At 41.1% G+C, this 142,921-nt stretch overlaps 10 protein-coding genes across 18 annotated transcripts in view; 3 read left to right on the top strand and 7 right to left on the bottom strand.

Moving 5' to 3' along the window:
• The window catches only part of LOC110978104 (neurotrypsin-like), a 14,075-nt gene extending 13,161 nt beyond the window's left edge, over positions 1–914 (bottom strand). Inside the window, exon 1 of the mRNA XM_022232816.2 lies at positions 635–914. Coding sequence (XP_022088508.2) covers positions 635–758 — 124 coding nt within the window. The 5' untranslated portion in view covers positions 759–914. The remainder of the gene's footprint in view (positions 1–634) is intronic.
• A 6,145-nt stretch (positions 915–7,059) lies between these two features.
• On the bottom strand, positions 7,060–13,712 carry atp6v1f (ATPase H+ transporting V1 subunit F). The gene is made up of 4 exons (XM_022232857.2): positions 13,553–13,712; positions 11,905–11,986; positions 10,764–10,969; positions 7,060–8,712 (listed from the first exon to the last, which is right to left on the bottom strand). Exons 1-4 carry the CDS (start codon positions 13,598–13,600, stop codon positions 8,683–8,685), a joined length of 366 nt encoding a protein of 121 aa, XP_022088549.1. The 5' UTR covers positions 13,601–13,712; the 3' UTR covers positions 7,060–8,682.
• A 310-nt stretch (positions 13,713–14,022) lies between these two features.
• LOC110978052 (transmembrane and ubiquitin-like domain-containing protein 1) lies at positions 14,023–20,988 on the top strand. Of its 4 annotated transcripts, XM_022232694.2 has the most exons (4): positions 14,039–14,143; positions 14,863–14,931; positions 16,091–16,939; positions 17,436–20,988. In XM_022232694.2, the coding sequence occupies exons 3-4, from the start codon at positions 16,155–16,157 to the stop codon at positions 17,782–17,784; spliced, it is 1,134 nt and encodes a 377-aa protein (XP_022088386.2). In that variant the 5' UTR covers positions 14,039–14,143; positions 14,863–14,931; positions 16,091–16,154; the 3' UTR covers positions 17,785–20,988. The 4 variants fall into 4 exon arrangements, with proteins under 4 accessions (XP_022088385.2, XP_022088386.2, XP_086995875.1 ...); XM_022232693.2 differs by lacking the exon at positions 14,863–14,931 and having other exon boundaries at positions 14,023–14,143; XM_087139749.1 differs by lacking the exons at positions 14,039–14,143; positions 14,863–14,931 and adding an exon at positions 14,154–14,175.
• On the bottom strand, positions 20,778–43,546 carry lasp1 (LIM and SH3 protein 1). 4 transcript variants are annotated; one of them, XM_022232696.2, is made up of 8 exons: positions 43,335–43,536; positions 40,517–40,611; positions 39,572–39,656; positions 38,725–38,890; positions 35,512–35,556; positions 33,447–33,473; positions 24,814–24,878; positions 20,778–24,246 (listed from the first exon to the last, which is right to left on the bottom strand). In XM_022232696.2, the coding sequence occupies exons 1-8, from the start codon at positions 43,401–43,403 to the stop codon at positions 24,070–24,072; spliced, it is 729 nt and encodes a 242-aa protein (XP_022088388.1). In that variant the 5' UTR covers positions 43,404–43,536; the 3' UTR covers positions 20,778–24,069. The 4 variants fall into 4 exon arrangements, with proteins under 4 accessions (XP_022088388.1, XP_086995878.1, XP_022088389.1 ...); XM_087139752.1 differs by lacking the exon at positions 35,512–35,556 and having other exon boundaries at positions 43,335–43,546; XM_022232697.2 differs by lacking the exon at positions 33,447–33,473 and having other exon boundaries at positions 43,335–43,544.
• A 2,226-nt stretch (positions 43,547–45,772) lies between these two features.
• psmd3 (proteasome 26S subunit, non-ATPase 3) lies at positions 45,773–59,007 on the bottom strand. The gene is made up of 11 exons (XM_022232799.2): positions 58,724–59,007; positions 56,630–56,820; positions 55,647–55,787; positions 54,930–55,066; positions 54,230–54,420; positions 53,307–53,410; positions 52,762–52,876; positions 51,239–51,462; positions 50,477–50,632; positions 49,884–49,934; positions 45,773–49,479 (listed from the first exon to the last, which is right to left on the bottom strand). Exons 1-11 carry the CDS (start codon positions 58,845–58,847, stop codon positions 49,405–49,407), a joined length of 1,509 nt encoding a protein of 502 aa, XP_022088491.1. The 5' UTR covers positions 58,848–59,007; the 3' UTR covers positions 45,773–49,404.
• Positions 59,008–75,096: 16,089 nt separating this feature from the next.
• On the bottom strand, positions 75,097–84,634 carry LOC110978050 (adhesion G protein-coupled receptor G7-like). 2 transcript variants are annotated; one of them, XM_087139738.1, is made up of 15 exons: positions 84,089–84,634; positions 83,025–83,369; positions 82,572–82,817; positions 82,005–82,133; positions 80,872–80,999; positions 80,624–80,767; positions 79,921–80,320; positions 79,569–79,762; positions 78,969–79,133; positions 78,768–78,883; positions 78,106–78,205; positions 77,537–77,702; positions 76,879–76,945; positions 75,761–76,034; positions 75,097–75,497 (listed from the first exon to the last, which is right to left on the bottom strand). In XM_087139738.1, the coding sequence occupies exons 1-15, from the start codon at positions 84,198–84,200 to the stop codon at positions 75,273–75,275; spliced, it is 2,811 nt and encodes a 936-aa protein (XP_086995864.1). In that variant the 5' UTR covers positions 84,201–84,634; the 3' UTR covers positions 75,097–75,272. The 2 variants fall into 2 exon arrangements, with proteins under 2 accessions (XP_086995864.1, XP_086995865.1); XM_087139739.1 differs by having other exon boundaries at positions 75,861–76,034.
• A 231-nt stretch (positions 84,635–84,865) lies between these two features.
• On the bottom strand, positions 84,866–87,866 carry LOC147798287 (neurotrypsin-like). Its single transcript, XM_087139952.1, has 3 exons — positions 87,566–87,866; positions 85,818–86,150; positions 84,866–85,221 (listed from the first exon to the last, which is right to left on the bottom strand). Exons 1-3 carry the CDS (start codon positions 87,666–87,668, stop codon positions 84,866–84,868), a joined length of 792 nt encoding a protein of 263 aa, XP_086996078.1. The 5' UTR covers positions 87,669–87,866.
• An 11,519-nt stretch (positions 87,867–99,385) lies between these two features.
• Positions 99,386–110,262, top strand: LOC110978077 (ras-related protein Rab-13-like). Its single transcript, XM_022232746.2, has 7 exons — positions 99,386–99,819; positions 102,387–102,447; positions 103,577–103,637; positions 103,944–104,021; positions 104,875–104,964; positions 106,065–106,178; positions 106,727–110,262. Exons 1-7 carry the CDS (start codon positions 99,648–99,650, stop codon positions 106,814–106,816), a joined length of 666 nt encoding a protein of 221 aa, XP_022088438.1. The 5' UTR covers positions 99,386–99,647; the 3' UTR covers positions 106,817–110,262.
• LOC110978078 (DNA annealing helicase and endonuclease ZRANB3-like) lies at positions 110,202–127,471 on the bottom strand. 2 transcript variants are annotated; one of them, XM_022232748.2, is made up of 21 exons: positions 126,974–127,471; positions 126,231–126,249; positions 125,302–125,480; positions 124,337–124,568; positions 123,582–123,700; positions 122,396–122,468; positions 122,162–122,233; positions 121,777–121,911; positions 120,632–120,817; positions 119,946–120,017; positions 118,827–119,006; positions 118,108–118,263; positions 115,967–117,613; positions 115,513–115,643; positions 115,153–115,279; positions 114,146–114,296; positions 113,398–113,483; positions 112,995–113,123; positions 112,713–112,819; positions 112,141–112,246; positions 110,202–111,731 (listed from the first exon to the last, which is right to left on the bottom strand). In XM_022232748.2, exons 1-21 carry the CDS (start codon positions 127,120–127,122, stop codon positions 111,552–111,554), a joined length of 4,236 nt encoding a protein of 1,411 aa, XP_022088440.2. In that variant the 5' UTR covers positions 127,123–127,471; the 3' UTR covers positions 110,202–111,551. The 2 variants fall into 2 exon arrangements, 1 of the variants encoding a protein (XP_022088440.2); XR_015426117.1 differs by having other exon boundaries at positions 111,594–111,731; positions 112,976–113,123.
• Positions 127,472–129,558: 2,087 nt separating this feature from the next.
• On the top strand, positions 129,559–140,295 carry LOC110978069 (organic cation transporter protein-like). Its single transcript, XM_087139746.1, has 10 exons — positions 129,559–130,596; positions 131,444–131,547; positions 132,089–132,243; positions 134,940–135,108; positions 135,603–135,750; positions 135,862–135,956; positions 137,537–137,745; positions 137,921–138,029; positions 138,417–138,625; positions 138,938–140,295. The coding sequence occupies exons 1-10, from the start codon at positions 130,204–130,206 to the stop codon at positions 139,057–139,059; spliced, it is 1,713 nt and encodes a 570-aa protein (XP_086995872.1). The 5' UTR covers positions 129,559–130,203; the 3' UTR covers positions 139,060–140,295.
• Positions 140,296–142,921: the final 2,626 nt, after the last annotated feature.

The following is a 142,921-nucleotide window of genomic DNA, read 5'->3' as shown; positions in this document are numbered from 1 at the left end:
GATAGTGTTAGGGGTTAGGGTTTAGGAATAGGGTTAGTGTTAGGGGCTGGGGTTAGGGTTATGGTTAGTAGGGTTTGCGATGGGTTAGGGTTAGAGTTAGGGTTAGTGTTAGGGGTTAGGGTTAGGGTTAGAGTTAGGGTTACTGTTAGGGGATAGGGTTAGTGTTGGGGGTTAGGGGTTAGGGTAAGGGTTAGGGTTAGGGATGTATGGTTAGGGTTAGTGTTAGCGGTAGGGTTAGGGTTAGGTCTTAGGGTTAGTGTTAGGGGTTAGGGCTTAGGGTTAGGGTAGGGTTAGGGTTAGGGATGTATGGTTAGGGATAGGGTTGGGGTTAGGGATAGTAGGGTTAGTATTAGAATGGTCAGTGTTAAAGATAGTAGGGTTAGCGATAGGGTGGGGGATAGGGATTTTAGGGTTTGCTTTAGGGTTTGCTATAGGTTGGGGTCAGGGATAGTAGGGTTAGGGATAGGGTTAGGGTTAGGGTTAGTGTTATTGGTTAGGGTTTAAGGTTAGTGTATCCTTTTTCGTATCAGTGAGGATTTCCTCCAGATTTCCTAGCAAGCAAATTTTGAACAATTTTAAAGGACCAGGGTCATGCAAACTTTCTACTTCAAGAAGCAAAGTGGGGTATACATACCTCCTGGAGAAACTTCGGGGCTCCCGAGAAGCCCTGTTACCAAAAAGATAGACATCATCACCAACATCTTGGAGGAGTAGTCGCTGCAACTGACTGATATTATCATCGCTGAACGGTGTGTCATCTGGTGAGAACCACGGCCTGTTTGTTGCCGAAGTTGGGATGAGATCACTACAGACTACAACAAAGTATTGCTATGATATACACCGCGGCCCGATACTGCCAGATTGTTTTATACAGGGTCCTGTGTTGAAGCTGTGCATCGCCCCAAAGCGCGCCATGAATTGAATCCAGTCCAGCGAAGAGTGCCTCAGTCTGGATATTCCTGTCATCCCTCATGTATATATGAATCTCTATACGCGATGTTGCCATGGTAATGGAAGTTCCCAAAATGTAAGCAACAAAGACGTCATAGTATTGAAAGCTATATGAAACTCTGAGTGTCCAAAATGGACTTACCTTGGGACAACTCCTCAGGAAAGGCTCCATTGTTCATAAAAGTGTGAGTATTTACACCGATAATGAGGAACCATTAACAGAATGTGGGAGTCAACGGCGCAAACATGGGCCGGTTGAAAAGAAAAATTCTAAGAGCAAAACACAATTTTGATACCGAGCCAAATTCAGTGAAGCCCGTCTGACGTGATTTTATTTTGCGACAAAAAACTTGGCATGAAGCGTTATCCAAAAAATAATTGTGAAAGGAAACTTGGCAGCAAAAGGCAGCAGCCACTCAAAAAGCAAGCAGTAAATTTTGTACGTGCTGAGAAAGTTTGATGTTTTAGCCGCGACAAAAAAATGAGGTCTCACATGAAAATCATTGTCAAATATGATAATGCATTCCCATAACTCGATTACTTCAACTAACTCGTACTTGAAAATTATAATAACACGGCAATTTCTCTTTCTGGGGAAACAGCTTTAATGCAATGGCTGCAGAGCTTTTTCTTTTCACGTCACAATTGTAGTTTTGGTCTGCCAGTTGTTAATTTATGGCGTGCCGTCAGTAGCAACCCTAACCCTAATCTCTAACTCTAACCCGTAGCCCTAACCCTAACGCTATCCAAACCTCTAACCCTAACCCCTAACCCTAACAACCCTAACCCTAATCTCTAACCCTAACCCGTAACCTTAACCCTAACGCTATCCAAACCTCTAACCCTAACAACCCTAACCCTATCCCTAACGATATCCAAATCTCTAGCCCTTACCCTAAGCCCAACACTAACCGTAGACATAACCCTATCCTCATCCCTGACCGTAACCCCTCACCCTAACCCTATCTCTACCCTAACACTAACCTAAGCCCGTCCCTCACCCTAACCCCTAAATCACCATCCCTAACCCTATCCAAATCCCTAACGCTAACCGTAACCAACCCATAAAAGAACCTCTACCCTAACCCTATCCCCACCCTAACCCAATCCAAACCCTAACCCTGACCCTAACCCTATCCCCATCACTCATCCTAACCCTAACAACCCTAACCCCAATCTCTAACTCTAACCCCTAACCCTAACGCTATCCAAATATCTAACTCTAACCCCAACACTAACCGTAACCCTAACCATAACCCCTCACCCTAACCCTATCTCTACCCTATCACTAAATTATCCCCGTCCATAACCCCTAACCCCATCTCTATCACCATCTCTATCACGCCGCATTTTTGAGGGTATGCTATAATTATGCGCGCTCTGTTCGGTGAAATCCAATCATTACAATGTTGTCTTTGCGCAGCATAGATAATTCACAAACATTTCATGTGCAGTGAGCAAAGTGTCCCTAACACTTCAGCTTGTTCCCACTTTTAGTAAAAGTTGAAATCTGGGTCCCTTAAATTCTATTGTCCTATATCGACGATGATAAAGTTAGAAGGGCATATCTTTTGTGAGTATTTTGTGAGTATTGAAATATCAAATGAATCTGCGGTGAAAGCAAACGAAATTTGTAATTATGACAAATGAAAGTGTTTTTCCATCAAAATAAGCAGGCGAATGCCGCGAGACAGTTCCACCTCTGGATCTGTTACTGTTAAACCATCAACGATAAACATTCACTAAATATTGAGATCACTTGAAAGAAATCGACGCAAACACGGTCGGGATTGGTTTTATTGTCGAAAATGTAAGAAATTAAGATTATAAATGGAAAAAAAAAATCAGTCCCTTTAACTCACTGTATTCAACCTAGAAAATTGCCTTGTGGTGTCTGCGCCAAGAGAAAAGAAAATAAAATGTAGTGAGGGAAAAATCCAAAAGTTATGCGGTGTTGACCAAGCATTCAGGCGCACGGACTCCTGAAATTCGCAAGGAATCGCAGTTACCGGCTTCCATATAGGACTCTTCTGGGATCTCGGGGTTCCCGGCCCACCGCACTTCCTCCCTGCCCATCCATTTAACCCAAAAAGGGTCGAGCGGCCATGCAAGGGAGGAAACGAGACAGGCCCCTAAGCCCTGGTCGCCGAGTCGACCATACGTCTCGAACCTGTACTTAGGCGCTCACCTGGACTTCGCGGACAGTCCCAGCAGTAGAGCTTATCCATTAGGCTAAGGTACTGTTGGTATTTGACGAGGGTGAAGTCTCTTATAGCTACTGACCTGCAGAAAGTGTTGGGAAAATAAAAAAACCACCGCTGGGATTCGAACCCACTGTCTGACGATCACATAACCACGAGCTTAACCACTCGGCCATTACAGAGGATTGCTTTTTTCCGTTCATATTCAGAAGATAGCAAAACCATTAGCCTTCATGCATAGGAATTTGCTGTGTAAAGACTGAGCGACTAAAACGCAACAATAGTGTATCATGTAGCAAAAATGCACCTACATACGCACACAAATAATGGTCATCAACATTAAGCGTTCGTCTTCCAAACACCCTTTCCTAGGTAATTTAAATGCGTGCGCTTCAGCATGTGAAAGTAACTGGACTACCGTCACGTCTGGGCACGTCTATATGCTTGAACTCTTTCATATATACTTTTGTGTTGTGAATGAAAGGCCATTTTTTTCTTTTGGGAAAGGGGGGTTCTTACAAGCATAAAATGACAGCGGAAGGTTGAATCAAGAAACCCAACGGTTCTGCTAAATAACGCATTATGCTGTGTGGCAAAAATACACCTATATACACACAAATACTGGTCATCAACATCAAGTGTTCGTCTTCCTGACACCCTCTCCTAAAATGCGCGCGCATCAATTTGAGAAAGTCCCTGGACTACGTCTGGGAACATTGTCTACATGACTGAACTATAGTTTGATGTTGTGAATGACAGGCCATTTTGTCCTTTTTTGTGGGATGGGGGGATCTTCACTAACAAACAACACGTTATGTCGTGTGGTGGATCTGATGGTGGTTTAAATTCAGACACGTTGCTCTGTGAAGAGAGCCTCTTCACAGAAAATTCCTTCGCTATGAAGATGTAGTTGAAAAGTGAGCAGTCTTCCTGTCGTTGTAAATTGTTGATGTGAATACATGGCAAACACTATGCCTAACCCTAATACAGGAGTACCATGTGCTCATGAATATAGGAATACTCGTTGACATAAAAACAAAAAGTTAATAAAACATCCTTTGAAAATACTCAAACAAAAGTTGGATTATTCATCTTGATCGTAACTATACATGCGTTGGTGAGTTTGAAGAAACGTGCACTATCGGCTTCCACCTTATTTTAGTCGTTTATTTATTCTAACCTGCCTACACAAATCTCAAAGCTGAAATGCGAAACTTGGGATATCTCGGCAAACAATGGTCTCCCACTTCTCCCACGATCAAATGAGTCATATGATGCTGGGAACATTCTGAAATCTACAACCGGAGGGATGAAAGAGCCATTGTGTGATATTACCAGAAAAAGACTAATTCCAAAATAAAAAAGAAAACACTGCACTTAGAACATGGGAAACGATAGTTAAACGTTCAGCATTATAAGCAGAGGTTACACAGATGTAAAAATTATGTCAAATGTCATCAGAAAAGTAAAAGCCTAGCCATTCAAGAACGTTCTATGTTTGAATACAATATATCTTATTGGTATATCTTTCATCATGGCCACACTAATTACAGGAAACGTTTTTACACGATTCACCAGCAACTGTTTCACGATGTACATGACAGTAAAATGTCATAAAATGGCATCACCAGTTGAAGCACTTCGCGTAGAGGGGGGAGCTATATTTCCTTTGGCCTCAGGCCTCGGGACTCAGACTCTCGTTTGGTCACTCACACTCACTCGTTGTTGCCTGCCAGTCGTTCTTATGGCGTGACGGCAATGCAGAAGTAAAGGAAAAGTTCAAAACCAAAAATAAAAGAAAAATTCCTACCTATCAAAAGCCCCAATCAATAGATAGCACCCCCAAATGATAGACTACTCGAAAAAACCAAACCAAAACCAAGCCTAACCAAACCAAACCGGTACAGCAGGGACCCCAGACAAATCAGCAAATTGTGTATAACTCATCTTCTGAAATGCACACTTGATAGCACGACTGCATGGGTCTTGAGGTTCTGCAACCCAGTACAAGTGTCGCGCAGCTCCGTGGATCTTTTTTTATCCCATTTGCCTGTACTATACTGTAATAAGTAATAAATAGAAAAAGTTCGGTGGAAGACTTCTACTTTTTGTTTTACAGTGTGTTTCTTTTATGGATTGATAAACTTGTGCATTATTTGTGTTCCTTCTTTGAGACTGGATAAGTAATCCTCAGCTTTGAAAATGTGGATTTGATAAACTTAATGATTAAAAACGAAAAGTCCACCGGCTAAGTTTCCTTTTTTTTTCTTTTTTTTTTGAATTTTGAACATTTAATTTTCTTAACTCTCCGTGGGGTTAGAAGTCTTAGATTTTCAAGCCATTCCCCGATACAAACAAATCCAACCTGAAGCCTGCACCTGCCACAACGATCCTCAGGTAAGTTATAAAAAATCCTCAGGTAAATGAAGTTGGAAGAGTCTTTCAGGAAGACTCAACACGTAAAATCAAAAGAAAAAATAACGACATTTGACCGCGCACTAACGTACCTACGATGGTCGTGTATCTTGTGCAGTGGGCGTGGTTTAAACTGAATTGGCATCACACTTACGAACCGGATACTCCATGTACTATGTTGGACTCCGCGGGCGCGCGCGAGCAAGTTCAACACAGAGAGCCTCGGTTCTGGTGCAGATATGCGCAGACGGCGCTAATGTAAAAATCCCTCAATAGCCATTCAAGAACGTTTCTGTTTTTATACAAAAATACACATGTATTTTTGGTTGTTTTTAATGTCTATTAACAAAGCTACACTGATCAAAGAAAAGAAATTTTTACATAACTCGCTAACAAGTGTTCTAAGATAATACACTAATATAATGTCACAAAATGACGTCACCCGTTAGACACACTGGCGTCGCGGGAGGATCTTATTTCCTTTGTCCTTCGGCCTTGGGACTCTGACTGTTGTCTGGTCACTCACAGTCACTTGGGGCCTATAGACGTGCAAGAGTGACCTTATTGAATCATCCGAAATATGAATCGAAATAATGTAGTCGTACTCCTTTTATCTATAGGGGGCACAAACGCTATGACATCCCTCTGCAGTACAATTCCCCTTCCCCCATCAACTGACGCCTGTGACTGAGTGGAGCAGAACATGATGAGCCAATGTTAAAAGTGTGAAGTTGGAGCTCTCAAACGTTCGACTCGTAACGGGCTCTCGATGATCAGCAGGAATTGCCAGGCCGTTTTAGATATTTATGAATTACTAAGCGATGAATAACAAGTTAAGAAAAAGGCGAATTTTGCTACTGAGTCGGGCGTAAAACGGAGATTTTCTCCTGAAAATTGTATTCACCCATATTGAACCCATTACCTCCAAATGAAGGCGCTGGTGCCGTTTCTGAAGCATTGAGCCCGTCTATTCCTAATAAAATACATACCCCAAAACGGAACATCGCGACTTTGTAGGTTACTTAATTGAAACCTTTGTTTGCTACGTTTTTGGTACACCAGAACAAAAAAATACGACTGAATGAACGAAGTCCGTAAACAAACACCAATTTTATTCACTCTTTTAGGCCTAATGGGTTACACTTTGGCTTCGTAAGTTGCACGTAGAATTTCTAATCTCTAGAAGCCCGTTTGTGTGCCTCGCCTCAGCAATTATCCCAATACCGGCTTAGTCAGAGGCTAGGCCCAATCTCTATCAAGGACTCCCAAACTTTCAAACAACTGAGATACGCATGTTGCAACGCAACTCTCTCTGTAATCATAAACGGCTCTCCAACGACACAGCAACAGCGCCCTCGGGCGTCGGAAGAAAGGGAGGGGCATACTCGCCACCCAAAACGGACGGAAAATCCTCTTCTATCATGTCTATGTATGTGTGTAATTTCAATTTGACTCAACGATGAACACAAAAACATGAACTGCATACCATGTGTATATAAAGCAGGATTTTATACGTAATTTTATTATCATAGATTGATTATTGGAACATTATACAAGTACATTTGAAACACAACAATATTTGAGATGCATGGCAAGCGGCATAGGTTAACCCTCCATCAGAAATATTCAATTATTTCCCAGAGTCATTGCCACACTCTCTGAAGCCCTGCAATAGACGGAACTTAAAGTTTGTGCAATAACATCTTTTATTGTAAATGTCACTACACCGTGTGGCTACTGGTCTTAACTATGAAACACTAGGAACGGCTGTAAATACTGCCTTCATTAAAATAGTTCATTACAAAATTTAACCCGAACATCAAAAACTATGATTTTACAGGAACAAATACATGTGTCAAATTTAAACAAGTCATTCACTTGTTCAGAGGAATGGTGATTTTTATATAATTCTAGCTAAATAAAGGTCATAGCTTCTTGTCTGGTAAAACTTAGGAAACTGAAGAAGGATAAGCGCTGTTGAATGTGCTACAATGTACATGTACATGTAAGACAAAATCAGACCGATGGAAAAAGCCACAAGCGAAAACAGGGCCAGGCTTAGCAGAATTTTACACTATAAACAAGGAAACGATAAAATATCTATACAAAATAATTTTGGTTGCAAAATGTTTGCGTGGTCATTCGGCGGAAAAAAATAATTAAATAGTACAATCTTTTGGTATTTCTTGTTCTCATTGAAATGCCATAAAACAAAACAGAAAGCGAAGGACAGGAAACAGCTCCTTGAAGGACATCCATTTGACTGCAATAATGAAAGGCTACGTAGCAAGGTTGGAAAGAAAGGAAGTAATGCTACATGTACACATGTGAACAGTAATTTTACACCTAACACATATGTACATGTATTGTAGATTTCTTTCCATTCAATTCAATCCTGGTTTGACGTGCATTAATTTTACAACCATCAGTGACAATCATCAGTGTGGTACCTGCACTCTTGCCTGGGAATATTCAATTCATTGTTTAATACTAAGACTTTGGGGTCCACCATGAGGTTTATTTTTATACAACACCTGAACAAATCTCCCCTCATCTGATTGGTGGGTCATCAATCAAGTGTGATTGTCTAATTGTATACTGAACGGTGTTACTGTTAAGTATGTCCCATGAACGTGACAACATATATCATAGAACTGCATGTTTAGTAAGCACAGTAGCAGCACTTTACACACACAGACAAAATTTCAGTCTTGCCTCAGATGGAGTAAACTTTGTGTCACACTTTTATGCTCAGCTGAGAAAGTAAAAATTGCTGGCTTCTACACAAGCATGACAAGGGACATTTATTCAGGTACTGCATGAAACAGATACATATACAAGAAATGAGAGTTGCACCTTTATGCGAGGGAAAGAAAAATTTCATTCAGCAACACATTCAATAAATTACTCTTACCATTCATATTTTTTCTACCTACCTGAGATAGAAATGGGCTTGTGAGGTGTTATAATGATAAATACCAACATGTACATGTACATACAGTGTACATGTACATCTATATCTCATTGCTTCGTGAAGTGGATGCATTGCACTGTTGTGAAAGTCCATGCCCGTGTTCAAAATAATTCAGGAGTAGAAGTCCATTTTTCTGGAATTTCAGCGGAAATCTTCAGCAGTGAACATGCCCTACGTTTGCAGAGGGAAAAAAGAAAGAAAACATTAAGAACTGCAAAGAAACGGCATCTGGAAACATGGTAGGTACATGTAAGTACATAAATAGGCATGAGGAATTTTTCGAAGTTTTCCACATTCCTTTTAATACTGACCCATTGTGCAGGTAAGTGTTAAGTGTTTAAAAATAAAAGCAGCAAGGGAGGTCTATGGCATTTATTTAAAATGAAATGATGGACCAACTCTTAAAAGGTTAACTTGTACAGCAGTTGCCCGTATAAAGTGGGCTGTTGAGACTTTTTGCTCTACATTCAAACTACAACAGACAATTGATATGCATCTTCATTTCCAATGTCGCATTTTCTCCAAACTGCTGCTGCCTGGGTTTGATTCCTGGCCCAATCCACATCAGGATTGGATTCTCAGAGCCTATTAGATTTTGTGGGTTCACCCAGAATATTCTTGTGGGATTTTCCTCCGCGCCTCTAAAACTCATTGTCTCTTCTCTGCAGGTTCTTTTGGGCATACAAGCTACAGTTCCAAGGATGCTTTAGAGGAATCCTTGGTTTTGATACCAGCAGTGTTTTTAGCTAGCGAGTCATGCAGCCGTGTTTTCCACGGCCAGTTTTGTGAAATGACGGCCCATTTTTTCAAGCACGGCCTGGCGTGCAAATCAAGCCATGCACTACTTAATTCGAGGCTTGTGTAATCTAGATGCCAAAAATGTGAAAATAAAATCTGAGCTAAAAGTCAGTCTTTTCCCATGCTTTTTCCCCCGTCAACCAAGTCCACAGTAGAAAATACGCTGCAGTAAAGTACATGATTGTACGCTGGGACTATAGTTCGGACGTTTGGTTCAAACATACAGTATCAACACCGGCAGGCGAGTTCCCTTACTTACGAATGATGAAGTACAGCACCATCTCTATCAACTTGTAACAAAATGAATACATGGAGCCATACTTGTTCACCAGCGATCGATCATACATGTAATCAACCTCATTTCCATGATGATTGTTAGTCGCCATATTGCGCCAAGTCTCGCTAGCGCTTGAGGTAATCTGTGGGGACGAGGTCGACATATAATCGTTTCGGGGCTTGCGCTGCGTGCTCACTATATCATCCAGAATGAAATGAAAAATAACAGATTTCTTCTCGAAGGCAAGGGCTGACCTTCATGTAATCTTTGTTATTGTCAATAATCAGCATAAAGCTTGTTTAGGTTCTTCTACCATAACAACGGAAAAATTGACGAACTCTTCCAATGCCATATCCAGAGTCATGCACAAGCGCGAGCACTTGGCCTGCCTGTGGTGTACGTGGGTGCGTGTACAATGTGCATGTACATGCACTATGCATGTACGACATGTATTTTTTCATCCACACTGAAGTCGAATCTTGTACTAAATTTGCTCGTTCTTAGCCAAGCTGCCGAAGAAAATATGCATGTAGGAATATTGGGATTCATTTTATATCATTATTTATTTTTCTTTGCTTATCACATAATAATCTGAATGTACTGTGTTGCAAACAAAAAGGTACAAAAACATGCGGTGTCAAGTACTGACCTGCATTACCTAGTACCTGTATACCATTTTTTAAAACAAAATACATGTAAAGTGGTTATGAGAAATTTGTTCAATGGTGTTTCTCATTGTTCGCTTCATTGTAGCAGGGCTGATTAATCCAATTTTAAAACAACACTTGCACACAGTTTTACAATTTAATTTTTTTTTAAAAGCTGGGGTTTTTTGGGTTCGAAAAGACAAAACTCTCATGAAAAAATGTCCAAAATTCATCAGAGACCACCACAGAGCATCTAAAATAGGCAGACCTTCCAGGGCCCTTACGCAGGCCCTGGATCCTGGCCGTAGGGGACTTCGCGCTACACGGTCATGTTACGTGCTTCAAGTTTGCACACAAATTTTGGACTCTAACAAGATTGCACTCCCTGTTTTTCATTTTGCACTCCGACTTTTCAAATCCTAGCTGAAACACTGATTACCAGAAATGTTAAATCATAGTAATAATAATAAAATTCTACGTGTTAAGCAAAGAAATCCTACCTTAGCCCTGCGCAGGATGGAGTCCTTGTTTGGGTCATAGGGGCTGTCCTTGGAGGGAATCTCTAAGACGGCAGGTATGGGGTCTGTGTGGTTGTCCAGCAGGTGCCTAATCAACTCGGCATAGTTCTGATTGATGAGGATGATGGCGATGTCTGACCGCGTCACGAAGCTCTTGAAACTCTCCTCAATTTCATGGACGCTTGTATCTATACAGAAAGATAACTTTTCCCTGTTTATTGAGACAGCTTTTCAGCATACATGTATCGCACACTGACTTCCCCAACATGTCCTTCCATTACTCCCACACATCAATCTCGCCCCCCTCCTCTTACCTCTTCATTACTCCATTGCCCCTCTTACAACTGCCCTTGATCATTAACAATACCCTTCCTTTGACTACCAATCCACTTTGTTGGACCCTTTTCCTCACTTCTACCCACCCCAAGCCATTTTGCAGTTCCTAAAAGTCTCTCAAATTTTCCAAGCTCCCCATAGTGCTCATTTACAAGAGCTTCCTTCTATCAACTACAGGTACCCCTCTTCTCAAATTACAATGTACCTCTCCAACCCCCCAAACCTCATCCTGCATCTCAACTGCTTCATTTTAACTGCCCCTTCCAACTAACCAGACTCTGGTCAAATAGACTTCCCAGAGTGGTGAACAAGGTTGCATAGGGCAAGCAACAGCTGAGAAAATGGGAGCCACTGTACATGTTTATTTATGCAGGGGTACAAGTAATCCTATGGAAAAATGCAACTGTGGAATCCCATGGTGGTTGGCAACGGAAACAGGGCTTCAATTGAACAGGGTAATGATCGTGGGCATTGTCTTGATTTTTTTCTAGGAGGGGAAGTACTCATCAGCAGCAAAATGAAAACCATTAATGGTCAGAGGGTGTCAATTTCAAAGTGATTTCAAACAAATTGCCGATTCGTGATTTTCATCCCATTTGATCCCTTTGTTCATTTGTCTCAACGCCTCCCTCCTGCCGCCCCACCCACGGTTAGGGTTATGCCACCCCTCAATTAGCAATCCCTTCTTCAAAAGCTCTCCTCTTTATACTGAACAACCAAGGTACCGGTACCCCCCCTCCCTACTGCCTCATTTAATAACAATCACCCACAAAATGGATCTGTTTACCTTTTTCAATAACTACAAAGTTGGGATGCCTCTTGTTATTCAACTCGCCAATGCCTCCAAGGAGAAATCCTGTGCAGGTATCCTGCAAAAATGAAAAGTGTTTTCATCCTTAACTCCAAGGCTAAAGCATTTTCTGCTAGAGCTCCATGACTAGACTGAGGGTTGAGGGTTACCCTGGTCACTGTGAGGGTTACCCTGATCAATGTTAGGGTTACCTTGATCAATGTTAGGTTACCCTGGGCGTTGTGAGGGTTACCCTGATCTCTGTGAGGATTACCCCAGTTAGTGTGATGCGAGGGCAACCCTGGTCAATGTGAGGGCTACCCTGATCACTGTGAAGGTTATCCCAGGGGGATTTGCGGGATCGGGCAGGTCATGTCATAAATTTGCTTGCTCGAATTGGATCAACAATTGCCAAAGATTTCTCAGAATCCACGATTACTGTTATTTAATTACATGTGTCTAAGGCCTACTGCATACATGCAGTCTTTTATTAGGCCAAAAAAATACTTGATGTAGTTGTGATGTGCATTTTTTTTTTTAGGGTAATTTTGTGCTGATTGAATGGCATCATTGTGGGCAACAGCCTCCAAAAGTGCATGTATCTCAAAAAGAGATGAACACCTGTCTTAATCTATGTAAAAATTTCTACATACGGCAATTCACAAGAAAATTATGATCAATTCACACAATCACGACGGCAATCACGATGACAAACTGGCCAACATGTCCATATACCCCGCGGTAAGCGTGCATTGTGCATCTAGACCAGCAGCGCTAAACCTTGTGCCATGAGCAGAACAACTTCAAATTACACTCATGAACACGGAAAATACATACATACATGTAAATAAGAGACCAAGTTCCGTGAATTAACTTGCAGAAAACCTCTTGCAGCATAACATTGGTGTCTTTCCGGCCTGCAGCCTTTTGCATTCACGACGTGTACGGCCAATGAAGAGTGTTTATGTACAGTACATTCAGTACATGTACAGTACAGACTGGTACTGGTTGCTGCATTTTCATCATGCATTCTTTTGCGTGGGTGCGGTGCGGCGGGAACCAGAGCAGCTTCATTTAATGCATAGAGTTTTACGCACAGGTTTTCACCACTGTGACAGCGCAAAGTATTATGGGATGATTTCATGTCTGTGCAAGTAAATGACAAGGGCCGGTAATTGATCAGCCCTGATGAATACCTTGGGTATAATTAACATAATTTTAACACAAAACTGACACCATAATCCCATATATTGTGTTAATATTTTAAAAGCTGAGTGTTATTCATATGTTGGTCAGACAATTTGTCCGAGCATCTTTGATTTTGTTCGAACAAACCATGGAGGTACAATAGGTGCTCGGAAAATGTCCGACCCTGGTGAGGGCTACCCTCTGTGAGATTTAGTTCAGTCCCTTGTATTGGCATTAATTGTTATCTTTATTGACATGGGAATCAATTACATGGTAAACTTCCACAAAACAAACAGCCCCAAACTAGGAAAAGTCCACCGTTCGTTGATATCCCCCATATGGGCCTTGCGTTACGTTAGTGCTCATTTTTGCATAAGGTTAAAAATATATTTGTGGGGTTAGGCATATCATTCCACATTCATAAATACAATAACAGTGTCACTGATAACTGGCCTACCTCGTCACCAATCACGGCGATAAGTTTTCCTTTTCCTGCGTGTGCCATTCTGTAACTTCAAGTGGAAGAAACTCATCTAATTCCTTAGGTTCCTTGCAGGTGTACTGATGGTATACATGTACAGTATATGTACTGTACATGTACATGTAGGCTACATACAGTATACAGTGCAACGTCATGTGACTTCATGGCACGTTTAATACTGAATACACCATTAATGGTAAGGGTGGGGGATTATTCTTTCAAATTTTAAGTTGAGAAACAAATGCCAATTTCCGTTATCTTATAGATCACAAAAATATTTCAAGATAATAGGAAAAATAATTTATTAATTAAAACCTTTGTTACAAAACTCGAAGAATGTAAATTTCATGGAGAATGTTTCCCTTCCCCCTCCAAGAAATGAAATGGTCATTTTTATATCTGAAAACCTTCTTAAAACCGCAAATTGATATAGTGATGTCGGCAGAGAACCAGACTAAATAGAAACCGGCTAAAAGATGAAAAAGATGTAGAGTGCTAGTGTGATGTGTGAAGAAGCGAACCTATTGTACATGTACATGAAACACAGGGAGAATTACACACGTACATGTACGTAACTTGCCATGACTAGGCCTATATATGTAATTTTTTAGGTCATTTTTATAATCCAGTTTGGGCTTTTGTTGAAAAGCTGTTTGCTCGTACTAAGCATGTTTTGTATTTTGACTCATTGGACAAGATAGTACTAGTAGGCTGGTACTACCGCACCGAGGCTTGTCGTTTATCTGGCCATCATGTTTCAGACATATGTCTGCTTAGTCATGTTAGTATCGCGCTCATGTGTTATGCCCCAACTATTTAGTATACTTGGGATAGTCCCAACTAGGCCGATATAGTTCTGCAGTTGGGCTGGCCCAACTTTGGTTGCCAATCTCTGTAGAACATTTCTCAACCTTCTCCAAATTTATGCAGCTCACTCCTGACATGTATGGCACTTAATGTAGATTATATTAAAAAAACTTATAAAAAGCCTATAAAAAGGCTTTTCTAAAAGCACAAGCCATGCAAGCTGATGATGTAAACATAATGGCCTTGGTGTGGCATATGCAAACACAGTCTGAACTTCAGTTGTAAGCCTTATCGCAAATACTGCATGGGTGATTTTACTCTATGGTAGAAGCCATTGTGGGAAGGAAAAAGAAGCAAAATCACCCATTCAGTATTTGCGATGAGGCTTATTCTGTACTATACATGTAGTTGGGTTAGTGCTAGTGGCTGTTAGTCTGAGTTACATTGTACCCCTCTTGTCACAACTGTCATGACTGTAGGGTCCAACTCCAACATCCACCCCGCATGGGAGTGGGCGGATGTCAGACTCCACAGTTCTAGGGGTACATGTAAGTTGCAGTCGCAGACTCCTCACTATGATGTCTAATACCCGCGGTGTGTCCACCTGTTAACCCTAATAGTCCTCAATTCTCCAACAGGTGAAGGACTGAGGACTGTTAGGGTTAAAGAGCCGATTTTGTAGAGTCCAGTTACTCTGATCAGAGCTGCCCCAACTGTGCTGTGGAGTGTACTTAGTTATGTGGAAGGATTGGCATGATTGGATACAAAACTCATGAAAAAAACCACAATTACATGTAGATTAAAAAAATGTGAGAACTGGGTTGTTAAAAAGGTTTTTGTTATGGATCAATTGGTTCACTGGCAGTAATTCAATAATTGCAGCTTTGTTTGTAACTGACATCCCACTGATTTGGCTCCTTCCCCTCCCTTCCCCCTGTCTCCACAGTCTTTCTTGAAATCTGTCCCACTATGTTCCTTTTCTTAGTTTTATGTCTCAGTATGATTTCACAATACTCCTTGGCTGCCTTTGCCCAAAAATATATCAAAATTGGTGTTTTCCAATCAAAGTTGGACATGCCCATCTCTGTCGACACTTTTGGACATGCCCCAACTGTATTTTGAACACGGTTTGGGCAGTGGCATACATGTACATGTAGTTTTGCCTCTGAGAGGCGGAATGACAAGCTCAGTAAAATTGGGAGGCATTGATATGGTCAGGCAAGGTCTTCATGTCCTAGTATACGAGGTAAAATATGGACAGAATAGGTTGCAAGACCAGGTTTTACTCAGACTTGAACTTAAATGGGGCTGAAGATGGTCAGCCATTGACGTGCTCCTCCCTCCCCAGTTGGAAATCCGTGCCTCAAGCTCCCTATTTGAAGTTTGGTTTTAGGATGCCTGGCAACATGCCCTATCATGCCTCGAATCCATACACTATTTGCACTGACCAGCATTAAGGTTGCGTTGTGACATGAGTGATGACCTTACTTGGGCCTCGGGATATGTCACATTCTTCTCCTGTTTTGGTGGCATGGCAAAAAATGTGTATGAATTGAATTTAAGAGATGAACATTGCAAAGTCTGATTAGCATGTCACTTCCTCACAAGATCTGTGAATGAATTCATTATAAAAAGTTGCAACTTGTCACACTGATGACAATGCATCATTTTATTGACCGTAATCTTGTTGATTGTTCCATATTTCAGAGATGTACAAGTAATAACCAACGGAGAAATACCGTATCATAGTTTGCGTGGTTGAGGTGCGATAATGCCTTTCATCGAGGGCATCGGAGATGAAGTCACAGTATTGGCATCAGTTCTCATTCTTGCAACCACTCTTCTGGTCGCCTGGCTCTCAACGTCTGTCTCGGACAGGCCTGGATTGCGGACTGTCCTCGGAAGCAGATTCAGCAGTGCCAGAGAGGAGGAGCACTCTAGAGAGGCAGAGGCCAGAATCGAGGAAGTCGATGTGCTCAGTAACCAGCGGACTGATGGCACAGAAAATACAAGGTTAGAGCGTGACAGCTCACCAACAACGGACACAGTTGAAGATGCTTCACAGAGTTCAAGACAACCAGCAGAGAGCACTGAAACTGAAGCTCTGTCCAGTGAATTTAGGACAGGTCTTGAGGAAATTGACTCTGAAAGAACTAAACAAAGTTCGCTAAGTCAAGAAGATGCCACGGTCACGGAAACTTCACCTGCAAGTGTTGTCAGAAACAGGCTAACTGGGGAAACGTGCACGTATCCCACATCCTCAGAAAACACTGACAGCCGACGTATTCCCACCAGTACTACTAGTCCTGCACAGAAGGATGGCAACCAATCAGGAGATGCAACACAGACTATCACCGATGAGGGTGCCCAATCAGATCCATTGTTAGAGCAGAGCCCCAGAAATAGGCCAGATGCTGACCAATCAGGGGAACAGTCACAAATTGATGGTCAGGGGCAAGCTGCAGAGGGCACCATCTGCATCCGTATAAAGTATTTGACAGACCAAGAGAGGGTAGTTTATGGAGATCCTGCTGAGACCCTTGGTAGATTCAGGCAGTTAGTATTAAGTTTACTCACGTCATGAAATAGTTTGCTTTTAGAATGCAATTTTGTAACAACACAAAGAAATAGTCCCCATTTTTATTTCATTCATTTCCACATTCCAGTGTACTCAAACTTTAAAAGAAATGATCGGATATTTGATAATTGATTAAATATTCAACTACTGCATCTGAATAATCAGTAAAACCGTACTTGGTTTAAATACAGCGGAATACTTATGCTCAGCAATATCATCAAAATTTGCCCTTTTTGTAACCGTTTTTAGAAATATGTATGTGTTTACTTCATGTTTTCATGGGAATTATTATTATTATTGAAGTACAACTTAAATATTCATTGCAAAGGAAGGTCAAATATTCAGATTTTTAGGTTGTTTAAATAATCAACCCAGCCTTAAAACCAAAACATCTCCTCACTTTTTTGTTCTGATGTGGGATGCAAATTTCCAAAAGATATATAACTACTGGATATGTTTTGCTGTAATGCATAGGCGGGCATTCTCTGAAGAGATCAGCTCTGGACAGACGGTGCGACTCATCTTCAATGGCCAGCTCCTTCAAGATGACGATTCCACCCTGGCAGCCCTCAACCTGTCCCAGAACTGCGTCATCCACTGTCTCCTCTCTCAAAGCACGATGTTGTCCAATGCCCGGCTGGACGTTCAGGACGGGGACGTAGATCTGGGACGCTACATGATTCCGCTCTTCACCTGCATCCTGGGTTTCGTCTGGTACCTGCGCTGGCAGTACAGATACATGTTCAACGCCACGTCCACTCTGTCCCTGGTGGGAGTCACCACACTGTTTGTTTTAGCTGTTCTTGCCAGTTGGCGAGGTTGAGTAGGCCATATTCGAGACAGAGGGTGTTGTTTGTAAAGAACACAAGTGTACAGCAGTTTTAACATGTATTTATTTGATTGAAAATGTACACTAACCCATTCAAATGGGCAGTAAGTGGCCCCTACTTTTCGACGGGGGAATGGCCCCTCTCCCCATTTTACAGACTTGTCCTATAATGGGATGGGGCTTAATAGATGGTCTCACAATCCCCCCCCCCCCACTAAGAAAGTTATTCCACGGCTGTTGGCCATGGCCCCCCAAAAAGAGGCATATGTTTTTTGGGGGGTGAAGTAGCACGTTTTTCCACTTTCTTCTCAGATTAGTTTTAAATTATTTAAAGAAATTTTCACCCCCCCCCAAAAAAAAACTGTGCCCTCAAAAATTGGGCTCTGAACAGAAGCATGACAGTGCAACCAAAAGGAGAACGGTTTTGCATGCTTTTCCAAAAGATAGGTGCATCCTTATAATGTGCGTTGTTCTTGTGGGCTGTGGGCGGAGCAACAATGAATGAATCTATTTCCATGCGACAAACGGGGGTCTGGTAAGATTTGAAGGTTTGCACTGTGAAGATAGCAATAGTGACGTGATTTGCGGAGACACCACGTGATCTGTCTCTTCCGTGAGCAGTTGTGGTTCTGATATATGGGTCTAAGTTCACGTTACACCTTCAGAGTTCCACTGGGCAGTGGTCGTTTAATTTCGGAACAACTCCTTTCATTTCTGGTGCAGTAAACACCATTCACATTGAGACCGCAGCTGTACACAAGTGTGATCACAGTCACATGCAGTCTTACATCATCTGCACAATGTGAAGTCGAAATGGTGTGTCCTTGAGATTTTTCCCTTTCCTGCAATTCACAACTCAACCTTGGCAAGGGAAAGTGACATTCAGAGTGTGCCATAAGGATGTTCACATGGCATGTGAAACCTACTCTGCTGCTGAACCAACCATATCAGAAATGGTTCCGGTATTTCTGGGTAAAGTGTTTGGCTGTGTGCTGTGGCAGTGTGCAACACAGATTTCATACATGTAGTACTAGGAATAAGGGTTGTATAAAGAGAGAGTAGCACCAGTTTCAAATTTTGGAAACAAAATGGCTGTTCATCATTATGTGCAGTAGAGCATACAGCTATTGTACATATCAACTGTCCGTGTGCACTGGTGCACATGCATACATGACATGTACCTGCCAGCTCGTTTCCCACGATGGTGACACTCATGTCGCAGCTCTCTCTATACATGGCTCTGGTAGTGACCACCCACATGGGGCACCTACATGTACATATTATTACCAAGTGACTAGTGCACTGCAGGCTTCTTGGGCTTTCTACTAACATAATAATCCAGTATCATTTGTATTACAAATACGGTACCATACATGAAGTCATTTATTTCCTGATATTATCAGGAAATAAATTACTACAAAAGGATCCATGCAATGAATTCCTCTCTTTAGATACTTTTGTGCTTCTGTATACTGTATTCTTCTTCAATGTATGGAAACTGTTTGACATCCTTTTGGGGTTAAGTTCATTAAGAAGGGCACCTTTTCAAAACATATGGAATTATCCAATTTGAGGGTGCAGTGGCGGTGATGTTGATCAGGAAAGGCACTGCTCAGTTTAAACATTCAGTATTTCTGCTGAAATGTGAATCCAACATATGCTCATAGTAATTAGCTCATAGAAAACAATTTTGAGAAAGGGTTACGTGGTACACTACGTGTACAGCGTGTAGCTCTATATTGCCATGGACTTGCACAAGAAATCCTCAAAGAAAAGGAAATTTGTAGAACTCAAAAATTCTCGCAGATATTTGTGCACAAAATCAATGCATTAACATTGGTACATCTACCCAGGATGACATCACAGTTTTCCTCATGAATACGGAAATTCATAGCAAAATAAGAAAAAAGGCAGCAAAATACCTGTTGAACAAAAGAATTGGAAAACAAGGCTAATTGAAACCCACATGTTTAAAGTGCTGTAGTATACATATTATATTGCATGACCCTTAAACACATTGACTGCTGCGCATAATTCCAAAGGGGCGTTCTCATTTGCCAAGCGTTGTCCGCATGCACTCATAGTTAATAAATAGGTGCCATTCTTTTTGAACAAGAGCACGTCCTCGACGCTGCCAGCAGTGTATTTGTTGTTACTCGGCGACGCCAGTGTATTCAATTTACATTACAATGCTTTTCACTTCCTACAAATATATTTGTAGTGGCAGGATCCGGTACACCTGTTGCTACGAGTATACTCTCAATGTTAAATCGCAAAGCAATAGTACAGTTAGAGCATTGGAGGGACTAATAAGCTGGTTGGGTTTTGGTACAGTAGAGCATGGACTACAGGGTTTAAGTCAGTAAGGTTTGCAGTCTGCAATCATCAATGTTTCATTTTGTTTGTCAATCCCATGTTAGTTTATCTGATCACTTCACAGCATATCATTTCAGTACTTGTAACTCTCATTTTAAAATTTCTCTTGTATCCTAGGCTTTGTTTCCGAGGCTGAGGCCAGGTTTGGATTGATTTTTTAAACCTGTCTTGGTTAAGTTTTAACCTCTTGAAGTCTTCTTTTTAAAAAAAAAATTTTAATCAAGATGATCTATTAGTTTTTAGAAAAACCACACTGTTCTATGTTTGAGAGTGTACATGTATTCAGTGATAAAAATGTCTTGAATTAATGCCATTCTATTTCTTTTTGGTGGCGGAATGTTGATAATTTGACATGAAGATGTGGCCGTTGTACCTGCATTTATATTATCTGAAGGGAATTCAGTTGTTTCTACATGATACAAAAAATTTAATTCCAATATTTCTTAGCATGTGTATTTGTGAAAACAATACCTCCATTAGCATGTTTTGGCAATAGATTTTATCAGCACCATTTAATCATTTCAGTACCATTAGTTGTAATCACGATTTATTTTTAGCCTCACACCACACACCGACTGCAATGAAAGGATGCCAACAGGAAACAGGAAAAGTATGGTAAATTGAGATTATGAAAATTGAGTTCATATTTAATAGGCACAATGTGCTACATAACATACTACACAGTCAAGCAAAATTATGCAACTTATGCTACTGTTGTCCATTCTAACTGCACTGTCGATTAATTACATGCAAGACGTACCACGATTATCTGACTTGTACATGTATACGGCAAATAAATTGTTTCAACAGGAAGAAAACTCATTGGAAGAACAGCTGGTGAATGACTTTGCATTAATCCACAAATTTCTATAGGCAAGATCTGAAGGTTGGACAATCCCTGGAGGACATGAACACCTGTTAAGACTTTAATGCAAGATCAAATGACAATTCCATTTCCTCAAACATGAAATGGAGCACAACATACTATTAGAAAAATCCTTGTCACGTAAACCGGCCGAGTGATAACGAAGATTTACAATTACACTGCAGTTTTATTATGAAGTCCCACAAGGCATGTTCAAGAAAAATATAACACATCTTCCTCTGGTTATAACCCTTTTGGGGACACAGTAACCTTACAAGGTGAAACAGAAAAACATCACAGCTGAAGCAAAGTTGTAAAGTTTAAAATTCATCGAGTAACTTAATTTCCAACAGCATACTTTTCTGAGTATAAGGGCTTGATATTTAAAATGCTTTGAGCTTTGCAGTCATCTTTAATACACCGCATGTACATACAGGCTACAGGTGTTAAATGTCTTACATCTGTGGTGCAATGTTATTCAGAAAGATACAATGTACTTGTAAAAGAAGTGATGTTTTTCCAAAGCATTGAAGGCAAATGACCATAGGTAGCATGCCATTCCCACATGTATTAACTATCTAGTTAATGGTACTGACCTCAACTCAAATCTTTAGGCTCTTGTGATATAATGGATAGGTTTACCAACTCAGGAGCTACATGTACAGGGGACTCCCAAAGAGATTTTTTTTATTGTCACAGTGGTGTTTGAAGGAGGTACACAAGGCTTTTGCCACATGCTGGCACATTGACAAAAGTGATGTATTACGCCCCAAAATAACAACCCAAACCCAGTTGAGCAATGCGGACGGCATGACATCTTGGCTGGTGACCTCTGTGTGTGTGTGCTTGCTTAGTGGTTCTTCTGGCAGGCACAAACAAAAGAAAGCTTCTTGAACCTACGTGTATTTTGCTTTAAAGTTGTTAGTCATTGTGATTCAGTAAGGTGCATCTTACACATGGGATGCATTCTACGTGTCATTTTTCCAGCGGGGTGCGCCAAGCATAGCAAATGGGAGGGTTTAACATTTTGTCGCTGTATGAAGACGGATGCATGTGTAAGTGTAGGGAAATCACAAATACAACACATCATTCTTAGACAAGCAAACTGTTCTCATTAGACCAACAGGGGAAGGAATAACAAATACTTCTGAAGATCTTTGAGCTCCTGTCCCAATCAGTGGTTTGTCACTTTGATCACATCCCTCTACCTGTACGTCCTGGTTGTTCGCCTGGCTCCACTCCCCCCCCCCTAAGAGTAAAGACAACTACAAATTTCTCATTAAAAGCGTTAATGCACGTAGTTTGTTTTGCTCTATATTCACAAAAAAAAAGCGATATTATGTACATGTTGCTGGAAACCTCGTGTGGAAGTTTACTTCAGCTTTTCTACACTACACGTAAACTACATTTGTTTTTCCAAAGAACATGCATTTTTAACTTCATTGGTATTTTTAGAAAACGCTAACTGGTGAAAGGCGCGTCAAAAATGCGCAATCCAAGCAACTCCTTATTGCTGTTGATATTCAAACAAGGTATGGTTTGCAGACGATGCAGTTAGCCTAAGTAACGAAGCCTTGATTTCTAACCAGCATTAGTGAGGAAACGATAGATTCTACTCTACTTTTAATCATGCATTTCTTCTGCCTTCTCTTAATATTGTTAATAATCATGTAGGGGAAATATACACCAACTTAACTGAAAGAAAAATGTGTCTTTTATAAAGCTATCATTAGTAACAAAAGCATCAAAACAATTACACTTCCCTCTTCTTGCGGTATGTTAATATATGCAATCATCACATTTATGCAACAACAAAAGCTTCCATGCTTTTTATCCATAATTCATAGGTTTAAACTGTTAAGAAAATACAACTTTTTGTTCTTTTAGTAACAGACCAAAAAATTTCGAGTCCATGTACTACAGTCTGACAAATTTTCTTATTAACATTTCATGCAAAGTGCATTTGCTGTTCAACGTGGATTTTTATGAGCTTCATGAACTACTCAGCGGCCATTCTAGAAATGATCCAGGATGTGAATTAGATTGAACTGTTCCATGGAATCTGACATGCAGTTCTCGTGCAGCATAGAAAATGGCTTCTTTTTTTTTTTTTACACGTTATCAATTTAAGCCTCCTAAGTTTAGCACCATAACAACGGCCAAACAACACAGGCTGCACATCCATACAAAGTGGGCCAAAATCATTCCTTCTTCACTTTGACAACTTTTCCTTGAAAGCAAGAGTACGTTTTATTAATTATGTCTCCTTCGACCCAATCTGCCGTGCATACAACACTTTTTTGGACAGGGGAACAAAAGCACTGCATGCGCGCACTCAAAAGTGAAGTCTAGACACATGACCAGGCCATCTAGACTTTCATCAGCAAGAAGTTCAATAGCTGGAAGTTCAATTGGAAATTTGACTCCACAATCTGGCTGAAGGCACACAAAAGGCCTTCCTGCTGATAAAAGTTGTACAACCCACTGTACATGTAGACAATTTCAAGTGATGGATGGATCGAGGGTTATGCTCTTTTGGACAGTGGGAGGTTATAACTAATTTCAAAGGTCAGGGGGCAACCCAAAGGCTCACTCTAAAAACTGCCATTCAAAAGTTATTTTGGAAAGCTAGGGGAAAAAAAATGGTGACTGTTGTGGTATTGTTCAATATTGTTCCTGGTCATTGCCTCATCCACACTGACAGTGTTACATATAAAGTGTACAACCTGCATTGGTAATGGAAACAGAAAAAGAAGAAATATTGGGAACGTGCAAACGAGGTCAGCCCTTATTAATGTGACTATGTCAACCCTCAAGCAACTAACACGTTTGAGCTAGTGACATGGACTTGGTCTCAAATGACCTTGCTGTGTTTGCAACACTGAATTTGGCTCACTGGACAGAGGAGCAAGCTGTAGGTACATGTATACCATTGCAACGGTCAACAATTTTTCAACTGGTCACCAAGGAAGCAAAAAACCGGATGCCACGTATTGAGCATATGATGCAGGTGGTGTTGCAGTGCATGGCAAGCCCTTCTAGCAGGCCTCGACGTAGTTGGACGGCAGCATCCCATGCTGTCCTGTCCGCTCCACCATGCCTTCCATCCAGCCGTCATCGATGACGGTCACATTGACAATCTTGTCTCCCTCCATGAAAGATACCTCATCGTCGTCAGCAGCCGTGTAGTCGTACAAAGCCATGTATCTCGGACCCTGCCAGTGGGGAGGTGAAATTGAAGTTCCTTGTGAATGTTTGTGATGATTTTGGTGTTGATTTTTTAAACAAGAGCCCTCTGAGGTACACATACACAACACCACAGGGGGCCAGAGCATGCTCTTTCTGAACTAAAGAGTGCCTAAGTGAAAACATCACAGCAGAGTTATGAGTGCAAAGGCATTAGCACCGGAACCAGTGTATGAACCAAACTCCATTTGTTTGCACCACACTTCCGAGTTCAAATGACATCACACTTCGGTACTCCACCGGTACAAGCAACTCCATTGAGCCAAGGCTCAATCATTAATAATCGAGTCACCATCATGAGTCTCCAACTCTGTCATCATTATCCAATTTGAAAAGAAAAAGATTCACAAAGAAAGGACATTAAAAACAGGTGCACCTGCGCGTGTGAAACAGCAGTCGGACTTGAGGATCAGCGTAAGGGAGAAAATTGGACAGCCTGTCAAGATGTTGACAACGCCTGTCCTGCAAAGCATTACCCGCATGTGCTTTTGCTGGGTTATTGGCATGCTTTGTGTCGTGAGCAGATTTGTACTTACAGATGCTGCCGGAGGTGCTTGGGCTGCTGGTTGTGGTGGAGGCTCATAACCGCCCGAGGGTTGAACTAAAGAGGACAAGAAAATGAAACAGCCAAAGTTTCTAACATTGTTCTAAAATCCAGGTGTCATCTTACCCAAGGTTAGACCAAGGTGGGTGTGGGTTTGTGCTTGTGTGCGTGTATACTGGAATAAGATTTTCAAAATTGCCCAGCCAAGATTAACCATGAGGTTTGGAGAAACATGATTGTCAAAATAGACATGAGGATTCCAGTTTTTGAAACAAAGGAATCCTGTCGCTGCCTACTTCTGTGACTTCAAAGGGGGAGGGGGCCACATTATGCAGAGAAGCAAAATCCAAAGGCTAGACTGGTGAGACGGTGTGGGGTTCCACTGTTAATCTTCCTCATGTCCACCTCATACACATACATGTATTAGTCATGACAGTCGGCACAATACACCGGTGTAGTCTTCCAACCTTGTACAACATGTATTTCAACTGTACCTGAGACAGGACAACTACTGCTACAGTTTGCTGTTACAAAATCTTACCATCTAACATGTCTAAGGGTTACTACATGTAGTGAGATGCAGCTAAGTTACAGTACATGTATTTGACATTTGGTGGGCTGGGGTACTTCATATATGTATACATGTATTTATTCATTTCCAAACTTGCCGGTACAATGACAGTCGTTTACTACTACGTGTAGTTATTACAAGCCTACATGTACATGTACTTAAAGGCTATGTACATGTATTTAAAGGCTATGTACATGTACATGTATTTAAAGGCTATGTACATGCACATGTGGATGCACACGCATATTTACAAGGGTACACACAAACTTGTACATATGCATGCATTTGATCTTCATAAAAATTCAAATGTTGTGAAGAGGGCTGACATTTCACTTGAAAAATATCTGGACCCTAATTCAAGTGGCTGTTACAGGAGAGAAAAACTTCAAGACTGCTGCTGGACATGCTGAGAGAATTCAAAAATTATGTCTATTGTGAGTCTAGCTCATCACACAAATTGAACAGATAACACCAACACTGGACACGCCTTGGAGTTGCAGGAAAGATCCCTTTTGTGCTGTAAACTTTTTAGAAGGTACATGTACATCAATGCTGTTCAGCAGAATAAATGCTGGCCAAAAAATACCAGACCATCGGGCTTGTATGGTTATGGCCTGTGCAAGACCAGCACCAAATTCAATGGCCGCAGTACAACCCTGTTTAATCAAACACTTATTTGCGCTGTGCAAGTACCGTAGTTGTGCTACTGGGAGAGCCTTTTTGTATCAGGAACTTGAAGTCGGCACAATGGTTTTGTTTTCAGTGACTCAATTTTTTTTTCCTTGGCCTACATGTACAAGACTGAAATCACTGAGTCATTTCAGTCAAAAGCACAAATCATGCAACAAATGACTCAACATGGCCTCTCTGATACAGTTCAGAGACCATGTCACCTCTAACCATGGCCACAGAAATGTACATGTCTCAAAGTGAAAGAAACAGAAACTGCATACATAAGGGACTTGCAACTGTCATTAAGAACTGTCCCAAAGTTGAAGACTACCGGTACATGTAGGTCAACCTCTAGAGATTTTAACAGAAAGATGACCCATATTCCAGACTGCACAAACTTGGTGAGCAAAAATACAGAGAGGCTGAATCAGACAGACAAGGCTGGGCAATATAAAACATGCAGTATGTGTGTATTTTATGCTCTGATCTTGGAAATACTAGGGTATTAACTACATATATGGCAGCAGATGCATCTCTTACACCGAGTGCACAGACAGGAACATGACTGATGGCAAAAGCAAGTTTTCATCAGCACCTGTAAAATGTATCAATTTACCCCGGTATTAATCAAAATTGTACTGCAAAATCTTTGAGGAAATCTACTGATATCCATTCCGTATATTGACCGTCGAGATCGAGGGGCCATTTGTGAGTGCAAACTTTCCTCATGCACATGGTGGAATCACAGCAGCATTTATTACATGTGCAGCTTTTTTTTCACCTTTTGCATATTTTTTTTCACCTTTTCCATATATGTTTTACATTAATGACACATTTCTGGCTTGATATCACTCCCAAAATTACTACAAATGACGCTGCGCTAAATGAGGTGGCAGCCATGTTAGGACCACAAAATGTACAGGTACCTTTATATACACGTACATGGGGTCTGATCATGTTACATGTAGTCCAAAGAATGTGCAAATAACGGCGCTAACCTTACATACCTAGTGGGGACTTGTGAACAAAAGATGTCCACACAGAGCAGGAAGACGTTCTGTGGACCTACCTACACATTTCCACAGGACGTTTCCGCTTCTCAGAAAGAGAAGGTTAGAGGCATTTGGGGGTAAGGGTCATCTGTCGTAAAAGGAAGAGGAATAGTCAAGGAAACCTTGTACAAAAAGCCAGCTGAAAATCGTGTTCCCAGTTCCCAAAAAACAAGTATTTTCACCGAGTTTTCTTAACTGCACGAAAAGAATGTCCACACTAGGTATATAAGGTAAGTGTGGGTTGACTAGTGACTGTGATGGATGTGCTCACTTCTGTTACTCAGATTTCTAGCTTATGTCAGCTGAGTTGTGAGGGCATCAAGATTTTTTTCAGGAATTTGAGTCTATAAAGTTGAACAAGTGCATACACATAAATTTATACAACTCGCACATGGATATAAAATGAACGCTGTAATGTAATGAGTAGCACTGGACAACACGCACAGCAACTACATGTAATTATTCTTAGAGTTGTCTCGGTTGACTGGCCATGTGTGCATTGCAGTATCGAGTGACAATTTTAAGGTGCAATACACTCAGTAGAAAATCAAATGTGTGACTGCTGGAAGAAATTCTGCACGTTTGTGTGTATTGCAGTGAAGTTTCCCAATGCCTCTCGGGTACAGGTACTGAACATGTACAAATGTGTATGTGCCCTGACAAATGCTCCAATTAATACATACAATACACCTGGGTGTTAATGTCCATGTACATGTATAAATATCATTCAAGAAAAGGTCCTCTTACATGTATATGTACATCCCAAATCTGTAGTTTACCCAATACCGAGTGAAGCAAAATGATTTTGTTGAATAATTCATGACCGTGAATATTAATACTTGAATAGTAACTAGGCCACAGATAAAAGCATCCCGGAAGGGGAAGGTGGAGCTGGCTGCCATATTTAGGAGGCAACTATTTGGCCTTTTGATATGATACCATTCCCCACATTCCATTAATTATTCCCTTCAGCAAAATTTGGCAGGTTTACTGACAAGTGTACTGGTACTGTCCCACTGCAATATTCTCCATTCGATGGACAGCTTGAAAATGTGTGTTTGTTTCAAAACTAAGGAATACACTGTACAAATATCTAGGCTTTTTCAGGGCTTCATTTGTTCTTTCCTTATGTCCAGCTTCTTGTGCATGTACACTGTACAATCTAAGCACTGCCACAAATTAAAGAGTATATATATGAAATACATGTACCTTCAAGGTTGTTACTTATGGCTATGATAGCATTTACAATTGAGCAAGTCTGTCAGATATGGTCTGAGACTTTACAAATGTCCATGTCTTAGTGGGATGAAGGTCTAGAGCAGTTACATGAATGGTATATACTGCCACACGAGCAATATTTCCCAGATTAGTACATGTACATGCATATTTTGAATTTTTTCATGAGTGCAATATACATGTACATGTACTAATAAATAATATAATAAGACTAGTTTTATGAGGAAATAGATTCAATTTTTTTCCCACTGCACTTATGTGAAATTTCTTTTCATGTAAACTGAATAACATGTACATGTAACCCCTGCATCACCTGAAATTCCTTCTGTATGTAACTTGATATACATATGCTTATTCAATGCTGACACAAGTCAGAATGTACATTAGGCAGCACCAGGAGGAAACTAAAGGGTTTATGGGAGCACTGGTACAAGTGTGTTGGCTTTCAATCAGACTGTCAGAAGTGGACAGAAATTTTCCTTGTACTTTTTTTTTTTTTTACTAAAAACTGCAATTAAAATCGAAACAGAAAATGAATACATGATGCAAAGAAGAGGCTTTCAATTGGTGAACTACCAATTTGGTTATGGTCAGCCTTCTTGACCGTATCTGTCAGCATACTTCTTTGTGGCTTTAACGTTTGCTTACACTCAATAATGTTGGGAGACCATACTTTGTCTTTGAGCTCATGAAAACGCTGCGATATTCTGAGACAGCCCTGAGGATGATTACTTTTAACATGTCCATGTTTAGCATCCAAGACTTGTGAGCTATGTGTTTACAGTTTACAATTTAGAGTGTGCTTGAATGCCATCACGTACATTGAGGGCCTACGGTCTATTTATCTGACCAATCCCCCCACAACAGCATCTGGTATGAGCACACATGCATCTGTGTTGATGCATCTTTCATTTAAGCTTTATACCAGTCTGTCAGAGAGGTGAAAACTACATATGTTCATGTACACTCTAGGTCTTCAAGATGACTTTTGGATCTAAGAGAAAATGGCGTTAATATTCACTAAGTTAAAGAGATCCCATGTAACGGGCTGGCCTTAACAGAACGCTGCTTTGTGTACTGTACAACGGACAAAAATACAGAGATATTGCATGGAGGAATGTGCCAAGTATTTGGCTATGTCATCACCTTAAAATAAAAATTGAACTAGCGGAAAAACTGGACTGTCTTGTCGAGTGAATTGCAGCCCTTAGTGCCTGTGGTAAGGCACTTCATTTTATGCGCACCTCAGGACAATTAAAATTTCATACAGCTATAAGTATTTTCCACATGCATGTACGTGGTACGTCAGCATGTTTGGATGTTAATTTTTCTAGAGGTGCATTTACGCATAACCATATGGTTATGGATAATGACCTGGCCGAAATTGAAGCACACAAACTGGGGACTCACTACATGTAAAGTGCATGGTGCCTTGTTCAGCACTAGGCCTACTGTAAACACTTGTCATTTCTGCCTTGAATTTTCCTGCATCCTTCTAAATTCTCCATTGTAAAGCGACCCAATAGTAGGGCAAGGTATTTTTAAAAAACCATTCCAAAGCCCCAAGCAACAAGTACAAAATTACATTGTAAAATTGAACATTTATCGTAGCAGCAGGGCTACCGAATCCTCCAAAGTCTTTGAAAGCATCCCTTACATACTGTCGTGCATTTCGAAGAGCCTAAAATGAGGACAGAAGGGGTGATGTTAAAGAGATCATGCAAGGGGCGTGCATTAAGGTCACAAATCGAACAGGAAACAGCAGTTTCAAAATCTGACACACAGACATCCAACTGCGACGGGGAGGGGAAATCCAACGTTTGTGTATTTTTTCTCTGCTTTCCTCGTATCGCCTATCATATTTCAATAATCGTACACGTACATGTAATGTGAATACATATTTGTAGGACCGTTCTAAGAACTAGCACAGTAACTCTTGTCCCTGGGAACAACACTCAACTATCCATATGGCGACATTTGACAGATCAGCCCAGTAGACAATCAGGAGTTTGGACAGGGAGGCGACTCATTTCCTGAAGCAATGATAAACATGTACATCTACATGTAGCAACGAATAAAGTTTGAAGAGGAAATTTCTAGGTCATGAGTGACTATTTTTTTCACCTGTCATCACCCACTCCCTGTCATACATGTATATATGTATGTAAATGCTAATACACAACGATGTGTACACCCCCCCCAAAAAATATAAAATTTTTGCAGTTTTGCATTTGCAGTATCCTTTGAAAGTTTGATCCGAAATACAAAACTGCAAAACCTGTCCTGCTTATCTGTAAACTTGGAAAATTCCTGGCACCAAACAACTACAGGGTACAAAAATAATAAACCACTATTTGGCCTACAGCTGCTGCAAAACACTTGTTATGGATAAGTCTCAAGAAGTAAATAAAAATATTTTATAATTTAATGCAAAAAACGCCTGCTCCACTAGTCCACTCATACATGTACATTTAGTACTGATCAAATTGCATGCCACCTTTTGGCAGCCAGTTGAATGGCAAGATAACAGTATGGAATGTTCAAAATATGAGCATTTCACAAAACCAATTCAGAGATTGTGCGGCCTACATGTAGGTTGAACCTTTATGATTTATGATTTTTTTATTGGATACTTTTCAATCAGTGTCCATAAAGGGTAGGGTAGCCAATTACAACCCTTCTAATGTTGCCCTGCACAGCACTACGAATGCGCTCAGGTCTTTTTATAACCTACGGTACTTCCCAGGCAGCTGTATGATATTGTCAACATGGACATTCTGCCAGTATTTGACCCCGCGATCCCTGCATATTTCTATGCCACACATTCAGTCATGGTCTGCAGCGTGCCGTTAAGTCTACTGTTCAGCTTGTTATATACATCCACGTACGTACGCTCAATGCAGGAAATTCATCACACGCACATCAATAGCTTATTTTCTACACATGTATGGGTACAATGCAACAGAGCAACATTTACATTTTACAGCAGACAAAATCACTACGGTTGGGTACCTACAATGTCCGTTGACACATTTAAGTTAAATTTTATTAGTTTGGTTGTAATTGGTATTATTAAAACCTGATAAGTGAGGGAATGAGGGGTGCCGGGACACAAGCCGATAATAGCAAGTACTTTCAACGGGTCATTAAGGTCACTTTCCACGTGAAAATACATACATATCGAAAAAAACTGAGGACGGGGAAATAGCTTTCCAACCATGATCTGGATTAATGAACTTTTTAAAATGAAACCTGTGAATGTGAACTTTAATAAACCATGCATAACAAAACTTAGAACTTAGTTGAGAAAATGCTGCTTTCCTGGACTGAAGGAAAGTGGCAGAATTACAATCAGGGTACTTACTGTACATTTCCATTTAAACAAGCCACATACACACACGAGTCATCAATTTTGATTCAACAACAGCTCCTGGGCTTCTAACAGACTGGAATTCTCCAAGCATTTTTTTTTTCTAGTCTGTGCGAACTTTCAACAGAATGGCTGTGGGGCAGATTCTCTGTTACACAGTGTAGGCATGTCATAGTCAACAGGAGAGTACTTGATGTAAATTCAGTGTTCAAGGGGGTTGGGAAAACCCACAAACAGCACAGTAGATCAGTAACGGTCCGCATGGAGGCGAGACAGAGTAAACTACCCATTGGGCTTGAAACCATATCGTAAGAAGTATACATGTAGTCAGCCGGGTCTGTTCAAATATTCAAATATTCAACCTTCCATTCAACTGAATATTGAAGAAGTCGATAAAACCAAATTCAGTCATTCCGTTTCCAAACAGGGATTCTGTCACCTTATACAGAAGGATGGGAGTCCAACTGATGTTTGATCATGATTGGAAATTTTCAACAACAAATTTATATAAGCCTGGAGGGAAGAAAAACGTTCTGCTTTACTGTTAGGCTTCAGCTGCTTTTTAAGTTTACTCAAAATGCCTTGAAATACAGGAAGGCTTCTTGAAAGCTATTTTGTAACCAAATGATTGAGTTTTTCCCTTCTGATTTCATTGATTTTCCCCAGGGTAGGCCTATTTGATTTTGTAAATGTACATGTAACTGAATATTTGATAATCAAGAGAATATTTAGTCAGGACACAATGTACACGTACATGAAGCCTTCCTTTTTCTGTTTGAGTGTTTTCCTTCTATGAACAAACAACCCGGAAATACTAATTTCATTTGTTATTGGTTAAGTTAGCTGTCATACAGGTACATGTATATCACTAATGAACGTGAGAACTTAAGCTGAAAATATGAACTGATATTTCTGTATAGAACTGATAATGCTTCCTTGGGATATGAAAGTCCTGTGCAGATAAAGGAAAAGTGCAGAGGTGCATCGTGGCATACAAGGTTTTAGATACGGTATGTACATGTACGACATAATCGACTAATACTCACTGAAGTAAGACACACCCCTTCAAACTACACATGCATACATGTACGTATAAAAACCAGAGAAAGCTACAGCATGCTCATCCATGCACACCAAAAATCACAAATGAATTCTTTCACCAATTAAAACCACATACAGGTACATATACTCTACATTTATCATGAGACTGTCATACACGTACAAATGCACTACCTGTATATCAGTATAAGCTGAGTCAGAGACTAGATTTCAGCGACGTAACGAGAACGTGTCTGGTTCCATATGAAACAAACAACTCCAGTACAATTCAAGCATGTTTATCAAAAGTACCTTCTATGTGTTTATGGAAACTAACACTATGAGGTTTAACTTTCAGCTTTTCAAATCAACTTCTTTCAATAAATTCCACATTCTCCCGGTTCACAGTCACAAATAAGCTTTTCTTATGCCCAGTGCCTAAACAAGTCTTGTGAAATGAAAAACAAATATGGAGGAAAGCATCTCTTGAACAATTCCAGCACGTGGTCTGTGTTTGGTGATGTTACTACGGTTACAGAAATTGACAGATTTCCAAACCAAACGCAGATCTTCACATTTCAAACTGCAATGGCATGCATCAAAGGTACTGTAAAACTGACTACCACTGCAGGTTTCAGGGTCTCACAATGCACTCACCACACTAAAAGCACAAGTACTGAACCTACCTGCACCCCTCCACACTGAGCCAAGCGCTGTGGCAACGTAAGTTTTAAAATATAAGTAAAGAAATTGCACATTATTACTAGCACACAAAACTTCAACAAAAAAATCATCAGAGCTCGCACACGTATATAATGCATATATTTGCTCAGTTAATGAGTACACTCCATGTTTGTGTTACTTTGCACTGTTTTATACCGGTTCTGTATTGAATTTCACACTTTGAAGCAGAAATTACTTACAACCCTCACCTATGCCATCTTAGGGGAGAGAAATTGACCAGTGCATACACGGAGGGGAGATGGTGTTCCTTCCACCAAGGTACATGTACTTTAACTTACATGAACATTTAGCTTCAAGGTAAACTTATGCATGAAGGTTTGCAGGGTGAACATGAACAAGCACATGTACATGTATGGAAGGTTGAGGTTACTGCATGAATGCTGATCTCCTTTTGGAATTGTACAGAAAGGTTTGGGGCAATGTTTCCGAATATAATGTCCTTTTGCTGTCTTTTTGTCTGCTGCAAAAGATCGGTTTCTACAGTACGATTTGTACAGGTCTGTCCAATGCTTTGCTTCATGAACAGTTGGGTATATAAATGTCCCATTTGATGTGCTTCCTCAAAGCCTCTATTTACATGTATATGTAGCAAGTGTGGAAATAAACCATTCCCTTGTTGAGCCTGACCACTGCATGTACCGTATGGGCAGCCTTCAGGTTTCCAAGGGGAAAAAAAACTTCTACATGTATATATTTATCTTTGAATGTTACAGATGTATTATTTTCTGCATTGGTACAAACAAACAGTCCACTGATACTGGTAACATGACAGCCAGCCAGAAACCAGCTCGTGTGTAACATCACCACTGGCCAATTTCCTCAACTCGGGTAAAGGCAAGGGTCTAGGCTATATATGAGAATTTTGGAAACTATCTGATTATAATCAACAGAGAAATGTTACAGAACTGTGTGAAGAGCATCCCATGTATGAACTTGTCAAAGTACAAAGAGTACATGGAAATGTACGCTGGTAGGAACTGAGTATCATGGATCGGATGAAGCAGTTATGTAAAACTGGATTAGCAGAATATATCCAACATAGTGAATGTTTGACCCATGTGCCCCGTAAAGTGTGCGCAACAACACAGCACTTAAACTTTGGGGAAAAAAATCCATGAAGCAATGAGCCAAGAAAGGACTATGGCTCCTGGTCTAAACTGCGGTTGAAAAGAAAGACTCTTTTTTGTCTAGCTTAGACCTTTAGCCCCAGCCAGCGAAATGAAAAGAAAGAAAAGGTGGTGTCAAGTCAATATCAAATACGACCGCACAGCCCAGAAATCAAGAATAAAAAAGAATGTGCCTTTTTTTTTCACTTTTCACGACGTGAGCTAATAATAGAAACATTAAACCAATAACTACAGCAAACCAGAAATTTGTACACCAGCAACATACATATACATGAACACGGATCTTGCTATACTCCAATGGTTCAAACATTATTAACACAGGTGCATTTGGGGGCAGATAGGATGCTGTCTACTGGAGGGGGAACTTACAGAAATGTACATTGCTGTCTTGATCTACTGACAATTTCAGGTCAGATTTTCTCGTACAAATTTGCGCTCTCTTGATTGTTTCTCTGGTATACGTAACACAGACTAGCAATAAATCTACAAGTAGGTATGCAGGAATACTTCAAATGCTTGTTTTTCCAAGATTTTTTTCAAACAAAAATACCAGCGGATGTACTAAAAATCCAAAAATGTATATGAGACAAATGAAGAACTACACATACATGTACAATGAACATCTATATATGAAAAAAAAATTGTCAGAATTTTGGTCTGAAATCATAAGAGAAAACAGAAGAGCTGAAAACAGGATGTTTGATTAGGATGTGGCAGATCTGCCTCAGAAGAAAAAAGTGGAAAATAAGAAACAAGTGTTGTTTGCCTCCCAGGGAGATCTGGGTAAAAAAAACAGTGACAATTCTATGGGTTAATAAGTGAAATATTAGCAGCGAGGAATGGCTCCCATTTGTTTGTTTATTTGTTTGTTTGTTCTGACCTGACTCCAATTCCTGTTCTGGGTTGTAGTCCTCGGGTTCCATGTCTGAAGGAGATACACAGGCAGAGAGAAGGCAGACCAAGGTTAATGTCTCATGCAAACAGTGAGTGCAAACAATCACAACAGTCTGATTCAACAGAGTGTCGGTGGGGAAAGAAAACAGAATCACAAGAAATTGAGATCGCTCTTGGACGTGGCGAGTGTCAGGAGAGAAGCAAATACAATGTAGTTTTCGACTTTGCACTCTGGCTCCATTTTACCAACTCCAACTCGGGCTGGATTGGTGCTAAAAACATACACATATTGGCTCAAGATCCCAAAGGAAGGCTGTACCAAGCAGAATCAGAATTAAAATCAAAATGCGTACAAAAAATCGGTGTCATTTGGTGACCAGAAAATGAAAACATACTGACTGAAAATAGATGTAGAACTTGGCAGCTGGTAAAGCAAACTGCCATTCTTAATCTGCACAGACATTTCTTGCACCTGTAGTACATGTAATTTGGGCAGTTTGTAATAATATACAGTATACATTTACATGTACATCAATCAGGAAATCAACTGATCCAAAGACAAGATAAACAGGTGCATAATGGCCATGTGTAGACTTGTTCAGTGCATGTCGATAGCCTACAAAGTTGATCAAAAATTAGATACATGTGTATGGTACATTTAACTTCATGCCGTGTCCTGAACAACTCAAAATCCCATCTCTATCATTCTTACTATTCAAAGCACATTGAAAGTCATCCTGGAAGGAGGATAAATGAATATCAAACAAGTTAATGCAAGTGCTTGTACATGTAATGTGCAAACAAGGAATGTTTATGTACAATGTTCATAGCATGGCTTCAGCAAAGCAAAGACAACCCAACTTCCTTCAACACATTGCTGGGTTATAGTACAAATAAATATAAAATGTTCTGTTTTCTTTTGAAGGCATTCTATTCAACAAGTGTGTAATGCATTCCTGCACACAAAATCACATGTACATGTGCATAACGCACACATATTGGTACACATACATCTACATGCACAATGTACTGTATAAAATCTGCATTGTACATGTACAACATACATCATCATAGAAAAGCCTTCATGATTACATTCAAATCTTTGCATTGATAGTACGGGGTTTCCCTCCAAATTGATGTGCGGGGGGAGAGACACATTTGTGGCTCAATTTCCCTCAACACCTGCAAAATGTGTGGTGCACATATTCAATCTGGTTCATTGTGAATGGAAAGGGAATGCACTGTATGTGTACTATTGAAGGAATGTAGCTACATATGGGAATCAATTATGAGACAAACCAAAAAAAAGTTTGAATCAACATATGTCAGTGTTCCAAGATGTCACACAAACATATTCAACAGACAGCCAGGTTTGAGTGTACATTTCCAATCCTGCACTGTTCAAACATACACACTGCCAGTATCAACACATTTTCTTCCTGTCTTGTTTTACGTGTGCATGTAGTAGGTGTACCCGAACGAATATGGCTTGTGATCCCATTCTCTGGGACTGACGGGAAATGTGACCCCCCTAGCCATCAACAAGGAAGGGCATGCAGGGATGGATGTGTCAACCACGGAAGGAAACGAACAATTCATGAGTTTTGTCTTCTCTTCCGGAACAGGAAATTACAAACTCAGACCCTAAAAGGCAATGGTTTCAACAGTGTGCGCACATTAAAATTGGCACTGAGCAGTACCATTTTAGTTTGGAAATCACTGGCAGTAGCTCCTGCATGGATAAATCTTTTTTTTCCTCCTTTTTGCTGAAATAAAGGCTGGTAAGATGCATGTACAGCTCATAAAACTGCAATTCAACAATTATCATTCAAGTGTTCCATTAAGTAGGCGGTACATGTACACAAACGCGTACATGTACAATGTAAATGTAAATACAGGTGTTGTGCCCCACAACAATTAGTCACTTTTAAATAGAACTTTCCTCTCTGAATTAGACTTCTGATACCAATGTGGCTCTTCAAAAAACAAGGGATGATTAAAGCACACTTTTTCTTCTAAGTTGAAAAGGTTTACCGGTACATAAAAATGTTGAAATGCATGCGCCAAAACAGACTCAAGAAGGCCTTGATTTCCTGGTGTCCTTTGAGGAAACTCAAGTGTCAGTGTGCTAAGTGGCAACAAGTCTTCACAAATCAATGCTTTTATCATGTTTATCTTTTATTCCCATCTACCATTGATACACGTAACTCCTGTAGGTGAAAAAAAAGTACATGTACAGGTACGTGTACACCTGCTACATGTATGTATTGCATGTACATGTAGGGTGCTATCGTAGTACAATTGAGTGCAACAGTGGGTCCACTTGTATGCACAAGTACGTACATGTACTGTACATATGTACATGAACTCGGACAAGAAAAAAACACATATGTTACAAAATAATTAAATGCACCACTATACAGGATAAGGTTAACATAGGTTAATCTCCGCCCTTCCAAACTCCCCCTCACCACAGAAAAATATTCCCTTGTTACCTACCATCCCTTCCCAATGCCACAATTCAATCATTTAATGTAAGTAAACCACTGCATTTGAAAGCAGAGAACGAAAACGTGTTTACCGTGGCCGCTTCTACTAGGCATTAACAGCAGTTGTCAAGGAAAACAATTTCGAAAATCAGTTTAACCGAATGAATTGAGGAATTATATCTATCAAACATAACAACTATTGCCGCTCTATAGCACTGTGGCAATTTCATCTCTCACACATGTACATGTACTGTAGGCAAGCGCATATGAACAAACCAGCCAACTGCAGGTTAAACACAGACCTGCAGTTTTTAGATTACAAAATGCATGCATGTCCCTCAATATACAAATATGGGTGACCACAGTCTTACAACGTGACTACAATGTGATCAACTTTTGGTACATGCACGTAACCATTTCTTATAAATTATGCATGTAAGCTCTTTGGCAAGATTTCTGCCCACGTACACTGCACAGGAAGCCCCTCCCAAAGTACATCATTGTACATGAACATCATGAACGCCATACACATCTCTGTGTTCAATCATTTTGTGCCCTATACCAATGGCCCTAAGAATTTTGTCATACTGCAAATCAATTTGTCTGTGTATATTTTCTCTTCTCCGTGTTAATGGAAACAAAACACAAAATTTTTTAATATGCAATTGCTTTGTCAGATGAAGAACAGGTGATGAATTAAGAGAACTTACACTGCTGGCCTGGTGAGGGATTTTGCGGGACTGCAGTCGGGGCTTTCTGGGTGTAGTTGATCTGGCTGGCATTCAGCTGGTTCCGTTTGGAGGTCTCCATGGCAGGCGTGTCCGCAACTTGGGAGAACTTGGCCAGGTTTTGCTGGTGGTCCTTATGGTACACAATCTGTTCCCAGTGGTGATCAGATTAAGAAGAATATGTCTTGTGGAATTATTGTTTGCTTTAGAGGAAAGGCTTAGAATGAGTTCATCAAGACCCATTAGGCACTTTTGCTACTTTCTCTGACCCCTAGAATTCTTCCAATTCGTAGGAAACCAGGTGCCCATTTGTGTGTATAAACCTTTCACAGGGCATCAAGTCCTTCATGTATGACAAGCATGCATTTGACATTTGCAGGTGTCTTTTTTATCTTCTTATATCTTCTGTAACTGTGAGGTTTAATTGGATCCTGTTGCTTACATGTACATGTTTTTTAAATGCCTGTGTATTTTGCAGGATTCAATAGTGTTTACTTTAGGTTTTTCATTGGTTTGTATTTGGGGGGAATGGATACACCGTTTGTTGTGTTTCACATTGTTGATGTTTGTTGTGGTTATCGACAATTTTTATAATTCTGTCTACACTAAAACTTTTAGATATCAATAGTTGAATGATATCTTGTATTTTACATGTTTATAACTAAACTGTAAGTGGAAGTTAACCAATGTTTGTTTCATGAAACAAATCAAATTTGAAAACTCCACGTATGCAAATGAATTCCGATTCCAGTTCCTCACCAACTTCACTTCGTTAATGGAGTGCAATAAGAATAAAAGGACGAACAAAGTCCGTTAACAAACAACTTACGTTGCTTTGGTTAGCTGTCTGCTTGGCGAGGCGTTTGTTTTCTGGTGTGTCTGCAACTGCCGTATGCTTTGTAGTCGGGTAATGCCTGTTAAATGGAGAACAAATACATTTACATACATGGACGATTAAAAGGCGAAAACAGAGTACAAGAAGGAATGCTGGCAACACCGTAAACTGGACAGCACCTGCGTGTAGAACATGTACACACACGAATCCTTCATTCATTTTTCTAACTTACAGTGCACAAGTTTTAATTCCCTTAAAATGCAGACATTGTATGGGTAAATATTCAGTTCATTCAGTGTATTCACACCTCACTGTTCAGTGCTGCACTGTTGTCCATGAGGGATTTTCAGCAGGGCTGACTGCTCTGTCAAAAATTTATGTCGGCCTGCTAAAGTTTTGCCACCCCTACCAAATGTACAGTGACCTGCCAGGTGTTTCCACTGGATGTTTCCCCCTTCTATTGTCTTAACAGTTTAAGCATGAAGAAGTTTACCACACTCTGTGAAACAAACCAAGGTTGTTTGATATAAAATCAACTGATTTTAATCATTGAGTACACTCATTAAATTAAATGGTACAGGTGTACAACTACATGTACGAGTACAAGTATGCACCGGTAGCTTTGAGCTGACTGTCTCACATCAAAGCATGTGCACATGGACAATACCTAGCACAGCAAGATGAAGGGTTTAATACTGCAATGTACTTGAGTTTATCAACAAGGTCCTACGTTTATTTCCAGGGGTGCGAGTGGTCACTTGAAATTAAGGCTGAAAACAACGAAACAAAAAGCTGAAATGTAAAAAGTTTCCCTACTTCTGTAAAGACCAGGTGTACACAAAGCTGAAATTCAGGGTCAACATCTAAACAAAGAAAGCTGAAATCAGGTAAAAAGCTGAAGTCTCACACCCCTGTATTTCTTAGACAGTCTTTGCTTACGGTTGGCAGTACGGTTCTTTGTTGTAGCCCTTGTATGTCTTCATTGTCAGCTTCAGGTTGCAGACATTACACGTGAAGCACCCTTTGTGCCAAACCTATGTTATCATGAGAGAAAGACACCAAGAAATTACTTTCATGTACATGGACCATGTGTACTTGTATATTTAAATGTAAAATGGAGAAGCTATCTAATTCATTCCATCCCTGGATCCCAAGAACCTGTGATGGAGACACCTACGCCGTATTAAAACCCTAATCATCCCTAAACACACAGAATTCAACACCAGTAAAGTGTGTGAGTTTGTGGCATTGGGTACTGGTAGCTTACTATCTGGTGTTTCATTTTGTGTGAATGGGTACTGTGGGCCTGCACATACCCTGTTGAATTTGGAGTGAATGGGTACTGTGGGCCTGCACATACCCTGTTGAATTTGGAGTGAATGGGTACTGTGGGCCTGCACATACCTGTTGAATTTGGATTGAATGGGTACTGTAGCCCTGTGACTTTTTCTCAAGCTTCACGCACTGGGGTTTACCCGTAGACTCAGTAGTGTCCACTCTTTATGATTGTGCGTTTTTAATGCAATGCAACGAAGGACCCAATGGAGGGGTTACTCTGCTTGCCATGTTTTGTGCAAGAAATGTCAAAGAATGTTGACAAGAGGAGAAAGGAGAAAAAAAAGTAAAAAAAAAGAAAAGAAAGAGAAAAAGAAAAGAAAGACAAAAAGAAGTTCCCGACTTTTCTTTTCTAGTTTTTGATATTTTAAAGAAAAAGCACAAAAAAGGGCAAAAGACCCTGGCCAGAAACCTGGCATATTGTGGTATACTGATTGATTGCCTCAGGCAGGAGTGTAACCTGACCTTGCACCCACCCTTGCCTGAGAAGAGACCCAGGGGAATCAGGGGTAAGCAACACAAAAGCAGCTCACCATGAGCCCAGCAATTGGGTCTTTCCTCTTGTTATACTTAGGTGGCATAGATACAGTTTGTACACAATGATATTGTGTAAATTTGTGTGATTAGGTATGGCCGATCCATACTCTCTGTGATGTGCATTGTGCCTACTGTACCCAATCAAACAAAATCACACAGGTAAAGACCTGTTGAAGTTTGTGTGATTGGGTACTGTTGCAGCAGGAAGCACTGTGGAAGTCTGTGGGATTGGGTACTGTGAGGTAAGATATTTTTCCATGGTGATGAAGTTTGTGTGATTGGGGAAGGTTAGGTCCAGCAACCCTTGGGCGGTTAGGGTTAAATACACATGTAAATTCTACGTGCAATAAACACAGTTCACTTTACAAAAATTCTCCTGAGCCAAGGCTCCCCAAAAGATTGAAATAACCTGCAAATTAATGTAAAAATCAGTAACATGGTCTTGAAACCCCAAGTCAAAAGTTTCAGAGAGATGTGGATCAGGGAAAGAGTTCCATCAATGAACGTCGCTTGACACCCTTTGCACAATCCTTATGGGACTGGTCTGAAAAAAGTGTTTCCTAAGTAAATGAATTGGTGTTTTCCCTCCTAAATTGAACTTTTCTGGACATGTTTTGCTTTCTGATGGCAAATAGGTCACTGTAGGGAATAATTACTGGCGTCCGTATATGGATCTCTTCCCTAGATCAGGGTAAATGGCTCTTGCAGGGAAAACATGATTGAGAGAGTTGAATCAGATTTTGAAGTAAATCACATCATGGAAATCACATCACGGATGTATTCTGAGACTAACAACATACATGCACATACATGTAGGACATGCACAAATGAGTGAGGGCACTGTTTATTTGAGATCTCATTCTCTTAACAGGAAATTGTGATTAAAATTTCTCTTTTCTCGCATGCCGTAGCTCCTCTATTTAATTTCCGAGTGAAAAGTTTTGAAATTTCAAGTGAAGCAAGCATTTAATTCATTGAGAAAAAGCACAAACACGCGCAAGAACAAAGAGTTCGCGAAAATATGAATTTTAAGCTTTTCAGTCAAAATCAGCACTCATTTTTGTGTACAAAATAATCAGTTTGCTCTGCACTGCACGTGCACAAAAACATTCCAAAATAGTGCTGGTTCAAATAGTTCACAGTCAGATTGCATCCAAACTTATATCAAAATGTTTCTAATGACATCCCTCCAAGATCACTTCAACTTAAAAAATAAAAAAAAAAATGGACAAGAGTTCCAAAGAAGGGCAACAGTACACCTAACTTTTAGGCCGATCAGAAAGTGATAACATGTCCTAAAACTGAAAGTTAGCTAAGAAATTTCTGTAGCATTTACTTAGAAACACTTAGACAAGTCTCATCATGCTTATAGGCATGATAGGTTTGTGCACAGGGCCTCAATTTTTTCATCCTGAGATGCCTAACTCCACTTTTCTCATGATATATCATCTCAATAATTGTCAGTCATTACAGAAATGCTGGAAAAACACGAATTCTGGACTGAGAAACATTTACCGATGTTGTTGGCGGAATTGGGCATGTTGGGAAATAGCTTACTTAGAAACTTCTCTTCACTCCCCATAGAGTTTGTACACAACTGCCGACGGCTGAAGTGGAGTCAGGATGCAACATTTTTCCCACTATTGTTCTAGACGACACTCCAAAAAATTAACAAATAGGCCTAGGCCCTGGAGTACGCACATGTAGCGACTACTGACAGTAGTCGCTACTGCAAATTAAACTCAATGAAGTAGCCCTGTAAAAGCATGGAGGCTACCTACCTGCATGGTAAGTAAGCCTAAGTACATGTATTAAATGGGAAGTTGCAATATTCACGACCTATTGATGACAGTTCATCACAACGCGGATATTGTGAGTTCTTTACCTTATCCAGACAATTTAGCTTCTCCACTGGATAAACTGTCTTTTTGCATCTTGCACAAGGTGCATTCATCTTGCTTGTCTTGATCTTTTCCGCTCCTAAATCCAAGAGAATTACCAAAAACAGGGAAACTTCCAGGCACACTACCAATGGCGCAGAAACCTTACCAATACCAACATGACGAACTACATGTAGCTCGACTACTAAGGCTCTTACGTGCCAGGAAAGTCGTGGAAGTAATACTGCCAAAGTGGTAATGTTTCGAGTCTAATGTCGTTAGAAAGATTACACGAATTATGATATGGAATTAAAAACAAATTTTTGCATTTCTCGTCAGTAAATTGGGGATCTAGATGCGATAACAGTTTCTAAACGATAAACATTCTTGTAAATTTTGTTTTTGTGTTTGCTTTTCGGGGCCACTGTACAAGCGCCCTCATGGCCTTTTTGCGCGTTTACATGACTGGTACTCATGCCCCTTTCACCTTAGTTTAATAGGATCGTTGTGTAGGAACCAGCCCAGTTCGTAGATAGCGACCCCACCCACAACTCCTATCTATTTTGATTTCCCATTGATCGTCTAGCTCGGGTCGTACCCCGATATATAGTGCCACCACACCTCAAAGAAAATATAGAAGGCTGAAACCGTTATTCTTCAATAAGGAACACCTCAACCACATTTGAAAAGAACAAGATTTTTTTGTAACATCAGAATTAGAGCTCCTTTTTCCAAGGAAGTCTGAGGAGGGCGCTGTACTAAACATTTCTACAGTACTTGCAGGTCTACATACAACTTTTGGCCGAGTGTGCATTAGTGCGAAAGTAATTAAGCCTGCACGAAATCGTGTCTTTGCGAAAGCGAGACAGCACTTGCAAATGGGAATCCATTTGTGGCAGCAAACCGTTTGTAAAGACTCTTCAAGCACACACTAGTTCTAAACTTTTCTCCCTTAATCTTATCAGGAATTGGTAAAAAGTTGGCTCACTAAATGCTGAATAGCCGCAATTATGACTGGAACGTCGCAGCCAACTTGCGATAACGTCAACATCTTTTTTTGGGGGGGTGTAGATGTGAAGAAGTCGCGACTTTATTTCGTAGTCTCAGTTGTACATGTACAGTGTTCCAGTTGCAATAACAATCTTCCTTTTAGTACTTACTTAGGCCAAGTACACTGTACATGCCCACTGATCCATTCTAGAGGGAAAAATTTTCTTTAATCTGTGTGGAAACTTTAATTTTTTGTTCAGTGCGCGTGTTCAAATAAGAAGCCCCAGTTGCATTAGGACTGCCTGCTGAATTTGTCGATCTCTGACACGTGAAACATTTACAAACATACACTGAGCTCGCCGTACATGTATTATTCATTTGTGGACCTTGAAATGAGAGACGGTGTCACCTAAATACATGTCCCTTGACCACCTCACCAATCAGCTTGTCTTTTAGCAAAACAACTTATGATAAAACAGCAGTCTTGTAGTCGCAGTTGTACTTTTTTCCGAGTACCGATACTGTTGAGTACTTAGATCGTCAAGTAGAGTTCAAGTCTGAGTACTTTGCCGAGTACAAGGCAAGTATAGAAAAAAAGAAGGTTGAGCACGGACGGCCAGCTGGCGAGCGGCCGCCGGACTCTGCTCGGGCGAGGACTAGACGGTCGAGTGACCAACCAGGCGCCGTGGCGGGCAGCGGGTCTCTGAGTAAAAGTGCTTACAGTTTCTAGTATAAGAGAACTTGTACTTTCGAGTACGAGTCCTTGTATTGCAGAATACTAGTAAAAGCACAAGTCCAAGTACATTGTTTGAGAAGCTAAAAATTACACGTTATTTAGTATGATTAACACTATGAATTACCTCTGTAAGCATTTTTGGAGTAATCGCAGAATACCTCGCCACTCGAAAGTTACCCCCCTTGAAAGCATTGGCTACGATTAATTTTGGTTTTAAGCTATCCCACATGAACTTTTTCCAAAGAAGCGCTACACAGCAGACATGAAGTTAAGGTCACTTCATAAAATATCATCTATATCGTTTTGGAAACAGTACGTAACACTTTGAAAATATATGTGTTCCTACAAAATAATTCATTCACGTGCATCATAAACAGGTAGGTCCAAATGTACCAGCATTTTACGAGCAAGAGACTAACACGATGATAGGATGGTCGGTTTTGTGACTCTTAACCATTCACTTCAAGGTTAAAAAAGCTTTCTTCTTTCTTTTAGCAGCTTTTTTCAACCCTGCCACGAATGATTTTCCTCTCGCTAGTTCAGACCATCTATACGGTTCGGACGTCACATCAACAAACACGTGACAATGCACACCATTGGAGCACCCCCACATAATCGGTGTTTGGAAGCTTTTTCTACCAAGGCGCATTCCGCATGATTGTCGACACTTCCTCTGCTGAAATAGTTAAACACATCAATCAAACTGACTCCAAGGCATTTCTTTTTTTACAAACAACAATATTTTTGAAGTTTTTTCTTTATTGAGAGACACATTAATACAAACAAGATATCCAGTATAAGTTCTTGGGAAAAAAATGACATTAAATGTTGATAGTTCTTGTGCAGTATGCACACTGGCGTGACTGTTTACAATAAAAGTGGCAAAGACAGTGAAACTGTGTTCACCGACCAAGTTTAATTGTATTACTTTTTATACACTATACAGGAGAGAGATGTTGCCCTTCGGAGGAAAAAAGAAGAGTACATGTACATGCACTTGGAGAGGCAAAGCCATGTGAATATCAACATTTAGCAAGAACAGCGAACCAGCTGTGCATCTATTAGAATCCTATCTAGGGGAAAAAGCAATTCTATGATGTATTCACGGAATCATCCATTTTAGAAGTCTCTGGATGCTAGCGAACAGAAAGACTGCTTTGCAGAGCTGAACAGCGAACTACTCCCCAGCAGTGTAACTTACAGAACATTCCCACTGCATTCTTTCCCCTGCTTGCGAGCATCAGGGTAATCAAGAAAGTTTTGAGTGCTGGGCGGTTTTTACTATCAGGGCCCGTTTGTTCACTCGGGTCTGGATCTCGATTAGTGATCCCATTGCTGGTTTGCTCCGTCCAGTCAGCGGGTTTTGGTGTCAAGAGAACCGACAACGGATCTCTGATTGCGATCCGGAATCCGCGCCAATCAAACAGGTCCTCAGATAAACGCCAGACACAACCAGCTAAACCTAACTTACAAGATGTAACCTTCAATTTCCCAGCTGTTTGCATGGGCAGTAATATGCAGTTCAAGGATGTCCCCGTGTGCATGACTGGTTCTTACAAAGCAACAAAGGAGGGTGTTGCAAAGTGGTTTACTGAAACAAGTTTTTTCCCCCATCAAAACAGAAAGGCCCAAACACTGACCCATAAACGAAAGTCCAAAAGGCCTCAAGATCCCCATTGTCTGGCTGGCTACAAATGGAAGAGAATTCATCTTTCATTTCAATGTCTGTAAAGTACGAGCCGACAAGTAAAACAATCAAATAATCATATAGGCCCATAACTCTTTTCGGTGTGAGTTTTTATAAAGTGACTTGATTTCCTTACTTTTAAAAAGCATATCTGGACTCAAATTATAAATCTGTCAACCTATTTTCTGGATAGCTTGGCACTAAATCTGTTATCAAAGAAAACGGGAGGCCAGTCTACAGGAACAGTTCAGCACACATTTTTGCTTCGTTATCGTAAATTTTACCCTGCCAAGCAAAAATAAGAAAGTGGCAATACAATGAAACTTATACATACAAACAAAAATTTGAAATTTTTCCCAAGCAACATACATCCCACATATTGGAAAGTAGCCTGGATTGATGTTAGCACAAACTTTTTGGGTTATTTTCAAGTAATTTTGTGTGTCTGGCAGCTTAGCAAATTTGCTTATTCTTGAGATGCCCACAGTTTATAATTTATTAAAAATGATTCACAGTTTTCTTTGACATTAAGGCTCATCATGTAATATCATACATCTGCTGTTATGTGAAGAAATCCATCATTAAAAACCTCTTTCTTTCTGCATTGTAGCCTAAGACCGAACCACAGTTTAGTACTGTTTGCCTGATCTTTGCTGGAAGGTTTCTAGACATACATCATTCATGTCAATCTGAATCAAACATAATTACAAAAGGTGAAAAAAAAAACTGTGTCAGTAATAATTGATCAACTCTGACCACATGAGCAAACTCTCAAATCCAGTAATACTTTGCACCTTGTAGAGCTGGGAAAACCATTCAGTCCATTACAGTTTAGAACAAAAATGTCCGCCGCTATAAAAACCATGTCAAAGTTTGAAATACAGCGGTTGTGGTGGCTGTCTTCATTTACTTTGTGCATGGACGGTTACTGCATTAACTGTGGGGGGGGGGAACTGCAACTCCCAAAAGGAACAATTTGGGGGTATTACAAATCAGTTAATTTTGGGTGTGGTACTTTTTGTGTTTCTGGTCGACTGACTCGACTCTAATGAGAAGATGCAATGTGGTGCACAGACAAAATCTGCAGCGGAATCAGCACAGATAAGGAATGCACAATGTGCAAGTGCCAATTGATGACGGTGCATTTATTTCAATGACAGATTTGCATGACAGAGTTTTTCCGCACAGCCGGTAACTGCACTGAGAAAAGTACACTTAAAAAGAGGCCTCTTCATTTCCCAGCTGGAGTGCACATGGTCTAATCTTTAGGGACGCTTTCACAGTGCCCATCGACAGACCAATTTACCAAGCCACGCCCCATCGTATACTGCCCAATCACAGCCGTATTTATGTCCAACCGTATTTATGTGATGCGTGTGGTTTGAACCCTGGTTGAAACACGGAGTGTGACATGGGAGAAGAGCATGTGTTGGGTGCCCGCCTTCACAGTGGGCGGGGCTTACTGGATTGGTCTATTCCTGATGGTGGAAAACAAGTCAGGACCCGTTAACGTACATGAATGATCAATGTAGTATGTGCTGTGTTAACAGCATCCTCAGTAAACATTGCACAAATTACATGAAACAAAAAATTTTTGTGGACAAAAATGGGGTTTTTGTTTGACTTCTGGTGAAGAATTTACATTTCCCATTTCCGAATAGACTGTATCACATGAACACTATGATAGGTCCTTTGCACCAACATGTTGGATTTCCCACAACCTGCTCTGATCCTACAACCATGAAACCAGGCCATGTCTGCAACGGGCACTGTTTTGCATGGCAGCGAGTACTCACTATGGAGCATCCATGGCTTAAGAACAAACCATGGCTACAAAATTTGGATATGGCCCGACATCAGTGATGACAGACTGCAATAGTTGTAGGGGATGAAAAATAGAATGCAAAGGACCTACTATGGAAGCAGACCAGAGAATGAGGCATCTAATGACTCTGAACTCATTCTCGTAGGATTAAGCTTTTCCACAAGCAACACCTCTGGTATCGCACAATTCTATTTCTTGTTTTTGTTTATGTGTGAGAAGCCAGTTCAGTCTTGTCAAACAACAGCCAACTGCTTGAACATGTTGAAGACTTCTTTAGGTGAGCTCTTTCGAAATGAAACACTGAACAGTCACATGAGCTTTCTGTATTAACCACTTGGAGAAACACTCTTGGAAATACAGGTGCAAAGTATACGCAATTTGACTGTAGGCACTGGTCTGGTAAAAATTATCAACGGGGTAACATTTTAGTACCATCTTGGTGATCATGCAAGGTGTACTGCGTTCAAATACCGTGTCACAATTTTGAATCAAGACTGCCACCGCCAACCAAACTGTACCACTGCATCGTTGCCAATATGATATGACTTTTTACTGCACTGGAAAATCAACTTCTCGAAAATTCCTCAGATCGGGCGGGCCGTCATCAATTTCCTTTCCATTTGGAAAATGGCCATAGAATGACATAACTTAAGAGGTCACTGCTCATCTGGGTGGTTTCACTGCTCATCTGGGTGGTTTTACGGAGACATAATCCTTACTTTTGAACGATTTATGTGCACCTGTATTAGTCTTCGACAACAGGGAAAGGAGGAGGGTAGGCTAACGGGAATGGGTGGGGTAAGTGGGAGGGAAAGGGGGCTGGTTGTCTTGACCTGTCTAGAAGCCGTCTTCGTCTTCATCGGCCATTTCTTTGGCTAGTTCCAGATCTTGCTGTTCTCTTTCTCGACGCTCCTGAGTAACCAAGGACAAGTTTCTAATGTAAGATTGCTAAACTGAAGGAAACTATGCACTAGGGTTTTGCACTAAATTTAATACTCATTACAAGTGAACACCACATTTCCATTTCCATGGAGAAAAAGAATATTGTAACTAACTGGCATTGGGTCAAATTGACAGCAGTTGCCATTTATCCAAAAAAATCCTGTGAGTTCTGGTTCATTAGCAATGTTCTAGATTTTTAAAAGAAAGTGAAAGGCGGAGCTATGTTAGAAATCACGTAAATTTTGAACATTTCTCTATTAAATACTGTCAGTCTGCATTTATTTATGTCTGACATCTAAAAAATATTGAGCCGAAACACGGGTCTGATTTTTACCATCAGTAAATGTAACACACGCACAAGTTCACAGACTTACCTCAGCTGTCTCCAAATCTTTGTTGTAGGACTTGGGAGGAAATCTCATCGCCTGCACAAAAAAAAGAAAAAGTAATGATTCTAACTTACCCCTTTCAACCCAGACCCCTGAAAATTCATCAAGAAATTTGACAGGATTTAGCTGGATTTGAGGGAAAGCAAATGTCACTGATAAAGCGAATCATCCCACTTGAGGACAAATGTTCAGAAACAAGCAATATGGCCTACGCACCCTGATTTCCCACTACACGTATGGTGTGTTTGTCTTGAGATTCTGAGTTCATTTTACTGGACGGCAGTCCTCAAAGCAACATCTATACTCAACGTCACAAAGATACACTTCCACAGCCAATTTCATGCATTGTAATGAGCTACAACATAAATCCTTCTCTGAATAGACCGGACAACACATTTTTGGTACAGAGCTGCAAAGTGAATACGTCACAAGCACAGTTATGTGTGTCGAAGGTATTAGTGCAAGACCCAGCACGTGAACCAACACGCGCGCATGCTCCATTCGTTTGCACTTCGCTTTCTGGTTGAAAATGACGTCACACTTGGGTACTCTATAGAGTCAGTGGATGGCATCTCTACCTTGACCGCCTGGTTGTGTATATCCAGACAGAAGCTGATCCGTTGATGGAAGGCTGCCATTGGTTCCCTCGTTGAGTAGACATCTACCGTCTCTTTGGAGCGAACGTAACCTTTTTCATGGTCAATACTGGCTTCGATCACACCATCTCGGATCGCCTGCAGTATTACAGAGGAACATCTCATTCAGACAAGGAAAACGGTCAGTGTATTGACCACTTAAGGAACATCTCAAAAGTCAGAATGTTCCTATTCCTACTTGGACGCTGCCTTTTGTGAAAGACTCTTCCCAGTAGTAATTCACTGTTTTCCCATTAGAAACCCGGCATTCCTGAGTTAGTGTACACGCATACACCCCTATTCCCTTTCAAGACGTTGCATATTTAGTGTAGAAAATAACCGCAGGCTTTCCAAACTGGAATGAAAAATGTTTCTGTTACAACGTTCTTTTATATCCTGACTTTCAAGATGCTTCATCTTTGCCAACCCAACAAGAACTAAAACAGGCAATATCTGCCCCATCTGTTTGGTGATTTGGCAGGTTTCACGTCTGTCAGGCACGTAACTGAGAAATAAAGAAACAAGGGAATTCAAAACTGCTCACGGCTCTATACATAAGGTTAGTATAAAACAGCAGACACTAAGTAAAGATGGATGCTCTTTCTGCCCGACCTTACACTGTTGCTCAGAGCTGCTGTTTACACCATCTTACATAAAAAAAAGTTTTAAAACAGTCATGGCGACTACAAGACGGTAACTCATTACCTTGGCAACGATGAACTCTGCATCCTCGGGGCTCTCCAGCTGGAGTTTCCTGGCCACATCCGACAGGGAGATGCGAGAGTAAGAGAGACTGATCATGCGTACGCCCGTCTTGATCACATTGTGGTGGAGCCGGATGATAAGGGTGTAGGTGCCCTCCGACTGGAACTTGGGGGCCACATTCTTCAGGGTCTGGTTGAAAAGGTGGAGGTCTCCCGTTCTCACAGCTGAATCAAATTGATAAGAATAAGGAGACAATTTTTTAATATACTTATTGTCAGTATCATCACAACGTTTTACGCAGATTGTTAGCGTGTACCAACGTAAATACAAGAAATTCTTCAATATTTATTTCTTGCACCTGTCAGTGCAATGTTTTATTGAACAACTTTATGCTCAATTTAACATCACAACACACCGTGGGTATTTTGGCAAGCTGCCAATTTCTGTCCAATTAAGAGGACCTGATATTTCAATTTAAGTAGAATAATTTAAACACTGGGCTTTCCTTTTAAATTAATACATTTCAGATCACTGTAGTCAGCAGTTCGTGCATTTCATTCCAAATTAAAGTTCTGACAATTTTCCCCTCCTCCAAACCAGGCAAACTCAACCAAAGCACGCTTTGAAAACACATGACCTGGCTGTCAGAATATGGAAAAGGTAAAGACACTGGACTGCTGGTCTCATTGTAGCCTAACTGTTATAAGAAGCACTGCTTCCAGCCTACACCAAATAACTTGAGTAACTGTAGGGCACAGAAACTTGGTTCCAAATAACACGCTCCTGGGCACTTCTAGCATTTGAGGGTTTGAAACGGCTGAAAGGAGACTAGTAATGCTGCACCATCCTAGCTGAAATATTCCATGCCCTTCTCAATAACACCCAACTCAGGGTTTCGGCTGACAGTTGCCCATTAGTAACTGGTGAATATTGACAAACTTGAGCTATAATCCTGAGCACCTGGTGTGGGAACAGTCATATCTGTCACCAGCTGTGTCAAAATGAATCCTTAATTAAGGCCACTATTCAGTCATTGTGTTTCAGTTTGCATTAAAAAGAGCCACTCCAGCTTTTTGTGTCGTATCTCTGTTTGGAATCCTGATGAAAAGACACTACGTGTGTGAAAAGTGTGGAGGGTTCCTGTGGATTTGCATTGTTCAAGATTCTTCAAAAGAACCTTTGACTCAAAAGTAGCTCTAGTTACTTGTGACTTACTTTCACAAAGCAGATCAAATTTGACACTGCATAAAACAGTACATGTAAGTGACTGCTAACAATTTGTAGTTAGGTAAAACGCTGGCTATTATTGCTGTTATTACAAAGTTTACAGGTGGAAACCCTGCTCCAAGAACGTATCTATTTTTATCAGTGAAATTATGTAAGGGAATGTCCACAAGTTAATTTTCCCAGACCCGCTTGGATCTTAACCAACCTCGTCGATTCCTCGGTATTACACAGTTCATAAGGTGAAAGGAAAGTTTTTTAATTTGAGAGTTCCTCCCACCGAGTGGTCAGGACTGTACCTTGCGTGAGGAGTAGGTACGGTGCTAGTGCCTTCTCATAAACTTTCTGCCTGAAGATTGCTCTGTCGGGAATCTCTCCCAGTAGCAACTGTACAGTAATAGCTAGCTTCTGAACCTACAAGTGAAATGAACGGAAAGGATTAAAAGTCTGGAGCCACCTGAAGTGGCTTCAGTGAATGACTGATTTTAACCGCACACTATGAAGGTTGTAAAGTCTGCCATTGTCTAAATGATCAACTCCAAAGCTCTGTTCTTAATATCGGCTTTTTACTTGTGAGAGAATTTTAGGACTTATCATTGAGTGTATTGGATATTATCCATCATCTAGAACCTCTAAAGTATGACAAATGATACCCTAGAGACTGCTTTGACTTTTACTGCGAGCAATGTATTCATCTTATTTTCTTGACAGAAATGGCAAGCAACGTTACCATTCATAAGGTGTTGCGTCTCCAAGCACTGAAAGTCTCAAATTCCCCAGAGAAAACCAGCTTGGCACATTTCTGCTTGAAGCACAACTCTGGGAAAAAATGCAGGTAACTTACCGTCTGTTTGAAACCAACAGCAGTGTATTGTGGTGCCTTGCGCAAGGCTTGCAACAAGTTCTTATGGGCCTCTGAGTACTCCAGCTGAATAGCCTTAATACGACCTGTCGACGGGAAAAGAGAAATATGCACGTCAGCATCAAAATCTTGTCTTTATGCACTCATTGCTCTGATGTTCTGAACCCTTTGAGATGACGTTCTGTTGTAGTCAACCAAGTGCAGTGCACAGTTTCTTGCATTCCACATTGATAAGCACTCAAACAAAGATCATTCCCTCACCTCATCTGGCCAAACTTGTTATGTTTTATGTTGAAACAATATTATGTTGTGACTATTGGTTGTAATGTTAATGTGTATCCGTCCGTTACGTCACCATGAGTAATTTTTAAATTAATCTACTTTCTTAAAATATTTATACCTGTGTCATCTTTTTAGAGTGTCCTTTTATATTTTTTTATTCACTTGGTGCAATCTTTCATTTTTTATTGTAAGATACATGTAATTTGGCCGTCAGGCCGCAAGATGTATGAAATAAAATAAAACCTAAACATATAAATGTTTTGATTAACCCTAAGCTTCCAGGGTGTTTTGGCAAGAAACCCTGCCGGATGCATCATCATTTGTCCAAGTAGCTTGCAAGCCTAGAGCAACAAGATCTAACAGGTCAACTATCCGAAAGGCCAAACAGCCTGAGAACCTGTGGTTGCCATCCACAACGGGATCCAATGGTGGAATTGTTCGATTGGACCGGTTCCCATTGTCTCAACACAGAAGTAGGCAGTTTGGTTGGTTGCCTTTTCCAGTGAAACAAAGTCCAGCAGACTTTTTACACCTCTTGCACTTGGCTGTGTCTGGCAGAGTCAGGCTTAAATGTCAGCAGTGCCGAGAGAGAGGAGATCCCATCGTCAGCTGCTGCCACTCACCTAAGTAGTAGAGAAACCTGGCCCACTCATGGTTGGACGCCTCTTCAGGGAAAGTGGACTTGGCCACCAGCTTATCGGCCTGGTCGTACAGGTTGTAGTGGAGGTAGTTGCGCAGGAGAAGGTTCAGGAGTGTAGCCTGGGCTTCGGTGTTGTGCCTGAGGGTTGCTGTGCGCAGCTTTGCATGGAGGAAACTACAACACGAAGGAGCAAAGACAGACAGAGCGGGATAGGTTACAATGCCCTTCAGCGACTCTTTTCATTTAACAAATGTGAACAATCTGAGCCCGTCTACAAATCAAGGAGCGACCTGAAATACACAAAGCTTGAAGTGGTAGATCCTTAGGCAGGGTGCAAATTATCCCCAGTTCATTTACACGTACCTGGAGCCAGCTGTGTTACTGTGCGTGTATAGGAGAGTTCAGGCATAAGTAGGAGACAGTTCATTTTTTTCACTTATGGGCTGACAAACGGTGATGATAAATACGACACAAAGCTTTGTGATATCACGTAGATGGTAGCTGCCGTGAATAACCATACATGTACTCTCTTCTTTCCAAGAAGTGTGGTTCTGAAAAGAACCGGTAGTGATAGTATTCTGAGAGTCTTGCAAGCTGTGTTATGCTGAAATCAAAACCAACAAGGAACTGGCCTTGACCAGTTGAAACCAGTTCTGGCCAGTTTAGTTCTCATCATCTCTCACCTCCTGACTTTCTCCAGCTGGCCCGTGAGCTCATAGGCTCTGGAGTGATAGAAGAATGCCTTAGCTGAGAGTTGGTCTAAGGAGCGTCTGTTCTGCACGTCTATCTTGGTCATGAGTAGGTCTGAACACGTCACGGCCTAAGGGATATGAAAAAAAGATCAACTACAATATTCACGCCCTGCACAGTGCACTGAGTCCGTTGCAACAAATCATTTCGTAAGAAAACACTTTTCACACTAGATTCATTTCAAAATGTTGCATGTATCATCTAACTGAAGTTCTAAACAGAGTCATTTCATCTTAACCCTAACCCTCCCCCAAGGGTTGCTGGCCCTAACCTTCCCCATTCACACAAAGTTAAACACCCATATTTGTGCAAAGAGGCTGTTGGACTTTGTTTTTCTGAGGTATGCCAAGCCCAATGCAAAAGCCAGCTGTTATGGGCATACCAGACCTATCCCCACAAAATTAAACACTTTACTACTGTTTAATTCTGTGTGGTTGGGCAAGGTTAGGGTTAAGCCCTTCATTTGTGGCTTTCAGTAGGACTGAAAGAGCATGTGTCTACAGCAATCATTTCTTTAAATGAAGACGCTGAATGCAGCTGACGGAAGAAGACAAAATTGTTAAAAAACATTGACCCCAAACCACCTAGGTGAGATTCCGCAAAATTCATGAGCTTGCTGTTCTCGGGTGACAGTTTACACTGGGAAATACCTCATCGTATCTTTTGGTGTCAAGGAGGTGCACCACAACCAGCAGGTGGACATAGACATCTAGCTCCGGCAGTAGTTGGCCATTTGACGTCTTACTACTCCGAGGCCGAAAGATGATATTATTATCTGTTGTATCCATCGGCTGCGAATCAAGCAAAAGCAAACTTTATAGCTCGTCTTCCTCCACACATTTTCCATTCACGCTTTGGCTTTTACAATGATAAACAACCATTTTCCAAAATTTTGCTGAAAAAAAAACTTCCATGGTGCAAGCGACCATAAAGAAAGTAACTGTGTCTACACTTGGTGTGCCTGTGTGCCAGGCAAAAGACCAAAGGATGAATCCAGGAGGTTGGAACTTGTTCCGTTATTCACAACTTAATGCATCAGGTTGGGCAGAACAGGCAAAACCGACCTGAAACAAAGTACATGTAGATAATATACAGCATCCACCCCGTAACCCATCTCGGATTTCGGGTCGGGTTTGCACAACAGGAATGAACAGGCAACTTTTTCCTGCATGTTCTTATGCTGTTCAATTGCAGCTTTTGGGCTCAAGATTCAAATACATCTACTGCTGAACCAAAACCCTGTATTAACCCTAACAGTCCCGAATGCTTCATAGTACTACTTAGTAGTAAAATGTAGCACTCAGCCCTGTCGCTTGTAAGAGGACATGACATTATTATTCTCAGAAGCCATAAAATACAATAGAGAAGACAATGTACCATACAATGCTGTGGCACTATGAATGCATGGTTTTATTGTTCTCTGTATGAGTAACAACGGAATACACCTAGCCAGAAATAGTAATTAGTAGCGCTACGTCCTTCAGGCTCAGAGTGTTACGTAGTACTTTGTAGTACTGAGTACTCTAAACCAAACAATGCCCGGTACTGTAAGGGTTAAAGCTTCAATGCACAAATGCACATGTACACCAAAATGTAGTTGCTCGAGGAGCCAAATTCTAAGAAGATGACCCACCTCATCAAGATACGTGATGAGGTTTTCCCTTGTGATGCTGGAGGAGGTGAAGTAGCCCGTGATGAGCTTGCGTAATACTTCATGGTTGAGTTTACGTCTGGATGAGGTCAGTGCCCGGACAACCCTGGACATGTAGTTCTTCTCTTTAGAAGACACAGCTTTCTCAATGTGCTTAACATGCTCCTTGAAGTCTGTTCAGTAATAAATGAAGGCAAAAAAGAAAGTCACACAACACAAAATCACTGTCATAATGTTCCGTGTAAGACAGACATACAAGTTCATGTATGTGCAGCTTCTCAAAAAATACTTTTTTGACAGTCTGGTGCATAAAAATGGAAGATCAGTTAAGTTTTCTGCCACTGGCACTGCAACCGTGTGGGACTGGCCACCAGTTTCCAATGAATTTGTTTCTGACATATTTAAAGAGTCCACAAAGTGAAATTTGCTTTAAAATATATTCGGTGCTACTTTCTACTCCTCTTAAAAGTACAAAAATTAAAACCCCTCCCCTTTGGGTTCTTTCTATTGAAAAAACACTCTTCATTTACCATGCATTTTCCAGGAGAATGAGGGCACTTTTCGAGTCAAATTGTGTATCAAAATTCTGCTCAATAAAACTATTTGTAAGGAATTCAACTTTGCTCACTACTCATTGATTTGTTGTCATGAACAGATCTTTTCACTTAATAAATTCATAATTATGCACGCATGCGCACAACTGGCCTTGGTAGCAAGAAGTGTGAGCGGGCCCTTGAAAATGTACAAGAGTGCAATTTTGATCATTTTTCTCTCAGGTTTTCTGGCTTTGTTCACGTCTTCTTCAGAAAATCCCATTATATCGTTTTTGCTAAAAAACAGCACGAAAGGAGACTGACTGGCTTAGATACGGCAATCTTGTGTGCACAGGAGAAATCCTGTTGCAAAATCTCTTTACAGAGCACTAAAAAACCTGCTTCAACTAATAGCAAAAACAGTTTGCTTGGCAGAAAATTATCAAAATCGCACCTCTGTACGTTATAATGGCCTGCTAACACTTCTTGCCGCCAAAGCCATTTGTGTACATGCGTGCATAATTATGAATTTATTAGTGAGGGAGTCTATAGGGCTGTGCCAAATATCCGAATCGATTATCAAATATTTAAATATTGTTTTCCCAATATGAATATTCGAATGCAAATTTCATGAAAAGGAAGGGAGAATTGCCATTTGTTTTAAATGAGGAAAATTTCCCTATGGAGGCTTGTTTCAAGCAGATTCACATGAAAAGCGACAGAATAACGTATCCTTAAATAAATAAAAAAATAACTCCCTTATTAAAAACTTAAACGGAATAGAAATTTTCACCAGGGTAAGAAGTAGTGTTTGTCTATTAAATTGTGGCTGGAGATACTCCTAAATGTAGAAGTGAGAAGCTATTATAGTGATTATAATGTACAAGTGTGTGCATTATTGCAACTGATTTTGTACAGTATATGGTTTGGTCATCATCAATCCGCAGATTCATCAAATCTTTATTATTTCTATACATGTGTCAGAAAAAGCAAATTTCAACTGGAAGTAAATGGAAAGTCGGAGCACTTTTCCACCTTCTTTTTGACTGGAAAAGGCTAGAATTACAGGTACATGTATCTTTTGTAGTTTCACACAACAGTGCTATGTGTGAGTTATTTTATGGCCATAGCCTAGGGCATGACATGAGGAAAAATCACAGGTGTTTGTTGTGCAGTAGGTTACATACAGTAATTCCGATATTTTTTGTCAAGGAATAATATTTCTCTCATTCTCTTTGAGAATCGCTCCCCGTAATATAGCCACTTTAAATGGGTAAAGATCATGTGTCGGAATTACACATACAACCATTCACAATTGTCACATAAGAGCATGCATTATAAGCAATGCCGTCCACCATTTTCATGTGAGTCAGCGAAATTGAAGTACTCCAATCCCCCTTGAAATACCTTTGTTTTTCATTCAATCAGTAAAAAAATCAACAAGCACTGAGTGTATACTAAAGACTGACAGCACTTTATAACCAGACTTGATTTTCACCAAGGGTAACGTTTTTAGCAAGAAACTAAACGACGATAGGCCTACCATCTAAAGTTATCATGTCGGTTTCTTTCTTCGATGGGACTTCCTCCGCCACAGTCTCTCCCTCTCCGTTTATTTTCGCCGTGGTATCAACCATCTCTACATCAGCTGGTTTTTCCTTCCCCATAATTCAAACACTTTCGTCTTGTCTACTCCTGCGACACAGCTGCGGTTAAATAAACTTTAAAAATGCCAATTTTCAACATCGGTTTTGGAAGAAAGTACCCCCGATGAAGGCGAGGGTCGCATGCGTACATGCACGGTACTAAAGGTTATTGGAGCTACCTCGTACCGCGTGCTGTAATAATGAGTTGATTAAAAATGTCCTGGTGTAAAGGTTATTTTGATAGTTCTGCGATGGCCTTGTCCCAATATACTGGCCTGCGGCTGTGACTGAGGATATTCAGCACAGGTGCCTACAGAGACAGCTGCAGCTTGCGATCCTAGTGGCTTTCAAGACAAACGGGCTAACCTTTGGGAACGGCTTGCTTTAACGACTGCATGCGTTATAAGAGCGCCCTCGATGGGTGCTTCTGTTCAAACAAAGTCTACCTATACCGTATGACAGATCAAAAGTTGCGAGTCAAATTTCTTGTTTTATGGAAAGCCTTGTCTTTGAAAAACACAATTGATTAAGAGATAAAACATATTCAGGTGTCTACGCCAACTGCAAAACTTGCCATTGTTAGGGTTTGGAAAAGTCAGGTGTCGACATCGTCATCATAGGCTAACTTTGCATATTCTGTTCAATGTAGAAGCTGTAACACACCCTGGAGGTTTCAAAGGTGGCGAAAGTGTCTTTAAATCAAGACTGTATTTTAATACACTCTACTTGGCTAACTATTACTTCTATAGGAGGATTCTTTCAATGTTTTCCTATATATCTGTGGAAAGTAGAAACCGTCTGGTTTGTTGAGCTGTTTTGAGAGTTTTTGTTCAGGTGTTATTTGTTCGGGAATTAAAACAAAACAGGCACACTTTTACCAATAGATTATTTTCGTTTCTATTTTACCATTCAGGAGGATTTTTTCATTTAAATCTGTAACAACGCCACAAGTGTGACCAAGCAGCCTAATCGAATGATTGCTCATAATTTTAACTGATTTAGGCGATAGTGATTGTCCCCATTCCAACATTTTGTTTGTCATTTACTTATTTATTATGTTTTGGAACAAAATCAGAAAAAAGGCCAAAAAGTGTCAACAGCTTCGTACAAAAGTCGGAGAAAGAGATCATCATCGTGAACACGACCTCAGGGTGTCGCAAAACTTTGTGAGGAAACAACTTATTACTCGAAGCAATGTGTACTCAGTCTGGTTCCCTGATCTTAATAAGATTCTTGACGACTCTTGAGAAATTCTTTGGTCAGGTATTAAAATAAAGCATGAACGTGTCAGGGGTCACTGACTGAGCTGAGAGCTTTTAATTTCATCGCATTGACTTCTTTTTGCGGGATATTCTTCAAACAATACACAGTGTGTGATTTTTTGAAAAAATTACATTGTTCCTTTTAGGATCGAAAGAAAATCAGGCATGATTAATAAGTTTATAAAGCAGTCAGTTTTAGTGGAAACACTACAGCCTTTGGTGACGATTTAATTCCATGATTAATCTAACCGAAAAAGTCAAATATGTGAGCAACACGAATATTAACTAAAATTAAATATCCGTAAAGTCAGAGATTACATGTATCTGCGGTATTATACGGAAACACTCAAAGTGATCTTGGAATGTACATGTAGGCTTACACAGTTTCAACAAGTCTTTTCAATTAACATTTACAAGAGAACCTATTCATTCTTTGTTTATGAAGTCACAAAATGATGACATTTAATTATTGAAATTTATTCATTTTACTGCTGTACATTGTCCGTTCAGTTCCACCTGAGATTGTTATACTTCAGGTTTAGTCACCACATACTTGATAAGTAATCCATTTTACATTAATTTACATATAAAGTGAAACAGTTCAAAGAGAATATGGATATACGTTTTGTATCCAAACATTTAATGGTTTCCGCGGTCAAATAAGTCATATTTATAGGATGGAAAGACACTTCGTTTTCGTCTCAAACAAGAACAAATTAGATTCCTTCCCTTTATAGTCTATACCGTTCCCTTGCAGGAGGAAGCCGTCTTCATTATAACAATATCCCATTTCTAACTCACCGTCACGCTAGAATAAGTTTGGTACAAAAATAAACTACAAAAATGTAGAAAGAATAAAAATATTTTCACATGAAATCCTACATAATTCATAAGCTAAACGAAACTCTTTGGCGAATGTGAGGAAACCCTCCATTGAGTATCTGGAAAGTTAATGTCATACTGACCAGGAAATCCAGTGCACATGAAAGACCTAATTTGTTTTGCTAGGAAAATCAACAATAAGACCCAGCCAGGTAAATGTGCTGATAAAACCGGGCGCCATATGACGTACAATTGTCCAATTATAAACACGTTTCCGTGATCATTTTCACATAAAAACATTTCAGTCAAAGTTTCAAGTGAAACGAATGCCTCCCTAAACAACTGCAGTGTTGAACAATTTTTAAATATTTCATTCATTCTAATTCATCCAAGCATGAGGCAGAAGTCGATCAAGAATATAATTCAATAAATTTCAATATGTGTCATGTATTTTGATTCAATTTATCTCGAGGTATAAACTGTATTTCCTTATTCCTTTTTTTCAATTCGAAAAGTGGATATTCCCGATCGAGTTGAGAGAGGGTGCTGTGAAAAATTAACATGCAAACAGAAACTGCATTTTGTTTTTCACGCTTCAACGATGACCTTTGTTTTGTTTCTATCAACATCTGCTGGTATTTAATTTAAAACGGTCCAAATATTCGAGACAAGATTGAAGAAATCTTAATAGTACCCAACACTATGCCTCAATATCATTACCGATATACAACCCAAATTGAGAGAGCCTCACACGAAGGACAGAATAATGCAAAGAAATTACATGCATTCCAAGTAAGGCAATAATTAAGAGCAAGAATATAGCCAAGAAAATGCTTTACAGTTTGAAACAGATTGACTGTAACAGGAAAAGAAAAACCTAGATACCCCTGCCCTTATATAAGACCATTAATTCGATTTCATCAGTTCAAAGAAGTAAATGGAAGTTAGACTTACGGTCGGTGAAAATGTAGTCTGGAAGGCCTATGGAGAACAGAATGATCCAAACTGTAACCACAACGAAACTGATCGCAATGCGAGAAACTCCATACATGGAAATCTATATGTGTATCGAGTCATGCAATGGCATACAGTAAGTTTGAATTAGAGACATCTGCATCAGAAATAGAGGCATGCTGGAATGATTTGTACCTACAGTTCATGATCCCTAAGTCGATTTATAGCACGTTCAGCTCAACTCAGAGTCAGACACATTCACATTATATTCCAACAAGTGGGCCAAAGAGGAGAGTATACAAGTTGACGGGGTATGCAGCTATCAACATTTTCAAATGGCATGCGTTATTTCAGCCAATGGGGTGTCTTATTTAACTTGCTGCTGCCGGTAGAAACAATCAAGTCTATTTTTGGATTTGTCTGCTGGCACTGAGTAGATGGCTGCCGCAGGCATCCCTTTAATACATCATGTATTTCAATCTGAAGACACAAGTTTCTGACACGGCAACAACCTGGGTATACTTTGGCTTTAGCATCTTGAACTAAGACCTCATTGGCCACAACCACGATTTACATTAACAAACCAGAGGTTGAGTTACAAGGTTCCGCAAGAGAGTAATAACAGATACATCTGTATCATGAACATCGCCCCCTGCTGTTATGGTGTCAGAATGGTCTTCTTCGCTTTTCCAATTTCAATGCACGGGCAAGTCATTCCCCCATAATCTCCCATCCCCTAAGTTCCCGGTACAAATTTACGCCACTTGTAGCCTACTGTACAAATAATGGCAGCTGTCTATTGCCCGGATCTCAGTCCCTCCCAAGAAATATGCCCCTCTGTAGTCTGGTACACGGTACAACAAACTAGATTTCCAATAGCACAACTTAACAACAACGGATTTAACATTTACAAAGCTATAAACATTTATTTACATTTTCAAGGATCCCTCTGTAGACAAAACATACACTGTTCTGAAACTAAAAACCAGTTACAATGATTTGATGAGACAGTGGGTTTGATGCTTTAATATTCAATAGAAATCCCTTCAAACCTCAAACGTTGGGTTCACTAACTTTGTCAGAAGAACAGGAACTTTCAAGTTTCACCGTAGTCTGGAATATAGTAGAATTCTTCTTCACTCTGGTTTGAGGTAGAGGTCGCACCTGGACCATCGATATCTTCCCGGGCTGTTCCATCAACCGGTCCTGGAGATGAAGACGCGGACATCCCCGGCGCATCACGACGGACTGTCTCTGGCAGGGCGTAAAAATCCCCTCCGATGAGCGTGTGAGCAGGGCGACTGATGCCGACGCCGTGGTCGGCCAAGTGAGGTCTGTTAGAAGGAGCTTTACACTTGCGAGGATAAATGGCTACGGCGATGACAGAAGCCGCGACGACAAGCGAGGCTATGATGCCAACGATCATCCCCAACAGGCCAACAAACTGCTTCAGCTCGGCGGGGTGGCCTGTCGGTTTCTTGGTTTCCGATGCCGCCACCGAAAATATCTGATACCATGGACTCCACTGTCCACAGTTTGTGTGGAACTTGACAGTACATCTCAGTAGGGACTGGTTGTCCGAGTTCACGAGCGGAGAGATGATCAGTCGATTATCTGACACTTCGAATCTTCCTGTGGTATTCAGGGGGATGGTCTGGTTGTCTGCTCCCTTCATGAGCCATAGAGACGTGGATGGGCCTGGATTGGGCATAGTCGTACAGTCAAATTCTCTCTCTTCACCCACGATAAGGCCTTTGCCTTGAGTAACTTCAGAAGATACGTTCAGGAATGTTTCACACATGAATTGATCAGTCACTATTAGTGCAGCAGTATTGGAATCGATGACGGTACAAGCCGGTCTCAGTGCATAACAGGAGTAATTTCCTTTGTCAGCTGAAGAAACACTGTCGATTTCAAGCGTGTAAATCGTTCCATTATCAGTACGATTAAAGTACACTGTGTATTTTCCGACAAGAGATGAATTGGAAACTTCATTGCACCTTGCCAGTTGCAGGTTGATTGTACTGTCATGCAAGAGCCTCTTCCAGTAAATCCTAGTATCATTTAGGCAATCAACGAAAAAGTTGGAGTGACAAGTGAATGTCGCAGTTCCACCCTCATTCACACTCTGGCTCCGTGGAACCAGAGCGATATTCTCAGGTTGTGATGATACAGACGAGATTAAAAAAATACATACAAAGACTGCAAACACAGAAGAGGCCATGGTCTCTCTGTGATGTCACAAAACCATGTGAACTCACAAGTAGCTCTAATCCTAAAACTAATGCTATGGTGTCGTTATCGAAAGTGCATGTTGTGAATGTAGTACGTTACCTTTGTCATTGAGCTGATACGGTTTTGTTTACGCACGCTTGCCAAGAAGGGAGTAACAAAACTACGATTGCAAACCGTCCGAAAGGTTTTACTTTTGAGGAAGAAATTCTTCCTATTAGTTTTCGTGTACAATTCATCAGTGTTGACGCTATTAAAACTGTCCCAATAGTTCCTTTATCGTGTCAAAATATCTGAAAGAATAACATCCATGGGAGCTTCCTCCTTTCAAAATCAATCGTAAAATTAGGACTGCATAGTATCGAAGAAGACACTCTCTGGGAAGCCTTAAGTTTGTCAATTCTTTCATAAGCCCAAGAACAACAGTGTTGTTCGGTCCACAAGTCATGCAGGTTTGGTTTTCAATCCCTACCTGATTCCATGGGCTGGGAACCGGACTTTACGGAGTTCTAAGATATATCTCCTGCGTGTCTCGAACCAAAAACCCAGTGGCGTGACCGGGGAGAAATTGCCGGGGAGGACTTTTTCAAGGGAAACTGAAAGCCAATGAAACTAACGACTGGTAAATGGCTGTGTATATTTTGCAACTCGAAATCTTGGTATGTGGGGGAACGGACATCCGCTCCAGGGGGACACGTCTCCCGTGCACTCCCAAATATACCTCACTGAAAAAAACCTCTCCATGGTATCACTGGTGACCTTTGACCTAAGTCCAGACTAAAATGAACCTACAATGAAGCATTTTCTTAATCGTCGAAAATCCCAGCGTTATGTAAAGCAAAGGAATATGCAATTATGAGTTGGATTTCAGAAGCAGAGCTGCAATTTATCTCTTGGGGTGGATGACTTTGACATATTTTCGATGGCGCAAAAGTTATAGTCAAGACTACGGCAGTGTGTTTGCTCACCATCGATTCTATGGATGTTTAACTTTCTGTTTTTTCATGTGTATTACTAGTAATTTACCAAACAATAGTGTTCCAATCGGAACGTTCTGGAAGAATTGTTTTACTTGTGACAGGGTTTCAGTTCTTTCTTTATTTACATGTTTTTAAGAAATGTTACCCAAGATATGGGTTTTAGAATTATTACTCTAATAGGTCTACATTGTAGGACTTTCCCACCCTTCCACTTTCTCTTCTGGCAAGTCATAGGGACACGACCCAGCCATATTGTTCTTGCAGTACTTTCAAAGAGGTCAGAGGTCACGTGGTTTGGCGGGAAAAGGGATTTTGTTTGTTAAAACTGGTGAGAGCGCCCTGAAGGGCCTTCAGAACTTGATTCTCACCTCCGGAGGACTTGCATAATCTCGATTATGCAGCAGGTAAGTACCTTGCATAATCAACGATCTCTTCATCAAAAGTAACAGCATAAAGTATACAAAAAACAAGCAAAAAAGTTGAGTCGAGTCAAGTATTTAACTCGAGTCAATATCCATTTGCGAGTTAAAGTTGAATAAAATCTGGTAGTACACTGAGTTCTTTAAATTCACATGAAGATGATTTAAATTTTCCATACTAAAGACACTGTTGCTATACCTCGTAATTCTGGGTAAGGTTTTGCTTATACGTGTATTTATGTAGGACGCCTTGAACCACTGACTGTTTTCAATGGATAAGAAGGGCACAAAGGAACCAGTCCATTCCAGAGATGGTGGTCGCAATGCAAAAGCTCGCTCCGAGTCACGAGGTACAGCAACATTGACTTTAATCTGGGAAATTCAAATTGTGATGTTTATGTGCAATACCTGTACCTTTTTTATCCAAATTTAACTCCCAAAAGACTTATTGGAGTGACCGATATTTGAACACAAAACTGTTAAGACAATACAGAAAGTCATTTTCGGTATTTTTAAAAATTTACCTCAGGGTTCTACATGGGTCATATCACATCTTAGTCTTGATGATCACAACGCATGTCATGAACATCGTAAACCGACACTGTAAATGACTGCAAATATTTTTAGCAAAGAAGTATTTGAGTCTTATTAACTTTCTTTCGAGTGGGTCATCTGATGATGGACTCGAGTCGAGTCATTTGCTTGCAGTGAGTCGAGTTGAGTCGAGTCATTTATCCGTCGGGGCTCAAGTCAAGTCGGGTCAGCAATGCTTGTGACTCGAGTCGGACTCGAATTGAGTGATTTACTCTAGTCATATTACAACTTTGCCTAAGGCGTTGGGAATTGACTAATCCTTTCACAAACTTGTTTGTCAAGGAAGAACAGGGATTGCTAAGAATTATGAATTTCTCCCTGCCTCCCTACACCAGCACACACATGTCATGTTTAGACATGAATAAAAAGTGATTCTAATAAAAATCATTGTATTATTCATTTTAGGATCCAAATTATGAGACGCCATCAACATGAAAAAGCAAATCGTTGGTGATTTATAAGTCTATGAAGCAGTCAATTTGGATTTACACGGTAACCTGTTTTGCAAGAATATACAGCCCTTGGTAATGTTTTAATTCCATGGATAATCTGCCTGAAAAGTATTAATAAAGTGAAGGATGTAAGCAACCATTGCAGTATTATCTACAATTAAAGATAACTGCACAGATATCTGCATACTTTGATATTATACAGAAACACTCAAAATGATCTTAACATGTACAGAGTTTCCACAAGTATTTCAATTAAGTGTTACTATAAAATCTCTTCACTCCTTGACCATGAAGTCACAAAATGATAGCTTAACTATTAAATGCATTGGAAATGTGTACATCTAAAATTATCCTTGCTTTCCTAGATAACTGAGGACATTGTTCGAACATGTCGTCCAGGGAAGGCATGGTTCAGTGCATGTTTTTTGTTTTGTTTTGTTTTGTTTTTTGCTAAAAATGTTAACCCTGAATTCATTTACTGACAATATTTCCGAGAAAGGTTTGACATCTTGCTTATTGCTTACTAGCAGGGGAAATCGACATTAATTTTGTTTATGTCTTTTTTGTGGTGAGTACAATATGCAAACCCGTTATAAAGTAAATTTCTTTAAAGAGAATTCTTTCTGTAAGCCCATTGCATTCTGCCAGTCTTTTCCCCCAACCCCTGGGCCATACTATTTTGATTGTCAGTTAGAGGCCTAATACAGATAGCAACTGAACATGTTCCAAAGCCTGATAGATTGTGAAGAAACAGTGGTTATTAAAAAGAAACCACGACGCTTCCTTTCGAGTTAACTGATCCTGACCTCGTGATGCCCTTCTTATTTGGTATTAGGTACGTATCTTCTGCCTCCCCTTGGATGCTTTTTGGAGCCATACCTCTCGGCTCACCGCCTGTTTTACGCGGAAACTCGCATCTAACAGACTGGTCACTCTGAGACTCTGATTTTGATTGTTTGCCCCGAGACTCTTCTTCCCGTCTCGTACGCCTTAGGCTTTTGAGAGGAATTTCTGAGTAATAAATGCCCTCTGGGTCTGCTTGACCGATTCTTGATGAACTGATCGTGTGACAATACAGACGAGATTTTGTCTCAGTTGGGGCAGAGGGCAAAGGTCTAGTTTTTGGTAACTCTCGAGTTCCTTGTTGTCCATGAACAGTGTACTGACCATTTCTTGGTGGCTTTCTGGTCTTACGTAAGCAGGCGGCTACGGCAACGACGGTAGTTATGAAGAATAACACGGCGAGGATGCCACAAATAATCCCCCACAATGGTACCACAGACTGATGAAGATATGTATCTGTAAAAGTCTGAGTTGAGATTGACGATGGAATGGTGGGAAGTCGCGTCGGCTCGTACGTAATGCTCGCCAATGCTACATTAAGTGAGCGTGGAACCATCAAGATCTGATGCCATGGACTCCACTGTCCACAGTTCGTGTGGAACTTGACAGTGCATCTCAGTAGGGACTGGTTGTCTGAGGTCACGAGCGGAGAGATGATCAGTCGATTATCTGACACTTGGAATCTTCCTGTGGTATTAAGGGGGATGGTCTGGTTGTCTGCTCCCTTCATGAGCCATAGAGACGTGGATGGGCCTGGATTGGGCATAGTCGTACAGTCAAATTCTCCCTCATCACCTACGATAAGGCCTTTGCCTTGAGTAACTTCAGAAGATACGTTCGGGAATGTTTCACACATGAATTGAGTAGTCACTATTAGTGCAGCAGTATTAGAATAGATGACGGTAGAATCCGGTGTTATTGCATAACAGGAGTAATTTCCTTTGTCAGCTGAAGAAACACTGTCGACTTCAAGCGTGTAAATCGTTCCATTATCAGTACGATTCAAGTACACTGTGTATTTTCCGACAAGAGATGAATTGGAAACTTCATTGCACCTTGCCAATTGCAGGTCGATTGTACTGTCATGCAAGAGCCCCTTCCAGTAAATTTTAACATCTAGGCAATCAACGAAAACGTTGGAGTGACAAGTGAATGTCGCAGTTCCACCCTCATTCACACTCTGGCTCCGTGGAACCAGAGCGATATTCTCAGGTTGTGATGATGCAGACGAGATTAAAAAAATACATACAAAGACTGCAAACACAGAAGAGGCCATGGTCTCTCTGTAATGTCACAAAACCATGTGAACTCACAAGTAGATCTAATTCTAAAACAAATGCTACAGTGTCGTTATCGAAATTGATAGAGTATGTAGGTTGTGTAGTCAGTACGTTCTTTCTGTCGTCGAACTGATAGTTTTGTTTACTCACGCTTTCAAAGAGGGAAGTAACAAAACTCGTTGAAAACTGAAAGGTTACGTCTTTCTAGGCTTCGTGTATGATTCATCAGTGTTGACAGCATAAAGGTGTCTCAATAGTTCCTTTATCGTGCCAAAATATCTGAAGGAATAAATACTTGGGAAGCCAAAAAAGTTTGTTAATTCTTTTATAAGCCCAAGAACAACACTGTTGTCAGATCCGCGTGCAGGTTTGGTTTTCAACCCCCACCTGAATCCATGGGCTGGGAACCGGACTTTACGGAGTTCTAAGATATATCTCCTGCGTGTCTCGAACCAAAAACCCAGTGGCGTGACTAGGGAGAAATTGCCGGGGAGGACTTTTTCAAGGGACACTGAAAGCCAATGAAACTAACGACTGGTAAAAGGCTGTGTATATTTTGCACTTCGAAATCTTGGTATCTGGGGGGAACGGACATCCGCTCCAGGGGGACACGTCTCCCGTGCACTCCCAAATATACCTCACTGAAAAAACATCTCCCTGGTATCACTGGTGAAATTGTACTTTCAACCTAAAATGAACCTGGAATGAAACATTCGAAAATCCCAGCGTTGTGTAAAGCAAAGGAGTATGCTATTATGAGTTGGATTTCGGAGGCAGCGCTTGCAATTTGTCTCTTCGGGTGGATGTGAGAGTTAGGTTTGGGGATGCAGTATTCTAGTTTGGTATGGGGAAAGTTTTTCTAAAACTGGGGAAAAGGAAAACCGCAGCAATTTTGGCCACTAAACTTGGTCAAAAGATAGGAGAACTCGATTCTGCCTCGATTTTGGGGCTTTGTTATGGAGGAAATATCCTAAATCGCATTTCAGAATAGGAAACCTGACAAACGATCCATGGATCTTGTATGCAGAGCGTGTCGGGGTACATAATCGAATTCTTCCAAATCCAAGCACAGCACTTAGTAATCAAAATGAGCAATCACGAACATCAAATCTGTACCAAGGACATTCAGAAATGATCCATAAGGGGGCAGGGATCAGGGTAGAAAACACTCCTGGCCAATTCATCTCTACGATTTTTGTCCTTCAGAAAGACCGGGGGATTCCAGCCAGTGCTCAATCTCATTAAATACATGCTCCATACAAGAAACTCCGAAGTTTCAAATGAGAAAACAATTGGATTGAATTCCAGGTGATTCCTTTTCGGTATTTTTGTCCATCGACAGAATCGCCATGGCCGACATCCTCCTTAAAGCAGCTTCAAAATCGCAAGTTGATTCGGAACCGAAGGAGGCGCAGCACAATTGTTGATTTATGCAAGTGTACTTACCTGTAGTATAATCGAGATTATACAAGTCCCCCTCGAGTCAGAATCGACTCCCACCCAAAGCATGATTCCTCATGATTTGCATATGATTTTGACATGTTTTCGATGGCGCATGTTAGGTCAAGTCTAGCCCAGTGAGTTTGCTGACTATCGATTCTTTAGATGTTTAACTTTTTTCTCTTGATATGTATGTCTAGTAATTTACTAAACAGTTGTGTATGATACTATAAGATATCATGAATTTATGAACCAATCAAATGACACGGTAAGGATTGACACGGTAACCTGTTTTGCAAGAATATACAGCCCTTGGTAGCATTTTAATTCCATGGATAATCTGCATGAAAAGGTATCAATTAAGAGAAGGCTGTAAGCAACAATTGCAATATTATCTACAATTAAAGATACATAAAGTCAACGATTAATATCTGCATACCTCGGTATTATACAGAAACACTCAAAGTTATCTTGAAATGTACAGTTTCTACAAGTATTTCCGATTAAATGCTACTACAAAATCCTTTATCACTCCTTGATCATGAAGTAAAGCTGCTGTACATATCACACCTACTGCAGTGCACTGTCTGATACGTTTCTCACTAGAGATTGTTATACGTCAGGTTTTAGTCACTACACACTTGACAATTAACCTATTACACATAAATTTACATGTAAAAGTCAACCAATTCTAAGAGAATTAGCTTTGCTTTTAAGTATTTCCCCGAGTTCCCCGGTCAAATTAGTCATAAACATTGAAGGAAAGACACTTCATTTTTTGTCGCAAAGAAGAACAAATTGGGCTCCTTCCTTCTATGGTGTTGCTCCTCTACAGGAGGAAGGCGTCTTCATCAATATCCAATTTCTAACTCTAGCTGCTACACGGGATGCGTAAGACTGGTGAAAATATAAATTGCAAATAGGTAGAGAAGAATAGAAAAATTCCCGATTGAATCTAACATAGAAACTGAATAAAATTCGAGAACAGAAGTGAACAATCACTCCATCGAATATCTGGGATTCTGAAGTAACACAACTGCTAACTTACACCCCTCCCCAACGTATGGAACTTATATGACACCCCTGTTAGGTTAAATGCACTGGAAATGTGTACTTTTTAAAACATTTTAAAATTATCCATGCTACAACTGAGGACGTTGTTCGAATATGTCGTCCACGGAAGGCACGGTTCGGTGCATTTTTTGTTTTCTTTTTTGCAAAAATTGTGAATCCTGAATTCATTTACTGACAACTTTTCCGAGAAATGTTTGATACTTTGCTTATTGCTATGTACTTGCATAGCAACGTGTTACCAAAGAAGAGACAATTTAGCCATCAAATAAAAAATGCAGGATTTTTGTTCACTAGCTGATCTAACACTGAGGCCCTATTCCAGGAATAACATCACACTTTTGTTCATAAATAAGGTTAATTAAGATACAAAAATGCATTTTGGAGGTTTCTACCAAAAATTCCATCGGAGCCACCATTTAATGTCATAATGACAGTAAGGAAAACTTAACAGCCACCGACACCGCACTCAAAGTTCATCATACAAACCAAAATGAGACAGCCTTGCATTAAGAACAGAATAATACAAAGAAATTATTACAAACTAGAACAACAATTACCAAGCATGAATACAGCCCAGAACAGTTTAAATTTTCAAATAGATTCACTCTAACAGAGAAAAATACAGATAAACAACCTTGCAATTCAAAATCTTTAATTCGATCATTGTATCCTTCAAAAGGTAAATAGAAGTAAGGCTTAAGGTCGGTGAAAATGTAACCTCGAAGGCGTGTCGTAATAGAATGATAAAATCCTTAACCAACCCGAAACTGAAGAAACTCCATGGAGTATAAACACTTGTTGTAGCTATAATGAAATAAAAACCAATTCTGCCTTTGTATTCAGCTTTAAACAGAAGGTTGTTACTACAGTTTTACAACTCATATTTAAATTTCCATCGCTATCCTCTTACGCACTTTCACTTGTATACTTCTACTGCTTATGAACCCAAGTATTCCTTATTTATCGTGCGATGCACCATACAGTCTAAAATTAAAGACATCTTTAATTTTGGACATGTAAAGTCAACATTTTCATTCCAAAATTGAGATATCTACATCAGAAATAGAGGCATGCTGGAATGATTTGCACACATGGTTAATGATCCCTGTGCAGATTTATCCCATGTTCAGCTCACCAGAGTCAGACACATTCAAATGTATCCCAGGGAGAGTACTGAAGAGGAGAGTAGGCCTATGGCGAGTCGTCGTCGCATGCAGCTTTATGTTTTTAAATGACATGCGTTATTTCAACCAATGGCCATAGAAGACGCCAAAACGTAAATCATTTTATATGAATAGCTGGTTGCGGCCGGTTGAAACAAGAAAGTCTTTTTGGATTCGGCTACCGGCTGCCGAAGGCCCACGTTTAATATTTGCATCTGCGCAGTGACGTAAATCTGTGCTGGAAATCGTGGGGATGTGGATATCATGTTCTTACTGTCACCTAACTCATACGCACTTTGACCCAAGACTGGAGTAACAAAACCGCAATCGCAAACTGAAAGATTTTTCTTCTGCGTGTAGGCTTCGTACAGGTTTCACCAGGCCTTGGAAGACGCCAAAACGTAAATCATTTGCACACGCAGTGTTTATGTTATGTAACTGTCCAGAGTTGATCCTTTTATCGTGCTTAAATATCCAAAAATACATTGACGCGTAAAATTGGGACTTTGGGATATCGAAAACGACACTCTCTTGGCAAACAAGTAAGCTCGTGAATTTTGAAGCACACGGATAGCACTGTATACGGTGTTCCAAATGTATTTCGTTGAAGGGGTAAACTCACAGTATAAAAAGAAAGACGTTCTCTGGATGTTTTACAGCTCTTTTCATGACAAGAGAGATCAGGAAATTACACCCATGCGCCTCTACATGAATACGTAGATACTACATTGAAATGAAAGACAACAGTTGCCATTTGTGAATACAGAACACCTGTGTTTGAAACAAAATCGAAAGCGCTGCACATATTTTATTTTCGGTTTTTATGTTATTTTTGATACGGTGCAGCATAGCTCGTGGAATGTGTGATAAATATTTATTTGCATGCATTGGGAAAGTTTTCTGCTCATGGACCGCACTGCGCGAAATCTGTCGACCCAATGCCACGGACGTGTATAGTAAAATCTGGACTTGCAATGCCCCTAATCAGCTTACAGAGTCATTGAATCCACTCGCGGCCATTTTACCGAGCCGAATACAAAGCTTTCCTAGCAATGCCCGCCTTTGTTCTTCCTGACGTCACTAGAACGGATCCAACCCACGCCTCTGTATTCGGCTCGGTAAAATGGCCGCTGGTTGGCTTCTTTTTCATACAAAGGCGTTGCAAGTCCAGGTTTTTTTTATATACGTCCGTGCCCAATGCACTTTTGGAAAGGGTCGACAGATTTCGCGCATTGGGATTGGAGGACGCGTTGCAAACTCTTAGAGGCGCGCTAATATTGTGAATCACCCGTATTACGCAAATATACATAAAAGTCAGTCATTCTGTGCAGTGAACCAGTGCAGTGATTGGCAAACAGAATTGTGCAGCTCTTAATTGTTATGCATCGAGAGTTGACAGGGCTAATGTGGCAAGAATTTAAAACTACACCACGTGTATGTAGCACAGTTGTATTACAGTACTAAAATACTCTACAATCACGTACATGAAACATTAGTATGGTTCCTGTTCATGAATACTCGTGTTTTAGATTATCCAGAACTAAAGCTTAGTGATTGATTATGAAACAGTACGGTTAGGAATACAACAATTCTAAAGTATATAGGATTTGAAATTTTTCATGCTTGTTATAGGCCTACATCATATTGTTCATAGAAATCTTTCAATTTATGATTAAGTGATGTTAAAAGTACGGAACATTAATATGCAAATTTTACTGCTATTGATACGTGAAAACAGAGGTACCTTTGTAAAGTCACTGGTCACAAATTGTACAGTCCACACCAAGCAGGACCAAGAGAGGGCGCAATTTTCCGATCAACGGTGGCTGCTCATGTCCTCCGCTGGTTCAAGAACATACAGGCACACCTACTACGTACGTCTCGTTTATTTCATGGACATTATCAGCGGCTGCACAAACATAATAGACCTTGGGGGGAAAATTTAAAAATAATGCAGTGCTCACCAGAGGGTATGAGGTTAGTGGTTGAATGTTTGACCAGACTGCGCTTTGGTCTAAGCTTGCTATATGGGGGTCTGGCGATTGGAATGCAGAAATACCTTTTGCAGACATGAGCCTCGCTAAGGGGGCAAGGGGGTGCTCCCAATAGAAAAAAAACCCGAAAACCAAGTAAAGGAACATGACGAAAAGGGAAAGTATGAAAAATAGAGCTGAACGGGAATAAAACTCACTAATTTGCTGGAAAATCCCTCAAAACTGAACCCCCCCCTATTTTTTCAGCCGACGAGTGCTTCTCACGGAAATTTCCCAGGAAAATGGGTTTGCTTCCCGCGGAAAAATTCCATACAACACTCATGTTGGCAACGCGATATCGAGATTGAACATTGCTTATTAGAATGGCTCAAATTATGGGCCTCAGGCTGGACCAAGAGAGGGCTCTATTTTCTCAGCAGGCTTCGGAGGCTCCTTTGTCGGAACTGAACTTCGCTGGTTCACAAACGACTAGGAAATGCATGCACGCGTCACGGTTGTATCGCTGCCAACAAATTGAACACCTCCGACCGACGTGGCTCTTAATTTTTCAACCGATGACTGGGTGCTTCTGCTCGAAGCGGATACGATGATATACTTTCAGGTTTCAAATGCGGCATTTCGCTTGAAAAGACTTGTTTGCTTATCGCGATGGGTAGTCGGGTTGGAAGCTCACTTATACATGAGTTGTCAGTACTGTCTCTATCCCTTGTCAAACCAAACCTTTCCATCACGCACTAATGACAATTCCTGGGACCTTTCTATTTACGTGTATCCCTCGTCTCCGTTTATTTGATTGAATTCCCATTTTTAAAAGCTGTCTATAATCTTGTGCTGATTTTCTTTCTAGATTCAATCTACAAACGCCACATGCATGTAATTTTCATTGGTGTGAATCAAAACTGATTCAACATTTAAAATTGTTTTAGTGAACAGTCATCTAGATTTCCTCCAGGGCTATCTCAGTGTGAGACGTCACCCTGGTACCCTGACAATCCACTGACTTCACTGCATTTGACAGGCTTGAGGGCGTCTCTTCTTCACTACAGAAGTCTTTGTCTTCTTCATCCTCTTCCTTGCTTCCCTCTTGAGGACCTTTCTGAGTGCCCGATATTGGTGTTTCCTTAGTCCTGTGCACACAAGCCAGAGTACAGACGACGACGATCTGAATTTTGAACACAGGAAATAGGTTCGTTTCATTTCAAACCTACCACACATTGAAGCCATGTGGCTTCCTTTCCATTGATGCCATTCGGTATTCGATTCTTTTAATTAGATCAAATTGACATATTACTACAGTGCCTTGGATTTGGTAATAATCATGTATTGGGCGATTAATTATCTTTGTTTTTATTTGCACCAAATTTCAAAGTAGTATGCAACATCAACCATGGAAATTCCCAAAGCCTAAAAATGAGATGTCCTCACCTCTGCAAAGTTCAAAGCAGAGAAGACGATACTGAATACAGAGCGTGTACTGTAAATCAACAGAAACCCAAAGCACAAGATGGCTAGAAAGAGGACCCACGTCAAAGTGCCGCAGATGAGGCGTGCGACAACTTGCGAGCTTGGCAGTCCATCTTCGGCACTGCAGAAGTTGACTTTCACAGCAGCAATGGTGGTAATTGTGTTGTGGGTCAAGATGAGACCAACAGGGACGAGAAATCCAAGGTACAACGGAAGGCCAGGAACCAGAAGGCAGCTGGCGAATGTAAATATGGACGATATTAGCAGTATGCAGCCTGCTTGCGAGAGTGAAGTGGTAGCAGAGAATGTGCGCATGTTTGAACCTATTTGCTGGAACAAACGACCCCCTGAAAACAATATTTCTCCAGCAAAAGTAGCAACATATTATATAGACGATAAGAGGACTGCTTGTGTGACTTCCGAGTGTTTGCCTAGAAAGTAGACTATAGACCATTTCATTTCACGACAGAAAGCTTGCATATACAGTGTACATGTACTATCGCGATCGTGCAACCTCGTCGCCCTTATCAGACGCTGTGATGACTTACGGTATCCTTGCATAAACTTTTTGTCAAGGAAGAAAAGGGTAGCTAAGAATTATAAATTACTCCTTGTGTTACTAACCAGAACACCAACATCAACGCTACAGTCGTGCGAACACACGAAAGCACCGACCTATGTTCTTCAAATGAAATAAGTTAAAATGAACAATCGAAGAAAATGCATCCCTGGGAAGCCAATTAAACCTGATCCAGATCATTAAAATACAGGAATACAACTCAACACCCACGGACGCCCCCGTCCCTTTGCACCATACTCACAAGTGCACCCTTTAATAAACTTGACAGCCACCTGCATTTTGATGAGTCACAGTATGGCGGCAGAGGCATTTAACGATTGCACCTGTTCACAACTGTGGTGACACTGCATTAATGGCTTCTTTAAACTCGCTAGATGAGTTTTTAGCCTCGGTGCTGACCTTTAACAGTGACGAGTTTTCTTTTTTAATGTCTCCCATTATGGGCAATGCTCCAATTGACATGTCCGTCTGTGGTTGCAAAGTTGCACAGTCTACTCACCTATCCACACTTCCGTAATGATCCAACGCCAAGGTCACTGTTATGCCAGTCACTATCAAGGGAGAGGCTGGGTGTAGAAATATAATTAATCACTGAGTTGAAAAACGAAGGTTTCGCAATTGGCTAATTGACTGATTTGTGAGTTCAGGAGTGATTGGATGTAAAGACTCTCTACTTTGCCCAATAAACTGCAGTACAAAGTCATCGAGCTACAAATTGTTAGAAATGCCGCGTTATGGGAACACCAAGGTAATGTACAGATTACGAAAATCTATTGGTTAAGAATCGATAACACCACGGTTCATTTTCCTTGATATCTTGAAGGATATCCCCATTGCACAGGAGAGCGACAATGCTTAAAGATTACATTGTTTGGCGAGGACCTATATCCCAGACACTCGAGTGTCCACCCCGTGAGCCCCCCAAATCGAAAGGCGCTTTTCCCTATAATTATGTGTTGGCAGCGCCCTCAAGTCCGGATGTGTAGACCCTAAGTTGCCGAGTGTCTGTGCAGCAGACGGATATGGGGAAAGAGATGGGAAGGGGAAGTGCCCCAAACTCGCACACATATAAATGCGGCCTAAATACATGTACATGTACATATGCGTACATTCTACACAGTCTAACTCCCAAAGACCATTCAAAAATAGATACATACCCCAAGCCACAAGGCTTGTGAGGATAACACACGAGGAACTGTCTGTTGAGGAACCATGCAGCATGCTGTTGTAGATATGTCTGACCTCAACGGCTGTCCACATCAACGTGGCTAGGGGTAAGTAATGCAGCAGGGCAGCAACAACCACGCAACCAGATCTCAAATGCTGAGAAAGTGAGGTGAAACCGATCAAAACGGCAAAACGAGATTAAGGTCGAAAACATGACTCCAAACGATGTCCTTGCCTTACGTAATCTATTAAACAAGTGGACACCAAGTGGAATGTATGAGCTTCGAGCTGGACCGAGAGAAAGAGCAGTTTCTCTTTTTTTTAGCAACGGAGGCTCCTTTGGTTAGAACTGAACTTCGCTGATTCACGAACGACTATGAAAGGCACGCATTATGGGATCGCATCGCTACCAGCAAAATGAACACTCCCTCTCAAATGGCACTTTTCAACCGATGAGAGGGTGCTTCTGTTTGAGGCGGATAGTTCAGCACCTGTCATTTCAGTGCGGTAATTTATCTTCAAGGATTGGCGTTTAAAGAAGAAGTGTTGTGAGACTTACCCGTGCATGATCGACACCAGCTAAAAACACTGCATAGATCATCAGCAGAGAGAAGAGGAACTGCAGAAACACGTGACCTGCTTTACCGGCCCGCGCTTTTCTGTGGGAAAGGAACCATGAATATCAAATCTAATCAAACTGACGGAGGCTGCATCCTATTATGCTACATTGAGCAAGGTCTGAGTCTTCGGCCTCTTGTAGCTCTTGAAACCGCTTTCGGACGCGGTGAGATAAAAATTGCTGCTAACCATTACGGTCAGCCGAACTTGCATGAGCGGCATTTTGTGCGACAACTCTGGATATGGACTAGTTTTTCAAGAGAAGTCGGCTGCCTATGTATGAGTTGAAATGAGAAAAGTAAGGGGCAGTGGAACAATTTCCTTCATGCACAGGGTGGTGTCTCTTTTATTATCTATGGTTCTCACGTCTTGGCCTTGAGGAAGGGTAGGTCGTTAAACAAACAAAAAAAAAAAACAAGACAAACAAGTCCCTGAAAACAAGTATGGACGCTAAGTGGTCATCAGTGATTTGAATTTCCATATCGGTATAGGTTTAAATCAAAGCACTTGTATGTTTACGTTCATAGAGAGGATATTGTCCTATTTTTGTGTGTACACGGAATATCATCGTATAGACTCTACCACTCAAAGTCGAATTCTTACCTTAGAAAGAGATACGCGATAATTACAATCAGATAGGTACTTGTTGATCCAATACAGCTTATCTGAGCAATCAGATCAAGGCTGCCACGATTCGTCTGAAATTCCTCGCCTAACTCCTGTTGACAAATCAGTCATTGGTTTAAAAGTGTGCGATCAATTCAATCGGAGTGTTTCAATCAGTTACCCAAACACAGCCCTTACCACGAGTACGGCAAAGATGGCCTCGTGATTGCAGAGGCATGTGTATCTTCCATTGGTCAGTCCCTGAAACTCGCAACCGATACTCGACCAATCACCGACGCCACCCTCTAGAGTGAAGTCCCAGAAGACGCATGTCGCCGACTCAGTGCTGCTACTTGCTACAGTCTGTGAATCGTTCGTGGAAAATAAAGTGTATCAAAGCCCACGAACAGATGCTAACCAGCAGCTCTTAAAGTTTCTGTCCTATGTATAAGAACAAGAACACTAGAGGAAATGCATCGAAGATCAAGCATCTTCAATTTATGTATGACCGTTCTTCTTTTAAAGGCTTTTTAATCTTTGGGCCTACATATCAAAAGAAGACAAACAAGAGGACATCGACACGTTGACATGCATCGAATGATCCTTTAATGAACAAAGTAATCCTAGGTCTGCAATTATCACAAATAGCAAAATCGTGAATTCAAACTCATAAAAAAGAACAGAAATTCATGTTATTTAATTTTACACAATGCTAGCAACAAATTCCTTAACAAATATTTAATTTGAATACAGATTTAGTTATAAAAGTTAATGTGTAATAAAACATTACTTAATTACCTCGAACTCTATAACAACTGGCTCTGACAGATTTACAAGTGTAACGTCCTCCACGGCCAATGAGATCACAGGGCCTGGTACCACGACTGCAGATTGGTTCCCGGACTGTGAACCTTTCACAAAGGCTGATGGAAACATAGTGTCATCAGCGTAGATGATGAAACTTACATTCATATGTGGAAGTGAGGTGTTTCCTATGGAAAATATTTAGAAACGGAGGACATACTTAAAAGAGATCTGACTCTGACAGTGATGTCACCCAGAAGCACAACAGCAAACAGCGAAAGTGAGAGCAATTAGTTACAATTAACTTTTAGAACGACATTTTAAAAGACGACACACATTTACATACCGTCTCTTTCAGGTAACCTTTTCACCATGTTCCCCGGCAATGTTACTGCTGCCCTCACACTGTGACTTTGCAGTACCTCACCGCCATAAACTCTGACCTCTGATCCCACCAGCCTACTGCGGCCCGCTTGTGTTGACCCTCGTTGCTCAGAGGTAAGCCCGTCCTCCAAGATGAAGCTCAGACCATTCCTCGCCCAAGATAAGTTGGCGCTGACTGCTTCAACGTGGATGGAATCTTTCTGAATGTGGACCACGCCCTTCCGTGCAAGCGTTGCAGACACGTGTTTCTGAACTGTCCGCAACATTGAGACCAGACTTTCCTTACTAAGGTACTGAGATTGTTCGAAGGTTGCCAAGGCTTTTGCAATATTATCCACGGTATCGATAACTGCATTGGTTACCTGCACAATAAAAAGGAAATATTCTCAATGTGAAAGTGGAAAATTGATCCTTTGTCGGGAGATAGAACCTTGTAGGCCTGTGTGTTTTGATGAAAATGTACTGCCTGTATTTTATATTTACATTGTTTAAAATCTTGATCATCGTGTTATGTGGAAAAGTTTCAGATAATAAAATCCGAAAGTGGAGTTATTTATCCGTCATTTTGGTTGCAATTCAATTTTTTCGGTAAATACTTATAACAACCACGGCGTCCCCAAGGAGGCTTCCAGGGAAAAAAGGAAAGCTGCCATTTTAATCATTACATTTGGTTCTCCATCAGGGCCTAAACGTGTGATGTTGTTCAGGATCTCAACCACTGCGTCAATTCGCTGCGTTGACCAATCCTTGTAGGACTTCTCCGCCAGAAATTTGGCTACTTCCAAGACATTGTGTCGACTAATTGGAATCTGACAGCAAGAAAATGGTAAAATTGGTGACTTTACTCAAATGTAACACCGATTTCTTTGAGCATGACCAGTGAACTGTTTTTGGACCCAAACAAACAACATACCTGCGCAACATCTTCTACAGTCACTCTGCTCCTGTTCTCTCCGCAACTTAGAATTTGAGGCGCTTCCCAGGTTGCACTGCTGGCTAAATTATCAAATGTGCAGTGTCTGACGGCTTTTGCCCAACCAGCTGGAAAACAAAACCAAACAGAATCAAGTCCACTGAAGGATCTTTATGAAAGGGTGAGTTCCAGCTTTTTTTTAACCATCTGTTAAAAATATATGTAACTGATTTTTGGACAGTTTATGAACACTACAGACGTCGATGACATACATGCGTAACCGACACTTCAAGAAAGCTTTACCTTTATTATTGACCAACAAGTCGGCAGCAATTATTGTGCATTCGGAAAAAAACAGACAACATATCTGACTCTGTAATCGACAACCTTGAAGCCCCGAGGAAACGATGAAACAAGGACTCGAGCGTCTTTCAAATTGCAGTAAAATACCTTGTCAGTTTTGAACCTCTGACAAACTCTTGTATCTTGGATTAACTACTAATGGATCAGCCAATGGCCACTGACCAATATTAGCAGCTTCCGACAGATTTCTTTCTAAGATGGCTTCAACACCGTTAAAGTCAATTTCGACTCACTGGCAAGAACTGTCGCAAGAATTTTTTCTGCACAAATCAGACGTTGCATATAGTGTGCAGGCTTCTTGGTACAATTGCTTATATCTCCACCAAATATTCTTCTTCTTTTTGCATTATAGTCTGCGTATGATGCCGGTTTCAAAGGAGGATGTTGGGGGGCAAAGAGGGTCCTAACCGAGAAAAGAAGGTTTCGTTTAGTGTGAAAAATAATGAGAGAAAGGCAATGGTTTGGGAACTATTTCATTTCTGTTGCTTCAATTTTGTGTAAAAGCCCCCAAGTTTATACCTCCCCATTGGAAAACAAAATTGGTCCTCCCCAAACACTGACTCTGGATCCGCTTTGGTTTCCTCAGAATGATTGAACTTGCACCCAATGCTTTGTTGCACTTCAGTCAGCAAGCTTTCATGACACATTAGGCCTACAGGATCAATTACAGTTAAGTAATTAAAATGTGTAAACAGGACGGGAATAGCCTGCCCTCGTTACGTTTATGGCTTCAAAAACAGCGCTGCGCATATATATATTATTCTATTAACCTTTTTCTGTGTAGATAGGGCATCTTTGGTAGGACTCGGCGTGTGACCCTGCCTCAGTGACTGGCCAAGTGAGCAGACCATGGGTAGCATCCGATGTAACATCACTTGGACAAGATCCTACTTTCATCTCTATGAACACAATAGTGAGAAACAAAGTGATCTTAAAGCACAGATCGACGCACCATAACTGTATATGATTCAAGCACGAATAAGCCAAGGAAAACATGGGACCAGTGCTCTACTACACGGCCATGACTTGAAAAAAATATAAGTTGACGAACAACCAAGAATACAATCCAGGGAATATTGTGTATCAATGTCAAGCATATTCCGATTGGTGTTGCTTCATAACTGGTGTTGAAATGTGAAACCATGCTGGTATATCAACAAGAACGACGGGGCGAGGCCGATCTCAAACACCAATTATCCATTTGCAGTGGTAGTTTCAACACCAAAAACTGTCTGCAACGCAACCACGCGCTTCTTTCTGCGCATGCCCTTTAATTACGACAAACCTGAATAACAAGTCAAGAGCAGGAGAGATTGGCTGCATGTAAGGCAACTTACTTTTGACCGTGACTGCAAATGTGCAGAAATTGGTGTTCAGGGAGCCGTCGGTAGCAGTATAGGTGAAGACATGAATGCCGAAGCCGAGCTGAATAGGAGGACTGTGGGGGACATTGGATATGGTGGACACGATGTCGGAATTGTCTGTTCCCACTGGCTCCGTCCAGTTTGCTGTGATGTATTGGAAACCATATTCAGCCACTTTGGTTATGTTATCTGGACATGTGATCGTTGGCTTTTCGTCATCTGTTTTGAAGAAAAATATACGGAACATGTAAACTGTACTTATGAACAGCTCAACCTTGTAAAGTCTGGACTGAAATCTATGTTTTTTTAAATGATGGTGATAAAGTCTTCACGGGTGAGTAGTCCCTCTTTTTAAATCCTCGCCTAATATCAAAGTCCTCATGCAGTTCTCTTACCCATCATTCATGTACATATATACGAAATTACCTCGGACGGACACAAAGAAGGTACATTTGAAGTTGGAATCAACCTCATCCAAGTCAGTTACAACATATTGCACTGCTGTATCTCTGCCATGACTGATGGCAAACTGGGAGGTAATGTTGAAGGAACTACCGCTCTGGCAGGGGTATGGACTGCTGTCTGCGTCAGCCGGAACGCATCGCGACGATTCCGTAGAATGGTTTAAAGGAAGAACTAATGTCGGCTTGGTCCAGAACACAGAGGCCACTGATTGGCCTAGAGGAGCGATGACGTCAATGGTGGGCTGTCCGTTGGGGCGTGGCACTGCTTCAGGGGGAGGGCAAGTGCCACCAAACACTTCGAAATTCTCTGTGTATTGGCAGAACAAGGATAAGATAAAAATGATTATTTATATTATTTATACTGATTTTGTTTATGATCTAGGGAGTTACGTATGCAAAAATAAAAGCCACAGACAAAAATGCATCATGGCATTCATAACTGAGTAAAGATTGACTTCTGATCAAAATACCCTGCACCATTAATAAGTTAGTTTTCTTCCCCAAAATGGCTGATTGAAAGCATGCCAGTCTTATTATTAACAAAAGCTTGGCCGTCATTATGGCGCAACGGACACACACACAAAAATGAAGTCCTTAATTTGAAAGGCCTTTTTTGTATTGATTCCAGACGAGAAAGTTACATGTAGTTTGGAAAATTAATTTTCTCCCAATAATGAAGTGTCGTTCTAATGCGCTCACTTCAACGTGTCCTACCAATGATTGATAAAGCACACAGTGTCGAACAGTGTAAAATATCAGGAAAAACAATATTACTATTATAGGCGTCATTATATTGTGACATTTAATGACGGGTAGCCGATTTCGGTTTTTTTAGTTTAACAATGGAGTTGTCTTTAGACAGAATATGAACTCAGACTTTCCTCAAACCATTAAAATGACTGTGAGACGTGGTTGTTTCAGGTGTCTGAGTTGTATTTCCAAATAGGCCTATACTTGTAAGATACTCTGGTTCCATTACTACAACAAATTCCGTCAACTCTACAATATTATCAATGTTCCAAGTACCCTTGCATATGACACCAATTATATTGTGGCACAAAAGCTGTCGGTTTCCCCAGCCAGGAAAAGAACAATCGGCCAGCTGAGTCTCGTTACCGGAACAGTCCACACTTTCCATGAGGATTAGACCGGTTCCGTCTCCGTATATGCTATGAAAGACGGAGGCGCGTGCACCGTTAAATCCAAGCTGATTGCAAGCGACATTAGCCTCCTCAATGCCCCAGTTGTTGGTATCTGAGCAATCTTGTATTATTCCCCAGTATCCTTGGAAATACACTTCTAGTCGTCCCGCTTCGTAAGACAGACCCCCGGCAAGACGAATGGGGTAAAAATCAACTGCAATTTAATCATGCAAAAAAAATTATATTAGCAAATATCAAGTTTCAAGGATCAAATCACGACCTCTGCTGTAATATTGAAAGTCGGTATACTGAGAGCAATAAATTTCAGCATCACTGGCCTTTATGTTCCACTGTACATATAAAATCCCATAAAGACTTGATTTATGTCAATTTCTGAACCCTGAGATGACAAAGTGCTGGGAAAATGTAACATGATGGTTGTCACACTCTCTTATAAAAGTTTATTATCACCCAATTTGATTTTTGCCAATCCTTCTTTGATAAAACAGAAATAGAAATGGAAATAAGCTGTGGTTGTCTCAATTCAGTGATTACCAAATGGTTTGTAATGACTCCTATTTTAAACACGACCACCGAGGCGACAACGTTCCTCGGTGGTGTTGTCTACCAATTTTGGAGCTCGTGTGAGATAAAGTGATTTTTACCAAGGTCCCTTTTTACCGGATTCTTGACAGACTACTCCTATTTTCTGGTAACAAAACACTGAGGACCGATGTTTGCCACTGTTTCTCATGCAACTAGTCAGGCTCTCCTCGTCACCCAAGCAGTGAAAGCTGGTCTGGTATACTGGGTCGGAGTCGGACTGCCAGCTGACAGAGTTCACTGTTGGCAAGCTGTGCCCTTCGAAACCGAGCTGTCGGCAAACAACTTTAGCCTCTGCCTCACTCCAGTTTTCATCGCAAACTACACCCCACTGGTTGAGGTAGAACAACTGGATCAGACCAGACTTAGGAGTTAGGCCGCCAATCAACCGAATCGGGAACACGCTGTAATGTTCTGCGAGAAACAAATTTTACGTTGGGTGGAAAGAAAGCCCAAAATGTTGGCGTCACTTTACGTTTCATGCATCCGTTTCAGTAGACCTATACTGCTGCAGTGATGCACATGAGTTCCCTGCTTAACTGCACCTTGAAAAAAGTGAAAATCCTACCAAGTACTATGGGCTAGACAACTTCGACTTATGAGAGAAAAACAGACATTCAGAGAGCCTACGGTGGAGGTAATTATGTAACCATCTCAAGCTTCCGAGCTTCAATTTTAGCGCGGAAAACTGAAGTACACATACATATAATTGATTTCTTTCATCTCAGAAGCCAAGAAAGGAGATACTAATTCTGATCGAAATTTCTGCATGTGTTTCTTTTCTCTTTAAAAGTGGTACATAAAAAACTAGTTCGTCAAAACAAAGCAAGTAAATTGAAACTCCTGAACAAAGCGTGTCACGTGGTTGCAAGTTTCTTCTAGAAAAGTCGAGAACAATCCATAATCGTATCACATATTTTCACTCTGGTGCCACGTGCAGTTGCACGCCTCTGTTTATAACGGACCGTGCTCAGATTCAAATAGTTTTGCACGAATATGGTGGAACCAACCTGTTGAGCAAATGACTCCTAGACGTTCATTGGAAAAGAACTGCTCAATGCCCCAACGAGCATAAAAGCAGTCAGCAAGTCTTTGTTCATCACCGTTGCACCTGACGTCTTCCAGAAACACACCATCGCTCCCTTGCATTGACGATGGAGTGTGCAAGTAAATGACAGCTTTGCTCGGGCCATGTAGGCCAAGCTGTCGGCACACGACACCGGCAGCGGCATCGTCCCACTCGTTGCTAGAGACATTCACCCATTGGCCATTGAAGAGTATTTCTACAATACCCTCTGTGCTTGAATTCCCGCCAATAAGCCGGACTGGGTACTCTTTGGCAGCTGTGGGGAAACAAGCAAGACAAGGTGTAGTCTGGAACCCAAATTTGATTGGGGGAAAAGAAATTGGATGGTCAAAGATTTCATAGCACTGGGATTAAAGTAATACTACAAAACAAGCAAAATTCTGAAAATCGCTGTTTTCAAGAAGTGAAAATATCCAGAAAATCGACATTTTCAATCTTGAGCTTTTCTTACCATTTTACTTCCTTTGATCCAAAGAACAAATAAGCAGAGTTTCAAGGCAAAGTGTTGTTTACTTTCCTAGTAACTGTAAACAAACAACTAACAAAAAGCTTAGTCTCTGTGTTTCTTCTGTTTTCACGAAGTAACACGTGAACAGAAAGTCACGCTGAATAGAGACACAGACAATTTTACACAATCCCTGCATGAGTCTGTGTGTGTACCCATGCGTGCGAATGATGAACGTTCGTCTGGTACGCGTACTTGCACATGCGCGAAATGCGTAGTACCGACTGAACCTTACGCATGCGCGGAAGAGCTGGGGCGTGAAGAAGTCGCAGATAAGGCAGTGTCCGAAAAGGGCTTCGAAAGCTACGGCTAGGTCTGCTGTCTGCGCGTCTCCATGCATTTTCAATGGTGCGTAGACCTAGACCTAGCTCTAGACAACACAACTGACAGAATGTGGGCCGAACAAGCTTGGAGGCCATTACGCGCATGCACAAATGCGTACTTTTACACGAACGTAGGTCGTTTACGAAATGCGACGGAAACGAGGAGTTTCGCAGAATTTCCTGCAAAATATGTTGTCTGTGGGCGTATTTAGTAATTTCAACACAGCATTAATGGAATTCGGGATACAAGACACTTGTGACCGAAATTTGAGCTGTCTCCGTTAGGTAACAATTTGAGAAAACCGTTGAAAACAATTTCGCACAATAGGAGGACGTTATAGTCGCAATGCAATGTAGACGACGTCCAGCCTGGGCTAGTCTCTTCCGCGACTGTCTGAGTCTTGACGTCTACGTTACAAACGACCAGGCTTTAAACGAAATGTAGCATTTTTCTTCAAGCGCGTATTTTTTTTCGCGAAGTGACAACAAGTGTGTATAATGCAACAGGAAAAAAAAGGACCTCCGGGTTTTTCTTTTTCACGAAGAGAGGAAAAAAATATTAGTCTTTATGAATGAATAATTCTATAATCAAAACACTATATCTGCTACTAAGTATGGATTAGCATTTCGAAGTCTTACATTTCACGACTTTGTGAAAAATTCTTCAATCCGTCACAAAGTGATAGGAAATTTGTATTTTAAAAGTCAGTATTTTCAAACGCGTTTATCCCGGATTTTCTGTTTGGCAAGATTGTGAGGTTTTTTGTCACTTCGTGAAAACAACGACCATTGATGTTAGTGACACATTTCCGCTTCAGAATGGACAACACAAAAGCATCTCACCCATTTGGCACATAACACCTGCATACTTGAAGCAGTGGGCATTCCATCCATTGTAGCCACAGTCAGCTAATTTGGCCTCATCACCTGTGCAATCAACATTCATCAAGTAATCCACAGTTTGACTCTGTCTGTTGTAAATTACAGACACATTGAGACCGTGGAAACCTAGTTGTCGACATACGACGCTGGCGTCTGCTGAGTCCCAGCCGTAAGAACAGACTTTACCCCAGCGGTCATTAAAGAAAATCTCGACAACACCATCTGTGTTAGATGAGCCATCAACAAGCCGAACAGGAAAGTTGCTTTCTGTTGATAAAACATTCAGTTACACTGAAGAATAAGAATATTCTTCTAAATTCTCATCAACATCTTGACATATAAACCACAAGGCAAAACACTTCATAATTAATGTAAAAAATGTTACAGGTAGTTGAAGGAATGCACCAAACAGTGTTTTTTTAACTAACTTACCCGCCTGGTGTACCACATGTATGCCTATATTAATGTACTGCTCATCTCTTGCCTGCTCGAAATTTCTTCTTGCCAAAGATACACAAACATTACATTAGTTTTCATCTCCCAACCTCACATTTCGCAGACTTTAGAAATATACACATGGCAGGGTATCAATGTCTTGGGTTTCTTAATATCACTGATTGGTAAACGCTTTCTTTCAAATTTTACATCATTTGAATCAGCTCGAAAATATTTTTCCTCCGCTGAAGTGAGAATCAGAAAACGACCCTTCAGTGTGTTGCAAGCAATACTGTGTGTTTTTGTTGGTCTCTTACCCTCTTCACATTTAACGAATGCAGCACGTAGAGGACGAATCTGAATCATTCCCCAACCAGGGAATGTGCATTCTGATAAGTTTCTCTCCAACCCAGAACACTGGACATCGTCCATGGCACACCCATTTGCTTGTCTAGTAGCATTTTTGTACGCGATGGATGGTCCAGAGTATCCAAGCTGTCGACAGACAACGCTTGCTGCGGCCCTATCCCAGCTTTTCCTCGCACAAACCGCAGCCCAGTGTCCGTCTAGATATATCTCGACCCTGCCTGCTTTACTAGAAGCACCATCAACAAGTCGAACTGGATGGTCATCCACTGAAATAAAACGAATATCATAGAAGAGATGAGGTGAGAGGTGAAGTGAATATCTGCCACGACCAATTGTTCTGGACGGGAAAGGGATATGGGCTCATGAAAGTAATTATATGAGCGATTCACAAAAGTGTGTCTCCAAGAGTTTGCAACGCGTTGGCCATCATAACGCGCAAAATCTGTGACCCTTTTCAAACGCGAATTGGGTCAACAGATTTTGCGCATTGTGTTTGGCCAACGCGTTGTAAACTCTTGGGGATCACTACTGTAAATCGCCGTATCCAAAAAGCATTATGTTCACCGAGTTGAAGGAAGAGAGGGTGCGGTTTTCTTTGTAACAGAGGCTTCGTTGGAAGTAACTGCGCATCATTGGTTCAGGAACGACTATGCAGTATTGCAGTCTCATCAATACCACCAAAATGAATATTCCCGATCAACATGACTCTTTTCAACCGCTGAGGGGGTGCTTCTGCTCGGGGTGGATAGTTTAACCATACAGTGGATACTCAGCTATGCGGTGAAGGACTTTATCGAAACTACAGTAATAGGTTGGAGATAAGCATGCTGTTGATTGGTAATGATTGGAAAGTTTAAACCCAAACAAGTCTTACCTGCCTGACAGACAATGCCTACCGCTGCGGAAAGATGTGCGAAGGGAGCAGAGTTGAAGACGGTGGAACCCGTACAGTCGGCCAATCTTTGTTCTTTCCCAGTGCAGCTGAAGATAACATTATTAATTGTCGGAAATCTATGGTCGTCCGCATCAAAGAGATCAGAATATACGGTTCTGTTGAGTCCACTGAAGCCTAGTTGTCTGCATGCCACGCTGGTGTCAGCGTCATCCCAAACCTCTGAAAGGACACCAGACCACTGACCATCAAAGTACACCTCCAGAATGCCCTGACTGTTGGTTATTCCACCGATTAGTCGAACGGGAAGGAAATCGTCTTCCTCTGTTCAGGTTAAAGAAAGTAAACTGTCATTGTTTATACTAGATGAAAATAACAAATGGAAAATTGAGCATAATTTCCGTGAAGTGTGTATACTACCTCTACCACTACTACTACACTACAAAAACCGGGGTGTTAAATTTAACAACCGCTGTGTTATCAGAAGACTACACCAATAGTATACTTTTCACTGGTGTTAAAATTTTTGTGTTATTTGGTGTTGCTTGTAACACCTTCTAGTGCACTGTAACACTTATAGGTGTGCAAAGTAACATCATCAGTGTTAAATTAATTAAAGTAACACCCTATGGTGTGGTCATCTGATAACACCCAAAAGTGATGATTTTAACACCCGACTTTTTACAGTGTACTACTACTTAATCTCATGCCATGACGGCGTTGAGCCAAGTTGATCCGCTGATTGCCTCCACCTTGCACGGTAGGGAATCAGTGCCAGGGCGTCCTCAAGCTGGAGAGCGATCTGCTGGAGGTCTTGCTGCATGGACGACCTCCTTCCACCGGATGTGGGAGCGACCGCGAGGACACCGTTCCAGCCGGACAAAGTTGGGTCGGCAGGACGACGAAGAATGTGGCCGAGCCACCTCACTGAGCTGGGCGAGGACACCGAGCATGTTGATCTGGCCAGTTCTGAGGCGTAGTTCATCGTTGGAGACATGGTCTTGCCAACGCACCCCCTCGATGGTGCACTCAAACAGTGCACACGGGTCCATAGAGTCTTTAGTTCGAGTTCGGGCGGCCTGTTCTTGACATGGACCCGGGTTTCTTTTTCTCGCGCTCGAACGGTGGAAACACGACTCAAGAACAGTGTTCTCGACACAAGATCACACACCCTCTCCTCGTCAGGGTTTTACAGGAACACACATAAAAACCTCGTGAGATTTTGATTTTGAACAGCTGCAAAAAGTAGAGATGGCTTCCAAAGCCACAGACAATGGGAAGTTTTGCAAAATTAACATTAAGTATTTCCATAACACAGAAATGAATGTTCCTGTTTAAGAAGAAAAGAATTCAGCCCATCCAAACATTAACTCTCGAATAACGCATCAGGCTGCCGCCATGTTGCATGTTGCTTGCCCACTAGCTACCAGCCCCGGCGTTCGAGCGGCTGACCCACAAACAACAAATCGATCAGTTCGTGAACATACGAAAACAAGCAGAGAGCGAACTCAGGCTAGCAGGCACGTCTCGGCTCCGTACAGTAGCACGGACTGGAAAATTGAACACACACAGTTTGTTGTGGCGAGAGATCTCACGTCGTCTCTACAAGACAAACAGCTAGAGCCACGGCTAGACCGCCAGTCTTGCACACGTAACCGTGATTTTGAAAAGCATGGGCAAACAATCTGGTTCGTAAGAGTGACGTCACTTTAGTTTAAACCACGCCCACAACGCACGTGCACTGCACATAGAGTTAGAGCGTGTTCACCTTTGACGAAGTCACGAACCAGATTTGTTTTCATGTGCTTCCAAATATGGTCACTTGTTTGCTCTACGGTACTGTTATCTCTTCTTGTCAAGTTTTGCAACCGCATTGTTTGGAATCCCTTTGGGCCAGATTACGTAAATAGAGGATTTTTTCCATCGAAAAATGGCTTCATAGAATTTTATGGCTCGAATTCTTCAACTTTGTGTAAATTCCCAAAACCGAGGGGTGAATTTGTCCATAGTTTTGATTTTAGTCGAGTGCCGTGCAGATCACTAATACTCATGTAGTTTTGAATCGGACCTAAGGATGTATGGGTGCATTCCACCAAATCGTTGTATTTCTGCGCGCGAGCTCATTAATATTTTGATCCCACGGGGTTTTTGCAATAAGACATGCCATAATCAGGAGGGATCATAGAAATATTACTATAAATCTCGAATTTGGGACTGCTAGTTTGGGTTTTTCTTTCACAAAAAGCCAAATTGCGGGTCTGTTTTGGATACAGGCCGGCGGCTCAGAGCTGTGCGCATAGATTTACTACTGTTTGAAAGGTATCTTTGGTGGAAAAAATGAAAACAAATTCGTGGCTAACCCCCCTAAAATTGAAACGAAAAGTGATCCTCTGGCCATAATTTGAATTTCCAGTGAAAAAAAACGGAGGACAACCCCTTCCCGAGAGTCAACCGCGGCGCTATTCTGGTCTGATTTTGCACTGTTTTCTATGGGCAAGAATTTGGTGCAGTGCAACCCTATGCACGCACATCATTTTTTTCCAGGACTTGTGACATACGCCCTCTATTGGCCTTAGCAATCACAAGCCATTTTTAATTAGAAACGGCACGTAAAGGCACGATACGACGAACGACGACACGACGCGACAGCACGACGGGACGGTACGACGACACGACGCAACTGCAAGACATGTATCAGGACGCGACAGCACGACACGACGGCACGACGCAACGGCATCAAGAAACAACGCGACGGCACGACGCGACGCCACGAATGCACGATGCAACACCTCTGCTGCACGACGAAATGCATTAAACACAGTATAAAATTAATGAGAGAGGAGGCGACGCCACGACGACGGGACGACGCAACACAATTTTTAAAGTAACACCAAATAACACCAAAATAATTAAGACCAGTGAAAAGTGTTGATGTAGTCCTCTGACAACAGTGCATAGTTTATGTCCTTAGAGTTGAACCTGACCTGATTTTCTTTTATGGAGTACTGCAAGCTAGCATTTTTCAGACATGCATTGTTGCGTGATGGAATCAATCACAAATCTGGGCTTCCAATCAACTATTTTTCTTACCTATTTGGCAAAAAACTTTGACAGTATTCTCACTGCCGCAACGCACTGTACCCCATCCACTCCTTGCACAGTCAGCTAAGCTGTTTTCATGACCTCTGCAGTTTATATCATTTGTGAATACTACTGATCGGCTTTCCGCGGAATGTGGGACTCCACACGATGCATTGTGCCCGTAGAAACCAAGCTGCCTACAAACCACACTGGTAGCAGAATCTTTCCATCCAGCGCTGCAGAGATTTCCCCACTCACCCATCAGGAATATTTCAACAGTTCCCTCCATCTCTGAAATTCCTCCTATAAGTCTAATCGGATAATCAGGATCTATTAAGATAAAAATGTCCGGCAAAGAAAACAGTTTCCTTGTTATAATTGACTAAAAGTACAATAAACATGGTGAAAGCAATAAAGGCAGACGTCTTAACGGAAAACGACTATTCAACTGATAGGTTTTTGAATTGTATAAAAAGTTGCTCATTGTTTATAAATGCGTGTACATCTTCGAAGACAAATCGACTTCCGCTAAAATGTGCCAGCAACATCCCCCAAATGTTGAAATAAATTAAATACATTGATATTTGAACCAATTAGCATCTCGCAGCTTTCACCTGTTAACGTTCCAGGGGATAATCATGTCAAAAGCTTTCAGCCAGTCTTACGAAAACAAAAGAAAATATGCATAGATCGTTTTTGAAAAGTCTCAAGAAATGTAAAAGTGAAAAGAAAAAAAACAGCTCACGATTGAGTAGGTATTCTTCCTCAAAGGTGCGCTAGGAATTTATGTATGTATCAAGTTGTCAAGTGTATATACTTTGGGGAAATTGTATTAAAGTAATTACCTGACTGACACGCAACGCCGGCACTTTCGTAAGAAGGACAAGAGGCGCCCCAGCCAGTAAAAGGGCAGTCGGTCAAATAGTTCTCACTTCCATGGCAACCAACGTCGATCATCAACTTGGGTCCCCACCCCACGCCAAAGTAAGTTCTGCCAAAAGAAGTGTTGTGCCCGTAGAAACCCAGTTGTCTGCAGACGACACTGGCATCAGCAGGACCCCAGCCTCTGTCACACACAGTTCCCCATCTACCGTTGAAGAGAATCTCAACCCGCCCCTCCATCTCTGAGGCTCCTCCCACGAGCCGAACCGGATAGTCGTCGTTATCTAGGATAAAAGAAGGGCTGAACTGAAAATATGAATATCAGATAAATTCTGTAGTCCTATTTAATGTTTGGACAACTTTTCTCTGTTGAAAAAGGCATTCAATCCGGTGTATGGAAAAATGATAAATATTAATCTTGCAAGATTTCCCATTGTCTCGGGCAATATAAGTCTCCTTGCTGCTTTTGAGGTTTTCCAAAATCTTACAAGTTTTTCGTGACTTCCTATAAAACCGTGACAAGAAAAAAAAAAGTAGGATCTGTTTCTTCACACATGTCTGGATCTCGATATAATAGTGGTCCCACCGCAGCAGTTTCAGCAAATTGCAGTGAGTCGGCCATGTTATTGTCGACTGTTAATTTGGAAAATGGCCTCTCTCTCTCTCAGTCGCACTGTATTGTAGATCGCGCTCGTGCCTCGTGAAGGCCTGGCATTCCCCATTGAAATCTGATGTTATGCTAATTAGAATAACTTAATTCCACGTTGTGATCTTATCTTGAACACGTCATGCAGATCTTGTGTAATTTTCACATATCACGGGATTTTATATCACGGTCACAGTAATAAAATAACGAGTAGGCTGGCATTGAAAATATCTGCCAATTCGATGATACTTAAGTCATGATTCGTCGTGATGTGACATGTTGTACAGATGTAGTGGTAACTTTACACTAAGGGCCTTGACCTTGTGGATTAAGCCTTGACCTTGGTCTTCAGGCTTGCGGGTCAAAGTCTCGGCCTTGAGAATCAAAACCTTTGCTCCTCAGAGTTGTAGACTCGACTCACTTGACATGGACTGAGTCGCTATTTTTGTGACTCGTGACTTGACTTCTAGCTATCGGTTTTTGCCTTGCTACTTGACTTGGACTTGCAAAAAATGACCTGGACTTGCACATTATGACTTGTTACCAACGCAAGTCAAAAACTATTCAATCGAACTCACTGCAATTTTAAACTAGGCCTTTCAACTTACGTCTTGCGTCCTTAATATAATGTTTTCTTAAGGCAACATCTGGATTACTTCGCTGTTGTAGTCTTGCATATTATTGTTCGACTATGCTTACGTTTTCCACCCCCCCAACTTTCCGGGGGAGCCAATCAACAGCTTCGTTTGAGTTATGAATTATTCATGTTAGTTCAGACTGCACTCAGCCTAGAATTGAATTCAAACATGGCGTCTCAATTTCAAAGGCCAAAACTTTCCGCGTAAAGTGCCATGCCTTCAAGACACGCTAATAGAATATTTTTCGGCCAGAATTGTCTGGGTTCGTGCGTTCCTGCTTGTGTGGATGCGGGGGATGTCCTGCTAACTTGATGTGACTCCTTGGTAATCGTCGATAGGACAACAGAATTTAAGGACTTCAGATCTCATTTTTGACTAAAAGTGGTGACAAGCTGAAGTATTACGGACACTGAGCTTAACAGTGAAAAAAAGATACAAAAACAAACTTCGAGCAACACATCTACTTCAATTCACTCTTTGAAAATAAATGCTTGATGGCACTACGGGGCTTCCGTAAACAACAAATATTACCACCCCAAGTTGATTATTGTCCCTGAGGAGCTGGATGCAATGGGTGGGGCGGGGTCATGGTGAACCGCTCAACACCTCAACGAATCCCAGAAAATCCAAGTTTGTGCAACAGCAAAACGATAAAAGAAATACCGTGCTCGGCCTCCAAATCTATTTGAAGTAGATTTCAGTCATCATTATTGACCAAATAATTTTCAACTTACTAATACGTGTTTTTGCTCTATCATTTTGTTGACATAATTTAAAGCACCCCAAACGTATTGAAGGCATAAGAAAAAAACTGAAGAAGTTCCTGTACAATTTAAAGCTGTGTGTATAAACATAGCCCCTCTTCCATCTTACCTGCTTGTGATATCCGGGCTTCTGCACTGCATCTCCAAGATACCAGAAAAAAAGTCAGCATCATCCACGTAACGTGCAGTTCCATGGTAACCAGTTACATTAGTTGTCAATTCGTTTCACCAACAGATAACTACAGGCCCCGGGATAGGGGAACGACGATTAAGTGCGTTTGGAGGGGCTGCCGGGATCGCTTTTATACTAAGAATACAACTGCTCGTATAAAACAGATATAACAGATGACACAAAACAAACAAGAAAATATGAGGCCCTCCCACCACTGGTAAAACTAACAAGAGAATTACAGACTTAAGTTTGCAAATGTTGCGACGTCAGAAACCAGTTAAATCACGAGCAATAAAACATGAGCCAACACACTGTCAGTCGAATATCAGCAAAGTGCAGCAATTATGCGTTAGCAATGTCTATAAGTCATTAATAACTTAAATTGGCTCCAAAGGGACTTGTTAAGAGTTGTTTTTTTCTTTGGAAATTGGCGTATTTACTCTCATTAGTCTGTCAACATATCTGAAATCTGATAAACACTTCTGCGTTTTCAGACTCGGGGGAGGATTGATAGTATGATCCAAGATCTTTAAAGGGGGCGTGCCCCCTCCCCAAAAAGCTTCTCCAATTCCGTTGTGGTGAATTTATTAATAGACAGAACTCGACCTACACTGGTCCTTGAAAACTAATGCACCAACCATGCTTCCTTCCAAAAACTTCTTAACGGAGCCCGTGGATTCACGCGTATCGGCGTTGCTTGCATTGTTCGTCGGTGATTTCTCAAAACATCAACAAGAAGGGTTCTGATATCGTATTTGTATGGATAATCTTTGCTAAGCACACCCTGCCTTCCCGTCAGTGGTGTAAATTTGTGCCGGACATGTGGGGTGATGTGGAGGATGGTTAATTATGGGGCGGTTGACTTTCCCAACCATGGAATTTGAAGGGGGGGGGCTGACATCATATGACAATATGTGCGGGTGATGCTCATGATACAGATGTACATCTGTAATATGTATTACATTCAAGGAGAATTATACATCAAAATGCCACACTTATGGCTACTTTTATTGTTCTCCCTTTTGAAGTGATATTGGCTTGGTTGTTGGCAAGTTCAAAAAATTCACCACGAAAAAGTGTGTGGAGGGGCCTGAGTCCAGACTCGAGTTCTAAAGCATAGTTTCCTGAGACATCGATACTAATTACATTAGAACCTACTGCATTAGCCTCGTAACTGAGGTGTAACTATGGGGGCACCTGGGATGGATGAGTTCACTCACCTAGAATGAGTTCAATCAAGATTTTTTTTGGGGGGGGCATGTTTCATTCACCTGCAGTTACGGTGCATCAAACTAAAGCAAAAGAATGAGCTGTCACTCGGTGGTGAAAAATTGGGGTTCGTCCATAAGGCGAAAAAAAGTCTCCGGTTTCTGGTCACCGCGCGCGTTGCCGTAGACATGTGCGGGCAAAATAAAGAATTTATTTTATTTTGCATTTCCAAAAAAGCCGCCAAACTTACTTGATTGGCAGGAATTCCTCTAGTGCGTAATTTTAACGTGTTTTCAATGGGTGGGGTTGAGTAATATGTACCGTGAAGGAATCCCCCAGGCCTCCATACATTTCATTCGGGCACTCTTAACAGATAACGTCATTCGTGTATCTTCACACGAAGGCCGTGCCCGAATCAGTTGGCTGTGGCTTGATATTATGCATGATTCTATGGGAACTGGCTGTGGATGCTGCCAAATACTCGGTGAAATTCCGGCCGTAGCCAATTGATTCGGATCCGGGCCCACGTCTGTAACCAGACAAACGAAGTGGTCTTACGTCATGCTTATGTACACAAATTGAAAACGCTTTTAAGCAACAAACCGTGAGGGGCCAGTCGATTTCAGTGTCGGTGAGACATGTGGCGGTACATAGTGATGCAGTGCATGCAGTGGCGATGGGCATCGCGTTATGACAATACAGTCATGTAACAACTCATACATCGTCACTTGCTAAGAACAAAGGCAGATTATAGAGTGAGAAGAGATTTATTTTCTGAGCTGAATTTTTTCACCAATATTTTATATGCAACTTCATATAAGCCAAAACAGAAAACAATGTGCACCGTACATCCTTTACCTCATGAGAATTTTATTTTCATTTTGACTCTGAAGCTGAACTGTTTTGATTTATTTTTTCATAGGCTATTTGACGTGCCACTTGTTTCCTCTAAGCTTAAGCAGAAAACTATGTACAAAGAATGTCACCTCAATTTCATTTAAAACTGGAAACTGGAGCTGAACATTTATTTTTCACATTTGAATTTTTCCATGGTTGTGCTACTATATTTTAACAAGCTCAATCTTGCCATGAATTGAAGCCTCTTGTTTGAGTGAGATGACTGAAACCATCGCTTCTCGTCATATTTTAATTCACTCTTCTCAGAGTAACAACGATATGCGCTCTAAAGTATATGTGCATGTACGTCACTTCTAAGAGGAAAAAAAGAGGGGGGAAAAAACCGCGTCACCGCACCACTTTTGGACCAAGCCCGTGACCAGAAACCGAAGTCTTTGTTCTTTTTTCTCTTTTCCTTTTTTCTTTGCCTAAAGGGGTTATCTAAGCTGTTTCAGTATAATGTGCAACGTTGAATAAAGCTTTTTATTTTTTTAACGTCGTGCTGTAGTTACAAAGACATAGAAATGTTTCTTACTCCTACTTCGGTTTAATGACGATCAAAGATTAACCTAAAGAGTTAAAACAAGGAGGTAATCGTTTATAAATCTATGTATAAATGTGAAATTTGAAATCTATGTATAAGATTGAAATCGTTCAAGTGATTGGATTGAATAAAGAAATTGGACACGTATTTTTCCAGACGTGGTCACAGAGTGATACAAGAAGAAGAGTCGTGTCAAGCTCTAAACACAGCTTTTAGGGTATTGATGCCAATTAGTGATAATCGTTATGAGTCTCTGTGGGGTTTTCATTTTTCCTGTAATACCCCATGGCTCCGATTATGTACTATTGTAATATGCTTCTAATGAGACCAAGCCCTGACCTAACAGTTTTCGTTCTCATTACGGTGCATCCAAGAGCTCATCTTTAAATTTGGGACCCGAAAATCGGGAAAGGTGGATTTTATTAAAAACTGATTTGCCCTCCTCAAGCGGTGTATCCAGCTTTGGTGTCGGGGGCACTAACGCGAATGCGGCTTCGGGCTCATTCAACATGATTTTTTTTGGGGGGGGGGTATCAAATCTTTACTAACGGTCCCGACATCTTTGCTCAATTTGGAGTGTTTTCTGAGGGTTTAGTCCTAATATTTGATAAATAAAGATACCGATTACCATCTTTCCGACTTACCTATAAAGTATTATTTGTAGAAAAAAATCCATGGAGGGGGGGGAATCCCCTCCCACTTGATACGCCACTCCCCTCCTCCCAGAAAGAATCCTGGCAATACCATTGCAAATTGATAAGGTTCAAAAGCGTGCAAAGACTGACGGGGATGAAGCCATAGGGCGACACCCCGAAAATGAACCGTTAAACGCAAATTTGTAACGTCAGATCAAATATTCGGACCGTGCAAATTCGCAAAACTTGAACACATTTTCAACTCAGCGAAATTTGGCTGTAATTTTTTTTGTGACGTCAACTAAGCTGAAAGTTGCTATCGCGCGCCTCCTGAAGAATTACCTTGCTTATGCAGTGGATGGTCTGAAACCCGATTATAAGGCTTGTCTGAACAATACGGAAGCGTATTGCTGCCAAAGCGTTAAAGCGACTTATTGTTACGTTTAAACGACATAGTTATCTCGTTTAAATGACATTGTTATCTCGTTAAAACGACATTTAAACGAGATGACTTTGTCCTTTTAAACGAGATAAAATAATTTTTTGCGTTGGCAGCAATATGCTTCCGTAGAATTGCCGCAGCCATGTCATTTGGACAAGGCCTTTTGTTTGCATCCTGAACAAGACACTGCGTTGAATAATTTCCCTAGTGCTGCTTTCGCCCCGAGTCTGACCGTCCATGCCTAGAAGACACGTATGAGGGTCAGTTGCTGGGGCGAGTTGTCCTCTGAGTTGTTGTCAGGCTTATGAGAATACAATGCCCTCGTGATTGTGGCTATACGGTACGGCTTATCTTGCTCCCGGGATATCCCAGCTGTCGAGCGGGAGGTAAACAAAAGCGATCCTGCCTGCCAATTGTCGTTGCCGAACAATGAGATTATGGCGAACAAGAATGGATCCGAATGTCTGGATGAGGACATGCAAGCTGATCTGACATTCAAGATTTTGGTCTTAGGGGACAGCAGTGTTGGTAAAACCTGTTTAACCTGTCGATTTTGTGAAAACGCATTCGTAGGTTCTAGTTCTACGCACGCACCAGTGCCTACCGTGGGTAAGATACATGTACATGTTGTTTTTACATGTTGTATGCTGCTGTGAATAGCAGCATCTATGTTTGCAGTTACATGTACATGTGTAGGAACTTCATGATTTTAGAAAAATTCTGTGGAAGCCTTTCATGCATGCAGTATACCCCACCATTTTTATTATTCTTACCAACATGACAAACCAGGTCAGTCCCCTCAGAGAAGACTGGTCTAACTAGAACTCTAAGGATTCAGATATTTTCGCTGCTAAATTTTACTTGTAAGGGGCATTACTTTCAATTAAAAGGGTTGAATTAGGTCACCACAATAAAAATTAGTGGTTATGAGTGCGCATTTTGTTCAATTTGCTGTAGGTCTGAGTTAATTTGAATAATTTACTATTTGAATATTCGACCTTCGATTCAATTGAATATCCAAATATGCATTCATACCGAATGGCAAATCGTTAATAAACAAACCATACATACAAAATCAGTTGCAATAACACACACAATTGTATAGGTGCATTAATCACTATGTTCTCATGTCTAGGAGCACTAGTAGTATCCATCTCCGGCCAGGATTTAGCCAAATTTAAGAGACGAACACTACTTTTTGCCCTGTTGAAAATTTCTATTCCTTTTAGTACATGTACATTGTTAAATGAATAATTTACTTTTTGAATCGTAAGATTTCTGTCGCTTTTCAGTTGAATCTGCTTGAAACAAGCCTCTATAGTGCAACTTTTCTCATTTAAAACAAAATAAAATTCTTCTCTCCTTTTCATGAATTTTGCCTTTGAATATTCAAATTCGGAAAATGATTTTCAGTATTTTATAATGGATCAAATATTCGGATATTTGGCACAGCCCTAATTCGCTGTGGGCCTGTAGAGGATTTTCAGACAAGTGATATTTGGAGGTCATTGTCCAATTGACACAGATGTTCCAGGAAATGCACACGCCTTCAAAGTCTCTCAACATTCGGGTGTACGCGAGTTTGTTTCTGCATTCAACTGGGGACCCTGAACAATAGCGGACAATAAGGTCCCTGATTGACGGAGGGTCCCCGATTGACAATTGTGTACAAAACATATGGGTGGTCTTCTAAAAAAGTTAAAGTACAAACAAAAGAGGAACAATAGGGGGTCCCCAGTTGCAGGCAAATACACACTTGGGTGTACATGTACATGAAACTGCCAATAGAAATACACAAATTCGAAAAAGCATGCACCTCAACTGACACAGTATGCTTCCTGAAATGCCATTGCCGGTCATGTTATATCCCACAAAAAACTTCTATACCACGTTCATTAGTCATTGGCGATTGATCCATTACTATAGTCTTTTTTAAGAAGTTAGACTTGTATTACATGTAGGTAACCTCAGAGTCGTACTCTAACCAGTCAGTGCACCGCAATAAGAAACGGGAATTAGGACAGTCATTTTGGCTGAATAAAACAAGTAATTAGTGTGGTTTGCAAACCAAATGGATTTAGTCGAAATAAATATCAAATTACCTGTACCTCTTAAGAAATGATCACTCAGTGAAGTCACACTTGTTCACCTTGGACGTGTGGAAAATCCTACACTGTATGGGAGTTTTTGAATGTTCAATAAGTCTTTGTTGTCATTATCAGCACTAATACAGTAATGGGGGCTCAGTACAATATACATGTACGTGGTGACGGTAATGTTCAAGTAAAAATTGGGGTACCAGTAATGACAAACCAGCAGTCAAAAATCATTACACAGGAGTGCAGCACCCTATTTACTGGGTGTGTACTTACATGCATGGTATCCTGATGTACCGTTTACCATTCATGCAGAGATGGACCAATTGCATAGATCAACCTGTTGGGCAGATCAACTCTCACTCCAGTTCAGCACAGCGCGCTCAACAATTTTACCAGACCCTCGGTCATTTCCCCATGGTTACACTGAGAGTCAGTGATAGTGGAACGATTCAAATACAGAACCTTATAAATGGAAGAGCCGTTTTCCATTTCATCATCTACAATGTACATTGTGGTTTGTGTAACTGGAGCCCTGACGATATACTCTTGATGCCGGTGATTAGGGCTCTAATATCAAATTTGTCAAAATGACATGTACATGTACTAGTCTACCATCATATCTGAAGTCACATGTTCCAATAAATGCTAGAAGGGAATTGCTAGCCGTAATTCATAAACAGACATGCACACGATGTCATGGAGTAAGGTGGGATGAAAGCTGGTAGACATATGAACAAAGAGCATGATCTTAGAATGTGTGCACATATGTACATGCATCTCACCGATGACTGATGATATACGTAATTCCCTTAGTTATATTTTACAAACCACTAGGGAGTTACTGAGAAACTAGATTACAATTCCAGACCTGAAGGTACATGTACATACACACATCATAAAGCATGTCTCCATCTGAATCCGTATGGGTGTGTGTGTGTGCACGTTTACCTTCATCTTTGAACTCGTGAATAGGCTTCACCTGTTTAACCACATACAGGCCCTACATGTACATGTACGTCAGTGGATTGGAATCTTCTGTGTTAATGCTTTTGCACCTTGACACCTGTTTCCCCTCAGGTCTGGACTTCAAACAGCGCAATGTCACCCTAGATGATACCAAAATACAGCTTCAAATATGGTAAAATCGTGTTTTAAAATTCACATTCATTCAGTTTTACGTGGACCCTTAGTGTCATGATCATGGAAGAACTGCACAAGTTGTAATCCGATAGGGTTCAAGGCGATGATGTCTTATTCATAGGTGTAAATCCCTGGGTGGGCGGGGCCAATATATAATACACCCCATCAACTTTAGGAGCAGGAGCATGACCCATTTTATCTTCTCCAAACTTTAAGTGGTGAGGAATAAAACAAAATGTGTTTTTTTAAATTCTTTCACACTTTCCAACAGCCACTAATAGAAATCTTGTTGCCTAGTGTACAGTCAGATTGGATGATATTCTAGTATGCACGTTTCCGGTCTGTGCTGATGGTCCAATGAGTAGCTTACAATAAAATGGAGCTCATGAACGGAGCCCTTGGCTTCGACACAACTCCTGATTTTTGTGAGTGACTGGTCTGGCATGCCAGCTACAGTACAGAGTATGAGTCAACTTGGGTGCATTCGAGCAAGCTACATAAATATACTCCTGAGCGCTCAAACGGCTGGAGTACGACCCATGGGTCAGCGAGAGTACACTCTTGCCAGAGAGGGAGCATATTCCTGCACCCGAGTGTAATGCGCACGCATCCTACTCGTGTTAACAGGAGTAACCGTGCGAATGCATCCTTTGAGTAGTTGTGAAGCAAAAATCTGCTGTTGATTAATTGATAAAAGTCAGATGACGATACTTGTCAGCTGACCATATCAGGTGACGAGGTTTAGACAGCCTTCAGAGAAATTGCATCTGTGGGAAATATGCTTTTCTTTAGTTCTGAAGACTCTAAAAGTTAACTGCTGTAACAATCCAACTCAAGTCAAACTGCACATTCATAGGCTAAGCCAGTCTGGGTAGCATGCCTGCATGTTGACCATCGGCCATATTTACTGCAATGTCATCAATACAAGGCCACTTTAATACATCTAAATGGCTGCTGATTGGACAAATTAGGAGGTAAAGAGGAGGTTCTCTTGTATAATTCATCAGCAAATGTGCAGTGCATGTAAACTAACAGGAAAAGAAGATGGAATTCAACCTTGTGCTGTCTTTTTTGTCTTGTTATAACAACCTTTGATCATCGTTAACACATGCTCTTTTTACATTCAGGGACACTGCAGGACAAGAGCGATATCGCACACTTACCACTGCATATTACAGAGGTGCTATGGTAAGCATGTTGGACTTTCAAATTGTCAAGGCTGTTGAGATATTTGAAAAGTTATGTTCTTGATATGATCACTTGTTTACTCTTTTTTTCAGGTATTCATGGTATTAGTACAAATGTACATAAAAACATGATAAGATATTCTTATATTACAGGATATTGTTAATTTTTTACTTTTCATAATTTGCATACATTTTGGAAATAAATTGAAAGTTTAAAGGTTTCTGTTATCCTATAAAGGTCAGTTGGATAAGTTTCACGGTAATGTGATTGTATCAAAATGTAAGAATAGTTTCTGAATTTTTTCAGGGAATACTTGTGCTGTTTGACATCACCAATGAAACAAGCTTCAATCATATAACAAGCTGGTTGGAAAATATATCCCAGGTGAGGAAAATTGGTCAATTTTATGCAGAGAAAGTCCTGAGAAAACTCAATTGTTTACTCCGGGTCATTCCATATTTCTGGAATCCAGTTAGGCCCTACCACACCGTTGTTGGAAAATGGTAAATGTTAACAAACTTTGGCTGTAATGCTAAGCAGGCGGCCAGATACAATTCCTTTAGCACTGCCTAAAGTGAACGCACATGCACAGAATGTTCATTTGGCTCAAACTCGGGCTAGTACTTCAAATTTGATAGCTGAAACTCCGGGTAAGTGCAATCAAGAACCATACTTAACCATAGGTTGACTAATTCTGATCAAACGCCCGCTAGTCAATGATGGTTTGACTATTCTAGTTAACTATTCACGACCAGCCCATCCAGGTTGGACGCATCATTGGTTGCCACAAACATTTTTAAATAGCACAGTAAGAAAAAACCTGGTTTAAGAAAAATGCTGGGAAAACAATATGTCACTAAAAAACGACCACTTTCACTTTTATTTTTGCTGTTTTGCCTGTCCTGCGGCCACCTTTTCTCCTCTTCAGCCTAGCAACCTGACAACGGTTGACTAGGGTCATTCGCACCTCAACTTCACTGCACATGCACTAGGTACATGTATGTCACGAACCAACCACTAGTTAACTTGTGGTCCTCGATGGAACTTTCCCCGTGTCACCCATAAGGGAAGTTCCAGGTGATTGAAGTGCAGGTTCCAAATCGAGGTCGGCTGGGATGATGATCTTAAGTGTGGAGCCCCTCTTTCGGTAAATCAAAGTTGTGAGGCCAATTTAGAAAAAGTCAACTTGTGGTTGCCCTCTGGCCCTTACTAATTGTGAAAAATTTTTCTGACACAGAACGCCTCCCCAGATGTCTGCAAAGTGTTAGTCGGAAACAAATGCGACGACGAAGCCAGGAGAAAAGTGTCCACCATGAGGGCCATCAATGTAAGAGCTTAAGAACGTTACGCTGACACTGCACAATAAAACTCAGAACACGGCAGTTGCCAGAAGGTGTAGGACATTATTGGACTTAAAAATCATACACATGTTGTGATCATAACGTAGATACACGAGACAATGGGTTAAGACACAGGGTTGGCATTCCTTGAAGATAACATGCCCAATTATGAATAGCCTGCCCTCGTCAGTGGGGGGAGATGAGAGATGTGCCTGGCCCTGGAAATTAAAAGCCAGGGGAGCACATTTAGGGAGCACATTTCATGATCCATCATGCACATCTGATGCACGTTGTACATACATGTACATGTATATATGGTAAGTCATTTGCAAAAGTTTCAGACATGTCTGGAATTTTATTGGTATCTCTGTCACTGGGCCTGCATTACATTGTCTCACTGAATTACTTAACATGTTTTACAGTGGTGCATAACATCAGTGTAGTGCTATATATACAGTGTACCATTTGAATGGAATTGTTTGCAAAGGCAGGTCTTGTATGACATTTTGTCTGTGAGGCAGCATGGGGAACAAAAAGCCAATGTAAGTAATCAGAAATAAAGGAGGGCACGCTAAATATTAGACTGTTAGAACTTCAAATCATGGAAATGTCATCAAATACATGTAGCTGTTTAACCAGGATACTAAGATTACACATTGAAAATAAACGTAAGCTGCCTAGATTGATTGGTTTTAGTTTGGTTTTTTTCAGGTTAATGCATTTTGCATGAATTGTCCTAAATTTTTGCAAATGACTGTATTGTGTTTTAACTTTATACACACCTTAACCCTAACACTCCTCAGTCCTCCAACAGGTGAAGGATTGAGGAGGGTTGGGGTTTATTTTACCTTCTGGTACTTTTTAAAGTTTTGTACCATTTTGTTTTCTGTTTCCAAAAAATATCGGAATAACCTTAGAGTGGACATTTCCACATTTCTGACCACCATATAATAAGGATAATGCTATCATGACCTTTCCCCTTTCTCCTGGTCACAAAGTGGGGAGGGAAATAAACTCCCAGCTTTGCAATCATGTTCCAGCCAACTGTCTGAATTTAACACTTCTCTTCTGTAAATGTTTGCCACAGCTCGCCAGTGCCTTTGATCTCCTGTTTTATGAGACCAGCGCCAAAATGTCTGTCAATGTGGAGCCCGCATTCATGGCATTAGTCAAGCAAATGCTCACTAAGCAACAACATAGGGTGAGTAAATGCCTTTAAAAAGTTGGGTTTTCCTCTAGCCCAGGTTGTCGCCCGTCAAGTTATGTTGAAAGCACTGTGCTGTGTATTGTGTTTCAGGACTGGCTCATACTTCATGTGATTGCAGATTTAAGAAATGCAAATTTGGCAGCATTAAAACATTTGTCGTTAAATATTCTTGAGTTGAATATGTTCAGCTTTTGTGAATCCGCAACGTGAATCATTTGATCCAACGTTGCAGTTTGCGCTCATGCTTACTGTTGTGCTACGTACAAGCTGGCTTTTGTTTTGTGCAAACTGCCCACCGTTGATGGAGGAGATACCTAGGATGAGCTCTGATCTTGTTCTGAACTTTGTAAGCTTGATTATATGATTTTCTGAGCTAGTCGTTCCCTTTGCTCAGGATGAAATTGTTGGATGCACAGTACAGGTGCTGAATTGATCTGTTTTGGGCCTAAACCACTTGGACGTCGAAGTGATCAACATTGGTGTGTTTTAAAATAAATGTACATGTGACTGTTTGACATAAGAATCTTCTTTTCCTTATACAGCTACATCGTCTTCAGAGCACCGACAAAGTCATCCATGGCAACCGGCTGGAGAAATTCAAGAAGAAGGAAGCAAAATGGTGTGGTTGCTGAGTGGCTTCAGTCAGCATCCTGATTCTACTTGTTCTGCACTGCTGATGTACATGTAAGGTGTGAAGACAATGCTCAAACTTGTTCAACTTGCGGATTATTATTTTTTTTGGGGGGGCGTTGTCTTTCTTGTGCATGCAGCTCCTGTCTACCTCAAATGTTTGGTAAAGTATTTCTTCCTGGGGTTTCCTCGATGTCTTGTAAAAACTTGATTTACCCAAACAAAAAAGTGTTATATTTTATCACCGGATGTAAATATTCTGATTATTTGCTTTGTGAACTCTTAGTTAGACAGTTATGTAGGCTCTGTTGAGTTCCGTGTGCTTTGTACAACTGTTGTTTCTTGTATTTGTATGTAGCGTGCCCTTCAATTTAATTCAGACGGGCTACATGTGAGGATAGACTCAGTTCTTTCAAGCTATTGGCTGTACATGTATGAGGCCATTCTAAAGTGGTCATGGGGGATCAAGCTAGGGGCAGGGATGTACCGTAGTGAGGGGAGGAAGAGGCACTTTGTCTTTGGGGGATGGCCTTTTTGAACATGTAAATGGCAGATTGAGGATTTTTGCAGATGGGTTATACATGTACATGTTGGTTGTGAGGAGGTGGACAGAGCACGCTGGATATTTTCAGGTGGAATGTGCTCCTGATCTCCAAGTGGCTGTGCTGCTGGGTAGCCCATCAAATTTCTCTCAGGAGTCAAACCAACGGTTTGAAAAGCTTAGACATGGGAGAAGTGAATGCAGTAGTCAAAGCACCTGAGGATGTCCTTTAGTTTTACAAACTGTTCTTTGACTGTTGACGATGGATGAGCCAGCCTGTGCCTAGCAGTCGCCTGCCTTTGTCGGTTGATTGAATTTTGACTGGTCACAGTGCCAATCAGAACTATGATTGTTGCAGGGGAAAGTGAATGGAAATATGACTACAAGTATGTATGACTGTTATAATTGAAAGACAACACTAAATGGTCAAACAATTATAGTTTTGATCAAATTTTATAGTGCTCATTTGATGGAATTAGTCCACATTTCACACATGCGTTGGGGTGCTTCTTTCTCAATGATTTTTCTAGCGTTTATATCCTGCACTTCCAGATTCTAAGACTTAGTACGTAGGAGTACTTGCCAAGGTAGGTAATGCTTTTAATTTATTCCCATGGTGCAATATTAAAACCAAAAAATTACCCATAATAATACTCAGACCAGTGGTATCTTTCAATGGAAATGTTTTACAAAGAATTTTAAAGGCACTGGTCTAAGAAATGTAAAGATTGCCAAATACTGTTTAAAAACCTGTACCAACACTTTTTTCCAAACTAGAAGCTTTTATGCAAAAGTTTAATTTTCCTTTCAAGTCTTTCTTGCCACTTCCACGTAACTGTACGTGCATCAAACAGTTTTAATCCTTCGTGAGGTGTGATTTTTCTCCTGAATGTATGCGTGGAGAGTTTTAATTTACTCTCATTATTAAGAAGATAAATATAACATCTAGGGGGCAATATTCACTGATCTGGTGATCAGTGAATATTGATGTATCTGAAATATGAATCAATTCATATCAAAACATGGTTTGGCAAAACGTGACCTCTTTTCCATGAGAAAAAGACTGTCTCTCATTGCCAACACCAGCCTGTGATGATAACTTCACTGACTGATTTTGAATTATGTTGTCATTTCTCCATAACTGGGTTGGAAGTGAACTATTGCATCTTCACTGTGAACTATTGCATCTTCACCGTGAACTATTGCATCTTCACTGTGAACTATTGCATCGGGGCACAAGCTGATCAAAGCAATCTCAAACAGCCTCTATATTTGAAACAGCTAGTCAACATAATGCACTAGTTGACCGTGAATGGATGTTTGGGTTCTTATGTAAGTAGGTTGAGATCGGATTCAACATTGTTTACTGGTTAAGCATTGAATTCAGGTTGAGACATGAAAATCAGACAGGACTGAACCAGAACTGGCTGATTTGGATTGGTTTTAGCTGTCAGATTGGATAGACCTCTGATCCGATGCAAATCTTCAGAATCGTATATCTTCAACAAATAAAAGCCAAAGCACAACAGATAGACAATCAAGTCTGCGGTGTTTAGTATTTACATGTAGGTCAGTGAGTGTTCTACCCGTGACATTGTTCTGCATTTGGGTTTAAAACAAATCACCAATTAAAATTGAGGGGGGGCAAAGTTAGCAGATGAAGGAAAACCTTAGGCTAGCATTGTGTAAGAATGTGTAAGAAGAGGATTGGTTTCCTTTTAATTTTCACTCTGTATGATTAACATAGATGTATCATATGTCTTTGTTATCCAGATAGTACTATTCACAAACCAAAGTACATGTTCATTTAATCTATAAATGTGTATTTTATTTATTCCTTTGTGATTACTCAGAAAGTTATACTTATAAATTATGCTACCGACTTAATTATAGAAAGTTTGTGGGAAATGTATCTGTATTGTTGCCGATGTTTGAGAAATCAGTTTGTAAGATGTTCCTAGATTGCCCATTATTCAACTTTAAGAAATGAGACCGAGGGGTACCCCCCAACATGTCCAATCCCTATACACACTCTAGACTATTGTTATCTAACACATTCCCCTAGATGTCTGAAAAGAATTCCTCAGATTCCAGTGAACAATGACCAACACAAAGCAGGGGGTTCTCTCCGTTTTAGATCTTGCTTCATATGTGTAGGCTGCCTCTTAATTAACTGGTTGCAGCCAGGTATAATAGATGTTCCCATTGAAGCCACCGACAGTGGCTCAATCGTTTCTCACAGGCTCCTGTGTTATGTGTAGCCGCAACCGTGCAAATCAGACAGAGCCATAGTTTGCGTCATTTGACATTTATTTCACCCGACATGGCGTTCATTTATGCTGTTACCCCGATACATTTTGCATTGCCAATGTACTGTTCAGTCATTTCCTGCAACTGTTGCATGAGTTAATATACGGTAGTACGGATCAGTGCCACAGCACTCCTTAGCCCATGTCCGAAATGACTTGGCTTTGGCTTTTACCTACAGCTCTATGGGCAATGGCTGCAGCCGCAACCATAGACTTCTGTGTTATGTCTTCAGCACGGTAATTCTCCAAGAGCAGAAAATGACTGGGCAAGAAAGAGTTTACCCGCCATGTAGGGACTTTCTCAGAGCACACCTTTCTTATCTTATTGTGGTTTGCACTTTGGCTGTGGTTGTATGTACCATAAAAAGCAGTTCTGTGGTTGAGAAGATAAAAAATGTCAATCGAACATTAGAAAGACGTAAGTTTAGAATGCTTGTCAAACCTGCATTGTGTACCAATTAAACTGTGCAATTGGCAGAACAATTTAGGGGTTATCCCTTCCATTCCAAGTACTGACAAACTCATTGTATGGAGATATTTATTTGTTGATTTCTTTCATTTTTATTCATGAAAATAAAATGTTTTGGATCCCTCAGAAGTGCTGGTTCTGTCAGTTTTACATGAAATAATTACACTAAAATATTTTTCATGCTAAAAACCATATCCTTACTAATTTTCAGAATACTAAACACTCAATATGGCAACAAATCAGGACATCAGGACAAAAAACAATATCAATTCCAATTACTACATGAAATTTAGAAAGAGTATTTTGAGACCAAATTGTCAATCGTTCATAGTGAAACATCCGGTGTCCAGTATTCGGACCCTTCTGTTTTCACTCATGTAAAACCATAGACCACCCACACAGAAAAAGCGCAGTGCACAAGTACCGATCAATAATCAATATGATATTTTAGAGCATTCCAGTACTTGTCAGATTCTTGATACACCTGACAACATATCCCTGCTCATCACTGGAACCAGGAACACCTCCTATAAACCACTTCAACTCCCTGGGGAGTATACAACTATTTCAGGTGCTATCAGGTTCATTAACCAAAGTCCCTCTCAGTCCTACAGGCACCCATTTATCTCCTGAATGGAGGGGAGCCAGTTACAGGAGGGGTCATGGATAGAGATCTGGGGGGAGGGGAATATATCCCCCCACTTTTTTTGGGGGGGGAGGGATTACCAATGTAATCATCCCCTCCCTACACTTTCAAGTCACTGTGTATCACCGACTCTGTACTTGGCCAGATCAGAGTGTTCAGGAAGATAACTAAGACAAAAATCCATGTAACTGAAAGGTTTGTAGAATTCTTATGACTTTAAGGGTAACGATACTTTGAACTTTGGAAACAGTTGTGAGTTTGACATAACACTTTGAAATACAAAAAAAAGTGTGCCAAAAGTACAAGAATGGTAAATCGAAGACGGTGACATAAAAGAATTGGCCTTAATGTACAGCCAGTAATTTCAAAGATAACAGTAGAAGAAGATCTAGGCAGGCACGTAGGGCATGGAACCTTAAACACTTAAAAAATGCTGTGACAATACAGTTCCTGATCAAAACACTTGTGTAAAAACGACTCAAGATAACAAATCGTTAAACACAAAAATCTCAAATGATTCAGTGTGGGAATGGTACAGTGTGTGGGTGGAAGGGGGGGTTAGGGTGGGATTGGAATTGGGGGCGGAGAATAGGGATATGAAAGGCGGATCAGAGAACATCCACGTGCAGCATTTCATGACATTCCAAACCTTGTTTTATATTGCAATACATCATAGTATGTAAGCTATGTGAATCAAAGCACTAAATCCTCAAGGAACCTTTACAAAATTTCATAAAAATCAGGTTTCTATTTTTTTGGTGGAGGGGGGGTTTCAAGGATTAAAAAAGGAGCGAATGTCCGGGATGCCTGCAGCCCGGTCACGGTTCCTTCGTTTTGTATTCTGTTCGGCAGTGACCTCATTGTGACACAGGACGCAAAGTGTGCGGTAGTTATCTAATGAGCACAGCCCACCGCCTTGGTGCACGGCAACGATGTGATCTGCATGCCAAAACTGAAAAGTGACACACAATCATTGAACATCTGTTGATGTAAACTTTCATACTCCAACTCGTTCTTCATAAATAAAATATGAAATAAAATGCTGTTTGCTTTTCCAGAAAGCTCCACAGTTACAGTGAGTATGAGCACATGCAAGCAGAAGGTCATGGGTTCAAATCCCACCCGGGTCTTTTTTTTCCTTCAAGTTGTTAGAAAACAGTGAGAATGCTGGGCTCAACCATTACGTTACAGTGAATGCAAATCCCAATGTCTGAGAAAAAACTTGATATGATGGAAAATTTCTTATAGTTGGGTTGATGCTGTCTAAACACTCATAGAAATACCGTAAGGCCACATGGAACATTTATTGAATACGGATGGAAATAAAACTGGGTTAGACTCTGGGAACAATGCATCTCTACCTGGCCGGAAGACGGATTGCGTATGATGTCGTTCAACCTTTGCTTTGACAGCTTACTCAGAGGGCTACCCTGCAGCAACTCCTTCCGTTCACCCTTGGCTGCGTCTCTGTAAAAACAAATGCACAAGATCAGTGATCTGTTCTCACACTTGAGATGAATGCAGCAGACAGCAGTGTGGCACTGCATACACTGACAGTGTAAGTCTGTTATTGGGAAAAGATCAAATTAAATCATACATCAAGGTGGGGCCACACTCTAATCATTAAAGCCTTATTTGGGGGCTTGCCCCAACATCCTCCTTTTTCCTTCAATGAGCAAAAAAGGTCGGTCAACTGCTAAACTGAATTTGATGTCACAAGTTTTGCCACAAAACTCGCAAAATCACAGTGTAAAATAACCTCTGTGACAACGCATCTGATATTTGCATTCACTCAAGGCATGAACCAGCCTCTACTGTGAAAACAGACACTAGTAAATAACCAAATGCAACAACCAACCAAAGGAAGGGAACAGATGGACAAACAAAGGACTGAAACACAACTCGTCAACATGACAGTTGAATCATGACTCACTTGATAATATTGCAAAGTTGTTGGGCTTCCAATCCACATATCTGGCAGATACCATGCTCTGCTTCCAGCAACTGCTGCCGTACATATTTGGTGTTCTTCCAGCGAAGCTTCAAAAAAAAATCAGGCATCACAAAAAGAAGGAAATGAAAATCATTCACTCTCCAGGTCAAGAAGTTCATACATTCTGGGCCTTACGGGACCAATGAGACCATTTACTTATTCATTTATCATAATTCCTTTGTCTAGTGTAATGATCAGCATACATGTACAGACACGACTCACGCTGTGCTCATCTTTACACTTTTCCGAGCAATATCGCATGTCCCATGCTGCACCCTGATGCGCTGTGGTGCTGGGTGCTGTCACCTTGCCGCAAAATACGCAGAGAGGGCGTCCTTCACCATCGATGGCCTGAACCAATGCAGTCATGGGAAAGACCTCATTTAAATGAGACTGCCATATACGAGGAAAATCTAACTTTGAGTGAAAAATAACACATCACATGTACATGGGAACGTTTCAATGATGTTTTTTGGTTTAAAGTTCAATTCATGGTTCCAAAATATAAATCCACAGACTTTTAAGCCTTGCACTTGTTTTCAAGTATCTCAATGAAATCTGAGGACGATTTGTCTTGGAGCTTTCTGATGCGATGAATTTTTGAAAAATAATTGGGAATTTAAACCTGAATGTAAGTTCCCCTCTTCACAGATGCTCCGTTGTCGTCTGACCACCAACTACGTTTTTCCTGCTCAACTGAAGACTTCAGACCTTCACGAAAAGGAAAGATGAGAGAAAGATTAAACCAGCTGAAGTTTTTGTTTACTATGTTCTCATGGAAAAACAATCCCTGCAATTTTCAGTCAGAGGATGGTCAAACCTTTGCGCGTTGGTCAGCTGTTAGTGGGTAAACACCAGCCCTGAAAGCAGTTTGATTTTTCTTTTTTATTTACATGTAATTATTCATTTTATTCGTTCTTCTTCCTTTACGTGCAGTACCAATGTGTTTTAAGCACATTTTAGAAAAACAATGGAAATTTTATGGAATATTTTCCAATTCTGAACCACTGCAAATTTGGACCTCAAGTCACAATTGAAGCCAAATAATAAACCAAGTGACAATCCTCTAACAGGAGAATTAAAGTCTGATTGAGAAGGTTTAAACTGGTTGTTTTAAACCCAGATAGGAGACTGGGGATGAAAATGAACAGAGCTGATAGGATGCATGATACACCTGTGCCAGTGCAGGGGAAAATTTTGGCTCTATGAAATACAGACACATTGGGTGTATTGCCCATGCCTATCTGGTGGTAATTAAGGTCAGTGATCGTCATGTGTGAAGGTTAAGAGTCCATAAAAGTTGGAGTCAATATTTCATATGAATCGGTGGAAGTGTTTCAAACCAGTTGGTAGTTTCATCATAGACTGGTTACCTTGGTGGGACTTCTCACCATCTGCCAAGCTCTGATCGCCATGTCGGTTGTGGGCTCTTCTCTTGGCTGTCTTAGTGGCTGGTCTGGATATCACTCTCAAGCTTCCACCAAGCGACTGGGCCTTCTGCCTAGCTGCTTCTGCCAAGTCAACCTGGAACAGCCAACCATGCCAATAGGCATACATACTGAGTAGCTGTTTAACCACTAGACATTGGATGACATTAACCCTAACCATGCTGAACCCAACATGGTTATGCAAGATTTCAATGGTCCCTAGGGCTAGGGAGTTAGGGTTAAACATGCTGAGATTTCCTGTGTCCAAACATGGGGGATGTTTCAACACAAACGTTAAAGTCCGTGAAGGTTAAGCACGTGCAGAGCCCTCTAGCAGGCCCGGGCTACCGCTGGGCATTACTTGTTGCAAACGTCACTCAGCCACAGTGTCTTGGTGCTTCAACAAAGTGACAATGAGGTCAGAAACGTTGCGCAAAGTCACATTTTGTAAGGGACAGTGGTTGTGGTGCCTCGTCATTAGAAAATGTCAGTATCTTTGGCTAAAAATTTTTAAAAAATGTGGAATAACACCATCCGTGAGTGATTAAGTGGCGCATACAGCCAATCATCAATAGTGTTTTATATGGTTGTGTCAAACAGCTTCAGGTTCTGTGCATACAAGTCACATCATACTGGACAAAGAGGTACTTGACATGCTCTTCTTTAACTATGCCGGAGCAAGGTGCACGTCGTTCAAATTCCTACTGACAGATTACTCAGCTGGACCCGTTGTTGTCAACGACAAAATGTGTTTGTTTACACTGCAACAACAAACTGCATCCCATCTCAATATACAGAACTGAGCATGTTCCTTCAAATGCTTAGAAAAACTAGGGAAACACGCTCGTTCAGAGGGATCTGGCCGTCTTAGTCACTGACAGAGCCACAGCAGAACTAAAGGACTTTTCTGGGAAGAGGGAAAACCATGACTTGGTACAGGATTCCCAACTCACTTTGGTGATGAATCTCTTGGTGCAGGGCTGGTAATGTTGTCCTTGCTTTAATGCTTCCAATGCTGCCAACGGACGGTCAAACAACTCACCCATCTTTCTCAGCTGTTTCCGCTTAACATCATTCAAACTGTACACCAAAATGAATTCCAATCAAATCAAGTGTATTTTGCCGTTTCCATCCAAACAATATGTGCAAGTGGGCACACCAAAGTCATTGAATCATTGGAATCATTGGAATCACTGAATGTGACAGCCTTAGCAAAGTTAGCTTTGGGATCTTGAATCTTGAGCGCTAGCGATCAGTAAACAGACAGTGGTTGAAAATGGTTTGAAAAGCTCTGGGAAAGAGTCTGCATCTACCTATTCCACTCTTTGAGGAAGCGCAGCGATATGTGCATGTTGTGCTGACTGTGAAGGATCTTTGGCAGTGCGTCCAGATCTCGGTGTTGGAGATCAATGGCTTGGAAGCTACAGTTGAGGGCATTCCCATCCTGGCCATGTGAATAAGGCAAAGGAGGAGAGAGGATCATTTACATACCATTTACAGTGAAGCCATGTGATTGGTGTAGAGATGAAAATAGATACATGCATTATTCATACACCCAATGAATATGCATGACATGCATTTTTCATACATCCAAAACCATTCTTAGTGAATAGATGAATATAGATTATATGCATGATTCAAATACCCAAGTCAGTTGACAATTGATGAACACAATATGAACTGCACATCAATGCACTAGTACAGTAACATGCATAGCTGTCATCTGGGCATTCAATGTACATACACACAGTGCACCGTTTCACCAACCTGATCATACAGATAGATTCTGTCGGTATGTTTGCTGGGGCAGTAGAGGAAAGAATCATACAGGACAGGTTCCTCCTCTGGTTCGGTCTGACTGGAGTCGGTACCCGTGTCCCCTTCATCTCGGTTATTGTAAGGCCAGCCCTGCTCAGGTTCTGGCACTGACGCATCGTCTTTGTTCCCGGGTGACTGCACCAGATTCATCTGAGAAGCTCTGATGAAACCCGGCAGCTGGGTGTTACTCACAGAGCGTGCGTCGGAGAGTTCCTTTGGTCTGGGGCTCCAGCAGGCCTCGCACTGATCATCAGAGGCAGAGTTGAGGTACCCACAAAAAGGATCGTCACACGTCCAGTTCTCCTCCGCCGCACTCGATTCAGTATCCACGCAAACATCTTTTCTTGACGGTTTTGATGCGGGTCTGGTCTTGTAACACACCTCACACTGATCATCATAGGCAGAGTTGATGTGTCTGCAATAACGATCATCACAGGTCCAGTTCTCCCTGGTTGTGCCTGATTTTGACCCAACAGCAGTGTCACTGCTGGATGATTTTAATTCTTCCGCAAGATTGCAGTCACCAACTGCCTCTTCCTTTGGTTTGAAACATTTGACTGTACTCTCCTTTTTAGATGACTGTTCACCTCTAGTGTCAGATGAGATGCAATGGGGCTCCCTATGAAAGTCATAAAATACTGTAGCCTCAGAATCAGAGCTCACAGAGTTGTCACTGTCAGTGTTCCCGTCCAGTGCATGTGAAGTATTTTCTACCAAGCCGGGGGACTTCGTTACACTGTTACATACAGCACTTTTATCCAGGTCTGTCAGTCTTATGGAACTGCTTTCTTGGTTTAACATATCTGATGTAGTGTGTCTAAGAGTTGTTGGTGAATAGTTTTTGGACTGGGATGCTCTTTCTTTTTTTATACTGCCACACTGTCCACTGGCCCTTTCCGTGCAGAGATTTCTTCTTGCATGTTTTGAAGATCGACATCTTGTGGTCTTCCTGGGTGTGCTGCAAATTTCACAGAAAGGCAAGTCAGCATGATTCTCAAAGGTGCACGCGCAGCAACTCCAGCTGTCATTTGCGTCAAGCTCCTTCACGGTGTTCTGCTTTTCCTTGTCCTCGAAAGAACTGGGCATACACTGCTCCCTACTTGACTGGTTGCTGTTCCGAGAGGATGTGGTCTGGTCATCCATCTCAGTATCGCTGTCAGAAAGCCTATTCTTTTCAAACTCTACGATTGCGAGTTCAGTCTTACCTCTTTGGTTTCCCCGACGTTTCTTATTGCTTCTCATCTCCGGCAGGTCGTCAACAAAATGTGCAAGGCCTGAATCTTTACCAGTAGCAGTGGATTTGTCAACGGTGGTTGATTTCTCAAATTTCCCAGGGCCTGGCATCATGCAGAAAGTCTTATTGCTGAGTTGAGCATCTGCAGCAAACAGTTCCTTGGGACTCAGGTCACTGGATGGCCTGTGTTTCTTGATCCCTCGGAAGTCATCATCATCCTCATCGATGGAGATGCTCTCTACTCTGTGCGGGTTCGGTGGCGTTTCTGCCGGTCTGCTCGATGACAGGTGGTCACGTTTCCTCTTCTTCGTGCTCTCGGTATGGCCGGGCGTGAAAAATGTGCGGATGTCATGACTTGTTTTCTGCAAACATTAAATGAAAGATTTCACAAACATCTTGAGCCACTCCGTAACTGCTTTCCTTTCCATTTTTCAGAAGCTGACAGCATAAACATCAAACAGATTGGTCAAACATTACCACAATCAGCCCAAAATCATTCCATTCTTGTTTCTTCCAAAAATGGAAAAAAATATAAGCACTTTGAACTTGTACAATGGCTGAAAATATGACAAGAATCAAATGTCATTAAATCATCAAAATCATCTGCATCATGATGACAGATTATCTGCAGATAATTACAGATTATTGGAGGATAATTACAGATTATTGGAGGATAATTACAGATTATCAGCATATAAATAACAAGCTGCAAACATCTTACTGACTTGTGACTCGAAATGCACAAACGGTAAGTTTGATCCTGGTAGAATCTTTTGCATTGCCAAGGTCAATGCCTTCAATGCAAGAACCAGTCCCACAGCATGACTGTGATGACTATAAAAACATAACAACCGACCTTGCTGGCGAAATAAAAACTTTCGTCGTCTTGCAAGTCTCGGTTGCTTGGCAGCCAAGCCGCAGCATGTTTGAGGAATGCCACCTCGTCCCCGCCCTTCTCCTCCATCCTCAGATGCTGGACCCGGCCATTCAGGGTGTTGCTCAACACGTTCACCTGCAATGCCATGGACAAATCTGCAACAGTAACTGAGATCTTCCATGGTCTCCACACCTGTACGCGTGACCAAGAGCTATTTTTCCCACAAAGGTAGGTCTCCCATAGGACAATGTACCAATGGTCGCATACGTACACATTTTACTTTACCACAGAGGGCAAGCACGGAGAGGGATTTTAGTGGTCAATCTTTTACTCAATTCTGTCCTCAGTGGTAAATACCTGTGCTAGTCTATTGAAGAGCATTTATTGCAGGAACCCTGATATAATAGAATATGCATGTCTGACATGGACATGTCATGACAATTAATTTCTGAATCTCAGCTGTGTTTTCATGGTTAACTTCAGCTCTGCAATCAGTTTCAAGTATTCACTGCTGGAACCAAATGAAAATATTCCAATCCCTTGATTCACTTGAAACAATTTGATGTTTCTGCGGCAGAAAATGTATCGAGCTTTAATGGCCTTCATACATGTAAAACCCGAAAACAAAGACTGACATGAGACGAAGATGTGGATGCCAACCCCAATGGTTCCCAAAATCAGAAGTAATGACGACACACCTTCCTCGACAGGGCAGACCACAGCCATTCATCGATGGTGCCCCTGGCAACCAGATAGTGGACATGGATGGCATTCTGTTGGCCAATGCGGTGGGCTCGGTCCTCGCATTGCTCCAAGATTCCCGGCGTCCAGTGCAGCTCGGCAAACACAACTTGGCTGGCTGCAGTCAACGTCAAGCCCTGGACAACAATCACAAGCATCATCTCAAACGACACAATGGTCGGTTGCATACTTGACATGGCTACTAAGTTCAAATGAGTGAAGTTTGACATGGTCACTGACCTTACTCTTCTTGATTGGGCCAGTGCACACGTCATTGTAACACCTAACAATTGAATTCAGTACGTATATGCATATTTTGCCGAAACGTCAGACAAACGACCATGAACTGCCCCAAAAGGCTTCAGCGTCCAGTGACCATCAGCAACCTTAAACCAGCCTCCTGGTTCCCATTTACACTGTAAACTTAGGAATCGTTATTTTCCGGGTGGGGGCACACAATGGGCTTGGTACCCGTTTCAGCAAGTACAGAGGTCTTCATTTTTTCTAGTCCAAAGTCTGAGACAGGAGCCTGTGGAGGCAGAGAAGGGGAAGGCAGGCCCCCCTCAGTCAACGATCATCTCACAAAATTCCATGTGATTAGGAATATAAATGAGGCCATTTACTGTATGTATGCTACATGTACAATACAACACAGACAGGCCCCACGAACATGATTGAATTCTTTTTTTTAAATGGTTCTTTTCAGGTCCAGTTACTTTCGGTATTGTATGCCCCAAAAAACAAGAGTGGTATGCTGACAATGGAAAATGGAAAACACTGTGGTCTATGCGTTTTGTGTACATATTTTATTTTAACACTGAGCAGAGGTACACAAAGGAAGCATAAAGTTTCCCTGTCCTTAATGGCCACTCCTTTCATTTCTGTCCTCTGTGGCGAGTGCCCGTGCTTAGTTGGTGGGAGAGTGCCCTGTCCTCTGTGATTGATAGTGAAAAAAAAAAAATGTGCGTGTGCTGGTCAGGGTCATTGAGCTTGACTTTACAGAACCAGGGCGAGCAAAGGTGCACCTTCACTTTCCCCAGGGAGAGGGGTTTGGTTTGAGGCTGACTTATACTCACAGTTCCAGCAGCCAAGATACTCAGTAAAGCCACTCTGGTGTTACTGTCATTCTGGAACTGATGTACCAGTTGCTGAAGTGAAACACAACAAATATTCCAGTTCTTCTAGCACAAGTTGCTTAAAAGGCAGGATATTTCAGATGCAAAATGAGGCTAAGCTTGACCGCATCCTTGGTCTCTTTCATCAGTAAAACCCTTCCAGGGTTCTATGCGAGAACCCTTTCAATCTGTGACCTAAATGGAAAACACTTGTTACCTCATTGCTACTACTACTGGGCACCTAGTGCTATGAAGATGTCGAGAGTTTGTGCACATTCAGGTGAAAATTTTATCTGCCTACTTTGTGCAATACACACAAGTACAGTGGCCCCACAGCACCCTCTACTCTTTGGGCACCTGGTTCAATAACTGACAACAGTCCACACCAGTGCAGAGAGGAGGTCAAACATCCATGTCAAACCATCCAAGTGGAAAATCAGAAAGCTATATTGATGCTAGGTGAAGATTGTCATGTACCACAATGGGAGAAGCTTGTAAATGTGAGGGTCGTTTCTCCCAGTTTTTATTTCTAAGTTTGAAAATTGAGGTACCCATAAATTTTGTCCTTGAAGTTGGCAGCAGTCACCTAAAGCAAGTTCCGTCAGCTGAGTGACCTGACAAAATACTTTCCCCTTCATAAATGTTACCATTCTTTCACTGCTTGGTACATCTCCATCGATCCTGATATACTTGAGAGGCATCTTGTGCTCCTTGGCATACGCTGCTACCGTCTGGGCCAAGGCTGTCAAGACCTCCTTGTGATGAGCGAAAACCAGGAACTTCAGACCCTGGTTCTCTAGAAGCATCTTCACATACTCACATACAGCTCCTATCTGCACAAGGTTTGGAGAAGAAATCAATATGAGGTCTTCAGTAGCACCTTGAAATTAATCTAAATTTAGAAAGTTCTGGCTTGGAGAAGAGGACCATTGGTTAATCTAAATTTAGAACTGGCTTTGAAAAGAAATGAGTATTAAAAGTATAAATATTGACAGGACATCTGTCATAGTGCCACGCATACAATGAGAACCCAACTTAGAACCCGCTACAGAGGTTGATAGAGCAATATAATAATGAATACTGCTATCTCATCAATAAGTAGTTCCAAATGTCATGTGAACGAAAAGTCTCAATATCTGCTGTCTTCTTTTCCTTTCACATAGCTCAATTAAGTTTAGGTGTATTTTTGTGCAAATATGGCTTGTTACTCCTATAGGCCGTTTTCCAATACTCGACTTGGGCTCCGTCTCAGGCTTCAACTGTTTTTTCACTTCCTGACTTTGAGGTTGTAAGTGCAATAGTAAGTCTGATAGTGCCACAAAACATCAAGTAAGATGCAAAAGAGTCAAACGTTACAGTACTTCAATTTCAGTTAAACGCTTCAGGCCCACAATCGAGGATTGGTTTCCTATACGAAGCCTGAGACGGAGACGAAGTTGAGTATTGGAAAACAGCCCTAATTTAGTGACTGTGAGTACTGACATTCCTGCCGGGGACCATTACGCAATACAAAGCTGCTCCCAATTGAAGCAGCTTGTTTAGAAAGTGAAACAGGACAGGTGTTCCAAGGTCAAGCACGTAGAATTTTTGAGAAAGGCCCAGACTACTCGCAGAAAATGACTCTGGAAAGCACCGGGAACGTGCGATATTGGGAACAGCACGGTCCAGCTGACAACAGTACATTTTTTGCTTCTAGAACCTAACAGGTTTTGAACAAACCATCCTGAAAAGAACCAGGAGCTACAAGCTTTCCAAATGCTTCCTAATCAACAGCCGACTAAAGGGACTTCACCTTAGCTTTCCCTGTGAGGGTGTACATCTGTGTGGCTAGTTTCTTGACTTCAAAGCCTGTGTTGTGAATTTCTTCCATAGGATCTGATGCAGGATTGATGACTTTGTCCAGTTCAGCCCAGCATTTTTCAAGTTCCTGATCAAAGCATTTCAAATAATAACAACTTGGGTAGAAATAATAGGCCATTGATAATAATAACAACAAATGAAGCCATGATCAACAATGAAGCCATGTTAAGCCTCTTATCAATCAGTTGTACAACTGCTCACAGCTTTGGATGGGATTTCATCCTCAGTTTCTCCTTTAAAAAAGTTGAAAGTCCAGTCTTTCAGACAAGCAGCTGACAGTCAGATTTGGAATGAAATTCTACAAGTGCTCCACTCACCTTTTTCTCGTCAGAGTCTGCTAACTCAAAGGGAACCTTCTGTCTTCTTTTGGGTGGAAGCTGAGTCAATACCTTTATAAATTGACCAAAAAACCCACAAACATTTATCCTGTGATTTATGCACATACATGAATTATTAAACAAGCAGGATGGAACCTAAAAGGAATGAGAAAAGTAAACAGTTTGTCTCATGGTTCTTAAACACCTGTGTGGCTCATTACTCAGTGAACTGACCTGTTTTTTCTCTCTGCGTATCATGACTGATTTCACCAACTGTTTGTGTAACTCATCCAGATTTGAAGCACCTCTAAAGCAAATCAACAACAGACATAGAGAGCTTAGCAATTCCTATTGGTCAGAGCCTTCACATGGCCGGTCTTAAACAGTTGATAAAGCACCAGCAGGCTGTGCGCCACCTCAGACAGTCACATGTGCCCCAATCTCCATATAAGGAGATAACAACTGTGAGAGGGGCATACCCTGACATGGATACAGGGTTATTTGAAGAAAACGAAACAGCACTGTTGAACCAAACTGTTGGAAATATACGACATTTGAACTTGTTTTGACTTTCTGACACAAAAGGTATTTAGGAATGGGAATAAATATGTGCTTGGCCAGTCTTTAATGTTTGATTAATCCCTGCTCCAGGAAATAGACGCTCATGATGTCTCTCACCAAAACCCAACCAAGCACGTATTTATTCTGTTAGTACAAGCTCTGAGGCAGCACACAATACACTGATCAACCACTGACAGATAAAACAGTTTACATGTAGTTCATGTTCTGCATTCAACATCCAGGTCCAGGAGTTCCTCTGTTTTCTTTATGTCAGTCAATTTATTGCTTTATTATTTTCTCTGACGATGCTGTGCTTGCCTAGCGCTAAAAGAACACATCCTCACAAATGACCTCAAAGCAAAATAACAGACATAAAATGCTCTAAAGCAGTGCAAATATGCAATTGCTGAACAACAAAGTTGGCTCAGCAGTGAGAGGGTTGTGGCACACATGGTGTCCTCGCTCATGTCTGTCATAAGGCATCAAATGAGCCTGAATCTGAAGTGGGGACTTGGTGGCTCAGTGCTGGCATTTTGCCGTTGCCACGCCATGGCGAATGGATAGCTACAGACAACCATGCCTGCTTTAGACATGGCTTTATACTTCTGGGCAGAAGATAGACAAGGGGTGTGTGAATGTTAATTGGAATGAAACCTTTGGCCTTTCATTCACAGTGACATTTGGCGACAAACTGTGAGGAAAGCTTTATACTGCCTGGCTTCGGTAAGCATCACCATCGGGGTGTTACTATTTTGTAAACAGAGGCCAACTGGCAAGAGGGAGGCTTCCTACAAATTTGTAAGCAAATTTCAGCATCAGGCTTTTACGTTTCCTTGCTGACGTGAGACGAGCAACTTACGATGTATCCCACATTCTTTGCCTGCCCAGCTGCCTCCAGTGAGCGTTGCAGTATCGCTTGGCAAACTGCGAGAAGCTACCCATAAGCCCCTTCTGCACGCTATCAATCTGTGTAAACAGCTAGAAATGAAATAAAAAAGAAACACAATTCATCCAATTACTGACTGGCTTTGAAATGAATAAAACTCTCCAGTATAAAGACTGGCAACTTCGGCAATTGTATTTTGCTGCCCTCGAAAACCATAAGGACAAAAAGGTTCCACTTTAGCTGAAAACAAACAGGTTTATGAGGAAAAGCTCTTAACAGAAGCTTTAAGACAGATTGGAACAATTTTTGCAATAAAGATGTGTAATAAAGATATGGCAATCTTAGAAATGAATATTCCAAATTTCAAATAAGTTTACAGCTTGTCGTCCGATTATTATAAGTAATCAGTGTCATTTGTTTACACAAACCAAAGTTTCAATGCATCAAACTACATGTAATTACCAATATTGCAGGCACTACAGCCTTCACCTTATCGGATACCGAAGGAGATCTAGAGCAGACAATACCAAGACCTTGTTTTGAGGTGTAACAGTCAAGCCAGGTAACTCACTAGTTGGATGTGAACCCAGTCCAGCATAGACTGGGTTCAAATCATCACTAGGGTAACATCTGTCACTAGTTGGATGTGAACCCAATCATCACCGGGGTCACATCCATCACTCGTTGGATGTGAACCAAGTCCCGAACCGTGATCCCTCACAGCCTACCTCTGCCGGTCTGGCTAGAGCTGGGGTACCAGTCAGCAGCATGACCCTCTTGGCTGCCTGCAAGAGGGGTACCAACACCTTGGTGCGGGCTGCCTTCCTGTTCTTCATGTAATGGGATTCGTCCACGATCACCACGCGGAAAGCCTGGTCAGTCAGTGCTTGCACCAGGGTCTTGCTGTCGTTGCGTAACAATCCGTACCCGACCAAGGAAACCTTGCATCTGGCTATGTTCCTGTCAAAAAAAGTTCCAATAAATTCAACAGTGCATGCATAATGTTGAAGGCTACAAGCAAACATGTTGAAACATAGATCTGTTGGAGACCAGAGACCTGATTGGTTATAAAGTTTGGTCCCCACAACTAAGTCTAAACTTTTCTAGCAAAGGAAATTGTCCCCCCCCCATGTGGTAACCACCTGGGGGAGCATCATTGTCTTCTAATCAGATTTCCTGAGAAGGTGGGCTAGGTTTGTTGGATTTTGTTGGTGGGGAAGGGGACAAATTGCTGCATGTGAAAGAATCCCACCAAAAAGAGCCCAAAAAGCACTTTTATAATTAATTATTATTCAACATGAATTTCAGTGAAATATATTCTGCTCCTCCTATTAATGTTGCAATGAACGGGATATATCCTGTGGTTAAACAAGTGACAGCTTCTATTGATTTGTTTAAGGAACTGTAATTCAAAAGTGGCTCAGGGACTTCAGACTCATTTTGCTGGGTTTGAGTCACCTAAACTCTTGCCATTAGTTCCTACTGCATTCAACAGGGGATAACTATATCATACCAATCAATACCAACAAAGAGAGCAAAAACGACTGAAAAAAAAGGTTTCGACATTTGTTCATCCTTATTAAACAAAACTGGCCCTATTTTCAAGTGGTTGATACATGTATTTGCAGAGTAAATGAAGAAAATTATGATACAAATTTAGTTTAGAAAAAAAAACTTAGTGTCCAACTTTTACCTAACATCACTCCCACTCATGATCAAGTTCATATCTCTGGGCTGGAGGTCTGGTAACCAGCGCTCCAACTCCTCAATCCATGGATAACGCATGGAGGATGGCACCACAATGAGCAAGGGCCACTCCGCCTTGTAGTAGTAGGCCACGCTGATAGCTTGAATTGTTTTTCCAAGGCCCATCTTAAAAGAAATCCAACACAGAGGTTATATTAGTATGCTACTAGTCATTGCGATTATTTCATTAAAGAAGAAGTGGAAGACAGCGGCCAACTACTTAGCGTTTATGACTCCTGATACGGTCAGCGACTTGAATCCAACTGTTGGTCAGCGGTTATGGATCAAGCCACTTCACCCCTACCATACTAGCTTCTCTCTCTCCACTCTGAAGTATAAATGCATATCAGCAATACCTGAGGAGTAACTTTCATCCAGGGAGAACAGACATTATCCTCAGTTGTTTCTTACTATGGAAACTGCCGATAAACTCCAGCCAGATAGGCAACAGTGGCTTGTAATGGGCAACCGTGGCTTGTAACGGGCAACCATGGCTTGTAACGGGCAACCATGGTGTTACACACAGGACAAAAGGTGACATTTTGGTAGAACGGTCCATGTACACTTGTCTTTGGGCCATTCTAGGAGGTCTTTTTGTAGGGAATTCATCCTCTTGATGAATCCTCCACATTCTGCCATTCTGCACTCTTGAGCTTCAATTTACTGCTTCGCGGGGCTTCCAGATTCAAGAGGCAAGAGTAGCTAGGGTGTTCCCTTCTAAGACCTCAAAATTGATGTTGAAGTTCAAAGGATGGTTGGTTTGAGAAACTGTTCATAGCTTACCACAACATTGTTTACCTTCAAAATGAAATCAATCAACTTATCTTTTGTCTCATGAATGGTAGAGACATTACCTGAAAGGAATTCTATACTCACTTCATCTCCAAAAAGGCATCTGCGACAACAAAAGAAAAGATAAGAATTTATATTACAGGTTTCACCCTTACCCAACGTATATAATTAAAAACACTGTCTACTGAGTGCTTGTCCAAGAACTTACAAAAAAATTCACAAGCTTACTCGGGTGGGACTCGAATCCACGACCTCTTGCTTACTAGTGCAGATGTCTTAACCACTCGACCACCGAGCATGCCGGGGTCGGCTGGCCGGTCCGAGTCAGGTGTAGCAGTGGGTACTTATTTTCAAGAAGTACTTTGCATTGGGGAGATGTTAATTTTAATTATTATTACTGGTTCACAACTCTTCATCACGTATAGGCCTACATGTAGGCCTTAAGTACTGTACATTGCCGTTTTACCCCACAGGCCTAATTTCCCTCAAAAATCAAAGCCTTATCCTTTTTTCACAAACACAATGTCTCTGATACGAAAAAGAACATCATCGCCAAAAAGTAGACTTTGTTTCCTTATTTATAGAAAAAGGGTGCTAAAAGTGAAACTATGGGGTTGGTCACATGTCACGCCCTGCTCCCTAAAATCTTCACAGAACTCCCATGAAGCTTTTGGAAGCATTGCGTGTCAACCAACCCCATATATAACTGTTCTGTCTAATGGACTATTTCTTCACGGACAGATTAAGTCCAGTGCTAACATTCTAATGCCCAAGTTTAGCGTGGGCATGGTGGGTCTAAATGCAGAAGTACGTAGCCTACCACCGACCTTCCTTTCCTCTGTAGAGCGTACAATATTCCTTCTTTTTGAAAATGCAGCAAACTGTCCCTTAAATTTCTTGGTAAGAAATCAAGTTGGGCATCCATTGTTCTTTGATCGTCATTTATCGGGGCCACTGATTCATTCATCATGTTCATTCTACGTCATCGTCATTCATAACATGGATGTCATGTGTCATTCCTGCCTGCGGTTGACTGAACTTACGGCGCGTGTGTACGTACAGACAGAGCAGGCCGCGCCGCCCTAGGCCTACACGTGCTGTACCGCTGAACTAGGCAGTTGTCAGTGTGTCGGAAACATGACATGGTTCCGAGTCGAGTGTCAACAGTGGTTTGTTTCACATCTTGTGTACATGAAGGAAGGACATGTTATGTATAACGATAGGCTACTCCTTCACCCAAAGCGAGAACGACAATGCACGTTGTTGACGCAGCACCGCACACTGCAAGTACGGCATGCCGCGGCGATCGTTCACCATTTTGAAGATGGAGCGCCACCTTTGACCTAGGCCTACCTAATTACCATAAAACTTTTCGCGAGGGCTGCACGCTCTATGAATAAGCTGCCATACATGCAGACAACTGATAAATAACCCCCACTTCAAAAATTCAGGAAAAATACTCACAAGTTCATCAGGTGTTCAAGACACATATCAAAATAAAGCACACTTCCTCATCCTCCATTTTCCTTTCCTTCTAAAGCAGTCCGGAGGCCTGCCCATGGCCAAATTTAACATTGACACCTACACTCCAATGCCCAATAGAGCAAGGGGGGGCGTTTTGCCTGACACTTTAAGACATACAAGCTGGCAGTCCTGCTCCTAGATTCCTGCTCCTATATTCCATCCTCTTTGTTTGCAAACCATCGAGTCCAAGTTCCACGACATCTATACTCCAATATGGAGTTTTTCATAGCTACACATCGTGATTCGGCCCGCGCAGGCAATTTCAAGCCTTACTCAGGCTGGCCTGCAACCTGAGGGTGAAAGTGAGCTAGCTTCCATGTACTATATTGTAAAATCTTCCACACGCGTCAAATGGAAGCAATGGTCCTAATTATCCTTCCTTTTTTTCTTTGAATATTCTGGTGGGGTAGGAAATGACTTTGTGAGACATTTCCATTCCAATTTTATAACCTAAAATAGTCACGAGGCAGATCCCTATTATGAAATTCATGTGTATAGTCCCTTGTACTTACAATAGAGCCATTTAGGGCTGACTTTATCTAATTTTTAAGTATGGCTCCTGGCTACAACCATTCTACTAAACGAATCCTAAAGATCACAGATGTTGACATCATGTAAATCGTAATTTAGTCACTTGCTATTTACAAGTAAGAAGATTATTATGGCTGATGTGACCATGGGTTGCAAAACAGCTCTGATCTTTATGCAGGCCATTTTGTTTTCGTCATAATGAAAACAGGCAGCTTTTTCACACAAAATGTCAGAGATACAACGTTCCTCTATTAATTTGTTAATTCAAGAAAAATGTACAAAGAATAAACCGTTTTACGTTTTCAACATCATGCATGGCGAATTGAAATTCAACCCTTGGAGTTTGAGAGGGGAGGGTTTATTGGATGAGGAAACATCGTAAGGAGTATATACATGTCGCAATTACATTTTGCTTCCAGTGCCCATGTGAAAAAAAATGTGCATCCCTGCGTGCTTTTCAGAAATGTTCACCCTTGCTACGCCATTGTTATCATCTTCAGCCGGAGAACATTAAAATCGGGTTACATTTACCCCTTTCAACAGAAATCAAACAAATGAAAAGAAAAAATCGCTTCGTTTAAAGTGCACACAAGTAAGCGATGCCGTATATAATATTTGTCGCTCACAATACTCTCCGTAAATAAATACCTAAGGCATGATTATGCAGGAAAATGCAAAAACGAGATATGTTATTTAGTAATAAGTTATCAGAGCTAGGTTTGCGGCTCCAACCATCTGCATGTTCACAGACATTTATCATTATACGATATCACTTATCGGACAATGAGACAATGGAAAACATACGATAAAAACGCTGTTTAATACGTTCCAGCAGGCTGTCCGAAACCACGAGATATTCTGCAAAAAAAATATCAAATCGGTCGGGAAAACCTATACAGCGTCGTTCAGTTGCAGAGTTTTTTACAAATTACACCCCAAATGAAAAATCGGGTGTTAAGTATCCCCCCCCAAAAAAAATCGCTTCGTTGCTAGAGCACACAAGTATACGGTGTACAGTTGACACTTCTCATAAAGATATAACGCAATACTTCTCGTAGATATTCGTAGACTTCTTATGCAAGGAAGCGCATTCTTATAAAACAGGTGTTGCTGTATAGTAATACATCATCAAAGACTTGTGGCTCAACTTTAACCATCGCGATTTAATTCACAGACATTTCATCATACAATATCGTTTACTGAACTTTCACTGTTAGTGGCTGACATGACAGTCCGTCGATAAATTGAGGGTAAGTTTGAGATAAGATACCTTTAAATTTGTGAACCACTGGTCGATTTACCTGGTACTTTTGTATCAGGTTACCATAAAGATTTGGCCAGCGGTGCATGATACAATAATTCAAACTTGCCCAAGCGTCACGTCATTTTGCTCATTACCTATACCGCTCTTACAGGGCACTAGGAAGGGAAAACGTCTTTCACCGAATCTTTCACTGTGACGAAAATATTTCTCAGCTAAGGTGCGTTCGATTAGCTTACACATGGCAGCTCTGAATTAGAGATAGTTGTGTATGCTACGTCAAGCAAACGAGATGTTGGGGACGAGGTTAAACCCGGTAACTTTAGGAAGCTAATCAAACGCATATACTGTACATGTACATTGTATAATACATGTACAAGCCGACTCGCAAGGCATACGCTTGTCTAGGATTAATACTTGCTGTCCTCATCATCAACGCATGGCTTTCAATGCTTCTGGAAGTGCGCTCACGTGTCATCATGTGCATGTACTTGTGGAAATTTTGACCAGTATTATGTTCCATGTACAAGGATTTGCTCTTCCATCTTAGCGCGCTAGCCGTAAAGGCAGTGGGGGAGGAGCCGAAAACTTGCTTCAACGGTCTGCGGCGCCTGGCCTGCGAAAAAAAAGACCTTCACACATATCACAATAAGCAGTGTGAGCAAAGTCACAATAAACCGTGACTGCATTTTAGCAATAACACCACTTGTATGTGGTCAGTCGACGAACAAACCCTTAACGATGCATTACGAAGACATTTTACACCGGGTAGGCCATTTTGGCAAGTACCAAAAGTTGGTTATCGTTCTCGTGTCTATGATAGAAATCCCAACGGCATGCCATTTCCTAGCCCAAGTGTTTCTGGCTGCCAGCACCGATCACTGGTGCATGGTCCCAGCCAGCCAGGCCGTCAATTGCAGCCGACTCCAGCTCGACTCGGTGTCCACCTGTCAGGAAGCACAGAAAAACGAGAGCATCCCTTACGAGCTGGACGCCGATGGGAACCGTGTCTACTCCTCGTGTGAGCGGTACTCGATTGAGGAAGACATAAGTGAAAACGCAACGGACGTTATCGCCTGTGATGCTGGCTGGGATTTTGACAGATCGCGCTACAAATCAACCATCAATGAAGAGGTAATAGGCCTGATAACACGTTAGAGCTAGACGAGCTTTGAAGTTTGTCACGGTGAAGGGGTGACATATTAAGATTTTCTCTCCCATTTATATACCTTTCCATGTTGTTTTGGCAGACTATCCAGTGTTCGCCGACGCCGATTATCGTGCCATTCGTTTGTCTAACAAATGGACACAGACACTGTGCCCAGATCCCCGTATCGTGGGTCCTACTGTTTGCGGGAAAATGTGTGGAGAACTTTAATTGTTCTGCAAGTGGGTTTCTGGTTTAGAAAAGAACGTACACGTGCCTTCTTTGCTAACAAATTCTCCACAGATTTTGAACAGTTGACACAGGGGTATTCGTCAGCCCATCAGCAGCTGATCCGACCCGTGGAGCAAACATTCAGTGTGCAAGACTTTGATTTTTTGGCAAAGATAATTTACGCTGGGTATGAATAATTATTTCTAAAATTGCATTTCCTGGCATCCAGATGACATCACAGGATAACTGTTCTATCGTAACACTGGAAAATTAAGAGAAGTTAGTTTAGCAAACTGTACTATTTTTGTTGTTTGCTAGTGACTGTGAAAGCCCGCAAAGCATTTCCTAGTAGATCCCTTCCATTTAAAAAAAATACCATGGCATTTTATAACCCACTATAAACTTGATACTCTAATAATCTTTCCGGGGCTATATCAGCCGAGACTTCGCCGAGAGTGCATGGTGTCAGCAACAAACTTAAACCCGTTTATTGGTCAATTTTTGTCACAGACGCGAATACTTATAAGGTGTAGCCTCATCGGTCCCTGTGCTCTGTGTTTCCGTTTTGGGGTTGATTTTTATCATAGCATTTCACTTCAACAGTTCAACCTGGTGTGCGACCGGGAGGACTTCGCTGGCATCGCGCAGTCCGTCTGGTTTGCTGGTCTTTTGACGGGTTCCCTGGTGTGGGGATCGGTGGGCGACTGGTAGGTATTTGGGTACTTAAAAGGGACTTTTTCCTGGCTGTATTGCACTTGCAGGCAACTGTATGTCTATCCTTTCCTTTTCCCCAGTACCCAGTTATCCCTTTTCAATGACAACACTAAAAAGGGGGAGATTCTTCACCATGTGATCAATGCACAGTTAAGTGAATAGTCACACTCTATTCACACGTGCCCACAGGGAAAGCACACACGTATCCACAGAAACTACCATGTATATTATATAGGAAATATTATATAGGAAATATACCAACGATTTCAAGCCCGAGCTCGAAAGTACAACATACCTCGTATTTACAAGTCAGTATACAACTTATAATTTCTAATTCGACCGTACGACCTGCAAGTCGTATGTAGGAGGTATTAGGATTCATAGTCGTGCGCAAAGAGATTTAGGCCTAGGTCGCGCACATCGACAAATATGCCGCCCGAGTTAGCTGAGCGAGGAGGTACTTTTTCAACGTGTCCCTAATATAGCTTTGAGAAGTGAAGTGAACTTGAACGGGGTGTCCCTCATTTGTTACAGGCTCGGAAGAAGAAAGACATTTTTCCTTAGCCTGACACTGGTTTCTATCTCGTCCATTGTGACCGCTTTTGTTCCAAGCTTCGCTGCTTTCACCACCCTGCGATTCTTCACTGCCGCTTGTGCGTGTGGAGCCGCCTTCATGACGTTTGTCATATGTAAGTGAAGTAGGTCACGTGTGCAAACTCCTACCGAATCAGATAAAGCGTGAAATAACACCCAATACGATGCTATATAGGCCTACACGAACTGATTATTATTTTTGTAAAAAAAGATATTGTAGACCTATAGGTGTTGTATTAACCGTGCAAAGTAGCCATACCGGGTGTTTGTACGGAATCAAACAGATACAAATATATCTAGATAACTGTAAAGTTCAGGACTATATTTCTGGGTACATTTATGCCTAGTTTTTACAAACCGAAGGCATTTAATATAGCACAGAAGAACAAGGTCCTTGGTACTTCATAAATTACTAACTTCCTTTAATAGTTGCCTTGTATTATCAGTAATAGAAAACAAAAGAAAAACTAAGCATTGGAACCTACAATTATTTTGTTATACGACCTTGTATAAACAGTACTGTTCTTATCTGTGTTCGATTGGTACCCATTAGCACCCTGTTTGTATAGCCTCGGAAATAACGCTCCAGCTAGTGTTTCCACTACCCTGGTACTAGACAGAAATATATATAACTATGAAAGTCAGATGTTCATAATTTTCTCTGATGTCTTTCACAATTTGCTGTGATCGTTCGGCAATATCGGGTTTCTTTCTTCCATCACCTATGAGATCCAACATTGCCTGATCTGACAGGCAGAAAATGTTTATCCAGTGTGCATAAGCACTGTGCCGGGGCGCTTCAAAATCATCAGGGACTTACGAAAAAAATGGAAACGTTCGAAACAAATTATTGATTGTCTGCTACAATGTTATAACGAAATGAGAAAGAAATGGTGGCAATCAGACTTCGGAAAAATCACTTTTTGGGGGTGATTTTGTTTTGTGGGAATAATTAAAAATGTAATTGGTTAACCCACAAAAAATTGAAAAGAAATTGAAAGATAAGTGACCAGACAAGAATTTCATTTGTGTTTCAGAAATCTCAGGGATGTTGGCGTGCATGCTATTGGGCCATGAACGGTGCTGATTTTACACTGTTTTCAATGGGGCCTGAATTAGTGGACTGGACCCAGAACTTAGTGCAAATTCGCCCCTCGGTATGGGCCTCGAGCTGGACCAAGAGAGGGCGCTATTTCCTTTGCAACGGAGGTTCCTTTGGGGCCCAGTCTGATTGCAGCCATTTTTCAAGTGGCAACCCTTAACTTTCTCGGGCACTCAGGACCATTTTTCAACCGTAGTTTTTAGCCCTTCTGCTCTCATATGAAAGCTCAAAGACCCAGGGAGTTGATCCTGGCAACGATTTACACAATCTCACCATTTTGGGGATCAAACAATCTCCTTTTTCAAAAGATACTGAGGGGGGCACTTTTAATGCTAATGAGCTGGTCAAAATTCTCACTTGAATTAGTGGTCTGCACCCTTTGGTGCTAACTGCGCATCGCTGGTTCACTGAAAAACAACTAGGAAATGCAAGCGTTGCAGTCGCATCCCTACCGACAAAAAATAAACACTCCCGACCAACGCGGCTCTTTTCAACCGATGAGGGAGTGCTTCTGCTCGAGGTAGATGGGGAATTTACGCAGAAGTGAAGAATTCCAGCCATACAATTCTACAATTAAAGCAATTTTTCGATTGTAAACGAGTTCCTCGATTTACTTAACCCTAACCTCAATGACAACTATAAACAACTATACTACTTAGTAGTAAAATGTAGCATATATGTGGCTTTTTTAAGTACATGACCTTATTGTTCTCTGAAGCCATAAAATACTATTATTAAGACAATGTACTACACAGTCCTCTGGCACCATGAATATATGCCCTTGTTGTTCGCTGTAAGAGTGTAATAGCCAAAAGTAGTGCTGGGTCCTTCTGGCTCAGACTACAACGTAGTATTTTGTAGTATTGAGTCCTATGCCTGAGGTGATATGCAAGGGTCTGGCCCATATAGATTTGGAAAAGAACTGGTGCAACATTTGAGAAAAAGAGATATACCAAAGAGCCAAAAAGTGAAGGTGTTTTGAGAGTGCATGTACATGTACAAATATAGGCAATCTACGTGCGCTGTCATCTATATCGTTTTGCCCATTGTTCACTCATACTTTTCAAAATCACGGTTATACTCGCAAGACTGTTGTCTAGAGCTCGGTCTAGGTCTTCCCTCCACTGAGATACGCGGAGAAACGCAGACAATATAGACGTAGCCGTAGCTCTGAAAGCCGGTTTCGGACAAGCCCGCTTCTGACATGGCCGCGTCCTAAACTGCCTTTCAGAACAACTGCTAGCTCTATTTTCTACGCAAACGTACGCAAAAGTTGGCCTTTATCTAAAAGCTCAAGCGTATTTATCTTGGAGTTTTCAATTTTGCGGGAAAGCTTGACACTAGCTAGACATAGCTTCATACAGCTCAGAAAAACAAAAAGCGAAGCTCCAGCATTTACCTGCTCAATTGATCTAGCTTTGCTGACAAAGAGACAAAGATGGTGCTCGTTTATCGGCATCGCTCGAAATGTTTGTGTGTCTCCTCCGTATCTATATACCGCGTGCGCTGTACGACGATAATCCGTGGTAAATGTCATTTATCAGCTAAGTAGGACTTTTACTGTGGAGGTCGCAACCCCCGGAGAGAAAATACACATACCGACATCTAATCAGACCACTATATATAGCTTGTGTGAAGAAAACTTGTCTTTTCTTTTCGCTTATTTTTGCCTTTCTTGGTTTTTCACAGCGTTAGAGATCGTTGGAGCAAGCAAGCGTGTACTGGTCGGGACGGTAGCGGCGATTATGTTTGCTCTCGGCTACATATTTTTGTCCTTCTTTGCGTACTTCATACGGGAGTGGCGTCATCTTCAGTTGGCAATATCGCTTCCATACGTCGTCGCTTTTCTACTTCTGCTGTAAATATACAGAAGATACACGGTTACGCTTGTTCATTTTTGTTGGCAACGAGCCATGCGTGGTCACAGTAAGGATATCTTGATACCGATATATATGTATAAAACGCTTATCACATTTCCCCAGATCCTCATCATCTTACTTCTCGTTGATGTACAATGTAAATATTCACATCAATAATTGTTTGTCAATCTTGTTTGTGCATCCATTTGAACTTGGGCTAAATTAGGCCTCAACTCCCACTCAATAGGAAGGAAGACATGATATCCTTGTCATTTATTGTTGTTAATATTGACTATTTTTTTCAACCTTTCCCGAAGAAAAAAGACCAGCTTTTAGACCTGACATGTTTTCTGTTTACCACATATACAGTGTAATTTGAACTCAAAGAGACCTTGCCGATAGATGGTATCATGCAAAAGAGAATAAGCACAATGTCATGTAGCACTCAGTGCTTGAAAGTCCAGAAATGTGTCTCGGCTACCTTTTTGAACAGAGTTTTTCCGGAGTCTCCACGCTGGCTGATATCTAAGGGCCGCTTCACGGAGGCTCGGCAGATCATTGCCAAGATCGCCAAAGTGAACGGCACCGAGGTCCCGGTGAGCCTGCTTGAGAATCTGGAAAACTTCCAGGACAATGAAAAGGTGGGTAGGCATTTCAGTAGAGCCACAGGCAAGCAGCTTTGAAAACCTCTTGAAAATATTTACTCGAACTATGATAAATTCTGACTTGTTTAATTTTTTGTCCATTTTTAGGATCACAAGCCGAAATCTTTTCACCGAACGACTCTGCTCGATCTTTTCCGAACTCCAAACATCCGCAAGAAAACTTTTATTATCTTCTTTGCCTGGTGGGTAAGCAAACCTAATGGGATACCGTTAGGCCTACTAACTGTATATTGATTTAAATGGATGACTCTTAAATTCGCTGCTGTGTAAAACTGCCCGAAAATCAGGAGACTAACCACTGGTTTTAGACCATTTTATATTACTACAGTGAAATGCAAAAATAGGGAGCATTTTACGCAAATTGGTTTTTAACTGTCATCCATTTTAATTGTTTGAAATTAAAGAGATGTATTTGCTTTCATTTCACAATGCCTTGACTACTCTTTTACCAACGATGGCAATTAACGTTATGTTATACCTCTGACGTAGATACTGTATTTCCATTGGCCCAGAACGATCACATGGCCCCAATGAGATGCCAACTAGAGTACTGGAACTTTGTAGTTCTGAGTTGGCTAGACATCTCTGCTGCTACTTTGAGCTCTGCTTCTATCCAGGCGTTTCCCCCCGTCAATGGAAGACGGCTAATGTCATCTACAAGAGGAACTCAAAGTCTGATCCATGAATGTATCGACCAAAGTCCTTCTGAGCAACATCACTTAAGCATAGCAGCACAGCTACATGCATTCTTGTTTAAGAACCAGCTCATCTCAGACAGACAGTTTGGGTTTCAGACCTCATCACAGCACTGCAGATCTTCTGACTATTCTATCACAACAGTGTTCCAATGTCGTTATCGTTAAATCATACAGTATGGTGCCCAGCCAGCATTCCAAAACTCTCATGCAGGGACTGCTGTGTACGAAAATATTCATTGGTACACATGTACTTCTGTTACTTTCACTGTATATACAGTTGATAATGGTAAAATCTGGTGGAAGCAGCAATCAGAGTGTGCTGCAATTTTCGCTGACGGTTGACGTTTTTGGAGTTCATTTTTTCGTATAAGTTTCTTATCATAATGCCTGCTGAGCTTAAAGGCACATGCAGATTTTCCACCAAAATGGATTTTAAGACTTGAAAAGATGCTGCTTTCAAGCAACAAAAGTGCGACAAGCACAATTAAACAGATACGGTGATGCACCGATTCCGCGCGCGTCGCGCAACTCTCTTTGCAGCAAAAGACCGACACAACTGTCGCTTCGATAAAATTCGAGACCTAGTGCACAGAAGTCAAGCAAGACGAATAACACGAATAGCGTCTCCTCGAGTACAGTGAGACCCTCGGATTGTCAAAACATCATATCTAAACTACCCGCACAGCATTCAATGATAGTTAAACGACACCTGATGGCGTTGATGTGATGTTATTTCATAATTTTCTTAATCCCAAAATATGATTTATTGTAACGGCTATTTTGTGGAATACGTTTGTTATTTGATTGACATCCACGTTACAAATCAAGAATTTACAAGCAATGGTGAATTTAACACTGACTAAATAATAATAAAAATTCAGGTATTTTTCGTGCAGAAGTGGTTTCACTGATGCCTCTTCCAAAGATATGACGTCATCGTTTTTCTCACGATTATGGAAATTGGTATCATGACAACCAAATTCAAACACTGCTGAATAAGCCCTTTCACCAGGATGCTAAAGAGCCTATAGATCGATCACTGACTATCTATTCTACCCTGACAGGTTTGTAGCCAACATGGCTTACTACGGATTGTCTCTCAGCACCTCCTCGCTGGGAATCGACGATTACGTGGCCGCCTTCGTGTCGGCGGCACTGGAGATTCCGAGCTACCTCTTCTGCTGGTTTTTCATGGACAAATGTGGCAGGCGGTTCTCCTTGGCCAGCCTCTTCGTGTCTGGTGGAGTCTTATGTCTCATAACCATATTCGTTCGTGAGTTCATTTTGACTGTCTCTACTTCAGAGAAAAGTACAATAAACATAATGAGTCTCCTTTCGGTGTCCGTAAAGAGATGTGCACTTGGTCTGTCCAGCGCTTGAATCGATACCGGATCCAGCTAGGTTTCCTCGCGTTTTTTCGGCATGTAATCCGGACCCTTTTCTTTCAGCTGTTGGTGTCGGCCGCGTCGTGGTAGCTATGATGGGCAAGTTCGCCATTTCTGCTGCCTTCAGCCACATTTACATCTACAGCTGTGAACTGTTCCCGACTGTCATAAGGTGTGAATGGCCGCATGACTAATGCAAGACGTTGAGGGCAGCAGATATAAAGAAGAAATCATCTTCATAATGCATGATACTTTAATAGCATTAAACAACAGCAACAGTACTGGAAATGCTGCGGTACCACATCATGAGAGCATTTCAATTGAAATCACAATTCGAAGAAGTCCAAACAATTTTGACTTATAAATCTACACCATAGAGCAGTTTCAAACGTTAAGCAATTTTTATTTTTGTGAAATAGTTGGTCATGAAAGTGATCTATACAGACAACACTATTAACGATCGATGAAACCCAGAAATAAACAAAAACTGTTCGTACAGTTGACCTGTTGATGACTTACATTGCCGCAACACTTACACTGAACTCTGTGTTCTACACAGGAGTGTGGGTTTGGGTGCGTCTTCAATGGCAGCCCGCATCAGCGGCATTCTCTGCCCCATCATCCTTATCCTGGGCAAATACTGGGAACCTCTGCCCCTGTGTGTTTTTGGAGGTGGGTCCGTATTGGCCGGGTTGCTGTCGTTAATTCTTCCAGAGACCCTGTGCCGTGACATGCCCGACACCGTACAGGACGGGGAGGACGCTGGTTGTAAGTCCCGCGACATATTCCCATCATCTTATGTGCGACTCAAATAAATTTCTTCCTCACTTTGGAGGAAAAACCGTACGTCAAAACACTAAGATCAGTTTTCCGAAGCCACGAGACAACAGATACTTACAGACAGTAGGCCTACATAAGTTGAATCAAACATTTTGGCGGAGTGTAGCTGACCACTTTCAACTCGAAAAACCTTTGCTGTTACGTTAAAAAGAAGGGCTTGCTTGGTCCAATCATCCACCCTTTCCTTTCAAATCTGCAAGTCGGACTTTCACGGTCCCTTTATTCTTTCACTTCATACAGTGGGTCTGAACCTTGGACGGTGCTGCCAGAAAGATTCCCTCGACAGCAATGACTCTAAACCTCTGGACAACTACCTCCCGCTGTCTACGATCGAGAAATCTCGAAATGAGCGGGCTGTTTGAACTCTGATGCTAAAAATCAAAATTTTTGTGGCTCTTTCTTTGTTGGACCTTGTTTTGAAATAATGTTTAAATCAGTTTTCATTGGTTTGCCAATATTCGTTAGTTCCTTAATGTGTTTTTTCCATTTGAAAGGGCTACTAACTGTAAAGTTACGGTTATTTCCATTCGTGGCCTCTTATGAATGCCACGGTCTTATAACATAAAAGGGCACAATGTCTTTTTCTTCTCTTTCGTGAAAAGTAAACTCCTTACTTGTTAATTAAAAATGAGTGACTGAAGTGTTGCAGGACTGTAAATAACGATTTATTCTTCACATTGGTGCACTTTTCTGTTTTCAGGTTGCAACTCCTATTGTTTAAAGGTCTTGACATATCTTCATTGAAACTATTTTATTGAAATTTCCAAATTGTAAGACAGTAATTCACAAGTTATGATTGACTTTGATATACTTTCCTGTTTTCAGGACTCTGGAATTCAAGAACTCAGTTCAATCGTTGTACAGTTAGTTACATTCTTACCATAATAAAAGATCTTAAACTCATCATTGAAACTGCAAACTGTCATTTTATTAAGAGACTGTGGACCTGTTGCAAAATATTTCCATTACGTTGGACACTTCGCCGTCTTCAGATTTTAGACTACTGGAAGAAATCAAAGTAAAAAGTAATATTTCTGCAGTTGCTACATGTAGTCTCTATATATACAATATAGAAAGAAAATCATTCAAAACAATCTATCTTGTAGTTTATGGTATTTCATTTACCTTGTAATGTGTTATTATAACAGAGAGAGGATTTCTAAAGCATAAGAGAGGCTGTGGAAAAATTTTAACGGAGTGCGCATATATTAAATTGTATTCTTTTAAATATTTGTATGTCTTTACTTTACCTCAAATGCACAAAGAAGAAATACGAATCAAGAAAGTAAAGAGGCAATATAACATAGAACAGAATAACATGACGACAAGCAAAATGGCTGTGGACAGTAAGGACAACAGTGGGTGAGTAGATAGGGGTTGACGTAAGAGAAATCTGAATGAGATGAGAGGCTGATGATGCAAATGTGGAAGAACTTTTGACCTTAATTGATGGTCAATCGGTCGAATGGCTCTCAGAGTGTTCAGTTTGTAACTTAAGTGTCAAAAAAACCAAAGTAAAATGGCTTGTGGCATGTACCATTTTTTACGTGTGCTTTATCATCAAGTTTGTTAGTAATAATGATGTGCGTGGACGCAATGACAACCAATGGCGGCAGCATTGATAACAAAAGCTTTTGATACGACAACTCGTGCCTCGTTACTGACAAGTTTTCCAGACTCATTGGCACGAAACCCGGTCACAGCCCAAGACTGGTTGCGGACTAAAATTTTCACCTGAGATGGGCATGGGCGGTAGAGGCCGCTATAGTAAAAGCTGAACAAAACCACGAGGAGCCAAGAAGACATCTTTTTGATACAAATTTCTTGCTAAAACGTATTGGAACGATACACCTACTTTACTTGGTTCACAAATAACTTTTACATTGTTAAATAGTCAGGATACCAGACCCGATGATTCTGACTACTCTACGAGTCAAGGGTCCAGTATCACCCAGTGTCCACGTGACAAAGACTGGAGGAATTCCTCCAGTTTTCTGGAAATAGTCGAAATATTCTGAAGTCGTCCCGTCCATATCCGGCAAGTTCGGATGGTCCCGTTGATGTTCGGTTATTCCCGGTCGGGAAGGTAGGTTAGCTATTGAACGTAAACTCCCATATCCTTATGGCAGCTGAAATCACAGGTAGCCTTAGCCGAAATCTAGGAAGAATCAGGTCCTGACGAAGACTGGGAAATGCCTACTCATACAGGGTGAATAACTGTCAGTAATGAAATCGAAAACACCCGGGATCTCCACCTGTGACCCCTGACCCTTGCGTCATATCTATTTACTGATATCCTTGGGTGATGCCTTACCTAAGATTTTTTAACAACAGTTGTCAGGGAATCTTTGGGCAGGGAAACAGACCAAATGTTAAACATCGATCAAGTGGTAAATTCAAAAAATGGCGATGACGCCATCATGGCGTCACGTTGGTTTTACTTCTCTTTTCGCGTGGATACAAAATTCCTGCTTGGTCCAATGAGTGGTTGGTACATATATTTTGACTTATAAATTTACAAAAGAATAGAAGTGAAAAGCGGAAGAGATATGCAAAATAATTCAAATATACATCACCAGACAAATTTCTGTTGCTAAGTTAGCGCCGTCCAAAGACCATGGGTTATGCTTGTTTGAATTTGAACTTAATGAAAATGGAATCAAATTCATTACGATGTGCCACAACTATAGGTGTGAATTTTCAATGTTCGTTGACTTGTAAGCAACCGATGCAAATTTGATATAAAATTAAGAAGAAAAACTGACTCTTGACAAATATTTGTTACTGTGTTTATACTCATAGTTCCAAGGATTTAACGTTGCAGGGCCTCCAAAGTACAGCAGCTTTCAATTTCAAAGAAAATTCAACTTAGTATCCGCCCATTATCAGGGATTTTTATTATTTACTCAGCACTTAAGTTCAACGGTGCAGCCTGTGCTAATAGATTTTGGTCTTTAAAAGAAAAATGAAAGCTTTGCGCCATCTTTTGCTTTGTAACATCCTGCTAAAATGTAATTTGCTGTATCCCTGGCGGGACTGGAACCTACTGTCTTCGGTTTAGGAAACCGACGCCTTCTCCATTAGACCACAGAGACTAGTACGGTGGTATTTGTGGTTGCTTCACTGCATTATTTGAAATGATTTCTGGATGCATGCGAAGTAATGCTACATCATGCACGGATGTCTGTGTCTCTGATCTGTGATGCCCGGGTTCAAAGTTACATTGCCAGATATGGACATATATTGGAATAGTTATTGGAAGTGATCTCTGTGAGAATACAACCTAAAGAATTTTTGCTTGAGCGTAAAGTTAGAGATATTTAGGAACGCTTGCTGAATTACTGTGGTCATATCATTTGGTTTTTCTGCCCTTGTCCTCCGCACAAGTTTGCTTATTCCATCTTTTCGCCGGCCATTTATGATGTCTACTAAATTTTACTTTTTGTCATCACGGGATCAAGTTCCTGCTCGACTGACTCCGAATAAATGGTCTGGTCGCCTTTCTTGAATTTCCCTATTTTCAATGGGACAGAAGTAACAGACCTTTTCACCAATAAAAGTATGCACCCTTAATCTCGTGCGCACACGAAAAAGCATGATTGTAAGGTCTTTTTACAGAGCACTAATTGAATAAAAATCCCTCTTAGATTAGAAGCTAATAGCAAAAACGATTTAATGGTATTTTCCGAAGAATAAACTGAATAAAGCCAGAAAACATGAGAAAAAACATCAAAATCGCATCCCTGTACATTTGTGACCCTTGCCGCCAAGGCCATTTTGTGCACATGCGTGCATAATGAATTTGTTAGCGAAAAGCAAAGGTTGTTTGGCGCCGCGCAGTCACAACAGTATTTTGACAAGAAATACTAGATTAAATCAGTGCTCTGAAATATATGATTGCCGAGCTTTCGTTAACTGAGTACCTTCTTCATACTTGCCCTGAAGAAGGTACTCAGTCACCGAAAGCTCGGCAATCATATATTTCAGAGCACTGATTTAATCTAGTATTCTTGTCGATATTCTGATCAAGGTGCAACGCAGCCCTTCCATATTTCTCAGTCACAACCGTATCCGGTTCGTAAGTGACTTCGTCACAAAGGCGGACGCGCCATGATTTGCAGGCTCCCATTGGACGATCGCTGAAGTTGCGCGTTAACTTCCGGTTCCATGGTTCAATGTAAACGGTGATCAATGCATTTAATTCTATGTTCAGTGTATGTGCAG

This window comes from Acanthaster planci, linkage group LG08 (genome assembly GCF_054643075.1).
Source record: "Acanthaster planci isolate LZ-2023a linkage group LG08, COTS_SCS, whole genome shotgun sequence".
NCBI lineage: Eukaryota > Metazoa > Echinodermata > Asteroidea > Valvatida > Acanthasteridae > Acanthaster > Acanthaster planci.
The sequence above is the reverse complement of the archived record's forward strand: the minus strand, read 5'-3'. Positions and strand labels throughout refer to the sequence as shown.

Coding starts and splice junctions, on each gene's coding strand:
- lasp1 (XM_022232696.2), bottom strand. CDS start 43,403: ATGAATGCACCTTGTGCAAGATGCAAAAAGACAGTTTATCCAGTGGAG. Junction 24,879..33,446: donor CTCAGTGTGGAGGGGTGCAG/GTAGGTTCAGTA, acceptor TGTCCTCTTTAG/TTCAACCCTCGGGCGGTTAT. Junction 24,247..24,813: donor AAGCACCTCCGGCAGCATCT/GTAAGTACAAAT, acceptor CCCCACTGGCAG/GGTCCGAGATACATGGCTTT.
- psmd3 (XM_022232799.2), bottom strand. CDS start 58,847: ATGGGGAAGGAAAAACCAGCTGATGTAGAGATGGTTGATACCACGGCG. Junction 53,411..54,229: donor CAGGTTTCTCTACTACTTAG/GTGAGTGGCAGC, acceptor TCCCGTCGACAG/GTCGTATTAAGGCTATTCAG. Junction 51,463..52,761: donor GTACCTACTCCTCACGCAAG/GTACAGTCCTGA, acceptor AATTTGATTCAG/CTGTGAGAACGGGAGACCTC.
- LOC110978069 (XM_087139746.1), top strand. CDS start 130,204: ATGCATTACGAAGACATTTTACACCGGGTAGGCCATTTTGGCAAGTAC. Junction 131,548..132,088: donor TGGGGATCGGTGGGCGACTG/GTAGGTATTTGG, acceptor CATTTGTTACAG/GCTCGGAAGAAGAAAGACAT. Junction 138,626..138,937: donor GGACGGGGAGGACGCTGGTT/GTAAGTCCCGCG, acceptor CACTTCATACAG/TGGGTCTGAACCTTGGACGG.
- atp6v1f (XM_022232857.2), bottom strand. CDS start 13,600: ATGGCACACGCAGGAAAAGGAAAACTTATCGCCGTGATTGGTGACGAG. Junction 11,987..13,552: donor TCGCCGTGATTGGTGACGAG/GTAGGCCAGTTA, acceptor TCATTTTTGCAG/GATACCTGCACAGGATTTCT. Junction 10,970..11,904: donor CTTTGTAGTTATTGAAAAAG/GTAAACAGATCC, acceptor CTTTCTGTATAG/ATACAAGCGTCCATGAAATT.
- LOC147798287 (XM_087139952.1), bottom strand. CDS start 87,668: ATGAATGTTGATTGCACAGGTGATGAGGCCAAATTAGCTGACTGTGGC. Junction 86,151..87,565: donor AGGTGTTATGTGCCAAATGG/GTGAGATGCTTT, acceptor GTTTCCCCACAG/CTGCCAAAGAGTACCCAGTC. Junction 85,222..85,817: donor AGGAGTCATTTGCTCAACAG/GTTGGTTCCACC, acceptor TGTTTCTCGCAG/AACATTACAGCGTGTTCCCG.
- LOC110978052 (XM_022232693.2), top strand. CDS start 16,155: ATGCCTTTCATCGAGGGCATCGGAGATGAAGTCACAGTATTGGCATCA. Junction 16,940..17,435: donor ACCCTTGGTAGATTCAGGCA/GTTAGTATTAAG, acceptor TGTAATGCATAG/GCGGGCATTCTCTGAAGAGA.
- LOC110978077 (XM_022232746.2), top strand. CDS start 99,648: ATGGCGAACAAGAATGGATCCGAATGTCTGGATGAGGACATGCAAGCT. Junction 99,820..102,386: donor CGCACCAGTGCCTACCGTGG/GTAAGATACATG, acceptor GTTTCCCCTCAG/GTCTGGACTTCAAACAGCGC. Junction 104,022..104,874: donor GGTTGGAAAATATATCCCAG/GTGAGGAAAATT, acceptor TTTCTGACACAG/AACGCCTCCCCAGATGTCTG.
- LOC110978078 (XM_022232748.2), bottom strand. CDS start 127,122: ATGAACATGATGAATGAATCAGTGGCCCCGATAAATGACGATCAAAGA. Junction 120,018..120,631: donor TACCAAGCAGTGAAAGAATG/GTAACATTTATG, acceptor GTTTCACTTCAG/CAACTGGTACATCAGTTCCA. Junction 113,124..113,397: donor AGAGGGGAACTTACATTCAG/GTTTAAATTCCC, acceptor GCATTGGTTCAG/GCCATCGATGGTGAAGGACG.
- LOC110978050 (XM_087139738.1), bottom strand. CDS start 84,200: ATGGAAAGTGTGGACTGTTCCGGTAACGAGACTCAGCTGGCCGATTGT. Junction 81,000..82,004: donor CCCTATCTACACAGAAAAAG/GTTAATAGAATA, acceptor TTTGTTTTCCAG/CTGGTTGGGCAAAAGCCGTC. Junction 80,321..80,623: donor GCCCTGATGGAGAACCAAAT/GTAATGATTAAA, acceptor TTTATTGTGCAG/GTAACCAATGCAGTTATCGA.